The following is a 144,179-nucleotide window of genomic DNA, read 5'->3' as shown; positions in this document are numbered from 1 at the left end:
TACTGGTGTTTTTTTTTAATGGATGGTGTAATATAAAGCCATTCTTCTCTCATCTTTCTTTTAAACTGTCTGCCTCATTCTAGAATATGTTAATATACATTCCTTATTTATTTTATGTCTACTGCTTAGTAAATATTTGATTGTATAAAGCAACCAAGGAGCATTTTAATTAACTAATTAATTAATTTAATTAATTGTAAAAAGTACAAGCAAATACATTCACTCAATTAACATCATGATTATTTTGATGCTCCATCAGTCAGTGGGTCTCTCCAGATCATCTTAATGACTTGCCATAGGAGAACCTGAAGTTGGATCTCTAGAGGGATCACTTCAGCAAAGAAAAAGGATCTGTTCCTTTTCAAAACAGCAAAAAGGAACTTTAAAACATTTTAATGATAAAAAAACGAGTTAGTTGGCCAAGCTTCTTGTGCTGCAGAAAATGTAATGCCATAACTTCTCACATCTCTATTCTAGATGTCACTTCAAGTACAGCCAGCCTTATTTTCTTTGTGAAAATAATAACTAATAACATGTGATCGTGCCAGCGAACCTCTTGTATCACAGTTCAGATGTCCCTTCTGAAGTGCCGCTTAGCAATCAGACAGAGAAAACATATGCTATTCATTTAGCAATTTTGCAAATTTAGAAATACAAATTATATTGTTTTCAAGCCAAATAATGAGCTACCAATTATTCTGCCAAAGAGATTGACTTGCACTTTTTGATAATTTTTCTTCCCATTGGCCATTGTTTTTTTAGTTATTAACAGGGTTACAGTTGGTCTTTCTTGACCAAAGACTTTTTGCCAGAGCTGCTGCTTTAAGCTTTCAAAAAATTTCTTTAAACTGAATACCTTTTGAAATCCCTTTGAAATTAAATCTTACCCCTCTTATAACTAGAACATTTTTCTGCAATTATGTGAACGTCACATTTTGCAACACCAGGGTTTTTTAAAACACAGCTTGTAGCCAAAAGATTTTCCCTATTTCTAACACACAAGTTTAATAAAAGATCCTTCTGAGTCAGTAACCTTTGTAAATGAATTTATGTTGAGGAATATTCTACACAGAATTAAAATGGTAAAGTTCAGCGGTCTTTCTCATGGTACTTCAAAGGGAAAAAAAGTAGATATGAAAATCAAATGAATTGTTTGCCTCAGTTTTTCCCAACTGAATAGAAGGCATGTTCCAATCATAATCAGATAAGAGATGTTGGGGTAGAGATGAGAGGAGAGCTCTTTCTTAATCATCTTTAGCTATGCCTCTCCAGGTTGGAGTTTTTCTACAACCTTATTTTCCCCCTTCCCATCTTCACTTCAGCATATTTTGCTTTCATGAAATGTTATCATGCAAGTTGTTCTTTTCAGATTTTGGCTTAGAATGTCATCCTTTCTGGGTAATAATCATTCTTAACATCCTTATGAAGTAACAAATTATAAATAGCAAAATATGGCACTCACTCCCAGAATACTGTCCTGATACTATCTTCAGATTGCATAAAACCCATGAACTTGTTTCTCCAAACTTGGTCCAGAGATAAACCCTAAGTAAGAAAGGAGAATAGAAAGCTCGCTGTCAGTCACTTGATAGTTATCCAATGGGCTCATCTACATATCTTTCTTACCCTGGAGCTGAGATGGCTCTTACCATTTGTTGAGAATGTATCTTCACAATGAAATTTCATCTCCTTGTCAGCATGCCAAACAGTGGTGGGATTCAATTTTTTTTACCACCGGTTCTGTAGGTGGGGCTTTGTGGTAATGGCAGGGGAAGGATACTGTAAAATCTCCATTCCCTCCCCACTCCAGGGGAAGGATACTGCAAAATCCCCATTACCTCCTAATGAGTTGGGACTCGAGAGGCAGAAAATAGATGGGGGCAGGGCCAATCAGGGGTGGTATTTACCAGTTCTTTGAAATACTCAAAATTTCCACTGCCGGTTCTCCAGAACGGGTCGGAACCTTCTGAATACCACCTGTGGTATTCACTTCTTCATCCCTTTGAAATCTCCCAGCTGCCCATAATTCTACTCAAATAAAAACCCAATAGGAAGAGGTTTTTTTCTGATTGAATAAAAATATGAGAAACCAGGGAGGCTGCAGATCATTATACCGCTTATTGTACAATCCTGTGTGCCATCAAAGGAAGCAAGGGATGGGTAAAAACACCAAAAATCATGAAAATATTTATGCACATAAATATTTTATAACACTTTATAAAAATGTTACATTTTTTTAAAAAAAATAAAGGCATTTTGGAAGCAAATTATTTTTCATAATAATTATAGTGGTGGAAAGAAGCAGAAAATTCTTAAGTAAAGCGCTAGACCAGGGGTGTCAAACCTCTATTTCATTGAGGGCTGCATCGAGGTTAGGTTTACTCTCAGAGTGCTGGGGGTGGGCAGCCGTGGTTGGGTGTAATCATGGTGGGTGTGGCCAGGGTGGTCATGGTGGGTGTTTGACACAGGTTTAAGATATGCTTTTTCTCTTCTCTTCTTTCTTTTCACAGTACTCCCCAGCCTCCAGAAGCACTCTGCCAGCCCAAAAGGGGATGTACAGAGGCCCCTCTGTGACCTATTTTTGGCCTCCCCTGTCTCCAGCAGCACTATGCCCACCAAAAATGGGCTGCACGGAGCCCCTGAGAACACCACCCTCCATGGCCCATTTTTGACCTTGCTGGCCTCCAGAAGCACTCTGCCAACCAAAAATGGGCCACACGGAAGCCCCCATGGGCCAGTCCTTTGATATTTCCAGGCTGGCCCTGTGGGACAGATTTAAGCACCCTTGAGTTTGACACCCCTGCAGGTAGATAAACAGGTAAATTCAGCACCAAGCTAAGCTGTAATGTGATCTGTTTGACTTACAATGTTGTGTGAACCCAGCTCTTGTCATCTGTACAACTTTGAGAATCAGAGAAACACTGTCACGGAGCTTCCAAAAGCCTTGGGTGTAACCTTACATTTGTCATTTATACACCTAGAACAAAATAAAATACATTTATTTGAAAAGGAAGGAAGATCAAAAGACAGAGTGGTATGAATGCACAGAGTGTCTCTCATGCTTTCATAATTAAAGGCATAGTGGGCATTGCTACAATAATATCAATTCATTCAGAGAATATTGCAAAATATTATTTCATATATTTTTTTCTTCTCTCGTTACATTTCTAATTCTTTTTCTTGCTTTTCTTTTTTCAACTTTTACCATTATTCCATATTTTGTTAGTTTTGTAAATTCAATAGTTATATTTAAAAAAGAGAATATTTCAAAATAAAAAGGTTATTTATACAAGTTATATATTGTCAATTAAATCAAGCAAGGGCCTAAATAATAAAAATAGATTTTAGATATGTCTGAATGTACTCAAGTGGCCTCAGATGTTTATGCAAGGAGTAAAAAGCCTCAAAATTAAGGAGGACACTCGGCAGAAGTGAGAACGGGTCAAAGAACCTTTATAGGGAAAAAGTGAGGAAGACTCTCTTATGGCATTGTCCCTGTCTATATTTTATCATTGAATTGTGTAGTTTCACTTACTGTGTAATTATTTTGCTTTGATCAGTTTGTAGAAAATGTCCATAGTACTTCCTGGAATAAGCACACTAGAAACTAAAAAGAAGATGAACATTTATCTGGGAAGGCAGCCTACCAGCTTTTAAAGAGGTTACAATGTCTTGTCATGAGAAATGAATCAGTAAAGTTCAGAAATGAAAAATCTGTGCTCTTAGAGATTGTTCCGCTACAGATCATTTTTGTTTGTTTGCATGTGTGTATATGTGTTTAATTTTATTACAAATTTAAAAACAAAGATAAAAACTAATACAACTAATATAGATCAAGGAAGAAAAAAGAAGAGACAGTTAAAAATAAAGGGAAAATAGAAAAGAAAGAAAAAAGATACAAAAAAGGGTCTTCCAATCATCTGTTCAACAGTTTATAAATGCAATTAAAAATTGACCCCTCTCTCTAAAAGTAAAAAGAAAAAACCAGAAAGTCCAGTTGCCTCCTGAAAAAGCATCTTTGCGACAACTATGACCTGGATGACTGAGAATCTCTACCGACTCTCTCTTTAAAATTACATCCTGACTCTCTCCTTTCTATGATCTGTCCTGTCTAATCATAAAAATCATAAATCATGTTCATTTTTCTGTTTTATGCAAAAAGTCCATAAGGGGTTTGCAGTCAGCAATAAATGTAGATATGGTATTTTCTCCAATCAAACAAGTCTATTTGACAACCTCAGCAAGTGCTATTGTGTTCACCAACCCTTCCTTCATTGTACAGTGGGTATTGCGAAGTCTTGCATGCAAGGCTGTATAATGACATGGTCAGTGGCAGTGGTGGGATTCCGGTTTTTTTTTTACCACCGGTTCTATGGGCGTGGCTTTGTGGGCATAACATGGCTTGGTGGGCATGGCTTGGTTAGTGTGGCAGGAGAAGGATATTGCAAAATCCCCATTCCCTCCTCACCCCACTAATCTGCTTTCCAGCTCCGTTCTCCTGTTCAGGGCAACAAAAGAAGATCAGTTGGAAGGCTGGGAGGCAGAGGGGGCGGGGCCAGCCTATTTTCCAGTTCTCCGAACTACTCAAAATTTCTCTACCAGTTCTCCAGAACCTGTCAGAACTGCCTGAATACCACCTCTGGTCAGTGGCAAAATTGTTTGGGGAAAAAGCTTCTGTTTCATAGAGCTATGCAGTGCTGCAAATAGACTGCGATAGAAAAGCAGACCAAAATAGAGAGGCTATTTTATAAAGTTTATAATATAATTTCGGCCCTTAAAATTGATAGTTCTTTTCTATATTTTAAAAAAAAAATCAGAACAAACATTTGCTAGAACAGACACCTGTCACTGAAAGTGGACAAAGATGGAAATCCTTGATTGCTTAAAACCTACCGTATTTTTTGGAATACACGACGCACCGGAATATAAGACGCACCAAGGTTTTGAAGAGGCAAATAAAAATAAAGTTTTTGCATTCTGCAAACCTCCCAAAATGGCCCATTTTTTGCAAAAATGCATGAATAGCCTTTAGTGGGTTTGCAGGGTGCTCCTGGGGAACTGGGGGGTCAAAAATGAGCAAAAAACTGCCTGTTTTCTTCATAAAAAAGGGCATGGATAGCCTTTAGGAAGCTTATAGAGTGTTTCTGGGGGCTGGGGGGGGGAAATTGAGCAAAACATGGGATGTTTTTTGCTCATTTCTACCCTCTCCAGCCCCAGGAGCTCTCTAAAAGCTTCCTAGAGGCATTGCACAGCCATTTTGGTGAAGGGGGTGGAGTTTTGGGAGGCAAAAAAATGCTGTATTCAGTGTATAAGATGCCCCCAATTTTCAGCCTCTTTTTTGAGGGAAAAAGGTGCATCTTATACTCTGAAAAATACAGTAAATGTTACAAAGATTTTGTTTAAACAAATAAAAACAAGATATTTTTTTACCATTACCACTGGTGCTTTTTCCACTATTATGTATATTTTTTCTGCTACTGGAACAAAGGCAGCTTGTGGATAAGTAGTTCGTTTGCAAATACTTTTGTCTGAGTAATGAATGTATCCCGTTCTGCCATAGAGTGCTTCAATACAAAGTCTTCCAGGCTTCAATACAAAGTTTTCCAGTTTTATGGAATAAAGACAAATGAAAATCCTATCTGGAGACAACCCATCATTTGCCCCCCTTTTACACATGTCATGTTGCTGCCAAAAGATATCCTTGTGTTTGTCACAAGCCACAGCTCTATCTTTCTCTGCTATTAATTTTAATTAATGTTCAAAGTGATCCATTTCTGGGTCAAGCAGACATGCTTCCTTATAAAACTACCACAGATGGAGTCAAATTTTCTTGAGTTAGTAAATACATTAGACAGGGAAGAACATGCAAGACTAATGCAAGGAAGCTGGCCTCTACCCAAAATGTAAAATCGAATGCTAAGAAAATATTCCTAACATTAAGAGCAGCTCAGCAGTGAAATCTACAGAAACAGGGGCTGCCTTTTGATAAATGCATTGAATGGAAGGCTAGAGAGTACTTTGTCAGGAATGGTTAAATTTGGATTCCTGTACTGAGCTGGAGGTTGGACTGATTGATATAGATCAGGAGTGTCAAACTCACTGCCCACAGGCCAGATACGTCACGTGCTGGGCCTGCCCCAATCTGGTTTAACAAAGGGGGGGAATGTCCCAATACATCACATGATGATGCAGTGACACTCATGGTATAGATGGATCCTTAGAGCTCTGTGATTCTATGAAAATGGCTGAAATGGCAAAGCTTGGTTGTAAACAAAATGGTTGACTTTAATAAAAAGATTCTGAAATAATCCTAGCCCAAAAACAGGTTGATTGTAAACTCTCCCACAATAGAATTTACTATCCTTGAATGATCCAATATATATTTCTCACTACAAATAAATAAAATATATGTTTCAGAACCTTTTGTTGCCTCAAGTTAATCATTGTATTTTGCATTATACACAAATATTATTTAAAAAAAATCTGATATGATCAAGCAAGAATTTTTAAAATGTGCTATGTGTAACAAGAAAAGAATATGTTTTATTTTCTCCAAGGCAATAGATGCAAGATTCCTTCCCCCCTGCCCCCACAAGGATATTCTAAGCATTCCCTTTCTTTACTGCTAATAAAGATAAAACAACCATAAAAAATAATTACATCTGCGACAAAGTACAATAAAGGCCAGATCTTCAGCTGCCATAAATCAGCATAAAGCCATTAGCTTTAAGGGAATTATGTTGTTGATTTACATCTGATGAGGATCAGATACTACAGCTTTAAGGACTTATCTGCCTAATCATTAAAGACAGCTAGAAAATTATATTTAGCTGCAACCAGCAAGCTTACCTTGTATCATTGGGCTGTATTTGTAAATTTCCTGAACTCATCCATCATCAAGATTTAATTAACTTCCAATCAAAATTATATAACTTGAACTATGGGTGGCATGCTTCTGATATAGACTGAAAGCTCCTCATCTTATTTTAGTGGGTCGGAAAATGTTTACAGGCACATGCCTGAGGTTAGTAACCATTAATTCACCCAGGGAACTCACTGCCTTGAGAAAAACCAAGAAAGAGTCCTGTTCAAATAAGCCATAACAAATTCAAGGAGGAAAAAATACTCAGAGATACACTACTGCAAAGCTTTGGTTTGTTGTCATAAAAGTATTGTTTTTTTTTTAAATTCATAGTCCATCTTAACTAGATGGCTGATAAAATTGTTAAAAACACTTTAGCTCACTCAGCATTAAAAAAAGAAGATGAAGATGATTGCTCATCATAATTCCTCATAATTCAACACTCTTCCTGTTTCTATTTAACATCTATGTAAGACCGTTGGATGAAGTCATCCAACATTATGATATGAGATACCATCAGTATACTGATGACACTCAGTTTTACATCTCTGCCCAGGATCAACCAAGCTAGATTCACAGCAGCTATTCAAGGAGCAACTAGTAGCCATGACCAGGAGGGCTTTTGCAGAGTTTCATGTAATGAGCCAGTTGTGCCCCTTTCTGGACTAGAAGGTATTAAGCATGGCCACTCATTATTTGGACATCTCTCATTTGGATAATTGTATTGTACTCTATATGGTAGTGCCCTTGAAAAACATCTATAGCTGCAATTGATCTAAAAGGAATGGTGAAAGCAATTAGGATATATATCCAGGTATACTTTTGCTTTGTGAAGTGCATCCTCGGTGAAATTTAAGGTGCTAGTTATCACCAATAAAGCCCCCTCATCACATGGGATGGGACCAGATTATTTCTCCAACTATTACAATTATGTCAGGAGGTTCGTGTTGTAGCTCCTGTTTATTAGAAAATGTATCTTGCAGAATCTAGGAAGTATGTGCTTTCTGTTGCATGGAACTATACCATATTGCACAACATTAGGCTAGCCTCAAGGCATGTTGGCTTTTCAGAGAGCAATTAATACCTCAGAGGCATGGAGGTTGGGAAGATAGTTGAACCCGGGTAAATAGGTTGCTGGTTTCCTCAGTTGCCATGGGATATATTTCCCTATGGTTGTTGATTTCATTTGTTGGTTGTATTGTTTTTAAACTTTGTTAGAGTTGTTAGAGTTGATAACTGACCTACATATGTTTTTGCATTTCTGTTGATGGTTACAGATAAAGGTTTCTCTTTCCCACTTCTCAGTTACCTAGCAAGTATCTCTAGTGTAGATGTAGTGTACATTTGTCAAGAATGAGGTAAAGCTGAATTTAAGAGAGACTGAGAAGTAGCATTGCCAAAAGATTTCCGTGATATATTAGAGTAAAAATGAAATCTGGCATTCAAATCTTTAATGTAAGATTTCCACTTTTTATATATCCTCTAGTCTTCTTTTTATTCAGATTGAAGCATCCAGTGAGGAGTGATATAGCTGATGATGCTCTGTTTTCAAGATTGTTGATTCACTCTAGCCAACATAAATTTTGATAGGGCATGATATAAATTCCTCATGCAAAGCAAATGCCTACCACCAACAATGTGCTTGCTTTCTAGAAAAAGATACAATGGGATTCAATATTCTCTATTTGGGGGATCTGCTACCCTTTCATATCTACAAAGGGAATGCATTCTGTATTATAAAGAGCTTTTAAAAACCATTCTCACATTGTATTTTCCAGAACTGAGTCCCGACACTGAAATATATCTGATGTTGAACTTGGTGTAGAATACATCACCAGTTAAAATGGGCATTGCTATTCAACATGAACAGTCCATTGTTTTAACAAATTTTAGTCTCTGGGAATATTTTGGATGGTTTCAGAATTCATTGGCTTGAAGGAACAATAGAAACACATATCATAAGCTTAATCTTTCATCATTCGGAAAAAGTGTTGGAGTTCCCAAGTTTAAAACTATGGGAAGATTTACATATCTTCCCATATTCTAATATTTTAATGTATTTATGTTTCATATTTTACACTCATGCTTTAATCCAGTTTTTTCATTGTCTCTAAACTTTAGAAATGTTTCCAGGCTAATTCTGTAGCCAGGGTAGCAGTACATAAAGAATTCCATGGCAGTGCATGGATGGAACCCAATTTTCACAAATATAAAAGAAACACACAACAGGAGACTCATTCTTTTGAAATCAGCCATTTCTTCCACATGACTTTGGTAAGAAAAGGGAGCTATAGTCAATAAGTCTTGTTTGTTTGTTTGTTTAAGAAAAATGAAATGGCAATTATGTGCTATGTTGGTTGATCTCCATTTCCTTCTTTTTGTTGCTGGGTTAGTTTCTGAATTGGAGTGGGGGTAATTTTTGGCATGAGTATTATAAGATAATTGACCAACCTCGGAAGCTAAACCTTTGTGTTCTGATGTTCACAGCATAAACAGAAAGCATTCTTCTTGGAACGAATCCTTTGTAAACTTATCTGAATGAACTGTGTTGAGATCTTAAAAGAGGCATAGTCTTCTGATAATCAGCTGCGATAAAGTTCACTTATGCTCAGTGAATTGTTTAGTTTTATTTTTGAACTGTGCCTGAAAAATATAGCCTTATATTCCTTTATACACAAAACCCTCATTTGAGATTCATTAAGAAATCCACAACAACTATAAAATTCAGCCAAAGGCTCAATTCTCCTTATTGGTTTCTATTTGTTCCCACCTGTTATAGTGGAGATACTACTGATTTGCATCTCTTGGGTGAAAAACACAATTGGGACTTTACTTCCTTTGATTTTTTTTTCAGAAAATCCATGAAACTGATGACTGTCATATTCAGACATTCAGTTTCAAGTAGGGGTCCCAAAACTCTTCTGTTCATTGACCCTTTATTGATGTTTCAGATTGTTCATCGACCCCAAACATTTATTATATGAAAACAATATAATAAATATTTAATTAATAGCACTATGGATAATAATAGCAAGAACAACAACAGTAGACTTTGGGGGGGGGGAGATCAGTATTGACTACTGTGGGGATTAATGGTTTAAAGAATGCCCTTCTACTACTTAGTTCTCAGAATTGAATCAATTAGTGATTGATTCAAAAACATCCACTAACTTGCATTTAAAGCTAAACAATACAAGTAGTCCTTGACTTACAACCACAATAGAGCCCAAAATTTCTGTTGCTAAGTGAAAGATTTGTTAAGTGAGTTTGCCCCATTTTATGATTTTCTTGCCACAGTTGTTAAGCAAATCACTATACTTGTTTAATTAGTCAAACTGTTGTTCAGTGAATTGGGCTTCCCTATTGCCTTTGCTTGTCAGGAGGCGATCACATGACATTGGGACATTGCAACCATCATAAATATTAGTCAATTGCCAAGTGTCCAAGTTTTGATCACATGACCACGGGGATGCTACAATGATCATAAGTGTGGAAACTAGTCATAAGTCACTTTTTCAGTGTCATTATAACTTTGAACAGTCATTAAATAAACTGTTGTAAGTTGAGGACTACCTGTAGTGAAATTTACTAGCAACAGAGTTTATACTGAATAATTAGTTGTCTCATGTCAAAATTAAATTGCTACTCTGCTCTATTTCACATCCAAAAGCAATCCAGAATGGGCAGTTGATATTTCTCTACAAATGTGGAATTGTGTCATCAACTATGTTCAAAGGACAGGGTGTTACTTGAAGGACCCAGAAAAAGATATAGAGTATGGCACGCACACATACACACAGCTGTGGCTATGAACACCTTGCTGCTGCTCCTAGCATTTGCCATTTGAAGGGGTCTACTCACGCTCTAGAGTGGTAGAGATAGTTTATTCTTAATGACAATAAGGACGTCGAGGTTTCCACTGATTTTGAAGAGCTCCACATAGGAGATTATTTTTTTAACTGCTCTAATTTCAATCTTACAATCACAGAGGCTGCTGAAGAGAGGTCTCATAAAAATTGGGAGAAGAGATTTTATATCTGCAGTTTAGGAGCTCTCTCATTATATATTGCAATATACTTCTTAAGCAGAGAGGTTCTTTCTGTAACTGCCAGGAACAAGGCTACTGTTGCAATAGCAACAAGTAATTTTCAGAAAGCAATACAGTAAACACTTTTTAGGCTATAAACACCATGCAGACAACTCATTTTAGGCTATATTGTAAAATATATTCGATCATGAGTTTTTCTGCATGTTTAAATTTTGTTTGTTTTATTTATTTTTTGGTGCTGAACAATTAAAATGCTGATTGACTCACAAATTCTCTGGATAGAGATAAGTAAATAAATATACTCACACAAGATGTAACTATATTATGAAGTTTTGTTGCTTTTATAACACACTAGCTGGATACCGGTGCTTCGTGATGAAACTATGTGATCAGGAAATGCAGGAGAAATCCGGTTCACTCTGATTCAATCCATTGGCTCAGTGATTGATGGTGGTTGAAACACATAAGGAAATATTGCTCCCATAGCCTTGAGTATGGAAGCAGTACCATAGGTGGAAGGCATAGATATTTTGATGAGGTACCAACTTCTAGTACTGTAAGGAGCATCAGACTGCTCCTGAGTGAAGGAGTGGAATGTCTGCCAGTTTGAACTGAGGTAACAGAATGTGAGACAACTGGCAGTCAGAATAGAGTTATTTTCATCCGGTTCAATCCATTGGCTCAGTGGGGATCAGTGATTGAAACACATAAGGGAATATCGTTCTGACCACCTTGAGTCCAGAAACAGTTCCATGGTTGGAAGGCATAAACATTTTGGTGAGATACCGACATTTAGTACTGTAAGGAGCCCCAGACCGCTCCTGAGTGAAGGAGTGGAACGTCAGTTTGAAATGCCAGTTTGAACTGAGGTAACAGAATGTGAGGCAATTGGCAGTCGGAACAGAGTTCTTTTCAGGTGGGGAGGGGGAGTAGAACTCCTTAGCATCAGAGCATGTTAATTACTGTATAAGAAATACTAGAAGCACCTAAAAGCCAAGACAAACATACGTGCCAAATTTCAAGTTTGTAGGCTTTACGGTTCTGTATATATACGAGAAGATTAACTGTCATGGCCTTCCCTAAGCAATTCTGAAAATTCTGAAAATGTTAACTTGGAGGTGGAGAGAAAGTTGTCAGATTCGTAATAACGCTATATTTTAGTTTCTGAAAACTGTGAAATATTGTCAACAAAGACAGGGTGATATAAGAATAATAATTTTAAAAAGAACCAGGGCTATGTGTTAGTGGTATCAGAAGAAAAATGGGTATATAGCAGTGGTGAAATTCATTTTTTTTATTACTGGTTCTGTAGTCGTGGCTTGGTGGGCATGACAGGGGAAGGATACTGCAAAAACTCCTTTCCCACACCACTCCTGGGGGAAGAATATTGCAAAATCTCCATTCTCATTCCACTCTGGGGCTAGCCAGAGGTGGTATTTTCCGGTTCTCCAAACTAATCAAAATGTCTGCTACCGTTTTTTCAGAACCTGTCAGAACCTGCTGAATTTTACCCCTGGTACATAGTATACCTTTCAGTAGATAACAAAATATACTACCCCACAAGCATTTAAACTGAGCAATGCATTTCCTTCACTAGTCTTTCCAATGGAGAGAATGTGTTGAAATATCCTGGGAAAGCTTCCTTTCTTGCCTCTCCTGGATATAATCTCTTTCTCTTCACAATCAAACTTTACCATGTAAATTTCTAGGAGCACCCCTAGGTTTCTGGACTAGACCATTTATAACTGCCTAGTTCTTGTTGCTATTGTTGCTCTTATTACAATTATTGTTGGGTATTTATCCATCTTTCTAATGTATAACTCAAACTCATGAACAAGCCTAAGATTCCTGACTCCTATTTTCCCCACAACAACCCTATGCCTGAGTTGGGCTGAGTGAGACTGACTGCCCCGCATGAGGGAAGATTTCTGTAAAAAATAGCATAGATTGATGAACAGTTTGATATTTCTGAAAACATACAACTCCATTCATTTTCAAATGACAAACCAGCTAATAATACTGTTCAATTTCATTGTAAATCCCTAGAAAGCTTCAGCTAGTGGGTCATTTAGAAATTGTAATCAATGTATTGTTGGTGATGGTGGTGAGGGTGGTGATTGCACAGTCAGACAGTTTCTTAGGCTTGATTTGTGCATTTTTATTCACCTAAGGACCTGGGATAGATATTGTTGTTTGATAGTGTTTAGAGCAGTGATTCCCAGCCATTTTTTGGCCATGCACCACCTAAGCATCTTTAAAATCCTGATGCCCCCCTTGTGACATATAATTCTTACTTTACTCAAAAAGTGAACTCTACTCACAGAGGAAGCCTAAAAGGCCATTAACTTGGTTTAAACAAGGATCAAACTGCCCCCATTAAAAATCAAATTGGCCCCACGTTGGGAATCACTGGTTTAGAGGTTTTGTCACAGAATGTAAGCTCTTCCGAGTAAAGCTGCCTTTTGCAGTTGGTGATTTTGTCAATGCCAATGATATTCAAGTGGTGATCCAGATATTTTGGGATTGCACCCAAAGCGCCTATAATTATTGGTATTATCATTATTATCACTATTATTATATTTGAAATCCCAAATCTGCCTTTGTAGATAAAAGTCAGAGTTTTTTTTAAAAAAAACTGTTTTAAACATATTGAATAAAAAACTTCAGAAACTTTAATTTCAACTATGATCTCATAAAAACATTATATGGGTAGGGGAGGAGGTTGCTGTATTTCAACTATAATGACCTGATAGGAATGGAAAATGCCTACAGGTATCTTGCATGTTCTAATTATGCACGATTTTCCTTTTTTGGTAAGTCTTCTACCCCTCTTCTCTTTCCCTGCCTCAATAATGTAGGAAAATCTTTCAGCAATTTGTGAAGCTGCAGCCGTGGCCTGAGCATTCAGTGTTCCTTTGCTGCCACCCAGTGCAAAATGGATGTATGAAAAATCCCCAACAGAGTTACAACACATTTTCATAGTTTTTGATCTTCGTATTAAAATTTCTCATCTGAAAAAGCATTTTTAAAATGAGTTGCCTGCTTTAAAAAAATGCACCTATGTTTCAAAATCATTTATCATTCCTATCTGAATTATCAACAGTTATGAGAGAAAGCAAAAATATTGGCTGTAAAAACTCCAGATTTCTTAACTGTACACAGAAATAAACACAGGGATAACATTTGCATTTGCTGGAAATGGTGGGCAAGTTTCCAAGCAGAGGGCCTCTTGTGATACCAGATGGAGCTGTTACAACTTTTCCTCCATGGATTCTGCCAAAGTAGAGGAAAACTGAAAAAATGGAAGGAAAAGGAAAGAGTGTTACAAGGGAGAGTTCATGTCAGCCACTGCCCACTCCCCACAACATTTGCAAACAAGGAGTAGAAATTGAATACATGTTTGTTTGGAAGACTTCTCTCTTTAAAAAGGAAGGGACAAAAGTTCTACATTACAGACCATAAATGGTCCCATTAAAAAGATCACACATGAATTGTACACTTGCTCACTAAAGCAAGATTGGGCCAATCAATGTCTTTCAGATAATTTGACCCAGCCACCATTGGCATGGCAAAAAATTATGGAAGCATTACCAGTGAGGGCTCCATGGAAAGGAATCTCCCAGTAAGAGGAATGAAAAGTGAACTACCAGTGAAAGTCATGGTGGTGCAGAACATCTCTTTCCACTTTATATTCCAGAGGGAGAAGAAGCTAAGCAGAAAGACATTTGGGAGGTCATAATGGAAGGACAGGCCTGAGGGAGTTGTAGCCTAGGAAAACCTCCATCTGTTAGGGAGACTCATGTAAGAATGTTAGTATTTAGTGCTGGGGAAGGCAAGCACTGACAAACTATAGATACCCTCTAATATTATCTAAAGCTATTGAAAACCTATTTTAAGTTAGTTAAAGGTGAATTTACTTCTAAATGTTAACAAAGAGATTGTGCTATATCTTTTACATTCTAATTAACCACTTCCTTCACAGTTAATAGAAGGAACAACAAAAGAATTTCTCAGCCAGAAAAAGGTTTAGTGGTAGCAGCAAGATAAATAGATCCCTTTAGTGGGTTTCCTAAGTTAATGGGATTTTGCTTTCATTTGGAAAAACAAGAAAAGAAGAAAAGAAAACTACCCGTAAGAGAACTTGTGATTCTTCTGGAGCTGACAAATCTGGATTACAAAAACCCAGACACCTCTTTTATTCATTCATTTCGTTTCATTTTTGAATGACTCTTGATGGTTACACATAGAAAAGAAGAAGACAGTGTACATGAACAGATAATAGCTGACCAGAAGACCAGGTCAACAAATTGTAGAAGCCAAATGGGAATTAACTAATGGGAATTCCAAAATTACCCTGCCGGGGAGAACAACAACATGTCTTAAATATCATTAGAGTGGGAGCTATACAAATGTCTGTGAGTTATCATTCCAGAAGGAAGGTACCACAACAAAGACCGTGCACCTTCTGAGTCATAAAAGATAACATTGTTCAATTGATGGGTCACAATTCCCACTCTGCTTGACCTCATCAGCTGGACAGAAATATTTGGAGATAAGCAGTTTTTCAGGTAGCCAGGCCTGGTTCCATGAAGGGCATTAATGGTACCCAGAAACTGACTGGTAACCAGTGTAACCAATGTAGCTCACAAAGCAATGGGGTCATATGAGTATAATGTGACATACCCATAATTGCATGTACTACCACATTCTGGATCAGATATAGGCTCTGCATGGTGTTTAAAGACAATCCAATGTAGAGTGCATTACCATAATCTACGTGTGAACTAACCAGGACACAAGTGCCAGTCTGAAGGGCCTCCCAGTGCAGGACATGTTGTGGCTGGCATGCTGCTAGCAAAGGTCCTCTTGACTACAGCTGCCACCTGCTCTTTGAGCATGAGCTATGAGTCTAAGCACCAGATGGTACACAAATTTCATACAGAGAAGTGGGTCCCCATTGAGGACTAGCAGTAGAATATCCTCAAAGCTGGGCAGGCCTGAATAAATATAGCCATTGGGTTTTTTCAGGATGGAGCCTGAGTCTCCTCATCCAACCTCCAGATACCAAGCCAGGATTTCAGTAGCTTTGGGCTTGATATGTAGAATTGGGAAACATCAGCATATTGATGGTATGTGACCTCAAAGTGATGGATGAACTTTTACAGACATTAAAGAGGAGAGGAGAGGACACTCCACAAATGAGGGGTTGCAGGCAAAATCTCTTCCCACCTTCCAACACAACTCACCACAAGGAAAAGAAGATATATTATCAAATTGTGGATGAGGACAGACCTATTACACATCGACCTACTTTAACTGCAACAGCCACAGCCCAGGTCCATCAAGGCTTGAAAGTCAGTTTGGTCTAGAGGTTAAGGAACCAGGCTAGAAAGCAGGGGTCTGTGAGTTCTGGTCCTGCCTTAGCCATGAAAGTCAGTTGGACGAGCTAAGCCCAATTACTTTCTCTCAGCCCGACTCACCTCCCAGGATTGTTGTTTTGTGGAAAATAGGAGAAGGAAGGTGTGTTAGATAAGGGTGTTGAATTATTTGTAAAAATAATAAAGGCAGGATGCAAATAAAATAATGAACTTGACCTTAAGAGGATATCCTGAGGATTGGATATTGAGATTACTTTTAAACAATGGGCACATCCTCAGGATACTTCCTTATCTCCCATTGTCTAATCCTGATGTTCAGCCTCCTTCTAGCCTTCTCCCAGTTCCCTCCTACCCATCATCCCCTACCCCAACCAAGGCATCCATTCACTGCACTAACTTACCATGCACATTAGATCACCAAACACACCTCAGTCATGCAATTAAACACACTACAATCACCTCAGACTTTCACAGCAACACTCCAATTAGCTACCAAGCTGCATCTGCCCTTGGACACTTGGCAGTCCATGGGAGAGGGTTCCTATGGCAGATGCAGTGCTGGATGGCAGTGAAGCCCTGAAATAAACTATATTTTTATTTATAATTTATATTTCTAAGACTGATTATTCACCAATAAATTCCAGAGAAGGTGAAAGGTAAATAGTAGGATTCATATGTCTGTGTTTTCAGGATCAACAGCATTAGAGTAGAGCGGGGGATTCTTATGAAGTCAGGGAAGGAGAAATGACTTTATTGGAAGAAATAAAACATGATTTGTGTTCTCAAAACAAAAATAGAGATGAGGCACAGAAATGGCGGTTAGTTGAGCTAGAGCAAGTATGTTCAATCTGTTTTGGACTGAGTCCATATATTGTCTTGGGATTCCATTTCAAAAAAAGAGGAAAAAAGTATAAGAGGGCCAGGAAGCAGCTTAATTTAATTTAGTTTAACTATAAGAAAATTAAATTAAGTTAATTAAATTTAGTTAATATGATTACGTATGAAGTATTTAAGAACTTTCCCCTTCTGTCACATTAAAATTAGAGTTTAGGAAAATGTTTTGGATCGTCTCTGGAGATTTGAACTACAGTCAGGAGGCTCTGAGCCTCGAATCAAGAGTCATGAATAATAGAAACAAAGAGGGACAAGAACATGAGACCAGGAACATATGGAAGAGAGGCAAGGAGCTCTCCACTCTTCAGCATAAGCAAATGAGTGGTCCACATCTGATTCTGGATTCTGTTAACTGCATCAGAATTTTGATGTCTCCATAAAGACAAAAAGAAAAAGGTTACTCACCAAATGAGAGAAAATCCTAAAACAGCTTCCCTTCTTTCCTTCCTCTCTCTCTCCATAAATCTCATGGTACTCCCACTACCAAGTATACAAATGTCTCCCTTAACAATTCCATTTTGGCTCTAACCCCATTGGCACTTGACCAATAGTATTCATCAGTATCCAAATTATTGCCAGAATAAAATATCAGACTGCAACCTAGGTATATTCATTTGGAAAGAGCAAATTAGTTTTACGCTAAGTAAATGTGTGTTCAATTGTATTCTTAACAGTCAACATTAAGTTAGATTGCCATGCCATTTCTTTTTCATAAAATGTTTGACAAATCATACAATTGTTCTAGCTATCTACTTTCCCTACCTTTATTCTCCAATAGTATTAATCACCATTAGATTCACTTGGCTACATAATGCATATACAATTTTTCAAACACTGTGAGAAGAAAAAAAAATCTGTTCTTTCCCAGATAAGCACTACCCTTTATTTGATCTTCTATCTTCCACATTAAATTATCAATTGATTCTTTGGGACTGAGATAGGCACCATACTGATAAATCAAATATGTACGGCTAGTTGTCAGTAGTACATTTATTGTACATCTTGTCTATTTCAATAATGGAGGTTCAGCTATTTATTTGTTTACTAGCTTTATATCTCACCATTGTAGACATGCAAAGCTAAAAGCATATCACAATAATTAAGAATAAAAATAATTAATTGCAAAAATAAAAAACAATACAGTTAAAATGAGAGACAAAACTACAATCAATGACTTTAAAATTCAGTCTAATTGTCAACTGAAAGCTCGCTTTTGCCATTTTACTAAATTCTGGGAATTAAAGGGGAAATGTACCTCTTTCCATGTGCCAGGTAGATAAGCTTCTGGCCCTACGGAGAATTACAGAAAGACCTCTCCTGCTGATCTAACATATGGAGTAGAATCATAGTAGGAGTGGCAATCTCTCAGGGAAGCCATTTGTGATTTTAAAGACCAAGAACATGTTAAATTCTCCCTAACAAGCAATTGGCAGCCACTGAAGTTCTTTCCATTCAGAATTCATAAGATCTCAGTACCTTGTATCACTTAGTAGTGATTATCACAAATAATAGAAAAAATAGAGTGTTGAGAAAAGTAGAACCCTTATGATGTGAAGATATTCCCCATGCTATTTATTGTCCATTAAGTAAGCACTAACGTGGTGGCTCAGTGGCTAAAACAATGAGCTTGTGGATCAGAAAGGTTGGTGGTTCAGCGGTTTGAATCCCTACTTGTCCCAGCTTCTGCCAACCTAGCAGTTTGAAAGCACATAAAAAGTGCAAGTAGAAAAATAAGAACCACCTTTGGTGGGAAGGTAACAGTGTTCCATGCGTCTTCGCCATTTAGTCATGCCAGCCACATGACCACGTCTTCAGATAGCGCTGGCTCTTCGGCTTTAAAATGGAGATGAAATTGGTACAACTAGCACACATGTGCGAAGGGAACCTTCATCTTTTAACCAGTACATCTCAGAAACATCAGTACTTTTCTATTCTGTTTCTTTAAAGACCAATTTTTATCTCATAGAGTGTCACTGTCACAGGGAAAACCACTACCTGCAGAGTTTTGATCTTTATAGGTATACCTCCTGGCATCTGAATATTTTTTCCAAGGCGTTCCAGAATTACTGGTTCCTTTACTGTTGGCAGTTGCTCCTAAAAGGCAGAAGCTACCCATCTCGTCAGTGTCTTCGTTGCCAGTTCTAAGGCTGATGAATGTACATGTTGTCATTGTTTGATCCTCTTTGTATTTAATTGGGGCCCCATTGTTTCACAGAGTAACTTAATTAGTTTTAAAAATTAGGTTTTTTTGCTTTTTAAAGTATTTTTTTCTTGCTGGTTCAGGCAAATAGACAGGAAAAAAATGTTTTAAAAAGTGGGGGGGGGGGGGAAGCTTCCAAAGATTGTGTGGATCAACTGTGAGCCGCGCAATCGCCGGAAGCTTTCCCCCCCACTTTTTAAAGCATTTTTTCCTGCCTATTTGCCTGAACTGGCAGGGGAAAAATGCTTTAAGAAGTGGAAAAAAAGGTTCAACTATGCCATGCGATCGTGGGAACCTTTTTTCTCATTTCTTAAAGCATCTTTTTCCCTGCTGGTTTGGGTGAATAGGCAGGAAGAAAATGCTTTTAAAAATGGGGGGGGGAAGGTTCCCATGATCGCATGGCACAGTTGAACCTTTTGTTCTACTTCTTAAAGCAGTTTTTACTACTGGTTCAGGTGAATAGGTAGTAAAAATTCTTTTAATTTTTTTTTAAAGTTTGCTACGGGTGCCCAGTCACATGTCCCACTCCACCAAGCCATGCCGCCATGCCCAGAGAACTGGTGGCAAAAAAATTTATATTTCACCACTGGTTCAGAGTGATTCCTGAGGTTGAAAATAGACATTCATAGATTTATTGGTCAGGGAAATTGATCAGTTTTGCTCTTTTACTTTAGCTTCACAGACAATTTGTACATGAACTAGTCTCTGTTCTCTATTCTACAGTCAGCCCCTCTTTGCAGTTATAACTGAGATCTTCCTCCTTGTGCCAGACATATTGTCAATTGATTACTCCCTTTGGTGATACACAAATATGTAAAAATAATTTTCATTACAAACATGTAAGGAATGAAGAAATAATTGGATTGGCAGAAATTGATAAATTATTCTCTCGCTTCATTCCAGTTTCCTAGGCCATTCAATCCATCTACATTTTCCCGCTTACTGTTTTCAATTTTGGCATTCCAACCACAGGAGGCATGTTTTGCTTGCATGTTCGGCTGATTTCAGATTGAACCTGACCATAAAATGCATCAACTTCCTTTTCTTCTGCATCCATACATAAGTTTGGATAACATCATACTTAAGGGCTGTTCATGAACTAAATTGGTATTATCCAGGTAATATCTTTGCCATATCTTTTTCAACTATGAAAACAATGCCATTTCTTGTTGTTTGTTCTCTGAATAAGGACAGTATGACTTTCTGACATACAGTAAGTATCCATTTGGCACACCATTTCAATTAAATTCAATGCCTGCATTGCCAATGTGTGATTAATTCATTCTATCCTACACGGTGTTAAACTTACACATGTTCATGCTTCTTACATTCCATGTACTAACTATAATTCTGCTTTTACAGCTTCAGATTTTCTTTTGCTGCATGTCCACATCAGCAATTGGATGCCTGGAAGGCTTTTATCTAGCTGCATCATAAACACCATTAGCACATCAGCTCTTCCTCAGTAGAGGTTTGAGTGGCATCCAACATGAGTCCATCATCTGGCATTAAATCATCTATTTTGTTTATCCATGTGGTTTTCTTGGTAAAACACATAAGTGATTTACCACTGCTTTCTCCCACACAATACAAATTAATGCCTTTGCCATTGTCACTGAAGTAATCCTTTGCCTCTATCATCTCTCATGTAGCTGGTCATCCCAGCTGCCCAGCTAAAGGAAGCAGACACCTACCGATATATTGGGCAACCAGGATAACCTTTTCATCTTGTACATCCACAATGTTCTTCACTCATTCCTCCAAGAACATCCCCTCCAGTGATAAAGCAGGATTCTTCCTTGGGGAGAGAAGAATGAAAAGGAGATAGGAAAAAAAGTCATTTAAAAGATCAGATTTTCCTGCAACTAGTTCTTCCAAAAGTGTGCTGGAGGACATGAGAGATATTTTTCTAGCTTTTCAGAAAAATGTAAAAGCAGGTCTTGTTAAGGGAAAGCAAAATGCCCATAATAAAGGTGTTAAATTAAGCGTGTCGACCTTACACACTTAATTTAGTCTACATTTATCTGATGCTAATGTTTTGGATCTCCTATGATGGTAAAGGAAGGCGTCCTAATAAAATGGATTAAAAATAGATCATGCCTTGTGTATAGACGCATAGAAAAACTGCTCAAACCAGATCCTAAATAGGAACCGAGAATGAGGGAGTTCACTGTGAGACTCAAACAGGCTGGGATGTTAACAGGGCTTGATGAAAATGTCTCTCCATGGAAACACCACATGTTCACTCCTTATTTCTTCCTGAAGGAGGTTTCATCAGCCTTAGGCAGCAAATTAAAAAGGCTGTTTATGTCCTCCCCAACAAGGTTCACCAGCAAGATGTCTGGATTTTTCATATTATAAATAAGACAACTACAGGAATTTGAACAGTGACTAATTCTTCCTCACTAGAGATGAAATGTAAGAGAGGATAACAAAAAAACAGGTATTCAAGGCAGAAGTAGGTTCCTACTGGTTCGGACCAGTTCAGCCGAGTAAGTAGTAACTCATCCTGCTATGCTCCCAAACCGGTTCTCTTGGCGCTGCCATAGGCACCACCATCTTGTTTTTTTGCTTCTGCGCATGTGTAGAGCATTTTTAATACTGCACATGCATATCAAGCACACATGAGCAGCATGATCCTGAGTGAACCAGTAGTAGCAGCAGCCAGAACCCAACACTGATTCAAGGAAATCATCACATGTAAGGAAAAGGTAAGGCCTAAAATAGTTATCCCCAAAGTTTTCCTCTTTCTGGTCTATATTTTTCATTCATCAACCCAACTTTTATGAACAGCATTACATAGGATGGTAGAAGCAGAATTCTCAGCATAATCTAAATTCACATTTTTAGGCCACATTAATAAAGCAGCATGGGATGTGGTGGCTCAGTGGCTAAGACGTTGAGCTTGTTGATCAGAAAGGTTGGCAATTTGGCGATTCGAATCCCTAGTGCCGCGTAACGGAGTGAGCTCCTGTTACTTGTCCCAGCTTCTGCCAACCTAGCGGTTCAGAAGCACATAAAAATGCAAGTAGAAAAATATGAACTTCCTTTGGTGGGAAGGTATCAGCGTTTTGTGTGCCTTCGGCGTTTAGTCATAGCAATAGCAATAGCAGTTAGACTTATATACCGCTTCATAGAGCTTTCAGCCCTCTCTAAGCGGTTTACAGAGTCAGCATATTGCCCCCAACAACAATCCGGGTCCTCATTTTACCCACCTCGGAAGGATGGAAGGCTGAGTCAACCCTGAGCCGGTGAGATTTGAACAGCCGAACTGCTGAACTGCAGTCAGCTGAAGTAGCCTGCAGTGCTGCATTTAACCACTGCGCCATCTCGGTCATGCCAGCCATATGACCATGGAGACATCTTCAGACAGCACTGGCTCTTCAGCTTTCAAACAGAGATGAGCACTATCCCCTAAAGTCGGGAACGACTAGCACATATGTGCAAGGGGAACCTTTACCTTTACCTAATAAAGCAGCAGGGTAGACAGGAGTCAAACAAAAATTATTAGAAAATATTTCTTTTCTGCTATTTCCAATCATACTGTTTCTGGGTTCATGACTTTTCTTTCGACAGTTACAGCCTTATTTCAAAATTCATAACTCGTAATTATAAAAGGAGGACAGGTATTTACATCCCATAATTAAGCCTAAAAAATCGATGTGATTGGAATACATGGCTGCTAATCTAGTCTGTTTTTATTGTTTAAAAGTTCTTGCTGTGAGTCTGGAAAAAACCTGATTCAGATCCATGAGATTTATACTCCATAAATATATCTCATAAATTAATGCATCATTTGAGATTTATAGTTTTATTTATATGTTCAAGCCAAAATGAAAGGAGCTTTTCTAAAATGATGAATTATTCTCTATAAACTGACATCAATATTTTCCTTTCATCACTGATCTATCTATCTTAATGGAAAATATGCTTTTGGGTTGCTCAAATATACAACTATTCTAAGAAAGAGCTATTGCTCTTCCTGTCATACAGATTAGGAATAGAAACTGAGGAAAGGCGAGAGATTATAGCTCTGCGGCCGAGTATTATATACACTTAGCTGTCAAAGATTCCAAGTTGAATCCCAGGTAAGGTTGGAAACATTCATCTGTCAAATAATGTTGGGCAAGGTCAACCATTCATCTGATGTAAGGAGTAAGTTCACACAGGTTAAACTCTCTTCTCTTGATAGTGGTTTGTGAGTAAACCACAGTTTCTGGGACAAAGCCAAAACTATATATTGTATATAGCATTATGGATTTCACTGTGTGAACCTAAGGCTGAACCTGATTCATGAAACCAAGGTTAAAGAAAGTTTGTTGAGTTCCTAGCTGGGGACTCATTTGTACAAACGACATTAAACTTTTTGACTTCTCCTGTGTAATTATCATATGGAAGGAAAATAAAACTTCAAGCTGATGAAAATAATAGCATGGTATATGTTTTCATAGGGAAGAATAATACAAATGTTGTACCCATGTCAGAGAAATTGATCCTTGTGTTTATCTGAAGGTTTATGATCTTGATCTTGTCCTCCATAGTTTTGTCATGTTCCATCACAGGGCTAAGATCACTTTGGGCAGACTGAATGCCTATGCTTATTCTGATCCCATTCAGGTGTGAACTATTCAAATCAGCTTACATTCTCATTATGCAAAATCAGGTTGTGCATCTCCACTACAAATCTCTCTAGGTGGCTGCTAGGAGTCGAAAATGACTTGATGGCACGTAATCAATCCATCAATCTTCAGCTAGAAATTCTGTCTATATGCACAATGTTACGTGCAATTATATTTGATAAATTTGTCTTTTAAAATATTTTTAATGTAAAAACATTCCATGAATACTGTACAGGCAGTTTTAGCTTTTAATGATTTCCAAAATGCAGCTTTTTTAATCAACAGCTAGATATGACCCCTGTTATCAACCAGGACTTGCCATAGTTAGAGGTAATTCCTTTACAATATTCATATGCTATTTGCTCAACTTCAGAATTAGAAACCAGTCATTCTTCATCCTGAGTGCAACTAATAAAAGGCAAATCAAACAAACCTTGCTTCATTTATTATTAACATTCCATGGCAGAAAACATTCATGGATGGAACCTGGATTCTATGAAAATCTCATTTTAATGTTTTAATGACTGCACTATTACAATCAAACGTATGTTCAGAGAAGCAAAAATTAGAAAATTGAATTCAAGAGGGTAGCAGATCTTAAATTTGTCCAGATATAAGAGTAAAGGAAGGCTTAGCTATTACTCAATATCAGTTTAAGGCTATAATATCTAGCTATCTATCTACCTTATTCTTCCATGTCTACTTTCCATTGTGGGACACAAAAACAATAGCATCCACTACAAATACCACCATAATTCCAGGGACTTTGAATTGTAGAATAGTATTATTATGGGGTAGCAAATGCCTTGATCCGTGATAGCAAACCTATGGCATGCGTACCACAGGTGGCATACAAAACCCTCTTTGCAGGCACACGAGCCGTTGCCCCAGCTCAGCTCCATGCCTTCCACTGGCCAGCTGGTTTTCAGGTCTCTGCTATGCATTGGGGGGGGTGCATGCAGGAGACACATGCACATGCGCAGGGAGGCAGGGGGTCAAGCATGCATGTGTGGGGTGCATGCATGGGGGTTGCACGTTCATGCACAGGGGGTGGGGGAACGTGGAGGTCACACAAACATGTACAGGAACAGGGTGCACCGGGGGGCGGGGGTGTTGCACGTTCATTGCATTATGGGTGTGTGCACACATGTGTGCTGTCACACACATGCTTTCAGCACACGACAACAAAAAAGGTAGCCACCATTGGCCTAGATTAATAGATACATTTTCAGTACATGTCTGGATTATATTAATCTTCTTATTATCTTTACTTTTAAGAGAAGAATATTAGGTAAAATGATGGCCATAGCAAAAAAAAAAAAAAAAAGATTTTCTTGATTTATGCCAGATGAATTGAGATTCAACCAAAAAGGCCTCTAATTCACCATGAGGATCATAAATCTCAAATTCCTTGATTCCAAGTGCTTTGGATATTTATGGTTTATTATAAATGAACATATGGTCCATAATAAATATGCAGCCAATCTCTTTTCTTCTTCTGTAGTGATGTTATATGGCAGTGACTGGCAAGAAACCTAAGCAACAATCTTTCTTTCTGTATTTTTTCCACCAAAGGCATTTCCCAACCTCACCAATACAGTGTATTAAAACAGGTGGAAACTCTACAGAATTAAAGAAGTGATTACAGTTGTTATCCAACAATCTAAGTCTGCATAACTACACTTGATGCCAACTGGGTCTTTTTCATTCAGCCCAAACACTCAACACATGGTCACATTCCAAGCAATTGTAATAATGTGGCTGCACATTGCTACTGGGCACATGGATTTGATTATATGAGTCTCATCCCTCTAGTTTAGTTCTCTTCTCAACAGCCGTATCACCAAGTGATCTGTCATCTTCAGAACTGTATTTTGTGGTGACATGAAAGGGATAGCAACTTGCAAAATGAAATAGGAGCATGGCAGATGCACAATTAAGTGGACTTCCAATCCCCAGAGTGGTTGCTTGTGCAATGAACCTTATTTTCAAGATCCAAGCGTAGAGGATATCTGTGACCACAGTTTCCAAAATGAATGCACCATTAGGGATGGTGTGAAATCAACTTTTGAATTAAGAAATGTTGACTTATAACTTAATATGTAAAGAATTGTTTCTCTTTTGTTCAGAGTAAGCGGGTGACAAACTAGCAGAATCAAGTTAGTCATTTTCCAGACTTTTGACTTTTGACAGACAACAAACACAAAATGGTTGCCATCACTTTTCTAGAGAATCCTGTTGATAGATGCAAAGAAAACCATTTATACACAAGAAGGAGGAAATAAGGTTAGAACAAGGATTTACCTTTATCTCATTAACTCTGGATTTTTAAACCTAATTTTTGTCATTCAGTGACAGTAGTCACAAAGCCTTCCAGAATAACTCCAGTGTACAAACCAGGCTGGATTAAGCTGATTGAAACGTGTTAGCCACTGTTTTTTCTAGGCATTCACTCTTAATCATTTCTGTCTCAGGAGGTGGCAGTTCCTAGCTGAACATGAGTAGGTACTTCTTGGATCCTTTTGGAAGTTAGGAATGAAGGCTAGAAACAAAAAGCTTGAGGTCAGATTTAGTAGTTACAATTCAATAGCATGCACAGTAAAAATGAGAAATGTTTAGTCTGTTACACCACGGAATAGAATAGAATAGAATAGAATAGAATAGAATAGTTGGAAGGCACCTTGGATGTCTTCTAGTCCAACCTGCTGTTTAGGCAGGAAACCCTATACTAGATGGAGAGCCTTTTTGGCACACGCATATGCGGGTGATAATCAGTTGGCTGCTGAGCATGTTCATGCTGGAAAATGGAAGACCAACTCTTCCAGTTTCCGGCACACACAAAGACCAGCTGATCATCACGTGTGCATGCATGCCAAAAACCCAGAAGAGGAATGGGTGACACCATGTGTGCCAGGTGGCATGGCTCCGTGTGCCATCACAGCCCTATACCACTTCAGACAAATGGCTATCCAACCTCTTCTTAAAAACTTCCAGGGTTGGAGCATTTACAACTTCTGGAGGCAAGCTGTTCCACTGATTAATTGTTCTAACTGTCAGGAAATTTCTCCTTAGTTCTAGGTTGCTTCCCGCCTTGAAGATAAGAGACATAAAATTAGAACTTCGAAACTGAAGTTGGTGTAGATATTAATAGTATAGCTGGATTGTAGCTATTAACTATATGAAGGGTGGGGAAAGAAAGAGATGGAATGAATGAGAGAGATGACTTGCTTTTAATACTCTGAAGCCATTAAGATTTCTTCTGTAATGGCTTTTTAGCTCTTGTAATCATCATTGTTTATCTAACAGTTGGGTCCTCCAATCATTGCCTGTGAGACCCCTAATTCCTGTAGCAATCAAGGTCATCTACACGCTAGTCTGGGAAGTAAAACAATCAGTACCTCAACTTCCCAAAAGAAAGTAAGGGCAAACCAGAGGTCTCCTTGAGATCCTACACTTTCCTCAAAATGACAAAGCTGCCAGCATAGCTTGGCCTCTTTCATACACACATATAGTAATAGCACTTATACTTATATACCTCTTTACAGTGCTTTACAGTCCTCTCTAAGTGGTTTACAGAGTCAGCCTATTGCCCCCAACAATCTGGGTCCTCATTTTACCGACTTCAGAAGGATGGAAGGCTGAGTCAACTTGAGCCTGATGAGATTTGAATTGCCAAATCGCAGGCAGCAGATGTAGCCTGCAGTACTGCATTCTAACCACTGTGCCACCAAGGCTCATATCAGGGGTGGGTTGTTGCTGGCGTTATTGCCAGTTCGCTTCACTCGCGCTTGCGTGCCACACGTTGCTTGTGCATGTGCAGTTGCATGTAAATTGTTCTGCGTATGCGCAGAACATTATAAAATGACCCCCCAAAAAAACATGCCGGCAATGGCATGGGAGACAGGGGAACTGGTTTGGGGGTGTGGCCAGCCTGCCATCCCTACCAGTTCGGCGACCCAGTCACAATTGCCACTACAGGTTCGCCTGAACTGGTGCAAACCAATAGCAACCCATCTCTGGCTTATACACTGTATTATCATGCACGTACAAAAGGGATAGAGCTTGAATTGCATCAGCATGATTTTGTGTACATAATCTGCCTTCCTTGTCACCCACACATGGATGCTTCTGCATTTCCATAATACTTGCAAAACATTTGCATGGATGCAGTTACTAGAAATCAAACTAACTTCTATTCTGGTTTCTCTTCAGTTCAGAGAAACTTGCCTGAGTTTTTAGAAATAATTATTATGGGGAAAAGTTTGAATAGATTAAAAAGCAAAACGAATGAGGCAATGTCCAGCTCTTAATTTGGTTTCCCCAAACCTTGTCTTCTTGAGATATGTTGTACCGTAATCCCTAAGCAACTAACTATATATAAGCATAGGGCTCATTTTCTGAGAAGGCATTTCCTTTGTGTTTTTTTAAAGCAAGAATTAAGATCTGAGTAAGACTTACAGCGCCTACAATTCAGTTTTCTGATGGGTTTGGGTAAAACATATCCAGCTGGCTGTGAACATACAAAATTCAGGAAAGGAAATCAGTATGATGATCCTGAAATAAGCAGGATGCCACTTATGAAACCAGCGTGTGAAAAACAGATCCTTGTAAACAATTTATCTTTTAAAACTTATTTCCTCAAAAGAGCTGCCTTCTTAAAATTATTATCGGGCCTGATCGTATTTATTCATTTACCATTTTTTAGTTCTTCACACGTGGAGCTCATGATTTAGGGTCCAGTCGCTTCTTAAACAAAACTCTGAGGATTGATTGGGAGTGATTGCCGATTTCTCAGACAACAATCCCAATCTTCCTTGTGATTCTCTTCCACCACACGTCCTGAAATCATACTACAAAGCAAAAAATTGTGACATTACATTCAATCCTTCTTTTTCCTTTTGAGCAAAACACCATCCAAGTCCTATTATGCAACTGTGGGGATTAAGGAAACCAGACAGATGCTCAAAAGCGCATCTGTGTTATTAAGGCCCAGGTATTTGGGGAAAAAGTCATTTTCCTTCCTCAGGGGAAATTCAGAAGACTAGACTTGTCATTCCATATCAACCTTCCTAACCTGGTGCCTTCCAGGTATGCTGGCCTCTAATTGTCATCATCTCCAGCCAGCATGCCTTTGGGAAATGTACTGCATCATACCTGGAAGGCTAAGGAAGGCTGATTTACCTCCCGTCCCTCAGAGTCAAACCAGGACAGTTAAAAATGTAAGAAGAATCACAAAGCCACAACATATTACATTTAATAAACTTGGGCTTTTCCTTGTTCCAATTGTTCTCCTTCCTACTTACCGGCTATTTACTAGCTCTGAATCCTGCCCAGTTCAAGATTAGATCCCATATTGCAGCTTGAACCATTTAGATTCCTAGAATTTCTACCTACATCCCTTTCAGCAAGATTGATGCCCTATCAATAATTCATCATCTTCTTTGTCAAAAGGAAGTGCTATTTCAAATTGCTAATTTTTCTTTAGGAATATACATGCTCCTTCTTAACTTCAGGAACCTGAAAGACAGAGTTGTTATGAGGGGTCATTGGTGCTCTCTGAGCTTGCTTGTTTTCTTGCAGACGTTTCATTACCCAAGCTAGGTAACATCATCGGTGCTAGTAAATTATTAAATATGGAACATATAAAGGAGGTAACAAAAAAACAGTCCTCTGACCCTTAAGAGGAAACACTCTACAAAGTGGATAAAGTGTAGTACTGATTATGCATGAAAAAAGAATGCCACATGAGTTATCTTGGCACACACACGTAGCTGGTAGGAACATGTCCACAGAATGATTTATTGTTGCAAAATCTACCTACCAGCTACCTGAATCAAGCTTGGTAGTTCAAAGTTAAAAACACTTTCCGTTGCTTCCTGTCCAAACATCAATCAGTCTGCTCATTGTATCTAACAATGTTTTTGATTACACACCTCTAACGGTCTGCAGAAAATGCAACACAGTGGCAAACTTTATGATGTTGTATGTGTCCAGATTGTAGTGAATGGCACTAAATCTATACACATGGCATTTTGTATCTACAGAGGGAGGATGTGGTATTGGACACACCTACATACAAAAACACACATGTCATAATCCTTGCCTTAACCTTAACATGTTACATATTATGGCCCAACACTGCAAGCTGTTGTCTACCATCTTTATTTTTCTTTGGGAAAGGCGTAAAAACACATGTGTAAGTGCCAACAAGACATGGAAGATCACAGAGCAGGTATAATTTTGGTTCTCCAACATGATCAAAAATGTCACTTACGCAGAGATGCAGTATTACATTGCACATCACATGCCATCACATGCGCCCCACAACATGAACCATCTTTTTTTTTCATTTCACTGTGCTCTATGTTGGTTTAGAGTTCTCTCTTTTTAAATTCTTTTAAATTACATAGAGCCAGTTTAATGTAGTGGTTTAAAGTATCAAGTTGGAAACCAGAAAAACCCTTTGCCCCAAGCAGATGAGATTCAATTTTTCTAACTAATTTTTTTAAAAAAAATCTCTATGTTTGAATGAAATAAATTAATCCTGATTCAAGAATATTTTTTTAAAAAATCTTTTAAAAACACTTATTATGCTACACCACTGAAAAAGCAGTAGCCTCTTTGCTCACTCATAGAAGGACAAGGTATTACATTAAAATAATGCAGAGAACAGTCACTACATTATCTTAATGCAGTCATAGAGTTTTCGTAATGTTCTGTATTAGCCCAGATTTAAAGTTATCTGCATTCTGTGCTAAAATGAGATTCCTGTATTTTAGTTGTGAAGATAATCTCCTGTTTATTCAGCAGTGGATTTTGAGTTACTTGAATTGATGTTTTGCAAATGAGTTTGGAAGGGGATACGTTATACATTTGGATAGCTAATTAATGTTTATTCAATAGTGTTGGATATAGTTGGCTGGGGAAAAACATGTTACTAAACAAGAAAAAAGCTTAAAAAGAAAAAAAGTATAGGAAAGTACTCAGAGACTAAGAGGTAAAGAAAATTAATACCAGCAGACTGAACTACCATATAAATAAAATAAATGTCCAAATATCTCTCCTGTTGTATTGTTGGTTTTCCCGAAGTTATATTTAAGCTTCTTTCTCGGTCCACTTACTAATATATCTTTGTGTTATTTTTGTCTATTTAAAAAAAGATTTAAAATATTTTATTTAAAGACTAAATATTAAATACACTCCTGATTCCTCAACCCCCTTTTCCCCCTGAAACCATTCTCAATCTGCAAATAGGTTTATGGAGTAAATTTGCAGAAGAACCACAAGATCAATTCCTCTCAATGAACTGGAAAGAGGAAAACTAACATGCCCTGATTTTAAATTAACATCCAAATAGAATCATGCTTACAATTACCTGTGGAAATAGTGTTACAATAAAACTGCAGTGTGACTTTCAAGAGGGCCTGAATTCAATACCCCTTCAATGGCCTCATTTACATTGGAAAAGATATGTCAGTAAAAGGCCAAACTGGACTTTGTTGTTATTAATCTCACAGACCTCTCTGACATTACACTGCAAAACCAGACACACTGTTGTATTATTATTTTAAGATAGTAGGAGTACTGGTGACGCAGTGGTCAGAATGCAGTATTGCAGGCAAACTTTGCTCACAGACTGGAGTTCGATCCTGATGGGCTCAAGGTTAACTTCCATCCATCCAAGGTCACTGAGGACCCAGATTGTTGGGGGCAATATGCTGACTCTGTAAACCCTTTAGAGTGCTGTTAACTATATGAAGCAATATAGAAGCTTAAATGCTATTGCTAGTTCTAGTTTAAATATTGGCTATTCATTTAAACTAGAGGTAAAGGTTCCCCTCGCACGTTGTGCTAGTCGTTCCCGAATCTAGGGGGCAGTGTTCATCTCCGTTTCAAAGCCAATGAGTCTGAAGATGTCTCTGTGGTCATGTGACCGGCATGACTAAACAGCAAAGGCGCACGGAATGCTGTTACCTTCCCAGCAAAGGTGGGTCCCTATTTTCCACTATTTTTACTTGCTTTCGAACTGCTAGGATGGCAGAAGCTGGAACAAGCTCACTTTGTTACACGACACTAGGGATTCAAACTGCCGACCTTTCTGATCAACAAGCTCAGCATTTTAGCCACTAAGCCGCTTCCCTCTTAAACTAGGGAGAGGTTATTATATTGTATTCCAGTGGTGGATTGCGGACAATACGCCCCAGTAAGGGTGTACCGGAGCCTGCCCGGAGCACCAGGTAGCATTCCAGTACGATGCTCTGGGGGGCCCACCCGAGCTCCTTTCCTGTCCTTTGAGCCTTTGGCGCTTCTGCGCATGTGCATGGCACATAGGGTGCCTGTGCGACACTCCGCTGACCAGCTGGAGCACTGTGGAGGCTTGCGGAAGCATCACAGGCAAGTACAAGGCATGTGCGTGCTGCGTGTGTGCGTGCACGCTGCACACATCCATGTGGGTGACACCGGGCACATTCCAACTGGACCGGTTGGAACGGGATCCGAACCCACCACTGTTATACTCCTATATCTCCATTGGAAAAGTTGGAAGTCACTTTTGTTTTATTTTTTTTTTGTGTGTTTTTTGGTCCCTTTTTAATCTGTTCTATTATTCCCCTCTCTGTTTTTCTGTTTATATTAATTGATACTTTAATGCTTATGAAAGATAATAAAGATATTTGTTTTAAAAAGCAACTTATTAAGCTGATTTCTAACAAGCCTCAAATAAAAGATTTTAAGTATCCCAAGATCTTTTATTATTTTAAGCTTCTAGTCCTGATGTTGCACATAATCTTAAAAATATTTAGATCTTTAAAAACTCAGCAGGAATTTCAGTGTTCCTCCTAGTCATTTCCCCAGTCAATTGTAAACATGTACGAGTCTATTTACTATATATGATTGGACTGCTGGCAGTTGTGGTGTCCAGTGTTAATTGTGCTTAGCATAAAGTGTGCATGGCCAGTTTTCCACAGAACACTGAAACAGGGCATCAATAATGGTAAAGGTTCCCCTCGCAGATATGTGCTAGTCGTTCCTGACTCTAGGGGGTGCTGCTCATCTCTGTTTCAAAGCTGAAGAGCCAGCACTGTATGAAGACGCCTCTGTGGTCATGTGGCGGCGTGACTAACCATCGAAGGTGCACAGAATGCTGTTACCTTCCCACCAAAGTTGGTTCCTATTTCTCTATTTGCATTTTTACATGCTTTCAAACTGCTAGGTTGAAGCTGGGACAAGTAACGGGAGCTCACTCCGTTACGTGGTGCTAAGGATTTGAGTTGCCGAACTTCTGACCTTTCTGATCGACAAGTTGAGCATCTTAGCCACTGAGCCCTTTAATAATGGTACTCTTTCCCAAATAAAATACCCCCCTGATAACAAACCTCCATTTTTATGCAGAATAGGAACGGGTAACCTACTGGAAGCCTAACCTGCCCTCGGAGAAGTTCCCTATTTTTTAAAAAGAAATTTAAAGTAAGTCAAATATATGTATTCCATATAATGTTTGCATTTACCTTAGATGGAGAACATTAACAATATTTTTTTCTTAAAATAAATTATCACATCCTGCTATGCAGCACAATATAGTAAATCTCTAGCCCCAAGAACCATTGTATAATCCTTTGTGATGGCCTTCATATCGCCCATGTTTGGAGTCTTATGAATGAAACCTCCATGCTGGGGTCTTATGAGAGGTTGTATGTTGGAAGTGATTAGAGTATTCCGGGGATACTTTAGCAAATACTCTGATATTCAGATGTATTAAGAATTCCTGCATTAAAACTATTCATCAATGTTAATAGAGATAATAAGTAGCAGACATTGTTTATATTGTTTTAATCATGGAGGAAGGGAGGGAGGCTTGACAATTAGCTCCATTTGGAGAGAGGGGTATGATTTAATTGACTTTTAAGTGAACGGGCAGAATCCAGTAACAGTTAACAGCCATCCAATTCATCTAGAACAGCAGGGAAACTGAATGGCTAAAAACCTTCCTCCCATTAGATTATTTGAATGAACTTGATAAATACAGCTGTTTACACATTGCAATGTTCGTTTCTCCTCCAGAACACCCTTCCAACACCTCCTGCCAAGCAAGTGATGTGTTTAAACGCTGACAAGCAGCCTGCATGCACTGATGAATTTTCTCTTAACATACCTCCTTAATTCATCAGATTTATATCTTGACCTTCCTTCAAGCAAGACAGCATACATATCACTCCCTCATCTAATTTTCCACCACCACCACCTTACGAATTAGAGTTGCTCTGGAGTCAGGCAATCTAACAAATGACTGGATGAATGGGTTGACATCATGACGAACTCAAAGGCGCACATTGAGTTCCATGATTGAAGGTGGACTTTTGAGTCTTCTCTGTGCTAACCTAATACTTGAAGAACTACACGGCAGTATGTACACCTTCTTCTCAGATCCAAGATGGAGAAAAATAACTATGTGAAATATTTCTAAAAATGCCCCGAACACAAATATGGGTATCTATGGAGATTCTCTGTCATCCAGGTCCTGGTTTTGTCAGGGTTCCAAGTAACATACACGTAGCATACAAAACTCTGAGGCAGGCAATTTCCTCAAATAATAGGTTTATTGGATATGCCATATTGGCACAGGCTGGTGAAAACTGACTCTGAATATTCCCGTGGTTTTCACCTAATTAAAAGTGAAAGTTTGTCACTTTCACAAAAGCCACATGGTCCAATCAGGATACTGTCCAGTTGCTAGGTGACTCCAGTCCCCTCCTTCCGAACACCTGTAGGAATGTCCTTGGTTCCCACAAGAAAGTATTTTGTTTTAGCTACAACATCCCAACTATCTCTGTTTTCCCTTCCCTATCCATCTTCTATGGTGTGTCAGCACTGAAATGTCAAAATGGCCTCAGTCAGGTGAGCTTCAGGGTTGACAGGTTGTCCCAAAGTTGCTTTTTTCCAAGAGGCATTGAAGACATTTCACTTCTCACCCAAGAAGCTGAAGAAAAAGAGCTGAAGAAGCTTCTTGAATGAGAATCGAAAGGTCTTCAAAGAAAAACCAGAAAGTCCAGTTGCCTCTTGGAAAAAAGCACCTTTGAGACAAATATGGGTAGTTTGGAACATGGCATTTAGTAACATTATCTGCCTGTGAAATAACGAAGATTTTAAATTAAATTAATGCTATTTTACCAGTCATTTTGTGAATAGCCTTTTCTGGATAGCCCTCATTTCTATTGGAAATAAAAATAAAGATTAGATTAAAAAAAAAGTTATAGGAGGAAAAAATAGAAATATCAAAGCCATTTTATTACATATAAAACTTTATTAAAATAATCCTAGTTGATATCAAATAGGGAGATTCTAATGAGATTTTTTCTTTTTGGCTGGAATGGGACTTTTCTTTGCAGTTTTGCTTTGAGTTTTTGGTTCGTACAGCGCATTTCGTAAAAATCTTGATGCCGCGCCTTTATCCAGCCTGGCAGCTTTTTTCTTTTCTTCAATCTCTTTTACTTTGTTCATGTATGTTCTTATTCTCTCCTGAAACACATGAAAAAAGCACATTTCCTATCATACCAAAAAGAGCAGAAATATTTTCAAACTCAAGTCAGCTGGGGAAAAAAAAAGGCCAACAGTGAAGTTATGGAGATGTTCGAGCAGTATTTCAAAATACAGTGGAGGCTTTTGAATGTTGAGCAAGTTTTTTCAGAGATACATACAAAATCCAAGTAAGATGCCCTTTTCCTGGAGGAAGTTGCATGAGGAGGTTTCATTAGTCGCACAAGTGAACAATTCTCTGGATGAGCCCATATCCACAGCAATCTCCTAGCCAGGGGTGTCAAACTAGAGTCATCATGGTGGCATCACGTGACATATCACAACTTTTTTCCCCTTTGCTAAACCGAGCGTGGGCATAGCAATAGCAGTTAGACTTATATACCGCTTCATAGGGCTTTCAGCCCTCTCTAAGCGGTTTACAGAGTCAGCATATTGCCCCCAACAATCCGGGTCCTCATTTTACCCACCTCGGAAGGATGGAAGGCTGAGTCAACCCTGAGCCGGTGAGATTTGAACAGCCGAACTGCAGAACTGCAGTCAGCTGAAGTAGCCTGCAGTGCTGCATTTAACCACTGCGCCACCTCGGCTCACCTCGGCATGGTCAACATGTGACACATCGGGGCCTGCGAGTTTGACAGCCCTGTCCTAGACAGTGCTACTCCCAATATCCCTTCAAACCTTGTTAAAATACTATAATGCAATTTATTTTCCTATTTTTTCACAGGTAAATCTTTCCTTTTTCTAAAGAACGGCAGCATGTCAGATCCCTAAAAGTGATACTGCCATTCAATTGGGAGGAGGGGAGCCTCGGAGTTAAATCATTAGCTACATCTGAAACAACTGAGTTTTACAACTTTACAACTGGTTTCCTGTCACCGGGAGACTGAAGGTCCCAACATCTTTGGAGGGATGTTTATGATAGCCATGTGGGATATATAACTTTGATGTCTAACTAGAGATAGCCATCGGAACATGTGTTTTATTGACTCCCAGGGCAGAAGAGTTAAGGAAGCATCTTCACACTTGTGTATTGGTCAGAATCTGCATTTGGACAAGGGGAGGGGTCATTATCAGCTTAATCCCATTTGCATGGTGTAAAGGTTTTCAGATGCTGCTTTTCTTCTAATGGTTTCCATCCTGCTTGATTAAAGGTTCCTTTTGAAATAATCCATTTCAAGAGTCTTTTACTTTCTCAAGTTAGGAGAGGAGCCATTACATTCTCTCTCTTTCTTTCAGATAACCCAAATCTCAAACATTATTGCTAATATAACAGAAAGGAGGGCCATTTGACTCTTCTTAGGTGTTTCCTTCAATTGAGGTTGGTCAAAATAATCAAAAGGTTTTAAAACTACCAACCGAATCAAATTGCTGTGACCTAAGTAGATATGACAAGTATCAGTTATTCTCAATTCCAAGGTAAAGCTAAAGGTTCCCCTCACACATATGTGCTAGTCGTTCCTCACCCTAGGGGGCAGTGCTCATCTCCGTTTTAAAGCCAAAGAGCCAGCACTGTTTGAAGACATCTCCGTGGTTATATGGCCGGCATGACTAAATGCCAAAGACGCACAGAACGCTGTTACCTTCCCACCAAAGGTGGTTCCTATTTTTGTACTTGCATTTTACATGCTTTCAAACGGCTGGTTTGGCAGAAGCTGGGACAAGTAACAGGAGCTTACTCCGTTATGCGGTATTAGAGATTCGAACCGCCGAACTGCTGACCTTTCTGATCAACAAACTCAGCATCTTAGTCAGTGAGCCACCATATTCTTTTCTCAATTCCAAAGAAGAGATTTAATTTTAATCCTAATTAAGTATAGTTTGTGTAAATGTTTTCATATACTCCATTACACACACATACACACACACACAGTGTGCATGTACCTCTATCTATCTATCTATCTATCTATCTATCTATCTATCTATCTATCTATCTATCTATCTATCTATCCATCCATCCATCCATCCATCCACAAACACACATACACGAGAATGAATTAATGAAAAAATAATTTTTCCTTGGTCCAAATCTATTGTGTAATTATAATTAGCATCTGTATACTGAGAAAGGATATTGTATTGCTAGAATGACATGCAAAAACCCCATGATCAAGCAATTGGAGCAACTGTCCTAAAATAAAAGGTTAAAGTAGGGCTTCCTATTTTAGAAGAAAAGCAAAATAGAGGGTAAAAATTATATCTGGGGTGAATCATTAAAGTAGTTTTTCTTTTCTTAACACCACAAATCAATACTGTTTAATAAATAATGGGAAATTCAGGTTGGATAAAAAGAAGTACTACACATACCCTGTTTCCCTGAAAATAAGACCTCTCTGGATAATAAGCCCAATCGGGCTTTTGAGCCCTCCCCTGAAAATAAGCCCTCCCTGAAAATATTGCAACACAGCAGAAGCCAGGAGGTGACCACACTCGCCGCCTCCTGCACCTCAAAAATAATAAGACCTCCCTGAAAATAAGGCCAAGCACTTATTTCGTGAGTCAAAAGAAAATAAGACCCTGTCTTATTTTCGGGGAAACACGGTAGTACTTTCTTGACATGTAAAATTTGCAAAAGGTGTGGTGAAGATAATACCAACATTTAAAAGGAAAGAGATGAGGAAACAACAGCAAGGTGGATGGGCTCAGTAACAGTGGATATACCACCAGAAGCCTTGAAAGGCCAGGTTGGGGACAGATCATTTTGGAGCATGTCTATCAACATGATTGCTAAGAATGACATTGAAATAATCAGTCAACCAGTTTAACTAATCAATGGCTCCTTGCCACAATAATAACTATGTTTCTTGCTGGATAGCACGAGTAGGAACCTTTAGCATCTGAATAAGCCATCCCAGAATCAGAATATGCCCTTGGTTACCCACCATGGTTCTTATGATATGCTAGAATGGCAGAAATGTTGCTAAGGATCTTATGAGGGAGATAACAGAGGAAGCAGCCATTTAGGTAAGCTGCTGTGTGCCATATGAAGCATGGGGGAGCAGACAAAGACTTAGTAAATCCAAGAGAACTCTGCTTCTTTGGACAATTGACATGTCTTTTGACATGTCTAGACTAAGCAGTCATGTACAAAATAGGAAAACAGCTCTGACCTCCATTTTAGTCTCAGTCAATTTTCCCGTGCTCTCAGCCATCCCTTTTGCCCTCAGCATCTCTGAAAAAGATCGTTTTTGTAACTGGGAAAGAAATGGGAGATTTTTCTTCCACTAGAACATTAGGGCCAACATTTTATTTGATTCATACTGCATGCTTCTACTTTACTTTATCTCAATCATTCTGTCAGGATATAAGAAAGAGTATGATAGGAAATAGAACTGCATCACTAGCTCAACTTTTAAAAAATGAGATTTTTTTGGCTCCTTTTCAGCTAGCGGTGAAAAAATGACCAAGAACGTCCAGTTGTATAATACCTGGTTATTACAAAATGGATATAAAATTAAAAACTGCTTCCTGAATGACCTTGCTTTGCATTCCTTTCCCTTTCAATTCTTTCTTTTATTTCATCCCTTTTTAGATTTAGGGGAGGGATTCCTGAATTATCAGTAACCTAGTTTGGGAGCCATTCCAGCAAAGGAATGTTGTATAAATTATAATTTTAACCCTTTGATCCAAGTCACCACCATTCATTCCCTTAACAAAGGAATTCCCTATTTCTCTAAATATTTTTAAATATTTTAATAGCAATTAAAACCATCTTCTACTTCCCCTTTCCCAATATGTGCGCGCGTGCGCACACACACATGCACACACACACACAATAAATGTAAATTGATGGATTAATTATGGTTTCCTTTTAAGGAAATTTAGAGATTGCTAAATGCAATCACCCAATTGTTGCAACTCTCTCTGGAAAATTAAGTGATTTCCCTTCATTCAATCAAGGCAATTGCTTTATTTTAAATTTGTCTGCTACCAAATCTTAGTACTACTGCCTTTTGTACAAAATGTGCAAATTAATTTTGACAAAATTACTTGTAAGAGTACATTCTTTTAATGTAGCCTTTAATGTTAAAATTACCTAAATAAAGATTTTAAATCTGTCTGAATTCCATTTCACTTGTAATTCTCATGACACGTTAATCAAATAACAGAATAAGGCAGGAATGTTCATCAGTCATTCTGTATCCTGCAACATCAATGCAAAGGTTGTTTATTATATTGCTTTTAGTGTTTATAATGTTTAATTATATTATTACTGCAAAAGTCCTCATTTAGCAACAGCTTTGTTTAGTGGTCATTCACAATTTAGAAGGTGGTTAATGTGCCATTTTACTTAGCAACCACTTCATTTAACAACCACCTTCCTTGTCCCAATTGTAAGTCATTAGGTGAGGAATACCTGTAGCACTTTTAAAGAATAGATTCTGGTTCGGAAGGTAACAGTAAGAAAAGCAATTCACACACTATTCTGGGCATCAAAAGAACACTGATTAAATTGCCTCAAATTAGGAATATACATAGGCACTAGATTTCATTAACGATCTGAGAGGTTGGAAAGCTACACTGCAATGCTTTCCAAGATTATCAGAAGGGAACGCAAGTCTAAGGCTGGTTTCATTCTTCATATTAAGGCATGATTTATTTTAGATTAGGTTGTGTGGATCCAGTCCTTGTATCTTATTCAACGAAGTGTGGTCTAGTACAACCTGCAAACCTAACCAATAAGTTAGTGACGACATTCACACTTAATCCTAAATCACAATTTATTATTATGTGGATAAGCCTCTACAAGCCAGGCAAGATAGTTGGGCCTTGAATTTCTGTATTGTCATTATAACCCCAACTCAGCCACTAAATATGTCACAAAATATTTGGCTTAACTCATAGACTGTTTAACTGAACAAATCAGAGTCTGATTTATAGCATGGTTCTTGGTTCATATATAAATAACAAACCAAGATAAGTCTTCTTTCTTGCTGCAAGGGGGAGTACAAATCAAGGCTTGCACAGACTTGCACACATGGTCCTAAATTATGTCTTGGCATTATGTAGCAACCAAGTCAAAATCCCCTGCCACCGCCACCGCCCCCCCCCCCCCAAAAAAAAAAGAGCTACTAAGAAATGATATGCAAAATGAATTCTCAAGCAACATGAAATAACTATTTCACTGAAATGATACTTTTCTCTCCAGGCAGATGAGAAGCCAGGTCTCGGTATCAGGCTAATAGCAAAACTAAAAAAGAGCACCTGATTGGTCTTTTAGATACACAACATGACATGGACATCAAACTAAGCTTTAAAAGGAAATAACACCCATTTCACACTACATACATTACCAAGCCTGCAAAAAATTAGAGAAGCTGAAGAATAACTGCTTTCCTCTTGAGAAGTTCAAGATAACAGCAAATGTAACAGTAATTGAGCTTTTTGACATTCAGTGTATTTATTGTACTGGATATTTACTAGAATAACATACTTTTCATACCGATGTGACCTGGGAAGGAGTTTAAAAAATTGAGTGGCAATTTAGTCACTCTTGAGCAAAAGCAGTTTTGCTAAAAAAAAAAATAAAAAAAAAAAATAAAAGCAACATACTGCCACTAGCCAATATGTATATACCTACACTTCCCTATGAATTATATTTCACAATTGGTTTTACTTTTTATTTGTAGTTACCCTTTTATTGTATTAACAATGCTGCATATCTGGATAGGTGTAATATATAGAACGTAACAATTCTGGTAGCCAACTGTAGATTTGATCTGTAGTTTTTCTATCTGCCAAGCTAAATCATTTGATCTGTTTCTTCAAGTCAGCAGAATTTGTAAGATATCCAGCCTTATACACTCGGCTCATGCTTCTAAATGGATTATAAGACAAACCTCAGAGATTTATTGTAGGTAGTAAATATGTCACTAATGCAGAATTACTGGACAGAACACATATAACTGGTGCCAAAAAAGCTTTTAGCTTTGTTGCTGAACTGGATTCTTTACTGCTGAGAAAATGAATTAATGGAGGGATTGGAGTAGGGGAGGGGGAATCTTTCCCGTCTTTGCTAGTAAATCAAACACATGATACTTTTAAAGGCAGGCAGGAGTAAGAAAAGGTAGCCTTAGAGATTAACACGAGTCCAAGTATTTATAGGAAAACATACTGTACTGGAAGTTATAAATAATTATTAGACACGTAACATTTTTCCACTCCGCAAGGAATGAGTCGGTTGGCACAAAATTCAAACTATTTTTTTTTAATGAAATCTTATTTGAGAATTGAACTGAGATCAAAACATCTACTTTGAAAATGACAATATCGTTTTGAGTAAAAACTATGCTTTGGTATTATTCCTCAAGGTTTTGCAAGGTAAGCAAATGAGATGAAGAACAGATCTGCTCCAATGGCAGCTTTGCTTCAGGGCTACCATATCTGGTCTGCAAAACTATGGATGACCTGCTAAAGGGCAACAAAGAAGTACTGAAAGCCCTGTTTTGCTGCCATCTAGAGGTCATCAAGATTTTTACAACCCATATATACAGTAGTGGTCCAACTTTTTGCTACAGTAATATTTGCAACAAAGTGATCCTTCAATCAAACAGCAAAAGGTGTGATTCCCCATTTACAGTAGAAGTGAAGAAAGTCATAGTATCATCTCTGTTCTCCACCATGTATATGGAAGGATTACACTAAGTAAGATGCAGATTTGTTGTTCTCCAATGCTGCTCTGTTACCTTCACAGTTTTTACTGTCAAAATACTGACTGGCAGTTAAACCAAACAGACTGTTTACAATAATCACCCTCTTCAGGGGGTCATTAACAATATGAGAGAACTATACTGCAGTGTTTTCTTACACTGACAATTACATGCTTCATGGAAAAAGCAGACTGAAAACTGCATTTGTAATGTGCAATAATCAATATTTAACTCAATTATACTTTGTTTGGAATTCACAAAAATTTCTGCAAACCCTTTTCTCAACGTGAGAATAATTTTGCATGGCAGTGAACATAAGAAACTTACCAATTCCTGTTTGACTGGATGTTCCTTTGGATTTATTCCTTGTGTAGCAAGGTACACTGCAAAGTGAATTTTTTATTATCAGAATTAATTAGAAAGATGTAGCAGTATATTCTTCACTACGTATTTAAAATATAGGAATGGATTATCACTTGCATGACTGGAAAAGTCCTTTGCCAAATCCTTAACAATCAAAATGTAAAATGTTTTAAGACTTGGGAAAAGAATATATTTTGGATTACAAAATTAAATGCAGATGTTAAGTGCAAGGAGCTACACAAGAAATAGTTGCCTTGTTTGTTTATTTATTTATTTGCTAACCTGTCACACAGGTAGCCACACAAAATAGTTTGATATTTATTTAATTGCTAAGATATCACTCAGTTCCAGAGATTCAGGCAGCTGACATTCAAAATAAATAAATAACACAATAGCAATATAACTATATGAAAAGGAGAAACTAAAACTCATAAGAGACTAAAGATCATTAATATTTCAATATGACATTAGACGCAGACTCATCCATTATGTCATTATACATTTCTTAATCTGCATACTCACCCCAAAACATTGAATTCAATGTATAAGCAGAGACCAAATCTACTTTGGCTTGTTCAAGCGGATCTAGCTAAAATGAGAAAGATACAATTATCTTCATAACATTTTATTATGCACAAATCATCAGATTAGATGACAGCCATGATGAAAATCACAGTGAATGCCATTCCTTCCATTACCTGAAGCTAGATGTACAACAGTGCTCTGCAAGGGAAATCAAACATAACATTTTTAATTTAACAGAATAAAGGAGTTGGAAGGGACCTTGGAGGTCTTGTAGTGCAACCCCTGCTCAAACAGGAAACCTTATTATCATTACAGACAAATCATTGTCCAATCCCGTTTTTTAAGAACCTCCAGTGATGGAGCACCCACAACTTCTAGAGGCAAGTTGTTCCAGTGATTAATTGTCATCACAGTCAGGAAGTTTCTCCTTAGTTCTAGGTTGAAAATTTCATTTTGTTTCTGACATAATAATTTCAAATAGTTTAAGAAAATTGGGTATGAACATAATTTAATGTCTAGCAAGGTGGCCAAGTTTTCTCTTTGAGATGCCTATTAAAATATTCTGTGTCTTGTATCCTATATAAACATAGCTATACAAAATTCAAAAAACCCTCCGTATATGAGTAAACTTAAGAAATACCAGTTCTAAAATTAAACAGAAATAAGTTTGGTCGCTAGAGGCCATTTGGACTCCATACAGTAGTTCTGAAAGCATACAATGTGACAAATGTTTATAATATGTGGCTAAGGTAGCCTCTATACTGCAGAACAAGACACTCTTTCACCTAGGCTGAACAAATGAGTTTACAAGTCTTTGAAAAAGATTCAGACAAGGATTCCCTACCTGTAGTTTAGTCTTTTATCCATTATGCTGCCCTTGTTCTCACCTAAAACAGAGTATGTGTTCTTTCTTGAAAAAACAAGAGAATCGTTGTCTGTTTGAGTTGTTTCTCACCTCCAATGCCTTCTAGTTGTGCTGAACATGAACTCACATAGCCCATCAGCCAGCTAAGGAATTATGGGAATAAAGTCAAGAACCTCTGATGGGCACTGGTTGAGGGACCCTGCCCTAGACACCTGCCATTTGTCATTTTTTGCACAATTCATGACTCTCAAATATCATGACCGCACATTAAAAGGCAAAAACAGTTTTGGCTGCCAATGCCAATCTATCATTGTGTTCCTCTAGGACTTCTAAAAACACAGCCTACAAGTTTCAACAGGGAACCTGTCAAAGGGCTGTATTGTAAAGCTGTTGTGCTCATAATTTATTTTTGACTGAAAGGCTGAAGACTTCAGGGGTGAAATTTCCTGATATATGAGCTCTCATTTTGCCCCAAAGAAACTACAAATTGGATGTACACAGGTACTTGTACAAAGAACTCAGGCAGCATCTTGTGCTGTTGCTGCAGGTTAAAAAAAGGGAACAATGGATGCCTTATATATTCCTTTACTTTAAAAAAAAAAACGTTCCCTAATACTGTAGCATAAATCCATCTAAATTAAACATTTTTGGACTTTCCGTACCAGAACTCCCTTCTAGAGACAAAGACAGCATGAAATATACTTTGCTTTTTAGTCACTATGCATAACCCACTCAAGTGTTAAAAAAGCACCGAGCCCTGTCATTTTTATTTATTCTTCTAAATCTATGTAACTTTAACTCTGTAATTGGCATCCAGATATATTGGTCTACAGCTCCAACCCATCCATCAGCATGGATAATGAAAAATTATAAGAATCATAATCATACAAATATTCCTAGGTGCAAAAAGTCAAACTGGGGTGTCTCTCCAGGCAAGTTCATCAAGGGAGCAAGCAAAAATTAAAACAGCAGCAAACTGTTCCTTGCTCTCATCCTCTTCTTACCTTCTGGAGGAGCTCACTTCTGGATATGGACATCATGGTCTTCAACACTGCATCTACTGAGCCAACAGCTGTTTCAAAGGCTACAAGGTAATCATGAATCTCTGTGGGATAGTCTTCTTTGGAAGGATCCATTTTCAAGATGACACTTGCTACATGAAAAAATACCAAGAAATAAATAAGAAAACAAAGACTGTTCACAAATGGTGCCAAACCATACTGAATAGGTCACAAGTGCCTGGATTCACAAATGCTATAGAAACAATGTGGCTTAGCGCAATATAAAACATGAGCTATAACATTCATGAAGTAGCAAAACAGGCTTATATGGTATTAAAGCTACCACTGCCCTTAACTTGTAGGATGTAAATAAAAGATACATAAGAGAAATGTTGGACCCTTCAAAGAAGAGTAGTAGAGGTAGTCCTTGACTTAACAACAGTTCATTTAATGACTGTTCAAAATTACAATGGCACTGAAAAAAAGTTACTTATGGCCCTTTTTCACACTATGACCATTGCAGCATCTCCATGGTTACATGATCAAAATGCACATGCTTGACTCATATTTATGACAGTTGCAGTGTCCTGGGGTCATGTGATCATCTTTTGTGACCTTCTGACAAGCAAGGTCAATGGGGAAGTCAGGGTCACTTAACAACTGTGTTACTAACTTAACAAATACAGTGATTCACTTAACAACTATGGCAAGATAGGTTATAAAAAGCGCCAAAACTCACTTAACAAGTATCTTACTTAGGAACAGACATTTTGGGCTCAACTGTGGTTGTAAGTTGAGGACTACCTACAGTATCAACAACTTCTATAACAAACCTGTTCTATTGCCAGGTTTAAGTGTGATATAGGCAGAGTGATCACGTCTCTTAAATTCAGGAAGTCTGGTAACATTTGAGATTAACATCAAACAGAAGACTCAGTTACATGGCCAAACTTTTCTCAAGGCACAACTGTCTACATAGCAGAACACCTATTCTGGAATAGGAGGTACTTCTTTAATATATAATAGTGCTAATATGTTGCAGAAATAGCAAATACTGAATTACCATCATTGTTTCATAAAAGACAACACTTACATGGAGTGTTGTCCACACAGGCCCATCAAGTTCAAATCCTAATAAAAATATCTTTTTTTAAAATAAAGATTATCTGCATCTTCTCCACAACTGCTCAACAACAGTCATTCACAAAGGTAGCCTTAATGTTCCGTATTCCCACCTTCCATATTCAAAAATGAAGTTTGCCCTGATCAAGAGTTATTTCATACTTTGAGAATCAAAGTGATTTAGCTGGGTTCATAAAACACAGGAAACCAAAACTAAACATTTCATATTAAAGTTCTGTACAATGTATGAACTGTGAATGATAAACCATGTTTCTTGACCTCATGTGACGTGACTTAAAGAGTGATGATGAATAATGTGATGTAAAGAGTTTTGATGGAAGAGGTTGGGACATAACTTCAAAAAAATTTAAAATAAATCATGACTTAAGGCAGTACGTTAATGACTTAAGGCAGTATGAACATGTTGCTGCAGTTATAGAAGAACAATTATTTAATTTTTAAAAGAAAATTGAAATGGAGAAACAATTAGTCTGTCAATTAATCATTTAGAGTAGTTTCACAATATCTTCAAATATAGAAAAATATTTCTAGTTAATTAAAAAGTCAATATATTTATTATATATTATATGAACATGCTCACAAAAATTGCCAAATGCACAACTGATTGTTACACATTATTTATTTACCCAGTGCCAAAATATTTGTTACTCAGCACAATATTTTGCACATATAATGAAACAAATTATATCTCACCAAAGTCTACATGGGGCTGCCCTTGAAGAGTGTTCGAAGACTCCAATTGGTCCAGAAGGCAGCCGCGTGAGCGATTGTGGGTGCACCAAGGTACACCCACGTTACACCTATCCTCCGCGAGCTGCACTGGCTACCTATTAGTCTCAGAATCGGCTTCAAGGTGCTGGTCGCTACCTATAAAGCCCTACATGGCATCGGACCTGGGTACCTGAGAGACCGCCTCCTGCCGATTACCTCTCTCAGACCAATTAGATCGCACAGGTTGGGTCTCCTCTGGATTCCATCTGCCAGCCAATGTCGGCTGGCGACTCCCCGGGGGAGGGCCTTCTCTGTTGCAGCTCCGGCCCTCTGGAACGAGCTCCCTGTTGAGATCCGGACCCTTACTACCTTCCCGGCCTTCCGCAAAGCCACCAAGTCCTGGCTGTTCCAGCAGGCTGGGGGGAGCTGAGAAGCATCTACCTCCACGGAAATTGTGAATGTTGGTTTTGTTTTTAATATGTTGTCTTTGTCTCGTTCCCCCCTTTCCCTTGTCTTTTGTGAGCCGCCCGGAGTCCTCCAGGAGTGGGCGGCATACAAGACAAATAAATAAATAAATAAATAAATAAATAAATAAATAAATAAATAAATAATAAATAAATAAATAAATAAATAAATAAATAAATAAATAAAGTCCATGACGATTTCTCCCTCCCAAAATGGCAATCTCTCAACATCATGAGTCCTTATGGACAGTCAGATTTACTTCCACCTATACAAAAAGTCCTTTCTGCCTAAAGACAGTCATTTCTTCATGAACTTTCTCTGACCATTTGGATTCATTGAATCTTAATTTACTTAATGTGGATTCTATGTTATGGTATAAACTACTTAGCATTATATAATTGAATTGGCCCAGAAGCACTGATAATAAATAAGCAACAAACCATCTGAGAGGCTATTCTACTAAACAAAAACAGTAATTAGAAACCCCAAAAATATTTAGAGGTTTCTAAATAGTCCCAGTCATAAAGTGAAAGACAAACAGAGTCACTAGATAAACAATACCAAATGGAGAAACTAGGCTCAATAAATTATTGTTTGAATCTGATGCTATTTACTAATTGGCAGATTTTGCTAAAATGAGGAAATACAATTTTGTAATCTTTGATTAGAGAAAAGACAATATCTACATTTATTGGTGACTGGAAGCTTCCTGTGGACTTTTTCTGCAAAAGTGAACTTGTGATTCACCGTTTTGGTGATTTGATAGATTACAGAAAGAAGAGAGTCATGATGTAGCTTAGATAAAGAAGAAAATTTATAAAGTACTTATAACTGATGTAAAAAAAAAATAGGAAGCCACTTCTATCTTTCTTTGCTATTTTTCTTCAACTTTTTTTCTTTTCTTGTACTTTTCGCCATTTTGTTTGCGTTTCCGTAAAACTTCCTCACTTTATATTAGTTTGTGTTAGCTTTTACTTTTTGTTTATATTTTTTAAAATAAAAGTTATATACAATTTTATATTCAACCTATACAATTAGATATAACTAAGGGTGCTATGCTTCCAAATCCCAATTGAAAGGGAGCAATGGAGGACGTTTCCCTCTGCTACTTGCAAAAGAGAAACTGTGAAAAACCAATACCCAACCAAAATGGAGGCTGGATTTAGGAAGGCAATTATTTTATACTGCAGCAGGAGGCTTACCATCTAAATACCGGTAGTCATATCTGTGAAACCCTGAAAACAATTGAATGAATGTCAATAAGGCAAAATGCTATTAGTGTGGTTTATATCATAAAAAATAGAAAAATAATACTACTGCTAGTTCATAAAACGTGTTGAATGAACTATGAAAGGAACATGAACTTGTACAACCACCAGAGTTCAAAATCATGAAACTTAATTATACTAGTTAGGATATACATGGAGGCCAAAGAAATATCTTGGTTTTTAAGAGACATAGCAAACATTGAAAACTACATCTTTTTGTTTTCTGAGTTTGCTGATTCCTTAAATATTGGTTTTTAGGAATATAAATAATGCCAACATTTAAAAAGGGGTTTTCCTTGCAAATTGCTATTTAGCAAACATCAACTCCTGAGAGTTACTACATGGAATATATACTTCGTAGACTTTATGGTATTGTTTCAAATATTTAATATATAGGCCAGGTTCATTAAGCCATGATGTTTAACCACTGTATAATAAGTCACAAGTTGGATGTGCATATACCATAAATCTTGGTTTACAAACTACAAAGGTTAGATTGCATAACTAGACTCATGAAACATTCAGAGCCCAATTATAGAGAAACACAACACTGAAATAAGGGAAAGTCAGGCCCTATTAAAACTCTTGAATCATATGAAGCATAAAATGTAAGCATTCAGGAAACTGCCACTTAATCAATAGCTTTAAATGGCAATTGATGGGCTCTGTACAATTATGAAACAGGACAAAAAGTAGAAAAAATGACTTTTCAAGAATCAGTCTATAAATGGATTCTGGCATCTGGTAACTTCCACTTGTTGAAATACACACACAAACACACACACAAACCATTTAACAAACTGGGTTCACATTTTACACTAAATGATGATTTAAGCTAGGACTACCAGATCTGAGCTGAAAAAATCCAGATCACTAGATTAGAGCAAAGTGCTGCAGACAATCTTACAATTTTGTTGCCATTTTGTGGCCATCCAGATTTGTGTACCCCAAATGTGGTAGCCTCAATTAAGCATGGTTTATTGACTGAACCCAAGTGATTAGCCTCCCACATTCTGCCATGCCAAAACCAGGTAAACAACACTATCGTATGTAATGCCATATGAACCTAGCCAGTTTTATTTTGGAAAATGGTAAGTAAAACTGACCCAATTTCTCGACGTTGAATAATACTGACAAACCGCATTCCGCCTTTGGCATCTATTTTCAGTTATACTGTGCAGGATAAAGCATTGAGCCGAGGTGGCGCAGTGGTTAAATGCAGCACTGCAGGCTACTTCAGCTGACTGCAGTTCTGCAGTTTGGCTGTTCCAATCTCACCGGCTCAGGGTTGACTCAGCCTTCCATCCTTCCGAGGTGGGTAAAATGAGGACCCGGATTGTTGTTGGGGGCAATATGCTGACTCTGTAAACCACTTAGAGAGGGCTGAAAGCCCTATGAAGCGGTATATAAGTCTAACTGCTATTGCTATTGCTATCATGTTGGAGATTGGATTTGCTCTAGTGGACCAAAGTGCATCAGTTCCACTGATATAAGATGGGGTGCTTCTATTTTACCCATCAGTCTCTCAAAGAGATGCTGCAACATGGCACTTTATACTGGCATAGTCCAGGTTGTTCTAAGATCCCCCCCCCCTTCAAATCTATAGCAGCATCTTTTCAAAATGATACAGGGGATAAGAAAGGTGGCTAGAAAGTGGTTAAAATCAGGCATCCAGTCGCCTGCCACAGCCAGAGCAGTTAAGTAGAACTTCCAGCTAAAGCACAGCTTTAGCAAGCCAAGATCTTTGTTCAGTCCAGCAAAGGCAGAGATGACAGCACTAATCCTGCAAGGTGTAACTTTTCCCTCAAAGGTCCCAAAGGTGTTTTTTTTTTTTTCCAAAGGCAACTGGACTTTGTTTTTCCTCGAAGACCTTTTGCTTCTCATCCAAGAAGCTTCTTCAGTTCTGGCTGTCAGAACTCATTCAAGGAGCTTCTTCAGTTCTGGCTTCTTGGATGAAAAGCAAAACGTCTTCAAGGAAAAATCAAGGAAGTCCAGTTGCCTTTTGAAACGAGCACCTTTGGGACCTGGATGATTGAGAAGCTCCATAGACATTCTCTCTCCAAGGCCTGCTCGGCTGGCTCGTCCTTTGCGCAGCTGGAAAAGGATGCCCGGCCACGGCTGCTCCCAACCTTCAGGGCCGCGCACCCCGTTTTGACGACAAGATCAACGTGGCCAAAGGAACCACCCACGGCAAGCGCCGTCTGCCCTCCACCTACCCAGCCTCCTGCAACGCTTCCGTGCGAAAAGAAGGGCGCAACCTACCCCGCACCGGCCTCGCCTCCCCTTGCCGCCCACGTGACGGAGGCGAATGCGAAAGACGAGACGTAATTAGGCGGAGCTAGAGTATTTGTTCCGGACCGGCTAGTCCCCGCAATAGTAATGGAAGATTCTCCCCAACATAGAAAGGGGGTCCAATCCGATCCCTTTCGTCCCCAGCCGCGATCCAAAGAATGGGATCAAGTTGCCTTAGTCATGCGGCGTGGCCCTCCGGGTTTGGCGCCGTGAGGAAGAAGCCTGGCAAGGAAATAGCCGGTCGGCTTGCTTTGAATGGTGATTATTTAGAGCCAAGCACGGGAAGGTGATTCTGTTTCCTGCTGTGATCCTATGTGGAAGGCATTTCGGCAGGCGACGCATTGTCAGCGGAGGAAAAGGAACAAAAAAGGTCGACGGAGTTATATCAGTACTGTTGCTATTAAAAGAGTTTTCTCGGCTTCACGCCCGCTCGCCCTATAAATGGAAGGCCAAGCCTTCGGAAGAGGTCGGTGGTGGGGCGGAAGAGGCTACAATGCTCCTGATTTATTGGGGCTTATGGGGTGTTTTCCCCACGGATTAAAGTTTTTCCCCAAGTGTCCTGGTCTATTTCAAGGATTGTTCAGTCGTGTGAAAACGTGTGCAATTACATAATTCAATCTTAGCTTATTTCTCAGCAGCTAGTGGCACTTGGATATTACTTTAACTCCAAACCCTAGTATTGTGGTTAGTTGTGGCTGGAGAACCACCCAGGACTCTTGGGGGTGCAGACCAGAATGGGAAATTGAAAAAACCTCATGGAAGAAGGTAGTGCTTCCATGTGCCTAGAAAACTGCATTTCAGTGTCCCATTACCCATAATCCCATTGGTAGGGTTACCGATAATGGGTTTATTAGTAATCATTAGTTGCCAATGCCAATTTTAGAATAGAATTGAGTTGGAAGGGACCTTGGAGGAAACCCTGCACCACTATAGACAAATGGTTATCCAACATCTTCTTTAAAACTTCCATTGTTGGAGCATTCAGAACTTCTGGAGGCAAGTTGTTTCACGGATTAATTGTTATGTCAGGAATTTTCTCCTTAGATCTAAGTTACCTCTCTCCTTGATTAGTTTCTATCCATTGCTTCCTGTCTTGCCCTCAGGTGCTTTGGAGAATAGCTTGACTCCCTCTTCTTTGTGGCAACCCCTGAGATATTGGAACACTGCTATCATGTCTCCCCTAGTCCTTCCTTTCATTAAACTAGACATACCCAGTTTCTGCAACCGTTCCTCATATGTTTTAGTCTCCATTCTCCCAATCATCTTCATTGCTCTTCTCTGCACTCTTTCTGGAGTCTCAACATCTTTTTTACATAGTGGCGACCAAAACTGGATGCAGTATTCAGTTATGCATTCAGTTAACAACTACATTCGTGGTAAATTTTTGTTCTACCACAAATGTAGTTGTTAACTTGCTTCAGACAAGAGAGACAGAAGTGTGAGAGGTAAAATGTTTCAGAGAAGGAAACCCCACTCCATATAGTCAGTTTTGTCCTGGGAAGATCTAAAACGGGTCAAGTGACCCATTAAACATACCTAGCCCACCAACAAAAAGAACTGGAGAAATTGAGCAGTTGACAAACAACCCTTTCAGCACTAGATGTTGAACTTAAGCAGCTCACAGACATGTCTATGGAGATTCTCAGTCATCCAGGTCATAGTTGTCACAAAAGTGCTTTTTCAAGAGGCAACTGGACTTTCTGGTTTTTCTTTGAAAATGTTTCGCTTCTCATCCAAGAAGGTTCTTCAGAGCTGAAGAAGCTTTTTGGATGAGAAGTGAAACGTCTTCAAAGAAACAACCAGAAAGTCCAGTTGCCTCTTGAAAAAGTATCTTTGGGAAAGTAGAGGACATGCTTCTCAAACCTTGATTGGCTACAATGAGCCAGTAATACCTGGCCAGCAGAGTGGATGGTAGCAATGTCATTAAGCCTTATCAATACTTTCCTGGTGTTAGAGCTCATGGCATACTTCACACTTTGAGAAAATAGATTGGGAGTTCATGTTTTCAAAATTATGGCTTAAAATGACTGCAGTTAGAAGCATTAAGATGAGGATTTGATTACATTAATGGCTGAGAGTTAAGGTATTGTAGGAACAGGGCTGATGTGTCACCCAACTTCTATAATCCTCAGCTTGTTTTGCTATCTGACAATCTGATTTAGACTGGATTGTTAGATTGTTCTGTAGCTTCTTCGCTTTGAGCTTTATGTAAATTGTGTCGTGATTTATGACTTACCACTTTCTGTTACCACTTGGCATTATGATTTTTTCATTAAATCAAGAGCAAAACAACCCATGGCCTATCCAGCTTTATATCTCCATGCTGGAACATTTTAGCGATGCTATAGAGATTCTGTCCTTGGATTGAGCAGAATGTACATTAACCCATCCCTAAGACTGAGTGGCTTTGGATTTTAGACTTCCCTTGGTTCCAGGAATTTTTCATCTCCTGGAAGTATTTTCACTACTCCAAATTATCAGTGAGGTTTCACCAACCTACTTGGGCAATTAGGTAAGCTTCTTTCACTTATCACTGTTTGTGGAATAGATAATGGCCATGATCAGGAAAGCCTTTGTGCAGCTTTACTTTGTGTGCCAATTTCACCCTTTCCTGGGGGGGACAGGCTATGCTAGATGGAGTACTGCAGTGGCATTCTACGTTAATCTTTCCTTGAAGAGCATATGGAACAGAAGTTGGTACAAAATATAGCCGTGTGAGCAGTGATGGGCACTTCTCAATGTCCACAAGTTATATTTCTGTTTTCGGGAGCTGCATTGCTTGCCATATGCTGTGGCATAGAGCCAAGTTACCTGGGAAATTGATTCTGCCTGATCATGGCTACCTGTCCTCCAAGTAACTTGGCAGGAGAGGGGTGTTATGAATCCCATCATTTTTTAAGAGTGCCACCTGCAGGATTCAGGGAGACAGCTTTTTCTGTTGCAATGTGTGGTGGAACAACACTTGAGACCAGGTTGGCCCCAAATCTTTTGCTCTTCTGCAAGGCCCTGATAACATCAGGGAAATCCGTGCAGGAAGCCAATTCTCTTTAAATTAATCCTAGAAAAAATGTAAATCATATTTCAACTACAAGAAAGGAAAGTAGGATCTCTTCACTTCTAGCTCTGTATGCTTGAGTTCTTTCTCACAAAGCCTTTCCCAGAATAAAGACATATTTCATGGAATATACAAGACAAAGTGTGATATCAACCAATCTACAAAATGACAAACTACATGTGTCTGGGCTATCACAGTTGATCGGAAGTAATAGTTGAAGCTGAGTAAACAGCAAATTGAGAAGGGTTAAAAAAAGATAACTGCAAGTGAACTTTCATAGATCTAAATATGAAAAGAACAGTGTGCCATACCTTTCAATCATATTTTGTACATATGTAGGCATATAACAGTAGGCCATATATAACTCATGAAGAAACCTGCGTGCATGACCTTGCATTAATACCCATGAGCCATATAATTGTATTTCTCTCTGCTTTAATTGTATTAGGAAGATATCCTATCTCCCAAAGTTCTCTTTTTACAGAACTTTAAATGTAGAAATAAGACAAATGGATAAACATTATTTAGTGTTGGGGTTTTTTTAAGTTTATACTTAATTATTAAAGCATTTCTTTGTTTGAAAAATAGCTGACAGAAAGGAGATTCATGCTGAGATAAAGCTAGTTCGTACATATTAAAAAAAAGTATCTTGAACATCAGATAGATTAAATGGCAGAATTTAATCTAGCACCTACATCTTTTTTGGGGAGTGAAAAACAAGTTTGGTAAATAAACATTTAAAAAGAAAATACTAAGTGATAAATTTGAAACAAATTAGAAAAGTGTATACAATTAAATTCAATGTTAACTGATTTCTTACAGTGCAAGATTGATTTATTGTGTCACACATTCATTTTTTGTCATTAAATCAATTTTAGGCAGAATATCAAAGAATATTAGCTTTCTTTCCCAGAAAGTGTTTTTGACTCATTTTATTTGAAACATTTCTATATTGCTGCCCATTATTATTATTTTTAAACAGTGAAGGATTCCTAATCTGGATCCTGACACTGGCCATCCTATTCCCTATTTGAAGATTAAGATTCAAAAATACACATTTCAGGAGTCCTGGCACCCCTCCTCTACACCATCTTCTATTATCCCTCCTGTTAGTATTTCAGAATACATCTGCCATAGATCAGTGAGGTGGAAGGGGCCAATTGGTGCAGGAAATCAAATTGAAGTGTCCAAAAAGAGAGAAAAAATGTAGTAAGAGACCTCATTTCCCTGAATGTTTGCTGTTCTTTTTTTAAAAAAAAATCTAATACTCATTTGGAATCTTCCTTTGTTACTGTTTCTTACAGCTTGCCCTATCCTTAAGCCCTTGAGTCCATAGAAATAGTCTTAATCAAGTAGAAGTGCAGCTACATAAACACCAGCTTTTCTAACCTTTCACTCAGTAGCAGCAATTTGCCGAGATAATATTTTTCCTCATGTATATTACAGAATGGTAGCTATCCATGATCCCAATTGCTGTTTATTTGAATCTTCTAGTTTTCCCACCACTGGTCACTTGTTTTTCAACCCAACCTTCCTATGCCTCACTAGCTCAACCTCTTTAATTGAAGTCTACTTGGTTGCATCTGCAGTAGCATTTCTTATACTTGTTCCTTTACATACAGATGTAGGTTTTAGGGTGTTAATTTCTGACTTTACTGTAGTCTGGTCAATAAATTGTGAACAAAAGGGACCCAGGAGAGATTTATCAGCATCTTGTGACAATACTGTAAATTTTGACTCTCAGGGAAGTGGGCAAGAGTTTGACCTTTACTAATTTACATTCCAGGAAACATATTGGGGGAAAATGTTAACCATCCATTGAAATATATTTCAATTTTATACAACTTTTTTTTTAAATCACTGCATTTGATTCCTAACTTGGATTAGCAAAAGAAATCATCCTGATTCTAGAGACTTTGGGAGAGCTCATGAATCTCATGAATGCCTGCTGCTATTCAAGGATAAATAGCTACATAGTCTAGACATATGAACTGAAAGGAAAAGAATTTGTAATAATTTCTGTTAGATTGCCAATAAGTAAAAACCATTGTGATGAATGTACATCAGAACATTCTTGATCCCATTTTTCCACTTTTGACTTTCTATCTGATAATACAAGAAATACTGGAGAGGAAGAACATTGCCATAAAACTTTTAGTTAAATTAACTGCAGTTAAGCTTTGTTCATTTACTGAAAAATATCAGTTTTTTGTACTGAAGAGCTAGCAAAAGTTGAGATTTTTCATATTCTCATTTTCATATTCACCCCTTCCAGAAACTGACTTCTAAATTCGTTTAAAATGTGGATTTTGTACCGAAGCAGACAAATAAAATCCTTTTGTACAAGAGGGAACTGTTATTTATTGCAGAACCCATTATAAATGAGGCTGTATTCAATCTAATGAATCAGGCAGCACAATAAATTATTTAATAAATTATTGTTGCTGTTGTTGGATTTAAAAGACGCTCTGAATCATAAACTAACCAAACTATTTGCTAGTACATTAGATTAAAAAGTGATTGGTGTTTAGTGTTACTAAATTCATGTAAGGTTTATCCATGATTAATATAATCATAGCTCAATTAACCCAGTTAATTATATTTCACATAATGTGCTGACCATTTATTTATGGGGGCTGTGATTTGTGGTTCATACAACCACAAAACCATAATACAAGCCACTTTGATAACAATTTCTTAATAAACCCTTGGAAATCCTATAGGTAGTTTCTCTGACATACTTGTTTCAATGCTTGTCACACAAACCGTTTTATCTTGCTTGATTTTTCTGTAATATGCCCAATTTCCCACTAGAGGACAGGGTGACTATACTCTTGGCTGTTTCACACAATCTAAAATCATTGTACTTAAATAATCCAAAAAATACATTTTTTATTTGACCCTATTAACAATTATATAAACATATCAGATAAATTACATCTATATATTTAAATGACATAAATCTGATTACCATCTATAACTCAATCGCACATTTTAAGGACATTTGTTTTTAAAGGCACAATATTTACTGATCTGAACACATATGTTAATGTTTAAACAGGTAGTCAATAACAAAAGAACAAATCTAATCTATTAAAACAGCTGTTCAAATTTTAGTCAGTGTAATCCAAAACACAGGGTATTAGTACTTACGAATTCAAAATAATTAAAACAATTCATTTAAAGAAAGTTGATTACATTGCAATAATTCTACTATAAGTGTAAGGTAGCTTGGATTTAAAAGCATCTATAACAGTGAATAGGACTTAATATGTTAAACTACAAGTGCATTTTCTAGAAATGTAAAATCCACAGTTGATGAAAACTTTTTCACATCTTGTGTCTTCTCAATAAAGTTCCGAGTTTGTTCAAGGACACAATTGGAAGTTTTTTACTGTTAGAAATCCTGTCAAATTTTGTTCAATTTTGTGACTATGAGTACTCTCACAGTCTGGTCAAATGAGCTACAGACACACAGACCACGTTTGTCAGGACTCCAGTCAAGACTCGAAATTGGCTGGGTTGATAATGTCACATTCTGTAAAAGGCTAACTGAACCCGCTACTCCCATTTCTGTTCCTTCTGAATCCTTCTTAGAGCGCTGTGCAGGGTACTCACTAAAGTAGGGAAAATGAAATGGTTAAAACCACTTTATGAATATGTACAATGCAAATTGTTTTATTCTAACTTCCTACATTTTCTCCCAGAGCCTCATGATGGCTTCCAAGTGCCATTGCATTTTATCTTCTGAATAACTTTCTGACCATGTGTTAGATCAAAAGAAAGAGGTATGCTCAAAGGAAAGGCCTGGAGTAGATCTTTCAAATGGTAACTTGCATCTCACTAATGTCTGCCTGTTTTTTCTTGTTTTGATTTTTTTTAGAGGTGGGGGAGGGATTGGCACCATATATTTATTTTTATTCTCTGATGAGTTTATATAATTTTAATCAATATTTTGATTTGTAACTTGTTGCTATTAGAAACACTTCAGTCAAACTGATTTTTTTGTCTTTTAATTACTTAATTGCATACTTCTATGATTTTTTTTTTCTATTGTAAGTCTGTAAATATATAGTACCGGGTTTCCCCGAAGATACGACCTGTCCTGAAACTAAGGCCTTGCCACATTTTTTGTGTGGACAAAAATATAAGCCCCCCCCTGAAAATAAGCCCCCTGGACAACCCCCCCCCCCCTCCAGCCAGGTAGAGCACCACTCACCGGCCTAGCGGTATCCCGAAGACACCAAGCCATGGGAGCCGGGGGGGGGGGGGAAGGCACTTACATTGCTTGGCGCCTTAGGGATACCCCCTAGGTCATTGAATGGCACTCTACCCGGCTGGAGATGGGGTTTGCCAGGCGGCTGCTCGTGAGCGTGGTCACCTCATGGCTGCTTCACCCCTGAGGCTGTGCCCGGCTCTTCAGGAGCCCGATCGCAAGGGAGCAGCCGCCTGGCAACCCCAAAACAATAAGCCCTCCCCAGATAATAAGGCCCAAGCCATATTTTGTGGGCCAAAAGAAAATAAAACCGTGTCTTATTTTTGGGAAAACATGGTACTTGCAATGTAATGTTATATGCCTGTACTTCAGCAAGGGGTACATTTGCATCACTCAAAAACGTAACTTTGATGGAAAGTAAAATACTTACTATTTCCAGAGATGAAGGTTTCCAGCTCCTCCACTTGTCACAAAGATATCTCTGTTCTGTGGTAAGTGCCGAACTTGCCACAAAGTGGACTTGTGAGCCTGAGAACAAAATTATGTAATAAAATGAGAGAGAAAATAAAGAGATTTCTTTAGTAATTTTCTATAACAGACTGAAATCAAGACTCAAGAAAATCAGTAAAGTGAATGATTAGAAATACCTAAAAGTTTGTGTTTGTGCCCCAGATTTAATGCGCTATAAAGAATGAGCACACATTTATCTAATCACTAAGAAGTATGAGTCCTTGAGTTTAGAAGTTGTTGTAATTCTGGCAGTTACATGCCGGTACCTAATTCTGTAAAATGAGAGAGATTTTCCCTTATGTTTTCTTCTTGTCACAGAGAAGATGGAAGTTGGGGGAGTTTCATTTCATGCTTGGTGAAGGAGACAGACTTTATGCTTCTTAAGTTCTTTGATACAAAAAGGAGTGAAAAAGTTATGGAGATTCAGCCAGAGAATGCAAAGAAGGGTGTGATTGCTTGTCTGGGCAAGCTGCGAAGAAAATGGAAGCATCAAAAGTCTCTCTTCCAATGCACAAAGCCCATGGTGAGTAAGAAAACATTTTTCTCTCTACAGTTCTTCCAGAAATACAAGACAACTCAGGATTTGTCACAACCACAATTAATTGCTTAATAGAGTTACCTAGCTCAATATGTAAATGCATATTTGACTCTTCTAGGTTGCTCATTCAGTTGTAGCACTCCTTCTGGGAGATATTCATCTTGTTCAATGTACATTTTCCATAGAGAAGGCTAGATACAAATACAAACATATTCTCCTTTTTCTGGATTAGATGTGCATCTTGAGATAAAGTGTTCTCCATATCTCAAAGGCTTCTAACCTTATTAGCTAAAAGAATAATATTTCAATTCATTCTCAATTTAAATTTGTATGAGACAAATATTTCAGGGATTAGGGCATGAGTGCTTTTGAACAACCTCCTCTACCTCCATCCCCTCCTTCAATGGCATGTGGCAAGAAAACACCTCCCGCTATAAATTAGCAACCTCTTTTTAAACAAAATAATTTACCTTCTCCGAAACAGAAGCAAAACCTTTAGTTGGATGCTGAGTTCTCATATCAAAAACATGAAATTTTCCTTCAAGCGATGTAGCCACCAATTTGTTCATATTTATATCTTTCCTGTCAAATTCAACACTACAGACCTAGAAATTTAAAGCAAGCAACCAATAAATTACAACTGAATAACACATCATTAATGTACTATATGTATATGAGTTCATTACATGAACTGTAATGCAGTTTATTTAGAAGCACATTCTATCAAGGGTGCATAATCTAGACCAGGGGTGTCAAACTTGATTTCATTGAGGGCCACAACAGGGTTGTGTTTGACCTTGAAGGGCTGAAGTGGGCATGGTCATTGTAAGTGTGGTCACTGTGAGTGTGGTTGGGGTGAGTGTGGCCATGGCATTTGACATAGGCCCAAGATGTATTTTGCCCCCTTTGCATTCAAAACAGCTATTCCAGACAAAGGGAGATTTACTTTCTGGCACAAATAGTCTCAATTCCATAATGTAGAGATTAAAGACATGTAGAGTCCCCAGCAGCTATAGGGCTTGACTCTTTTGTACAGGAGCAGATCTGAATATGTGCACAATATTGTCAGAACAGAGATGTTCAAAAGCCTAATGTGAGTTAAGACAACCTAAACAACATCCAGGATATTATATTTATATTTACTGGGTTGAATGATAAATTAACATTTAGAACCTTAAATACTTTTAAACAAAACAATTCATTTCTCTTTAATTCATCCATATCTCCTTTTTTGTCTTCTTCGTGTATTAATCCATCTGCCTTATTTATGGCATTTCTCCATCCCCAAATAACAAAATTGTACACTCTTTGTTATTGCTTGGGCAATATCAACTCATTTCCTGTTGAATCTGTCCTTTGAAATATTAACTAATTCTATGTAGAATACTTTAGATGACCCTCCCATTTTTCATTGAAAACATTAAAATTTTATTCCAGATATCCATTGTAAAGAGGAACACTGTACAACACAACAAAATCATCACAATATATTGCTAAATGTCTAGAAAGATTCAGAAAATATGCATGTGTGGAAACATTTCCAGTTTCATTTGGATTACAACTGGATACACAATTAAATCTCACTGACTTCATTGAGTTTTATGCATACCTGACAAAAGCTGCTTTCTATCTGCCAGATTTGCACACTAGTCATAATATGATTTGATTTTGACTTTGTGTGTTCTGTAAATTCAGCCCTTTGTGCTTTACACAGTAAATCACAATCTAGAAATAACCACTGGACATTTTCACATGACATACTGTATTAAAAAAATCTTATAGCTTGTGCTTACTACCATATCCTACATCCAATCATGTTCTGCATTTTAAATTTTTAGGCTCACTATACTGTTTACAAACCATTATGGGGGAGATAATACAATCCAGTTGTAAGTCAAAACCAAGCAAATTACATTATAGCCACAGATAAGTCAGCAAAGTCTTTGGATTAGGCCTGTTCCATATTTTTAAACTGGATGAAACCAGGAATCATGTGTAAAATAGCCAACAGGAAGGAAGATAGAGTGCATGGGGTGGAGAAAAAAACATAAATCACATCCCAGTCAGACTGCTGGAGGAGGCAGTGGGAGCCAAAAACACCCCCTCCCCACAGCCTGTTTTTGGCTGCCAGACTGATGTAGGAGGCTGTGAAGGCCAAAAACGGCCTGCATTCACCCCCTGTGGCCCATTTTGGCCAGCAGAAGCACTGCGGGCTGGTCCTTTCTTATTTTCAGGCTGGCCCCATGGGCCACATTTAAGCACCCATGGAGTGGATCCGGGCCAGGGGCCTTGAGTTTGACACTCCTGATTTAGACAGAGAATAGCTAGTTCTCTAGTTCTCTACTTAGCCCTAATGGAATCAAGAATTATATAATTTCAAAACATTTTACACTTCAATAATATTTCTTAATTTGTCATTTAATAGTATCACTGAAACTACAATTTATTTTGATTTTCATGCTTATTTTAAAGAATATTTGGTCTGGCATAATGTTCCATTACAGATTGACCATACTGCTAGTCTAATAGTCAGGTAAAATAAACTGATTAATTAACAAACAAAAACTCTAAAATGTTACCCATCCCCACAGAACTACAAAGATTTGTGAAGAAAAAAAAAGTCTAACCCCATTCTTAATGTTGGTCTCCCATCGTAATGTCATGTTCCTAAGGTCAAACAACTTGATGTCCCCGTTGTCATAACCAGCACATACAACCCGTTCTTCTTGATTATATGCATTGCCTAATTAAAATACAATGACAGTATTCAGATAAAGAATCAACAATAAAATAACCAAACATTAGTCTAACAATCCTGTATTTGTACACCAATTTTAAGGAAATACATTTTTAGTAAAAGTTTTGCAATGAAATAGACAAATCATAGCATTAAAGCAAAAGAAGTAGCAATCACAGTATTTATATGTTATTTTAAACAATATATTAATGCACATATTTTCTCTGTGAATAATAGGATTTGGAGTATTTAAACTGGTTGTTTGATTCAAATGGTCTGTTTGATATTGGAAAGGATTAAAGGTAATAGGTTGATGCCTGATTTCTAGAGAAATAATTTTATGGGCTAAATTTCAAACAAAATTTTCAACTTTCCCTAATAATTTGTATCTGCTTTCTGTGTCAGAGCATCTGAAAAAAGGAATATTGTGATATTCAGTAATACTCTGGATTATTTGAAAATTATTCTGAAGAAATGCTTTGGACCATGCACAGAGTTTATTGTTTCAATTGAGCACAAATTCTGCATACAAATGTATGCATCTCAACACTGCTCAACAGTGTTCTCAAGTTTTGAAGCCTGAAAAAACGCCTGTTTTAATGAATATCAGAGAAATATTACATTTGTGTAAGAACCTAAAGACTTTTTTAAAAATTTTTTAAAAAGGGCAAACAGCCATTCAGAGAACAAAGTAATGAGAAGCAAGATAAATTCCATGATCAATTTCTATATGGCATGAATGGATTAGAAACTCAGACCTACCAAATGCAACTGTCCAGCAATCTCTTGTACTCTCTCCTTGTGCTGGTTCCATATTGGCAACTGGAAAATCTTTTTGTCTTGGGTCCCAAACTTTCACTGTCCCTGCAACCATCAAATGAATTTGTATTTATTCTTCTACACCACACTTTCAGCTTACTTTTGAGAAAACATTATGCATATACCTGCAGAGTTATCTGTCTGTGTGTAAAAAAGTCTGGGTTTAATTTAGCCCCTGGTGACTTCACAAATAAATCCATGTAGTATTCTTGGTAACAGTATAAAAACAGATTACCATTTTGCTTTCCACAACTTCTACTGTACGCCTCTTCATTTCCAAAAATTATCAATGACTGACACTATTACTAATAAAAGATAACATTTCAGTCGGTCTGGTTATTATGTACATTATAACATTATATAAGCATGATCATATCTATCCCCAATGTCTTTCTGATGAGCCACGTTTCTATAATTTCTTCTGACTGAAGAGAGGTCAGAGGTCCTCTCTTCTTCCTGCAGAGGTTTATGCCACCATGGAAACCAGAGCATGATCTGACTATCACAAAGAACTAATGCAATGTTCTGACTTCTGATTACATTTTAGCTGCTTAAAGACATAAATCAGATCTAATGTTAGGCTGCCTACATGAATTGGGCCTATGTTCCCCTAGAACAAGTTCATAGTTATCCTAGTGGCCCTGAACCCCATCTTCCCTCCCCAGGAAGTGTAAGTTGGTGCCCAAAAGTAAAATCTTTTACCTGGGGATCATATAGGAAATTGAACTCTAAGTAAATATCTCCCTGTCTTTCCTTGTCATAACCTTATTTGGGGATATTTTCAGCTTCACAGGCTAATCTATAGCTCTCATATTTTCCAGAGTTTCCCCATTCAAGGATTAAACAGATCTGAATGTTTCTATTCCCAAAGTCAACCAAATACTACCAGTTTAAATATACTTTATAAATCAGTCTTAGATTTTCGTAACTGTCTTATTTTGTGTTTCTCTCTTTTTCATTTCATACATGTAGCTATCAGTTTGTTCCAGCTCTCTAATGACTTATGTGAAAATCCTGTTCGATGGAGACTCAAAATAGAACATACAGCATATGTAGATCTTATTGCAGAATCTTGTAACCATATCATATGGCAACTGAGGACTCTCACATGGAAAAAGGCTGGCCTATAATACCATTACCAATTTTATGCGAGTGAAAAATGTCTATGGAATGTCAGGCATAAACTGCAATGATCAGCAAATTTAATCTGCTTAGTTGGAGTTGTAACATTGTTCTCTTTCAATCCTTCGGAATCCGCTGTATTAAAAATAAATGTGTAGCTTGTTATCATTGATATTCCAAAAATATTTGCTTGTTTAAAAAATGTGGTAATAGTGATAAATCAATTTCACAGGAAAAAAACTTTATAAGGTAAGGTCATACTTTTAAAATTCTCTAAATACAAGTATTCCTTGATTTACAACCATTTGTTTAACTGAAGTTACAACAGTGATGAAAAACTAACTTATGACCAGTCCTCAAACTTATGACTACTGCAATGTTCCCCCAGTTCCTTGATCAAAATTTGGGTGCTTAGCAACTGGCATATATTTACAACAGTGGCAGGATCCTTGGGTCATACGATCATCAATTATAACTTTCTTAGGTGCTTCCAACAAGCAAAGTCAATGAGGGAAGCTGGATTCATTTAACAATTGTCTCAGTCATTTAATGACCCAGCTCATTTAACAACCACATTGCTTAGCAATGGAAGTTCTGCTCTCAATTGTGATCAATAAAATATTACCTATAGATCTAATCAGTTTTTGCCAATCTAATGGCCTCCAAACAAGCAGCACTACCTTTCCTAAGAATCCCAGCTAACTTGGCTGTGGCTGGGAATAGTGGAAAATTAGTCCATCATATTTGAAGGTTGCAGAGTTTGAGAAAGCTGACCAAATTAACTTGCTTGCTCTAATGTTTGGATGCAATCCAGATCTATTATGTCATAGTCTCAATGAAGTGTGAACTGTTCAGAAAAACTTGTCTTCTCTTTAAACTATATGCAACCAAATTTATTCATTAGCTGACATATGAAAACATGTATTAATACCTTACAGGAAGCATGAACATTGAATTTCAGTGATCTTCTGCTTATAACAATACCTACAGTGATTTATTTCAAAGCTGTGTATCGTTTTACAAAGCCTGAGATGTAGCCACACAGTAGCTTTTTACAAAATATGAAAAAAATAAACTAAGGTTCAAAAACTTCTTCAAAAGAGCATGCAGAATTCTGAATAAGGATTGTTGCTTTTGCCTCCCACCAGAGAGAGTAATTGCTACCCCATCTAGAGGGGGGCGGGGAATCTACAGCAAATATATTTGCTGAAGCTGCAGGCATACAACTAGACAGGCCAGGAACAAAATATTACCTTCTGCCATTTAGGGAAATTGCCAGGAAGATGATGATCAACATATGGACACAGATTCTCATTCTTCCATCTTCTTTTTACATGTTCTCTCCCATCCATATTTATTTGTTAGGTTTATATTTCATCTTTTCTCCAAGAACTCAAAATTGTTTGTCTCTCTTTTTATAACTTTGTATCAATCTTGTTCTCCCTCTACTGAGATGGTTGGTCTCCTTCTAGCAGCTCTGAAGCTATTATATAGGAAAAGCTAAGACCATACCATTGTTCTTGAAGTCAAAATCAACCCATCCACCAATCCCAGGCCAGCGAATAGCTGGGAGCAGACTTCATGCCAAATGAGCCAGAACAATGGCCTACTCCACAAGGCATGGATAGTTAATATAATATCCTATGCGCCTGGTGTTTTTAACTGTTCAACTTTTCAAGGGGAGAGTATAAGAGGTAAAGGGATATTTTTTTATCTCATGCTGTTTTTTTAACAATGAGATGCCTCTTAAAAAAATTTTTTTTCACTTTCTCACCATCAATATCTATACATGGAATTTGTTTTTAAGATAACATGTACTGTACAGAATTCACTGCCCATTTAAGAAGTGATTATTATATATAACTCATGAAACATTAGATATCATAGAAGTATTAGTCCTACCAATAAGCTGCCACACAATTATTTCTATCCCTAAAATACCTCATTTGCACAAGTAGTATATGTAGTCCATTTTATGAACTCAGAAATAGGCATTCAAAAGGAATGCTTAAAATATTCAGTGATTTTAATTCTTAGAAAACTGTTTACTGAAAAGTTGCTTTAGCTTGTTCTTTTTGCATGAGGCTTCATCTCTCTGTTTAAGAAAAATAGGTATTAAGGTATAAGAAATCCTAAGATACTTATAAATCTATTTCAGAATTAAGATTTTCTATTATGTTCACAAGGATTGCTCACTGAAGATTATATTGTTTATATTGTTCAGCCAAGGAACTGTATCATTTCCAGGAGAAATCATAATATTTGGTATTGAATGCAAACCAAATGTATTACTCATTGAAACTGCCTGTTTATAGCATGTGAATCCAGATTTTCAGATTTGATAGTCTGATGGGGAAAAAACCATAAGGAACTCATCACTATGTATTTTCCATTCAATTTAAAGTTAAGATGATCTTAAAATTTAAAATCAAAGTTAATTTATAACATTGCAGTTTTTACAGATTTAAAATGTATATTCTATTCTAATCTACTTCCCTTGTTCTCGCCTTTGATGGCATTGCAAGGGAACTAACTTACCATCACGACTTCCTGTCACAATTTCTGGGGCTCCTTCACCAATTCCCAGGCCACCAACTCCATCAATGCTATTTATGATTTCTTTATGCCCCTTCACAGAATATACTGGTGCTTCTGGAGCTTCCAAATTCCTAAACAACAGAAATGGAATTGTTACTTTGTGTTTGTTCATAAACATCTCCTTCATCTAGAGTTCATCTCTTGACAACTACATGGATACCACATTTTTCTTGATGGCAATATGGAAGGTGTTTGTCATTCTCATCTTTTCGAAAGTTTTACAATTCCCTAATTTGACCTATTTCCCATGACACTTCCTGGTAATCCATAAAATCTGCTTAATATCCAACACAAGATCAGGATCATGTATTTATATTTCTCAGTAAATCTACTTAGAAATGTAACATTCAATATACTTAGTATATTACTTAGCTGTGCATTAGAAAATAATTCTGGAGAAATGTTTCTGTCTTCCTGAGGTCACAGTACCTCTCTATTATTCATTAAAATAGTCGGGGGGGGGGGTCAGAATTTTACATAAGATTGGAGAAAAGATGCAGCTCCTTTAAGGAACCAATTTATTAAGGTAAATATCATTCTTGAAGTAACCACCTTTTTAAGAATCATATAGAAATTTTCAAAAAGACGACTGCTTTTACTGAGTAGTAGAGAAACATGTTTGCAAAAGATTCAAAGTGCTTCTGAACTATTTTTAATGTGTAAATCTAAAAACTAGGCTCATCTATTTATACATGGCACACCAGTCATCAAATTGTTACTTAGTGCCATTTATAAATTTTCTGATGAAAGAACCAATGGCAAGATAGTAACAGTTGCAGAATACAGCATACTCATTTGTCTTTACTATATAGAATACTGAATCTTCTTCAAAGTAAAAGTTTTATTGTTGTCTAAAAACCTAACACTTCTAAATTATGCATATATATAAGACAGTGAACAATACTGATTTTACAATGACTTTAAGTTACCCAATAAAAGATAAGGCCATATCTTTAAAATTTGCAAAAAGAACATTTCTTACCATATATTTAAATTTCCACCAAAATCTCCAGTAGCTAAGTATCTTTGTTGCAAAGAAGCAGCCCCAAAGGTTGCACATTTAATAGGTCGTGATTTTTCAATCTGGAAGTAGGGAAATGTTTACACTGAATTATTATTATTTTCAATTTATGTCTTATTCTACCTGTTAGATAATATTAGAGTCAAACATTGTCTAAACACATTTTTTTAGTTCCATTAGGGTTCAAATGAATGAACACGTTTGACTTTAATAATTAGCTTTTGGGATACAAAAATTGCAATTCTATACACACTTTTTGGGGAAGAATTCTAAATAAGTCAAAGCATCTTATCATTGCAAAGGCATAAAGACTGCCTCTCCCATGCACTTTCTCCTTTATTTTCTCCAATTTATTCTGAATCTATTTACAAATTATTAGCCTCATACTTTCTAAATGCATAATCTAAATAGACATGAAACAGAAAAAATAGAAGCTGCCATCAAAGTTTCCATAGTTGAAAAAATAAACAGGATACATTTCAAATTTAATTTTTTGAGAAACAAGAGTATACTGCTTGCTTTTACAGATTACTACTAAACCTCTTTAATTTGTAAAAAAAAAAAGTGTAAATCACACCTTTTAGTGTGAAGTCATTTCTTAATTGCAATTCATATCTCAAGCTTCTAAATATAGGTAAGTCTTCAACTTACAACCATTCATTTAGTGACCGTTCAAAGTTATACCACTGACAAAAGTGACTTCCGATGAGTTTTCACACTTGACTGTTGCAGCATCCCTATGATCATGTGATCAAAATGTGGATACTTGGCATGTACTTATAATGGATTGCGATGTACCAGGGTCATGTAATCATATTTTGCAACTTTGACAAACTCAACGGGAAAGCCAGATTCATTTAACAACCATGTTACTAACTTAACAACTGCAATGGTTCACTTAACAACTGGGGCAAGAAAGGTTGTAAAATGGAGCAAATCTCACTTAACTGTTTTGCTTAGCAATGGAAATTTTATGCTTATGCTTGTAAGTCGAGAACTACCTTACAAATCACACAGGTGTTTAACAGGACTAATATCTATAAATTTATACACAGAAAGATACCATTAAATTCTGAATGATCAACATTCAAGTTTTCCAGATCCATAAAATCCAATTTCTTTACAGAAAATCAAGTTAAGATGCAATTCTTTCCTATAACTTTTGAGACAAGATGAACTGCTTCTGTAAAAACATGCAATTATATTCTCCGTTGCTTGTCTTCACAATTCCACTTTATATGGGCAACTTCATCTATTTATTTTTCCCCAACCTTACATTTATTATGTTTTTGTAGATGATTGGTTGGTTTTTTTTAAGTCCACAAAAAATATAGATCCCTGTCCCACATTTCCTATAAGATATATACTAACATACTGTGCTTTTCCACATACTTTTCTTCACAGCCAGTATATTTTGCATGCACTTCAGTTGCAAACAAAACTTTGCATTAAAATACTAATATAATTGATTTAACCCATCCAGCTAGTTTAGGGAAAGGATGTAGCTCTTCTAGAGAACACTTCATTTCAAAGTAGATATAACCCATTTCAACTCTGCCAATAATTCATAAATGCCATTCATGCTGATCCATTCATATTAAAACAAAGTCTCTTATAAATATGCTTGTTTTTGGAAAGTAATACTACAACTAAAACCTAATTTCATTTTCCCTGAAGTAGCAAAAAGTGATGTGTTTCCCTGTGAGGATTTAATTATTGTATTTTGTAGTCTACAAAGTTAATCTGTACTATAGAAAAGGATTTTATTTGTCCTTAAAGCTTTTTAAGACCAATAGGTAGTGTATCTCTTGCACTGCTATGGCTACAGTAATTAACTGCACTGTGTTTAGTAGAGTGTTATGTATACAAGAACAGTTAATGCCTATTTCCATGGTGAGCACTGGTGGCATTCTTTATTACTCATTTCTTAACACATACTGCTTTGCCAAATACTGGGTGTCATAGCTAAAAGATACTAATGTCAATACAGATAGTCTTTGTGGCCACAATTGACCCCAAAATTTATGTTGCTAAGTAAGACAGTTGTTAAATGAGTTTTGCTGCATTTTACCATCTTTCCTGCCACAATTGTTAAGTGAATCTGTTTTTCAATCTGCTGTTGTTAAATTAGTAACATGGTTGTTAAATGAATCTGAATTCCCCTTGAATTTGTCAGAAGGTCGCAAAAGGGGATCACATGACATGAAATCACATGCAACTGTCATAACTATGAACCGGTTGCAAAGCATACAAATTTTGATCACATGGCCATGGGGATGCTACAATGGTCATAAGTATGAAAAATGGTCATAAGTCAATGCCATTGTAACTTTGAAGTCACTAAATGAATGCATTTAGGTCGAGAACTACCTATATATATTTCTTCACTATTTATTCTAAGGGGCAGTTGTATGTATTCTATTAATTGGAATTGAGCCTTCCAGTATTAAAAGGTTAATACTGAAATGATCAATAATCTTTAAGCCATTTTCCTATTCCTCCTTGTGCATGCATTTGCATCATGCTTCTGACTCTGTACAAATGCTACATTGCAATTAAATGCCAGGGGACGGAAACTCCAGGCATCCTACTTTTAAGAAAATGAATGTGGGTGTCCCCAACATAGGGCAATCTTTACTAAGTATATGAAGAGTGATAGAGGCCAATTCCTGATGTTAATTCTTGATAAACGTATATAATTCACACAAGATCTCAATCCTGAAATACCTCATTTGGTAAATGGTAAAACCTCATTAAAGCACACATACAGAAAAATAGGCAGACACATTTAGATATCATTCCAAAAACAATAAAAAAGGAAAAAGGAGCAGAATGCATTCCCTCCAGTAACCTACATCTAGATACGCAGAGATTAACACTAAGCAAACAATAAAGCAAAAAAACTTATAATCAAGGAACTACCAAAGAGAAAAACCACATCCCACCAACTCTAATAGGGCATGTTATTGTACATGAAGAGGGAGCAAACCCCACACTCACTAGCACTGATGATGTTACCTAGTTGGGTAATGAAACACCTGCGTGCAAACAATCAAGCCCAGAGAGCACAAGGACTTGGTAGTTCAACCCTGAGCTACACATATTCTCTCTTCTATTGGAATTAATATATCAACCCTCGATCTCAGCCGGAAAAAAACAAAACTAAGGGAATCCACGGTTGAGCTTCTACTTAAGCCCAGGAAAGCATTCTGAGGCCCGGGCAAGGAAGCAAAATTAACACCGTGGTTGGCAAGTATACGCTGCTGGGAGTGAGGCTGGTATTCATGGGCTTCTTGCTGCTCCTGCGGGAGAACCGGGGCTGCAGCCCGGTGCTTTGTTCCCTTCCTTACTTCACGGAGGAGGACGAGGCGGCCGCCTTGCAGCTCGTAGAGCTGAATGACGCCGGTGCCGCGCGGGAAATTGCCCAAGCAAAGGAGGCGAGCGCTGCAGGGCACCCATTTGCAATCGAATACAGTGTAATTCAAGCTGTGTTGTGTATGCGCGATGATCTGCGGCTTCTCCAGCAAGCCTCCTGCCGACATGACGGCAAGAACCGCCCCTGACGCCCAACGGCATCCGACGGTGCCGGAATCTTCGCCACCCGCCCCCCTCCCCGCTTCAGCGCATGCGTAAGCGACGGAAGGTCACCACATCCGGGGTACTAGATCATAGAGCAGAGGTCTCAAACTTGGCATCTTTAAGACTTGTGGACTTCAACTCCCAGAATTCTCCAGCCAGCATAGCTGTCCATAAGTCTTAAAGCTGCCAAGTTTGAAGACCTCTGTCATAGAGATTCCGAGGGTTGCGACCCGTGCTCCTTTTTTGCGCAGCACCACTTTTCCACCTGAAACTCCCAGGCAAGGGAGCGAGGGGAGCAAGATTAGGCCGCCTGTTTCTCTCCAGTATAGGGCGGAACAGGGACGGGGAAAGTCAACCATAGAGTGAGATCTGGAGGAAAAGGAAGGCTTCTATAGCGGCCGTCTTGCGTGGCCCGAGACGCAGCCCCGCCTCTTCCTGTCGATATCGTGCTAGATAGATCCGGCGAAGCATGGAGATGGAAAGCTCTGGTGAAGAGCGGCTGCCGACGGAGATGGAAACGCACAGTCCCCAAGAAGGCTTCACGACGGTCCTCAAGCGGAAGAGGCGCCGAGAGTCCCAGATGGACACGAACGAAAGCCCGGTGCCTCGGAAGCGGCCGGATTTCCCCCCTCTTAGCGGGGAAACCCTCGCCGTAAGTAATCCCTTCTTAATGCCTAGGAGCAGGTTACGTTTTCCCCTCCCGTTTCTCGATGGAAAGGCATTGCGTTTTGAAATATGAATGGCAAGCATTTACAAATGGTTAAGCTGCGGGCGTTTCAATGCCACATTCCAGTTGAACGTGGCTTACTCCGTTTTTAAGCGCATGTTTAACCTTCAGCTTGATTTATTATAATTACATTGTGGGTGGGTAAGGTGGGTGGGTAAGAATGTAGGCACCCCCCCCCCCATCTTCCCATTCCTCCCTTTGGTGTTCATTCGGAGAGAAAAGCTATTTTGGTGGAAATCCAAATTAGATTTCAGGCAAGGATTTAGTACTGAGATAAGTCTTAGTCGCCCTTGTCAATGTCCTGTGGCAGAGCCAGGATGGTGGTGGTGCATCCCATCCTTGTGCACCTGTAGAGTTCTCCCTTCCTTGGAGGGAAGTGGATGGGATGGAGGTTCAGATGGCCATTCATGTTCTAGGCACCTTATGGCTTAGGTACAGCAATGCACTCTACAATTGGCTGCCCTTTGAAAACCTCTTGGAAGCTTTCAACTGGTCCAAAATGCAGTGGCACAAATAGTGATGGGCCTGCCTTAGTATGCCCAGGTAACACCTCTGCTTTGTGAGTTGCACTGGTGGCCAGTATGCTTCCTGGTGCAAGATAAACTGCTGGTTGTTGCTTGCAATGCCCTGTGATTGGAAGCAAAGGATTTTATCCTTTTACGTTACTTTAGTGTCTCTTAACAAATTTCTATTTGATCCTTAGTGTACTGTTATAGGGTGACTGAGTTCATCATACATAGCGTATATAGAAATCAGGTTTTTTTATTAGATCTGTATAAGATAGACTAAGAGACTAATAATAGCATAAACATACAGCTAATAATAGCATAAACATACAGCTCTCTAATTTTGAATACGGTAGAACTTTAAAGGCAAGAATCTCTGATATACCTAATATTAGAAAAAAAACTATTTACATTGCTTATATTTTCTTTAGCTTATTCTATGTAAACTGTGATAAATAAAATGAATACATTGAATAATTTTATTTGCTTAACATTTTATTTTGTGATGGTTACTATATTTTCTAGTGTGGAAAAGGTGAATTGAGAAAAATTCCTGTACCAGCAAATAGATATACTCCTTTGAAAGAGAACTGGATGAAAATTTTCACACCAATTGTAGAACATTTGCAGCTTCAGATTAGATTTAATTTAAAAACAAGGAATGTAGAGATAAAGGTAAATAATAAGTCTAGTATTTCTGAAAATTTACTATCTTGTATTTGTGTCTGCTGTTGGGGAAAAATCACTTCTAAATTTCTTTTTAGCATTAGAAATATTTTGTTAAAACAAATTATCACCTTAATGCAGTAAGTCTTAATAAGCATCATTATTTTGGTCAATAAAAATTCCAAATAATCCAATGCTACATTATGTGAGAAGGCATTACAATGAAATAAATAATCCTCAAATATACAGTAGATAACACAAATGTGCATTGTTTAAATAGGAGCCTATAACTTTCTGCAGATCTTTCACAAAGAGAACTTTTTATCTGGTTGGCACCCAGAACATGTTTCAGATTTGATAGTAGCAAATTATATTGCAATTATACTTGGATGTTACTGGCATGGATAAACAAAAATTTCCCACTTCTGCTTTTGTCCTTGGTAAATGTGGAAGAATAGATCAATATTTTGATTCGCGACTTCACTAGTTATTTTGGCCCAGTGATACTTGACATCTGTATTTGAATCTGTAAAGAATGCTTTAATAATTAGTTTCTTTCATTAATCTCAGAAAATGGACATCTTGCTAGTTTGTTAAAATAGCATTTTAGTTCTATTAGAGTTGTAAAAGTCAGTTCTAAATGGTTGGAAATTAATGTATCAATTCATTTTAGGCAACCACAATATAGAATATGTTTATAATAATTCTTCCCATACAGATTTGGAGAGTTTTTTAAATTCATTAGTGTCAATATAGTCTTATATAGTAGAAACAATAGAATATTGTGTCAATAGCTTATAAATTGATATTTAGATTTGAATTAAATATTAGGAGTTGATTGTGGTGCTTCATGTAATATTTTATGAATCTCCCCAAAGATCACTTCCTAAATTTTAAGATTTATTTTATTTTCTAGACTTGTAAAGAAACAAAAGACATAGGTGCTTTGACAAAAGCAGCTGATTTTGTAAAAGCTTTTATACTAGGATTTCAAGTTGAGGTAAGTTCTCGTCTACCATAGTTCATTGTATGAATATTGAATGAATGAATATTGCTGATACTTGAAATGAAAAGATCTAAGAAGTGTCTTCATGGAGGGGGGAGGGAGAATTTTGTTCTTTCTGGATAATTAGCTGAGGGGTTCAATATTTTGTGATCCCAATTGCTAAATCTGTACAGAAAATGTTTACATTTATTTGTAATGTGTTTTTTGTTTTTTATCCTTTTATACATTACCTAGGTGATAGCAGCAATTATATAAATTAGCTTACTAAATAAATGTCTCTAGTTGAGGTTTCATATGCAATAAAGATGAAGTGTCTTTATTAAATAAATAAATAAATAAATTGGGAAACCGTCTGGAAGGTATTTTGAGATGGTAAAACCCATGGGATAAGAACATTTTAATTGGCAGGTAATTTCCTGCCAATTGATTACTTGCAGGATAGTATGTAGTAGTGGTAGTATGTAGTGGCAGGTATTCGTTGAAATATTTATATAAGTGTACATATAAGGGAACTTAGTATTATTGTCCATTATTTCAGATTTCTAACCTATTTTATTTTGGTAATGCAAAGCTAGAGAAATCCATATGCTGACTTACTAGTGACTGTTTTTGATCCTGTATTTTTAAAAATCATAGTTATTTAAAAAACATTGTTTGCTATGTTTTCTCTTTCAGGATGCACTTGCATTAATCAGATTAGATGAGCTTTTTCTAGAATCATTTGAAGTAACAGATGGTAAGTATGAAAATCAATATATCAAAAGATCAGAACAATAATGGGTATTAGAGGATGTGAGATGCATATAGAACTGTTGTTGTTCATTGATAGGAATACATCTGAAATAACCTGAAAATAATTTTGAAACAGGTATTCACATTGTTTGGTCTGAAATATCATTTCACACTGATTAATTTTTAGTTGAACAATTTTTCAGTTAAAACTGCCAGCCAGCCTTCATTTGTAACTTTCCTTGTGGATTTCAAGATATATTGAAATTTTAAAGGATCACCTATTGTGTATTGTAACTGTTAGGCCTGCTGCTGAGTTATCATAAGAATCTTTAATACAGATTGAACAGCAACAAAACCGTTATTGGAAGTATATCATTGTTACTAAAATAATGATTTGTGATTGAGTTATGGAATTTATTCTAGTTTCAGCAGTCTCAAAAACATGTTATTTCTCTATATGTGTACATATATATTTCTAAATGTTATTTATTAGCAGACTATCTAATCAACAAAGATTTGGATTTCATTTCTGTGGGTTGCCTTGTTTCATTAGTGTACTTGAGACAAGTGTTGAGAAAATGGTAGAATCCTGTCCATTAAAATATGGAGGGAATAAGTGGTAGAACTTTGTGAATCTTTTTGAAATATATATTTAAAAAAAATAACTGGATCTCATTTATTCTTAACTGAACAGTACTCAGATTTAGCAATCACATTAGATTCCAACAAATGGCCCAGGGAAAAGGCAAATAATTAAAACAACATTTTCTCTTTAGTCAAACCTTTAAAAGGAGATCATCTTTCAAGAGCAATAGGAAGAATTGCTGGAAAAGGAGGAAAAACCAAATTTACTATTGAAAATGTAACAAGGACACGAATAGTTCTTGCAGATTCGTAAGTTTTATACAGTTCCCAATTTTTTAAATTTTGAATCTTGGCTAATAAACTTCCAGGTTTTAGTGTAATAGCCCTGTGTTTTTTTAAGCAATTGCAGAGCCTATAATTTTGCCATGCTTATTATACATGCTGTATATATTAAAACTGAATCTTCAATTTATTGGATCCTACTGATAAATTCCCAGGAATAAGACACTACCAAGATGATCTTTTAAATACTGCCTTGAAAACACAAAACATTTATATTTCATGTTTCTAAACTATCTCCCTAAGGACTTTACAGTGTATCTTCTGGCTGTAGTTTATATACAAATTGATATGCTTGCATGCATCACTTGTGGCAGATGAATCCTCTAGATATGCTGCAGTTATTACTCATATAATGATAATGCCTGGATTTGATTGGCTCAGAGATTCCAAAAATATTCAAGCTTTCAAGATTTGTAGCCATCATCAGCCAACATACTACAAAAAAACATGTAGCAATAGAAAAGGTTTAGGAGCATTGTTTCAAATTGTTTAATATCACAATCAGGTTTGTATGTGGGTGTCTCAGTGTTTATAGCAGCTGTATCTATGATGAAACATCACAGGGCAATAGATTTTGAGTCAAAGTACCTCAAATTAGCTAATTTACAGAATATATCCAAAATCCAGAGCCATAACTCCCATGGAATTGAAATTTGGCAAATTTTATAAAACATGAGATAAAAATAATCATAAGCCATTCTGTTAATACAAAATGTCATAAAATATTTTCTGTGAGCAACTTCTGATGTTTACTATGATACACAGTTCAAAATGAGTTACTTTCAAGCCAGATATATCTCTAAATATCTCTCTGAATTTTCAGAACTTTTTAAGTACATTAAAAGTTCTGCCATTATTGAAGATATTAAGGAAAATGGCAAGGATCTTAGAAATGATCCAAAGGGTAATGAGTTGTCTAACTACATTTAAAAGTAGAATGGTAATTGTATTATAATGCAATAAGAGAAGCAAATATTGAAGAGCTAATGAGCCTCCAGATATTCAGTGTGTTCCAGCAGAGGTTCAGGAAAGTGGATGTGAAATGAAATAAATGGCGATGGCATCATGTGATGAACATTTTGAAAGGCAAAGTAGATCCAATTTTTGACACTTGTCCTTATGAAAGTAAATTTAGCTTGGAGCTGCTTTTGTATAAACATAAATAAAAGTGCTATATAAGATTGTATAGTGAATAAAAATTCTTTCAGAGGTTCGGTATCTTAAACATGTGTGAAGAGATTTTTTAATTTTAATTACAGGAAAGTTCACATTTTAGGATCTTTCCAGAACATTAAAATGGCACGGACAGCCATTTGCAATCTCATTCTAGGTAAAACTTGTATTCCTTTTGTTAACATTATATTTTGAATATGCCAGTTAATGAGCAAAGATTTGCAAGTAGCAAGTGCTTTTGGTTAGAGAAATGTAACTTGACATTTCTATGAGGGAAAGGGATAATATAAAGGACTATAAACTGATCAATGGATCAGGAGCCGTAAGTACATAACTACTAACTGTTTCTCTATACAACTCAGTTTTTAAGAGTAGGTAATCAAACACAGAAAAACTGGGATGGCACAAAATTGCTTCATTCCATATGTCACACTGGAAGGCATTTTTGGAGCAAGAAATGAAGTAATTTTTTTTCATATCATCAAACTAATGGCTCATCAGTGGCCTTCATTGTTACCCTTGTTCTGCATCTGACATCTAAATTCTAACCTAAATACATAGAATTTTATATTTAATGTAAACTACTATGTTTTCATTTAGGGGTATTCTAGTTAGAAAAAGGCCTAAGCTGTACCAACTTATATGTGTGGTGTGTGTGTGTGTGCGCACACACACACACACACATATATATGCATGCATACATACATACACATACACACATACATACGTTTTTACAATGCCCATCTCACTCAGAAGAATGTATGACACAGCAGCCTTATAAGAGTTTGCAAACTAAAATTCTATTTTTAAATCAAGTTTATTAATAGTTTTTATTATACTAATTAAAACTGTAGATCTTTTGCTGTATTTTAAAAAGCATATTGTATCATCTATAAATCAGTTGTATTAATGTACTTTTTTCTTCTACAGGAAGTCCTCCATCTAAAGTTTATGGCAATATTAGAGCAGTAGCAAGCAGAACAGCAGAAAGATTTTAAGACCATGGTTTTTGAAGTCACACACTTCTACACAAGATACTGGAAAACACTTGAAGGAAGCAATATCAAAATACTGATTACAAGAAAGTGTGCTTTTCTTTAAAACCCAAAACAAACACATTGTGTTTCAGAAGCTCTGCTAAGCCATTTGAAGTGGATGGCATTTCAGCCACACCAAAATTTGGAATATTTTGTTTGTCCAGAGTTTGGGCTGAAACAAAATTCAGAAGGATTTTAAGGGTAAATTGGGCAAGGCCGATATGCCGGGCCTTTCCCCCCTCTTGGCTTGTGGCAGGCTACCTATCTATTTTCCCAAAGTCTCCCTTGCCCTACTTCCCGCTAGCTACTGCCACATCTTTAGCTTCCAGTGGAAATACCCACTTCAGCAGCTCATTCCTGATATTTGCACTTTGTTTCCTGTTGCCACTAATATTCCTGGGTTTTCCACTCTCTCCCATGCCCCAAAACACTCCTTTCTGAATTAATTCATGCCTAGGCCACTCAAAAGTAGCAGTTCCATGCATGGAATATTTTTCACATCCCTAGTAAACTGGTAGCAATTTTCAGTTCCAACATGGCTGGTATATAATAGAACTGCCACAGCAATGTTCTCAAGCAAGTATCTATTATCAAGTGTTCTAAATGAAGTTATGTCCAATAAAAACTGGTACTTGAATTTCCTTCTAACATGATTGTCAGTTTTTGAATTGAATGGATACAGGTTTAACCGAATGCAGCAGCTATGAATAGTATGCTGCGAGTCACTATTGTACTCAGAAATTCTCAACTCTTTTAAAATACTAAGGTATGAAGAGATTGCCGGGGAAGGGGCTAGTCTAAAAAAACAGAATGGGGCTGCTCGTAGTTGGAAGGCAAATATATTTATGGTTAAAAGACTACTAAACTAAATGTTTTTCCCTTATCAAAGAACTTTTCAGTAGAAGAGGGGAAAAAGCTGTTACAATGTTGATAACCTCCTCCTTGGAAGAAGAGAGAAATAAGTTTTTTTTTTCCAATATTGTGACATTACAGAGGGAGATATGCAGATCCTAGAGTTGCTTTTGCATTAGGACCACCTGCCTTTAAATGTATGGCACACGTTAGCCAGGGACCATTGAGGTGGCTGCCTGTCTCTGAAAGGAATTTTTTTTGGAGTGGTGTTACCTTTACCCACAGGACACCTGAATGCTGGTAGACAATCGGGGGAGGCTCCTTGTCCCTACGTGATTTATTCGCTTAAGGGGAATCGAGCCACTGGCCTCAGCAGTGCACAGGCCCAGCATCTTATGTGAGCCATGGCGGCCCCAATCTGCCTTTATAATTCTACAGCATAGACAGAATGCAAACTAGACTTGAGAGGGCACCAAAGAAATCTCAAACAAAAATGGAGGGGAGTGGACTTACACCTTCAAATTAATCTTGACTCCTGACCTGAAGAGTCTGCTGTTTTGTTGGCAGACATTTTGGGAAGTAGCTCGACTCTTCTGGAAGAGTTGTGAGAATGGAATTGACCAAGAGTTACTTACCTGCCTTTCTATCTAAAGCAGGACTAGAACTCAGTCTCTGCCTAATGTCTTTAACCACTACACCAAACTGGCTCTCAGGACCTGAATATCTATCCATTATTTTTTTTAAAAAAATACAAGCCTTGCAGGACCTCTGCTTCACGTTAATGTGTAATTTTTAGTAATTTGGCATCAAAGCATTTCTAGATCTCAACCCATTTTGTATTATTTCATGGCCCAAATATGTAGACAATTTACAGCTTTTTTTTGCTGCAAGATTCTGCAAAAAGCTAACAAAAAATGTCCTACCCCATGAATACAGATGCTAATAAGGGCTTGCTTATAACAAACTAAAGATCCTTTCATAGCAACATTTATAATTTTAGTACCACAAACCAGTCCTTAAACTACTGTGTAAATTCAAGACTGTTGAGTATCTGACTTACATATTGTATGTATGGTGTCAGTTCTTAGTTACAGCCCCTCAAGTTTTGTAATAGCTTCAGAAATAGTACAGGAAAAAACCCAATTTTCAGATTCAAGGGGATTCTTAAATTGTACACGAGGCTCTTTCGATCTAAGATATTGTTTTTATAAAGTATAAGATTCTGTGTTGAAATAGGCATGGACAAGTACATGTATTCAATCCTGAATTCATTATTCCCTGATGTTTACAGCAGATATCTTTCAGATGGAACTTTCCCTTATATGTGCAATGAGTCAAGATTGCAAAATTAGAAAAAATGCTATGCTTAAAATAAAATTGGTGTTACTATGGAACTAAGAATAAAACTGACCAAATAAAGTTCTCTCATAAGCCAAAAACTTCCATAAAATTACAGCTTAATGTGTCTTGATCTTATTGTTCTATTCACTAATACAGGATAGTTAACATGTCTACAAAAGAAAAAATAATTTGGGAACTGGTTATCACTATAAACGCTGAATCAGGTGTTACTTGACTTTAAATGAACTGTCACTGAGAAAAATGGGCAAATATTGTTACAGGTATTTAATTATACACAAAAGCATCGAATTTTAGTACAATCAGATCTGAAATTCAGAATATTCTTTTTTTTTTCAACTGAAGCTTTAACACCATGCAGTAAAGTTCAAATAGTTTATTTTTATTCATACATTATGAAGGTTCCTATACTTCCAACAATGTATGGTATAGCATGCAGAGGAAAAATCTAAACATTCAACATAACCCTTTTTTTTTTTTTGCACACAACCTAAAAAAGCTCATTCCCCCAGTACGAAAGTAACATTAGCACTATTTTCTATTATGCCAGGAAGGATATGCACAAGCACTTAAGAAATAGAAAGCAATTGCTAAAATATTTGTAACAAATATTTATGTACAAAAAAATTCACAAAAGACTAGTTCCCCCTGAAGCAGAGCACATGGCAGTTGACAATGGAACAAATACAACCACTGGTTGGGATTATAATCCACATACTGATCCAGAGGAAGAAAGATACATGTAGTGGAGATTTTCTGTTTTAACATTTACCAAAAGTTTGGCAACATCTTTTTTAAATTATGCAAATCATGTAAACAAGAGGAACATTTCAAATCGATCTACATGCAAAACTTCATGTCATGCAAGGACACCAAGCACCTGGATTTCTCTCTCACAGACAGAGCCCATGATGTGCAGCACTCAATTGAAGGAACAGCTATGGCTGGCTGGGAGGCAATTGATTTAAGTTTGAACAACCTGCCTTTCCACTGCGAATTATAAAACATTCCAAATAGAAAAATTGCTAGAAGAAAGGGCGTACTATCCTAAAAATCTAACAATTTTCTTCTATCCAATAGTACCATTGCAGAAAAAGAATTATATATTGTATAACATGCCTTGCTACTTTTATATCACACATATAAAGTTACTGTCAATTACAAGTCATGATAAAAACAAATTTAGAAAAAAATTCTCCAACTGAAGATCAGGACGTTAAAAAAAAGAATGTGAACCTTACCTCTTCCATATAGCAGAGGTTAATGTTTCTCGTGTAATAAACCTATATACACATATATAAAATATTACCAGGTTTTATGCAACTTAAATTAGTATATTAAATGCTTTAGAGAAATTATATAGTTGGAAGATATTTTAATGGCATGAGAGGTTTAGTAATCTCATTGCAGAAGGTATCCTAGGGAATGATCCTAAACTCTTTTGTATCAAGATTAGTACTGAAAAACAAGTGTTTACAACTGTTTTATCTAAATGGAAAGAGCCAATGTTTACTAGGTTTATTTTATGCAACTGTGTTAAATGAAAAAAAAAAATGAAATGACCATAAGCATTTTTTGCACATACAATCTAGTTCTTGGCAATTAAATTTTTATAACATGCACTGCTATTTTAATACCCATAAATAGTATGTGTACGTACATATACATGCACATACTATTAAATAGTGTACATATATACACAAACTAATCTACATTCCTGTCATACAAAAATGTAATTAAGATAAATTAACAGGAAATGATGCTATTTCAGCCAGTCAATATATAAACATCTGAAACAGTCACAGGAAAAAGTTGACCTAACATCCATTAAAACATTATATTCTTCTAAAGTATATCTGCCTGCATGTGTGTATCTGTGTGACATAAAAGTAAAGTTGTATATCTTATGTGTTGTACTATATAATAATCTGCTTGGCACTTTTGTACTCTAGTTTTATGCCTAAATCAAGTATATTAAATTAAAGCTTGCCTAACTACTAAATAGAAAGCACAACATATATATATATCTATATATAAATACACACACACATATATATAGATAGATATTTTCTTGTTATAAAAGTTGAGAAAAATAAATTAAAAAGCCAACCCCCTTCCCTTTCTCCACCACACTGATATGCTCTTTCCATTTTGCTGTCCTTCAGACTTTTAAAGTGCTACACTTGCGTTATTGAGAGAATGAAAGTTCAACAACACTTAGTTGGCTTCATGAGGCTCATGTTGGAAAATGTGGTTTCACAGAGAAAAATACTTCCATTTAAATACACAGAGAGCATTGCTGGACGTCTTGAGCAGATCTTCAGAGATGGAGAAGAAAGCAAAAGTGTTGGGTAGTATCATAAAGAGTCACACATCTACCACCATCTTTTTGTGAATATCTAGGCCTCCTACAACCTGAAATATTGATAACAAAATACTGTAAGAATTAAAAAGACATGAAACAATAGGATCAGAATAATCAGATTTAAAATATTAATAAATGATGAGTAGTATGTTAATTAATACATTAGATAAAATTGATGTAATTGGCCTAGAATCCAATTATATAACAGGGAGAAAGGAACCATAGTTCTGGGTTTCTTTCAATTCTTCCTAGCCAACCTGATTATTTTGAATTGGGGGGTGGGTAGGTATTGAAAAAAATGTATTAGAATACTTATACACATGATTGTTATGAAGCACACACCTTGTGGATGACACATGTAAGTCAGAGGTGGGTTGCAAATCCTAGCACTACCAGTTTGCTCGTGCTCGCGTGCACATGTGATGCTTCTGTGCATGCTCAGAAGCATCTGTGTGGGTGGGCAGAACCTCCAGCCACCGCCACTACCGGTTCGCCCAACCCGAAGCAACCCACCTCTGATGTAAGTAAACTGCCAAATAAAGGGGAAATAGCAGAAACTGAATAAACTATTGGATATCTGAAAGTACTAACTGCAATGATAGGGGGGAAATATACTTACAGCACAGAACTCTTCAAAGGATATTCTTCCATCACCATCTTTATCTGCATTTATTATGGTTTTGTCTACAATTTGCTGCAACTGGGTATCTTTGAGATTGTTCCCAACCATCATTTTCAAAACCTGGAAAAGCTCCCCATTGGAAATATAACCATCTTTATCCATGTCATAGATGCGAAAGGCAACTACCAAGGGGGAAAAAATACAGTTCTGATAAGACTTTCTGAGAGACTGGGAAAGCTGAGATGAGGCTTTTGAATGTTTATTTTAACAGAAACAATTCAATGCAGCTACTAAGAGAACTTGGAAAAAGTTTTCAGAGATTTTGCCCTAGTGAATCAGTATAACTCAGGCTTTGACATTCTTAATTTTTTTTAAAAATTCCATATTTATCATAGCATGAAAGAAACTTTTTGCTCTCTTGATCCTATTAGCTATCTGTGACACCTCCTTGTCTAGCCTGTTTTCTCATTTGTTCATACTCAACTCTTCATCCATTCTGATCTGCAATAGAATTATTGGCTCAAAGTTGATTCAGCCTTCCATCCTTCAGAAGTGGGTAAAATGAGGACCCAAATTGTTGGGGGCAATATGCTGACTCTGTTAACCACTGTAAAGCACTGTAAAGCACTGTAAAGTGGTATTACCAAGTGCTATTGCTATTGCCACTGTGATAGATAGAACAATATGCGCAGATTGAATGCCATGTGTGGTCATGCAGCATGATTCAGGAGCTCTTCAAAAGATATTTGAGGAGGGTATGGGGTCTGGTGGGGTGGGAATCAAGCTTAAGGTCTGTGGGGACCCAACAGAGGAGGAAAAGGCCTGTGAGGATCTAGGGGTGGAAATGCCTGCAGGGACCTGGTAGGGAAACGAAAGGCCTGCTGGGATCTGGTGGGGGGAAAGGCCTGTGGGGACCTGGTGGGGGAATGAAAGGCATGTGGGGACTAGGGTGGGGGACATAGCAGGGAGGCCTGTAGTAAAGATGAACAGCCACAGGGGTGCTGCAGTGGCCATAACTTCGGGACTGGGTTGTAAATAGCTTTTGAGGAGTTGGCTGTGTTATTGAACACCTGTTAAACACCAATTGTAAGTCAAGGACTTTCTGCTTTTTTCTAATGGTCCCATCTGCTCTAAAGCAGTGGTCCTCAACCTTTGCGACTTGATGGCCAGATTCCGGGGGGGGGGGGGGGAACAAGCCACACACCGGCCCACCACTTGCCTGAATCAAGCTGCATGTATGTGAGTGGCCTAATTCCCAGATGGCTACAGCTCAGTAGTGGGCTGCGGTCTGTGGGTTACGAACCCCTGCTCTAAGGAACAGCTTAATGAATTCTTAGCAGCTTAAATATTTTTAGGTATTTGTTATCTTAGTGGTCAAAGTCAGCAAGTGAGACCACTAACTAACTAATAAGACTGTTTAATCACTTTGTGTGTTCCAAAACTCTGAGGTATGATTTTGATTTTATCACAGCAGAGGATGTTTTGACATTTCAACCAGAATAACAGTTGCAAGGGACCTTGGAGATCTAGTCCAACCCCCTGCACAAGTAGGAGACCCTATACCATTCTGGCCTATCCAATCTCTTCTTAAAAATCTCCAGTGATGGAGTACCGCAAATTTCTGGAGACAACCTGTTCCACTAGTTATTTGTTCTCCCTGTCAAGAAATTTATCCTTAGTTCTAGGTTACTAAAAATAAGTCAGTAATGGTAATCTCATTTATCTTCTAAGGACTTGTATTGAAAAGTCTAATATCACTATACAAATAACCAATAGTTACTTTATTTTATATTTTATTTTATATAAATCCCTACTTCCATGGGATTTATAAAAACTATGATGTAATTTGCACAATTTATATAAACTATGATGTAATTTGCACAATCAAAAACATACTTTGTATATCTTATCAAATTCTCATTGCTAAAACTCAGCAAGATAAATACATCTATGGAACTGTATAATTTCTTCCTATATGTTATTGCTAAGGAAGAGTTAAAAACAATTTTATGCACTATTTCTTAGCAAATATCTCACTGTTCAAAGTATCAAAAGGAAAAAGAGGGATGGAAAAGTACTAGCATAGCTATTTTTATGTAAAAACTGTTTACTTCCCCTTAGAAATATGAAAAACATGTTGATGAATCTTTCAATTGTTATCTAGTTCAAGGTATATTAAAATTTACAATGGCTTATAAAGTAAGATTAAGTGAGGGAAGAACAGAAAAAACAACTTTCTAATAAAGCATAGTAGCTTGTAGTTAACAAAATATAATATACTTACACCTCAACTTCTGCTCCTTGTCACCTTTGACACTGAACTGGGAGACTCCTTCTATAAATTCTATAGAATACAGGTATACAGAGAATTTAGAAAATATTTTATACTTCCCAAACCTTGGAAAATATCCTCAAATTTTCTTCCATAGCAATCTTAAAAGCAACAAGTTTTATTTATTGTTTTTATGAACCTGAGTTAGGTATTATATACTAGCATTTTCATATTTGACAAGATCTTGTGACTCTCAGAAGACACATGAAAATGCAGCTTTTAAAGATAATCATTGACTTACAACCATTCTTTCAGCAACTGTTTGAAATTATGATGGTGGTGGACCAAGGGACTTATTACCCATGTGCAAAGTTACAATCATTACTGCAGCTCCAATTGTTACCATGTGGTAAAAATCCAGATCCTTGGCAGCCCAACTCCACTTACAACCATAGGTATGCTGTAGCTCCCTCCACCTACCTATCTCATTGTTCACTTGTCCCAGAAGGCAAACAAGGCTGCTGTGGCCTGGAAAGATTCACTGCCCACCTGGACTATCAGTTCAAGCAAAGCCTTCCTTGGTCTGGGCAGTTCTGTTTGTGCTGGCAGACTGGAAGGGGATGAGGCTTTCCAGGACTAGGCAGCTTTGCTTGGGTTGATGGCTGGGTGAGCAGCTGAGGCTTTCATGGGCAGCTCTGGTCAATTGACACATTACAGCACTCCACCCAACTCGCTTGCTACCTCCCCCACCAGAGGCACCCAGTATTTACATGGGATTTCATCCGCTTAACAACTGCAAAATCACAGTGGCCACAACCAGATGTAGCAGGATTGCAGGCATATGTCTTGCTAAATGACTACTTCGCTCAGTAAGCAAGACTCTGGTTCCAACTGCAGTTATAAGTTGAGGATTACCTATGTTTAAAAGTGTCATGCAGCTGGATGTAGGTGTAATTATTGTTAGTGGTCTTATTTCTCCCTTTAAGCGTTAAGGGGTCTTAGAACAACACAGGTCTCCAAAATTCAAGAGTCAACAGAGTCTGTGTATTGTCAGCAATGGTTGAAAGGGAATGATTAGAAAAATATAATTTACCTTGCATTTTAAGCACATCAAAATCCAACTATTGGCTATCATCTACATTTTAAAGACAAGTATCTACAGCCAAGCCAAATCAGCTACGGGACACAAAATAACGGTTTAATTTCTGACAGAAAAAAATCTTTGCATTAGGACCCGAAAATGTCATTCTGAAAAACCACTATAATTAGGCAGAAAGATGAAAATATGAAATGGAAGGTTGGGACGCTTCATGATCTGTATTAAAGAACTGCAGTCTGCTCAAAAATTATGTCCGTTGATCAGACTATAGGTACTCCTTTTTTAAGCAACTGCTTTGCTTTCACTGTTATGACAGTCATGAAAAAGTAACTTTATGACCAACCCTCACATTAATGACCAACGCAGGGTTGTAAAGCAAAAAAAAGCTGAAGAAAGATCATAAGCACAGTTGCGAGTTTCTCTTAGCAACTCCTTTGTTTAGTGAACCTGTTACCAGTCCCAGTTGTGGTCTCTAAATGAGGACTACTTGTAGTAACAAGTTTGATGCTGCAAGGTCCAATGATTAATCGTAGAAGATAGTGAAAACTCTTAGCAGTTCAATCTCAAGGATTTTGAGACAGAGACAGGGAGATTCCTGATCTGGGCAATCTTGATATGTGGCTAGCTTGTTTGGAAAGTACATTTCAGAAAATGTCTTCCCAAATTATCTAAAATGAAACTCTAAGCATAAAGGAAGACTGAAATTAGACTGAATGATCTGTATCAATAAAAGCAATAACAATGCAGCAGAGATGGAAAAGATTGGCATGCCTTAGGAATTGTAATTGCTGTAAATATTATTGGGAAGGCTACAAGGCCTAAATCCTTATTCGTTTTGGCTGGACCAAAACTGAGTGGGGAAGTATTTTTCAGTCTAATGAAAGTTGACACCATTTATGCCCCAATTTCTCCAGTGCCAATAGTGTGATTGAAATTTTGGGATTTTTTTTACTGAAACAGAAAGTTCCACCATGCTCAAGAAATTATGAGTGTGTTCCCATGCAACTTGAAGAATATGAGTTTTGGAAAAAGTGAAAGGAGTAATGGAATCTGCCATTCTAAAATATTGCCTCCAAAGAGGGGTCTAGCAAATGGGACAAATCATTGTGATGAGCTGGTTAAGAGTTCAACAACATCTGAAAAAATTTACTTCTTCTTTATTCCTCTTTTACTGCTTTGGTTGTTGAAGGGGATACAAAGTTCTGGCTCTTGCTCTTCTGTTGGTCTCAACTATTGTTAACTATTAACTATTGTAGTAGTATATCTTCTTGTCTCTTCATTTTCCTGTGTTCTTTGACCTTCTCCTCTTTTTGTACATGCTTTGTATGTTATGGAATCCCATGACAAAAATATACGGCATCTTTACTTCAGGAGCTCAGGATGACATACATAGCATTTCATCCAATTTTTCCCATCAATACCATGAGGCACATTGGGTTGAATACAGATAATCCTCAACCTACAATCGTAATTGGCATCAGAACATCCATCATTAAGTGATAGTTATTAAATGAGTGATGCCCTGTGAGGATTCTTGATGTTCCAAAGACTAGGTACTCCACAGTATAGCAATTGGCATGTTCATTACATGGTTTTAAACAAATCTGGCTTCCCCCATTGACTTTACTAGTCAGAAGTCTCCTGGAAAATTGCAAATGGCTAACACATAACCCCCCAGCTGAATCTGTTGTAAATAAATGCTGACTGTCAAGTGCCTGAATTTTGATCAAATGACTGCAGGATACAAGGATGGTTGTAAGTCACTTTCTTTGGTGCCATCGTAGCTGAACTATTGTTAAATGAATAGTCATTGAGAACTATCTGTATAACTGTCTGAAGTGATACAAGGAACTTCCATAGTACGGATGGAATACAATTTGTGTCCCTCTAACTGAACTACAATATTTTTACTGTCACATCACATTGGGGTTATATGGAGATGCACTTAGCACCAAGCAGTCCATTTGCAATCTCTGGACTGCAAATAAATTCCGTATAAGTACATAATTATATATTGGAATCATAGAGACCTAATAAAAAATACTGAATGTGGAGGCTTAAAATCCTGTTTCTTTAGGATGACAGATTATTTAAATTATTTAAATATACTCCTAAACTATTATTTAAAAAAATACAGCTCAGGGACTTTTGTTTATTTTACTCTTCAATACGTTTTAACTTTTCAAATTCTGAAGTATCATGACTATCTTCAAGATCATTTCTTTTTACACTAACCCAATTAAGTATTAAGACTTTTTCATGGCTTTTTTGCAATCTCTGTGCCATTTGAAATGCTATCAGGGATAGATATTAGGGTTTTCACTGTAGCACAACTGTCCAAGAAACTAATTTCCAGTTGGGTTAACTCATGGTGATTAGCACTTTTAAAAACTGAATCAAGTGAGGTGTTTCCACTGAGGGAATTGCACCCATGAGTAAGACAAAACCGTTTTTTCTTTCCCCAAACAGATATACAATTACCAAACTGTTAAATGCTTTCCAACATTTCAGAGAAATTATTTATTAAGCATATGAATCCTTCCTAGCTAATAATACAAAACATTTCTCAACTGGAAAGCTATATTATCACGTAGAACATGAATAACTGAAGCTTATAAGTAATTCTAAAAAACTAAAAAAAATCTACATCTTATCACATTAGGTGAAAGCTGACATTGAATGTGTGTATAGCAAATTAATTTTTTCTTACCTTTGAAGTCTACTTCTCCATTTCCATCAGTATCAAATATATCTATTACTCGTTGTACCAAGGGATTCTGTTGTAACTCAGGCAAAGACATAAATTCTTCCACACTTAAAGAACCAGAGTTATCTAAGTCAAGCTTCTTAAATCTCTTCCCCAATCGTTTAATCTCATCTGCATCAACTGGCAAAGGGGGAGGGGGAAAAGACAGAGAAATATGAAAACCCAAAATGAATATATAATAGTTCTTTCTTGTAATACAATTTCTTGTTCAGATTCAAAAACAACTGTTTAAGAATGTAGATATCCCCCTGCTCTTATACACCAACAGGTTTAAATATAATAAATTAAAATGGATTACCTTTTACAGGACCGGCCATTGCAAATTTTACTTTACAGCTCTGTATAACCTAATATACGCTGACTCAAGTGTTCAAAGGACTAACAGTGCTTAGTTAACTTCAGCCTTATGTTTACAAGCATCTGTCAAGTACAAATCTCCTTCTAATTATCTAACCAGTCAATTATCTTTTAAATAGGAGGGAATGAGAGGGAGGTCAGTGCAATGCATACAAAAATGAGTTTATTTAAATCTTTAGTTTTAACTCCTTATGAAACTGAACTGGTGTTGGTCAATATTAAATTTATAACTCTATAAAGAAATTATCAAACAAAAGATCAGATGCCATTCTCCTTAACCATCTATTAAATATCAAATATTCTTTATTTTAAAAAATATAATCTTACCAAATTTTGTCTCTTTTGACTGAAATGTGTATTATTTCATTCTATAATATTATAGAATATAAGCCTGGATACTTTTCTTTGAGGAAAAATCAACATTAGGATGAAATGGAATGTTGCATCATTTTCTTTATAAACAACAACAAAAAGATAGCCACACTATATGTCATTTTACAAGTAACAGAATAAGCTGAATAAGCATCAGAAGTATATGATGTTATGTAGTTCTACATATTCTTTGAATATATTTGAAACTGACCTGTTAATGTTAAGGAATTTTCCTATAGACTGAAGGGATTATACCTAATTGTATCCACCTGTTAGTAGGCGAATATCAGCTAGTGATTGGACACCAGTCATTTAATTGATTGCTTCTACATCAGATCACACCATCCCAACATTACAGGAAAAAGAAAAAGAAGTCCATAGTAAACACGGACTTCAAAAACCACTGCAAATACTACAAAGTTTTATATAGCAGTTACAAACATGTGTGTCTGTGTGCAAGTACCATATATACTTTCTATCTAATATAGATTACTGAAATAATTAAATACACTTTTTAGTCAATTATTGATGTAATGGAGCAATTGCATGCATGTGTTATAAAGTATAGTCAGTCTTCAATTTACAACCACAACTGGGACTGGAATTTTAGTTGTTAAGCAAAATGGTTGTGAGACAGCATGATGCTTCACTTAACAACTAGAATCCATTCCCAGTTGCAACTGTTAAATAATCTCTCAGATCATTAAATAGACTGAGTCCCAGGTGCCTTCGAGGGAAGGAAGGCCCAGGGGACTCCACTTCTCTGCCACCTATACAGCTACCTATACAGCAAATTGGAGAACAATTCATAGTAAAAAAAATTCTATGCCACTAGCAAGCTTGATCAAAACTTTGTTTTGTATTAAGTAGCCATTGGATTATGAACACAAGATACAAATTCATATTTTCTATTCAAAACTGAATTTAGGTATCAGTGTAGTGGTGCTCTGTATTTATATAATATCATTTTAAGTATATATTAGCATCTTACAACATGTATTTGTTTTCTCCAAAAGATGGTATAATATAGTAAAACCCTATGTGAAGTTGACAATATAGAACTCTGAAAAATAAGAGTTCTAATTTAATTCTTCTGGAAAAAGCTGTGTTATGTGTTATTCCAATTTGGGAGCAAAAAGAACCAGAACCATACTGTGACTATTAGCGTTTGTGCAAAACAAATTTGAATTCATACTAAAAGTAGTACTTTCAATTTTCAAATATCATGCACTGAGATTCAATCTATTTAATCATATTATTGTAAGATGTAAGTCAGTGGAACTTCCAATAACTGTTGAATATATACTTACCAATCCTGAAAGCATGATATTCTTCCAGTATGATTTCAGGAACAGCGTATATATAACAAAATCTTAATTCTAGAGTACAATTACAATTGAGAATACCACAAAAGTCTTTAGAAATTTTTTTGAGTGCAATATTGTAAATGTAATGTTTAGCAAGCTGAAAACAAAATCAAAAGACTTAGAAGTTGTGGGTTCTCTTAATGATAAAATAAAAGTTTCCAATGCATCTGGTTCATCCTGGGAAGAATATGACTGGATCAAATTGTTCCTGCAAGGCCTCTTTTTCAGTTATCAATCCCTAACAGTTTTGAGGAGTATTAGGAGATAAAGCAAGTGAAAAGTCAGTTTGACTAAGCAAACTCATCTTCAGACACCTCGCTGACAGCTGAGTAAGCAGGAGGGGAGGCTCCGGTGGATTGAGTGTGAGCTCCTATGGTCTGCACCCTAGCTTTGGCCTTGTTCTGGAGGGGCAAGGTGAGACCCAGCTGTTGGGTGCCATCTACAGTCTCCTGTGATATCGCCCGTGCAACCACCTCCTGCATCACTTGGGATAACCCAGGAGTGATCCCAGAAATAGGGCCAGAAGGGGGAGACTCCTCCCCCGTTAGAAAGCAGGCCTCCTCCATGTCCACCTCTTCCAGGGAGGAATCGGGAGACCTGGGGAATGCCCTGGAAGGGTTGGGAGAAAAACCAAAGTCCCCTTCGTCCACCAGAGATGGAGAGCCCTCGCGTGGAATATCCACTATGGGGATGTCCGCAGGAACCTGAGGCAAAGGAGTTCAGTCTGTAATTTCGAATGAATGGAGACAGCAAGGACCAAGTAGCTGCCCGACAGATCTCCTCAATAGGTGCTTGAGTAGCCCAGGCAGCCATCGTCACGGCGCTCCTCATGGAGTGTGCTGTTATATGAGGAGGAACAGGCCTGGCTTGTTGTTCGTAGGCCAACTTGAAGCATGCGCGCAGCCAACAACCTATGGTGGAAGATGACACTTTCCTGCCCTTTGAGGAGGGCTGGAATGAAATGAAGAATGATTCCAACTTGCAAAAGGAGGCCGTTGTCTTTTTGTACACCCGCACATCACAGCGCACATCTAGTTTGTGCCAGACACGCTCCCTGGGATGGCTAGGGTGCGGGCAAAAGTCGGGTAGGATCTCCTCCTGCGTCCTGTGGAATAAGCTGTTAATTTTTGGTAAAAAGGCTGGATCCAATCTCAGAATGACCCTGTCCGAATGTATAATACAAAGGTCCACCGGAATGAAGAGCGCAACCAGCTCCGAGATTCTGCGCGCCGAGGTAATGGCTACGAGGAAGGCAGTTTTGAGCGACAAATGCCGTAGACTAATAGGTTCGAATAGGTTCGAATGGCGGTGACATTAGGGTCTGCAAGCCAATTGACAAGTCCCAAGTTGAGTAACGGAAGGCGTAAGTTGGTAGCACCCTTCAGGAAGCTGTGAACCCTTGGGTGTCTGCTGAGCGGTTGAGAATCATCTCTGGACAAGGTGGTGGCCAGGGCTGCTGTCTGCCTCCGAAGTGTGTTGGGGGCAAGGCCCTTGTCCAAGCCGTCCTGGAGAAAATCCAGGATTTGCGGAATTGTCGCAGCTGTGGTGATGATTTGAAGGGAGTGACACCAGGAGGAAAAACTGGTCCATGTCGCATCATAGATCTGCACAGTAGAAGGTCTCTTGGACGCCTGAATGGTGCGGATGACCTTGTCAGAGAAATTATCCTGCCTCAGGAGCTCCCCCTCAAGTGCCACACGGCCAATTGAAGCCATTGAGGATCCAGGTGAGGAATGGCCCCCTGGCAGAGGGAGATCTGCTCTTGAGGAATGAGCCAATGCTTGGTCACCGACAGACTGACAAGGTCGGTGAACCAGGACCTCCTTGGCCAGTGCGAAGCAACGAGCAGTACCTCGGCCCCCTCCAGCAGGATCTTCCTGATCACCTGGGGTATCAGTGAGAAGGGCAGGAACGCATGTAACAGTCCCAGAGGCCAGCAGCATCGAAGAGCATCTGTCCCTTCCGCGTCGGGGCATTGGAACCTTGAAATGAACCGGGAGATCTGAGCGTTCTCGGGGCTGGCAAACAGATCTAGAACCTGGAGACCAAATCATTGTGTCAGCTGGTGGAGCAGAGATGGATGTAGCTGCCACTCCGAATTGCTGATGGTCGTTCTGCTCAGCCAGTCCGCTGTCACGTTGTCTTCCCCAGAGATGTGGTCTGCCCTCAAGGACTCAGTGACGTTTCGCCCATCACCCCAACGCCTCTGCCTCCGACATCAGGGCAGTCGATTGAGTGCTGCCCTGATGATTGACATAAGCCTTGGTGGTGATGTTGTCCATCAGAATGAGGACATGACGGCCCTCAATGAATCGACGGAAGTGGCACAGGGCAAATCTGGTGGCTCTGAGCTCCAGGCGAGCTCCGCCTGCGACCACCTGCCCTGCATCACATGAGTCTGTAGATGGGTGCCCCAGCCATATAAGCTGGCGTCTGTTGTTATGACCAGGTGCTCTGGTTCCTTGAAGAGGGACCCTTTCGCTAGTGCTGAGGATTGCCACCACCCGAGCGACCGAACCACTCTTGGGGGAATGGTAACCACCCTCTTGGAGTTGCTGGCTTTGCGTCACTGTATGAGGAGAAGGAAGCACTGAAGTTCTCGTGCATGCAGCTGTGCCCACAGGACTACAGCGATGCACAAGATCAGCTTCCCCAGCAGCTGAGATAGAGTCAGTTTCTTGAGGTCCAGTATGGCTCTCACCTCTCCCGAGGCTTTGGGAACCAGAAAGAGGATCGAGTAGCATCCCCTGCCTTCTTGACCCCGGGGCACTTGCTCTATGGCCGCTATGTCCAGTAGATGCTGGATCTCCGCCTGCATCATTTGTCGCTTGTGAGTTGATTTTGGGATGGGGCAATGAATGAAGGACCGAGGGGGGAGGGAAAGGAAGTCTAAGGTGAGGCCGTGATGGATCATGTTCAGTACCCAAGCGCCCGTCGTTGTCTCCTCCCACTGGTCGGAGTAACGCTGTAGCCGACGGTCACTTGGGTCTGCAAGGAACGGTTGGAAAACCCCCCTCGAAAGGACCTGCGGTTCCCTTGCTGTCTGGATTTGTCCCTGAAGGACACCCTATCCTGGGTATGGTCCTGTGATTGGGAATAGGACCTGGTAAAACTCCCCGAAGTGGAAAGGGAGTCATTGTTCCGAAAAGGCTGCTTATGAAAATAGGAGTGGCCTTTGCGGTCCGGTTTCTTGGTGACCGCCGGTAAGATCTTTCGTTTGTCCTTGGACTCAATCAAGACAGAGTCCATAACCTCCCCAAATAGCTTGCCACCCTTGAAGGGAGCCAACTTCCACTGAAGGAGGCATGGCTACACAATTTTTGAACTCAGTCTTTGGGCAGCAAGCTGAAGTTAACTCATGCTTGGACACTCCAAGCAGCGCCTAGGAGAAAGACAGGATTACAATGAAATATGTACATCTCTTGGTTAAAGAAGTTCAAAGGGACTGAGAATACATTTTCATGGTTTGTTGAAACTAATTTAAATCTTTCACCTTGTGCATACCTTTTGGGAAGAAAGACTAAATGACAATGTTTATGTATAACAAATCCTTCCAGCCTTTCTTTTCCAACTCACAGACTATTTCAATAGATCCATTCATCATTTAGGAGTAGCTTTACAAGGTACTGATACAAGAATAATACAGCAGAATACCATATAGATTTTATATATACAAATTCATTTAGCAAAATTTCATATACTACACTGTTATATTAGATTATAATTGAAGCTGAATTACTTCCAAGAATTATAATTGGCCTTCCTCCTTTAAAGCAGGTAATAAGAGACACTTTGGTCTATTGGTTTAGGCACCAGGCTAGAAGCCAGGAGATTGAATTCTAGTCCTGCTTAAGATATGAAACCTGGCTGGACAGCTTTGGGTCAGTCACTCTCTCCCAGACCAACTCACATCACTGGTTTGTTGTTGTAGGGAAACTAGGAGGAGGAGGAAGGAATATTATGTTGAGTTATTTATAAAAATAATTAAGATGGGATACCAATAAATAAATAAATAAAAATTTAAGTTGAAAAATGCAAGTTTTAAAAAATACATTATTTGCATGCCCAACAAAAATGTAGGGCATAAAGAACCTCTAATCCACTGATTTTTATCCTTTGAAGGTACAAATCAAATACTACTAATATATTGACCAGTTATCCTTAAAACAGATACTATTCAATGGTAGCTCATTCTCAATTAGCAGAAGCAATTTACCCCTGCCCTATGGTGAGAAAAAAATAGCCTATTTTTGCCTTTTTATTATAAACTTGAACTATCTATTCTCTTCCATACTGAGAAGATATTCTCAGAACAGCAGCTGCATTTTTGTTACAATCAATCTAGGTAAAGTTGAACTTACAGTGTGAACACATTTCCAGTGGGTAGCTTGCTTCGTTTCCCTGAAATGAGAGAAAAAAAGTGTTGTTTAAAAAGGCATTTTGATATAAAGGAGCCAATGGAATACACCAAATATTTTCCTGAAATTATGTTGTTCTATTTTTAAATATTGTTACAATTATCACTAAATTAAGTAGTACTAATTAGTGGAATATTGATTATATTTCCAGTATCAGTGATGAAAATTTGCAATTTATTAAGATCAATTATAGACAACATGGATCAAAATGACACCTTTAATACATACAAAATTCTATATGGATTATTGAACAAAATATATACATACTAAATATATTCTGCTCCAATTTATTTCAGCATGTAATGCCTGCTGGCAACAAAATTAAAAATAGTACATAGGGTTCTTAAATATTGGGAGGTAGTGGAAACTATTAACAATAAAATGTAATTGAATCCTGGAAAAAAATAAGATTGACAAAAGGATTTTTTTTTACACAATGTATAATTAATCCTTGAAATTCACTACAAGTTGTGCAAGCTACATCTTGTCTGATTCAAAAAAGGATTGAACCAATTCCCGGGGGTCATGGAAATCAATGGTTAGCAGCCTTGACAGCAGTGGGACTGCCTCTGAAGGTCTCTGGTTGGAAACCAGTGAGCCTCCTTATGCAAATAGTTGGCTGCTGTGAGAAATACTACTGGATTACATGGACAAAGGTCCAATCCAGTAGTGCAGCACTTCTTAAGAATGAATAGACAAACCTGCATAGTATGGTAAAATAATTTTTAGAAACATTTAAGTCAACTACTTGACACATTTGAGCAAGCACTTCTTTCCAAAAACCAACCATGCTTCTTGAGTGTCAACTCAAGAACTTAAAGAAGAGATGTTAGCATTAATGGGGCTAAACTGACAAGTTACTTTGATCCTTCTTTAGAAATAAGACAATCAACTACAATTCTTATCTTTTGGAAATAGGATCTGTCTTTTTCCAATCACTATAAATATTAATTCAAACCTTTTTTGAACTCTGGAGCCATTTAATTCTTCCAGTTTTTATCTATTAAGTCCGTGTTACCTCCTTTTCTCCACCCACCTTTATACTGGCTCATGCTCTTTCTTTCTAAACAAAGTAAACCATTAATTGTAGCTTATCTTTACCACAATACACCTCTGTTTCCTTGCAATTATATTTAAATTTTCTTTTTCTAATTCCAAACCAAAGATAGTATTTGCAATACAAGAAAGGCTTCATACCTGTCTTGATATAAACTAAGAAATACATCTGTATCTTATTTACTCTCTAGTACATATTATCTCATGGACATCAACTGCAATTTTAAGAGAGTTCATCTATAGGTAATCCTTGAGGTATGACCACAATTGAGATTGGTATTTCTCTTGCAAGCCACTGCAGTTGTAAGTTGAATTTGTCTGGTTTTTACAACAATTTTTCCAGAGCTCGTTAAGCAAAGGCCAATTTTCCCAGTGAGAATTTTTTGGCAGAAATTGGCAAAAAAGATCACAAAGTGTGATCAATTCAGTGCAGGATGCTGCAAACAGTCTTAAATGTGAGCTGGTTGCCAAGTACCAAAATTGTAATGGTGTGATTATGGGGATGATGCAACAGTTTTAAGTGCAAGTACAGGTCAGGTTATTTTTCCCAACTTTGAAATGTCATTAAACAAAGTTATAAGAAAGTATTACCTCCGCTCATTTGGTAAACTACAAAGTATATTCTTGAATCTATGCTAAAATAAACGTATCTATGCTAAAAAAAAAAAAACCACATCATACTAGCATCTAGATTATTTGCACACTGTATATTAGCCTACCTGAATAATAATAGTTTTTTACCTTTTTTTTCTTGTCACACAGTATAGGTCAGTGATGGCCAACCTTTTCGTCACCTATTATGCAATGCACATGTGCCCTCCCATCCCTCGCGCGTGCAACCCCCCCTGCATGTGAAAAAGAGTCATAAGTCACTTTTTTCAGTGACACTGTAACTTTGAACGGTCACTAAGTGAACTATTGTAAGTCGAGGATTACCTGTACAATTGTTTACCGTTTCAGTTGTAAAAAGGGCTTACACCACAAACAGGAGTGATATTCACACTCTTTTCATTTCTTCCTTTTTACTGTGGTAAGCCACCTAAAGTAGCCCCAGAAAGACAGGAGACGAATAAATTTAACCAACAAACAAATATTCTTGTAACTATGTAAATCAAAAGTACGTCTTCCTGGAATCAGGCAGTAATTGCAATGGGCAAAGCACAATCCTAGGAAAAATCATGGTTGCTTTAAAGAGATGGAAACCAGTGTAATAGTTTCACATTTATAGAAACCAGAGCTCAATAACCCACATTATGGAGCTCTTCTGTTATGATTGCCTCTAATTTGATGACTTTCATCCAATAGATACCATATTTTTCGGAGTATAAGACGCACCAAGTTTTGAACAGGCAAATAAAAGTTTTTCCACTCTGCAAACCTCCCCAAAACAGCCCATTTTTTGTGAAAATTGGCCTTTTTTTCCCCAAAAAAGAGGCAAGAATAGCCTTTAGGGGACTTGCAGAGTGCTCCTGGGGGGTGCCCCCCCCAAAATAAGCAAAAAACGAGCCTGTTTGTGTCAAAAGAATTGCATACATAGCCCTTAGGAGGCTTATAGACTGCTCCTGGAGGCTGGAGGGGGGGGGCAAAATTGAGCAAATAATAGCCCGTTTTTCACTCATTTCTGCCCTCCCCAGCCCCCAGCTCTCTGAAAGCCCTCTACAGGCTCTGCACAGCCATTTTGGTGAAGGGGACGGTGTTTCAGGAGGCAAAAAATGCTGTATTCAGTGTATAAGACGCACCCAGATTTTCAGCCTCTTTTTTGAGGGAAAAAGGTGTTTCTTATACTCTGAAAAATACGGTACCTAAGATTCATTTTCTTTCACTAAATTTCTATAACCAGATCTTTAATTCTCATTTTTTTTCTTTCCAGTTAAATGGTACTGATGTAATGCTATGATCTTATCCTAACTTGCAATGAACTGAATTTATCCTAAATCAACAGAAGGCACATCAGGAAACACAAATTTTTAATAGAGCCATTGCTGATTGTAGTTCCCTAACATTTTATCATTTTCTTCTTTTATATTTGTCATGGGGCAGTTTAATTCAGCATACATCTGTGAATGTTTTCCCTTTTTCTGTTCATCCTGTGGATATGGAGTATTACTTTTTTTAAGCTGATTTTTTTCTATAAAGACCATATGTCTAAAAGAAATAATTTTAATTTCCAAATTCTTATGATTTGGTTCTAAAACAACTGCACAGAAATTAATATATCCATATACATGCTGCATGTACACTTACATTGATTTTCTTTTCAGCAAATGTACACCTCAATATGTAGATATTTTTCTGACTACCATTGTTTTTACTTGAAGATTATGAAGTCACAGCTGAAAGGCTAAGAGTCTTTCAGTTGCTGTATATGTATTTTTAAATACTAAATCAATGCAGCTGAGCTATTATCTCAAGCAGGAATGATGCAAAAAATTAAAAATTTCAGGAAGATTGTTTATTCTTCTTTCATTTCTATACATATTTCAAATTTTAAGCAAGCTCTCAAACTGTCAAGCAAGGAGAAATCAGCCTCTTATAAAATTCAAAACTATTTAAATAATAGTTTAAAATAAAGACAGAAAGACAAAGAATGAAAAGAGGAATGTATATGTATGTGTTTTTGCTACATCTTTTTATTTGTTGGCTCTGTCAACATTGCAGAGAACACTAATAATATTAACTATGACTAATCTGAACACACAAATCGTACTTCTGAATTATTTTTAAAAAACCTAGAAGCTGTCAATTCTTTTACTATAGTCAATCAACCAGGTCATTAAAGTAATTTCAGATTCACTCTCAAGCTTTCCTCATATTCTTCAACTCCTCCCTCTTTATTTTTCTTGCCATCCTTTAATTAATCGTTTGAACTGTTGACATAGGATTATCCATAGTACTGTATTCTAAAACATGGCCATCTCTCAATTCTTAAACTTAAAACACTATTTTTTACACTTAAAATATAAAGGAAGGCTTAAACCAATCTTCAGACATCTGGCGTAGAATGTCAATGGAGATTCACAATCATCCAGGTCGTGATTGTCCCAAAGGTGCTGTTCAAAGCACAATTGGACTTTCTTGATTTTTTCCTTGAAACATTTCACTTCTCATCCAAGAAGCTTCTTCAGTGTGGTGTAGGATAGTTAGACAATCTATAATATATACCCACTATTTTTAAAACCAAACTTTTCCCACCCAACTCCCATTATTTTGAAAAGCAGCAACAAGAGGGGGGTGGGGGGGTTCTTTAAACATTTAAGAATTTTCAGCCTCAATTCTTAAAAGAAGCAAGTAATTGTATAATTTGGGGTTAAAAATTTTAATTACCGTTACATCTTCTATCAAATATATATCTTTCCAGATTAATCTGTGGACAAAACATTAACAAGAAAATGTTCTTCTGTAGTGAAATTTTCCCTAATCTAATATTGAAAGTATTAAGGTAAACTGAAAGCAGATGACAGAAAGAAGGTCTTCAGCTGACAGTCACTTAACCTGTGAAGCAGCTGTCTATGACTCATTAACTATTTATAGTCACATACAGGAATCAACTTAAGTCTTGGCTATAATGTACAGATCTAACTTAGAAGCAGACTGAAGAAACTGAATTTAAACTGCTTTTAAAGACAAATGTCACAATCAACAGTTTAATGCATTACTTCCACCCCAAAATAAACAATTACTTCCTTCATTTAAGAATTGAGAAGGAAAATTCTTAAATAATGTATCCTAAGAACTACTTCACAAGTATGAGATCAAACAAATGGGTAAACATCTTAACAGTTTGAAAATAATGAAAAGTCCATTGTCTATTGTGAAAAAGAGAAATTAAGGCCAGGTGACACATTCCATGAAAAAAAAATCATTTTGTCCAACAAAGTGCTGCCTGAAACAGGTGAACAAACAAAGTTAAATTATAATACTATTTACTAATACATAGGTATGTGGTTAGAAGGATTTCTAGCTCTATCCAAGCATATTGCAGAGTTGAAAAATATTGCTAAACCAGAATGGAGCACTGTTGCAGAGTGTGGCAGTGTTCTTTATGGAGCAGCATCCTTCCAGCTTTAAATAAAAGTATGTATTTGGGGTTCCTCAGATAAACCCAATCTCAACATGATCAAGGGCTTTAAAGGTGACAACCAGTATTTTCAATTGCACTCAGAAGCACACTGGCAGCTAATGCAGCTCAGAGTGTTACATGTGTGGATTAACTGCACCATTTATTACTCATGCAGGTGCTCTGTACCAGTTAAAGCTTCAAAATGCTCTTTAAGGGCAGCCCCATATAGAACTCATTTAGTAGTCACAAGGGCATGAGTGACAGCAAGCAGAAACTCCCTATCCAGAAAAGAGCACAATTGGCACACAACCCAAAGATTTCCAATGTCCAAAGCAAAAGCAAAGTTAACAGGCTGAAGGGAACAGTAACTTAAATATATAAAAAACATGCTTTGAGGAAGCCAATAAATAATTAGTTAAACTACAGCTGTGTGAAGTATGCATGAATTCAACTTGTTGTGGGGCAATTAGGATGTGATAGATATGTTCACTGCCTTATTTGTAAAAGTAATAAAGTTGGGATACAAATAGATAAATAAAAATTTTAAAATAAAAAAATTGAAACTTTTCTCAAAGACTGACAGTTGGTCTTACCTGAACTGTTATTTTAAGAGGTGTTTGCAGGATGGGCCAGTGATGGTATTGTCACAGTCAATTGGCCTTGAGACTGGGTTGAATCTGAAGCCACACCTCTGGGCTCCTCTCCCCTGACTCCAGTTTCAATGCAGTATGCGCTCCCGAGATCCTGAAAATAAGTCACAAAGGAGACACCTCCACCCCTAATACTGTCTATCTAACCTAGGGTGGGAACTGGCCCATCCTGCAAACACCTCTTAAAGTAACAGTTCAGGTAAGACCAGCTGTCATTTTACAGAGTGGGTTTGCAGGATGGTCCAGTGATGGGACATACCCAAGTTCCGTCCCATAGGGTGGGCCCTCACTGATCCGACAGGACCTGATAAAGGACCCTGTGGACGAACACCACGTCGTAAGATGCGAAAGCATTTAGCCTGTAGTGCCGGATGAAGGGCGACGGGGAGGCCCACGTTACTGCCCTGCAGATGTCTTCTATAGGGGCCTGAGAGGCCCAGGCCGCCAAGGTAACCGCACTCCTAGTGGAATGGGCCATGATACCAGCCGGAAGCGGCAAGTTTTGCGCCTCGTAGGCGAGGGCAATGGCTAGTCGGATCCACTGGCTAATGGTGGACGGGAAAACCCTCTTTCCTAGCGACAACGGTTGGAACAATACAATCAGGCCTTCGGGATTCCGCCATCCGCCTCAAGTAGATCCATAAGGCCCTTCTTACATCTAGGCGGTGCCACCTGTGCTCACGCTCCCTGGCCGGGTCTGGGCAGAAGTCCGGGAGAACCACTTTCTGGGCCCGGTGGAATACCGTCTTTACCTTGGGCAGGAATGCCAGGTCCAGGCATAGCACTACCCTGTTGTTGTGAAACATGCATAGATCCTCCCTGAAGGAGACAGCCTCCAGCTCCGATACTTGCCTAGCCGAGGTGATTGCCACCAGGAACAAAACGTTACAAGTGAGTAGCTTCCGGCTGGCCATCTGGAGTGGTTCAAAAGGCTCGGCCATAAGGGCCCGTAGCACCATGGGAAGGTGCCACGTAGGAAACCTGTGGACTGGCAGTGGACGAAGGTGGGCTGCCTCCTTGGGGAACCTCTTAAGTAAGTGCAAACGAGGTAGCAGAGTGGGCCCCTCCCCAGGTAGCCGCCAACTGTCTCCTAACTGTGCCTACGGACAGGCCCTTGTCCAGACCCTCCTGGAGGAATTCCAATACATGAGGGACCATGGCCCTGGAATGGGTCACGTGGGCGGCCTGGCACCAGGAAACAAACGTCACCCAGGTGGAATCGTAAATCCTGTTGGTTGACTGTCTGTGGGAGGCCTCGATGATTCTGATCACTTTCTGGGACAGGAGGGCGCCTCTCAGGCGCTCCCATTCAATCTCCACACGGCCAGTTGGAGCCACTGTGAATCTGGATGGACCAACTTCCCCTGTAGCACTCTCACCTCCCCCTGGGGAATCCTCCACGGTCTCTCTGCCGACAGACTCAGCAGGTCCACGAACCAGGCCCTCCTGGGCCAGTAGGGGGCCAGTAGGATTACTTCCGCCTGCTCTCCTCTGACTACCTTCTGGATGACCCCGGGAAGGAGAGGTGGGGGGGAAAGCATACAGCAGCCACCTGGAGCGAAGGGTGTTGACCCCCTCCATTTTCCAAGCTGGGAACCGCAGCAGCTGAGTGTTAGATGGAGTGGCAAACAGGTCCACCACCAATCTCCCGAACCTCTGGCAGATCCTTTGGAAGAGCTCCTTGGACAGACTCCACTATCCGTTGTCTACCGTCTCCTGATGGTTGTCGACACCAGTGAGGTGTTCCGCTCGGATGGAGCGCAAATGTTTTTCCGCCGAGTATCCCAGCGACATCGCCTCGGTGTGCAACACTGAATCGTGTGCCGTCAATTGATGTGTGCCTTGGCTGCAACGTTGTCTGTTAAGGCGAGGATGTGGCATCTTCTACTGAGGTTTGGAACCGCCGTAAGGCGAGGTGGACTGCCTGGAACTCCAGCCAATTTATGTTGTGTTGAAGGTCATTCTTTGACCACCATCCCTGTGCCAGCTGGGAGTCTAGGGTTGCCCCCCAACCGAACAGGCTGGCGTCTGTTGTCAATATGAGGCACTTCTGCTCCCTGAATTTGCAGTCCTTGAGCAATGTCAGGGACATTCACCACTTGAGAGACCTCAGCACCTACAGCGTCGCTGGTACCTTGATCATCAAATTGCTGGAATCGGCCCTCTGATATGGCAGCAATCTCCACTGGAGCGTCCTGGCGTGCAGCCGCGCCCACGGAACCACCTTGATGCATGAGATGAACTTCCCCAGCAAGCTGGAAAGAAGGGCTACGGGATCCTTCCGGATGGCCTATCTGCCCTGCCCACTGAGTACCTGCTCTGGTGGGTTTCCTGTTCCTATGGTCGCTGTGCTGACCTGCGATAATAGGGTGTGGTTCTCTGCTCTGCCTTCTTGGTCGATGTCAGAAGCGCCTTCTTCTTGTTCTTATCCTCCACCAGGATGGGATCAAGGGAAGTCCCAAAAAGGGAAACACCACCACCCTTCGCCCATGTAGGCCGCTGTGGCTAGTTGCTACTTCACCTTGTTGTCCACCTGCCAGCCCCGAAGCCACAGGAGGCGACGCGATGGATGATGCCCTAGCCCTAGAAGCAAACTTCATGGCGTTTAAGGTTGCGTCAGCCGACAACTGAGCGACCACCACTAACTTGTTGATATCCTGCTGTAGGCGGACGTCCTCCAGTGGAATGCATGCCTGAATCTGCTCCATCCAAAGGATGGCCGTACGGTTGAAAAACGAGGCAGAGGCTGCCGCTTTAATTGCCCAAGCTGATGACTGGAAGGTCTTCCTGAGGATCATCTCCGCCTTCCTGTCCTCTGCCTTCAGGTTATCTGCCACATCCTTGGGTACCAGAGAGGCTGGGGCAGCCAAGGCCACCACCAGTGGATCCACAGAGGGCATCTGCAATGCTTGGGAAAAATCTGGTTCGATGTTATAGAACCGTCTGTCATTGCTGCCTGGGGTAGGGAAAGCCCCAGGTGTCTCCCACTGCCTCTTAACTACTTCCAGGAATAGGTCAGGGGCAGGGATCTCCTCCTTATGGGAATGAGCAGCCCCTCCTCTGCACTCCCTCAAGGAATCTGGGGGGAGAATCCTGCCTAGAAGGGCCCCCCAGGGGTGACCTGGACGGACTGATCCTACCCTGCAAGGCCTGCAACCTCTCTGCCCAGGAAACGGTCCTTAATAAAGCCCTGTGCCTCCTATCATCATCCTTCTGGCAGGCACGGGATGCGCCAGAGTCGGCTGAGGCCTTAAGCCTCATGGAGGAGGCAGTGGGCCGCTGCCTGTAAGAGGTACCCTTCTCTGGGGACATAGGGGGTGAAGGGGCCCTGTTCGCCATCGCACTTCTACTTACAGCCACTCCTCGCGCTTCCGCCCGATCCGTCCCTCACCTCCTTTTCAGTTGCAGCAGCCGGTCTCTCTCCCCTCGCAGTTCTCCCTTTTGAATTTGCCGTATTTATGTTCTCCGAGACTGCCGTGGCTTCCAGTGGAGTTGTGCTACCGCTGCATGCCTTCCCAGCCGCTTCCGCGACTTTCCCTGGCGCTGAGGGCTTTGCGCTCTTCTCCACGCTCCCTCTGTTCGTTGGCACTTCGATCAGGCTTTAGGGGCTGGAAACCAGAGCCCATTAGCCCTTCCGGTGCCGATCACGAGGCCTCCAGGCTCCATGTGGTCGCCAGCTAAAATGGCCACCGGAGCAGCGACCCAGCCACTGGGGCCTCCCAAATTCGAAAAAATTCAAGCCCCAGGCAGCTGGAAAACCGCAGCCACCAATGGGAAACTTACGAAAAGGAGGAGGTAGGGTCTCTGGAAGGCAGGAAGCCACGCTAGTTTGAGGAGGGTCCAGTAATGGATTTTTCTTTCAGGAGTCAAAGCTTTCTTAGTCTCTATGCTGGCCAGACTGGATTGAAACTGGAGTCAGAGGAGAGGAGCCCAGAGCCATGGCTTCAGATTCAACCCAGTCTCGAGGCCAATTGGCTGTGACAATACCATCACTGGACCATCCTGCAAACCCACTCTGGAAAATTGGAACCATTACTTGGAATGAGAAAATGAAGGGATAAAAGTTACCTAAAAGGTAATAACGAAAAGATGCTAGACATAAGTTTGTAAATAATCTTGTAATATCAAGTATAATCCAAATTAATTTTCTTTTTTAATACTGGGTATTTTTCATGTTGTCTATCAAAGTACAGTAAGACCTCCATTAAAATACAGAAAATAAATCTGTGGCAACTACAAATTCCTTCGCTACTTATAGTAAATTCTGCTTATTGATTATGATTAGAAAATTAGTGGAACAAACAGTATGGAAGACATTATAGCTACCATTGGTCATAATTCCTCATTCCTCAAATAAATGGATTATCTGTTCTCAAGGCAGGTCTGATTAAATTTGAATTGGTTTAAATCCCTCCAAAGAGAGATTGAGGATTAATGGATTCAGAAATCATCAGGAAGATGCTACCGAAAAAAGCTTTTTAACTGAAAGATACATTTTTGTTGTTTAATAAGCAAGTATTTTTCTTGATGTTTTTCAGATTAATTTTCATTTGAAAATAGGATGGTTTTGTAATTTTATTTAATATCAAAACATGTAATGTGAAATCATCAGGATCAAAACATTTCCAGTTTATGGAATTGGTCATGTCTTAACCATGGATGTTTGGAAAATATTTTCCTCATTAGAGAACCAGCACAATCACTAAGCTTTTATACTACCATCAAAAACAGATGCATTTCTTAGCTTTTAAACATAAAAGCAACTTCTTCAAAGCTTTTCCACCCTTACCCACTTTTTAACCTTTTGTTCAATGAAAAATTAAGAAACTTCCATTTTTTTCCAATTTTCTTGTCCTGGTAAACCAACTTCAAATTTTGAATTTTAAAACTTGTGTTGTTGGTAAACTTATTACAGCCTTTCTTTGTTTTTGTCCTACAGTATAGCACTTTGAAAAAATACTAGTGGCCTATTATTGGATAAAAAATATTTTTCAGTTTACAATCAATTAAGTCTGGATCAATCAATTGATTGATACTTCTGTTAGAATCCAACATATACTTCGGAGTTCTCTAAAGTCAAGTGATTGGACCTCCACACAAAGAATACCCCTTTATTGAAGCTCCTTTTATAATCCCATGCCATGAGAATATAGAATGAATAAAGTAAATGAAAGGCATGACTGCTTTAGTACTAGATGTTATGTTTATTTCTGTTTCCGTTTCTATTCCTCATCTCTATTCCATAAATACAAATTTCTATATAAGAAATATCCAATGCCTTCTTTCCTCTTTACAGTTCAATAGAGGCTAATGGTCGACTGATTACATTCAAAATATAGTCATCACAATAAAAGCTCTCCCCATACACTTTACAGTATATGGTGTTTATCAGCATATGAGAAGAGCTGTAGGAATGCCTTTAAACTATACTTTAATCTCATTCAGTAGTCAAAACAAACTTCTGAAATCAAAGCCATCAATTATTAACACTTTGAATGGAATAGCAAATGTGGAATGTTTATGGGAACAAGATTATCCTAGCTGGCAGGGTACTAATTTCCCTATTCTCAAAAACACCCCATCCTACAAATGTGCAAGGTTCTAGCATGTTAAAGCCAGGTACATTAGATGCATACCGTGTTTCCCTGAAAATACAACAAGTCTTATATTTTTTTGACCCACGAAATATGGCCTTGGGTTTATTAGAGGGGGAGGGCTTATTGTTTTGGGGAAGACTTTGTCCAGCAGCCTGCCCATAACCATAGAAAACACTCCTAGAGCGGCCGCTGCTGGAAGAATCGGAAGCAGAGTTCCGAAGTTTGAAAGCCGGAGAAAAAGTTTTGCTCGGAGCTGGCTACAAGGATAGCTGGCCCAGGGCATGGTGAGGCTGGGAGGCATGCAAGCTGGGGGTGGAGCAGGCGCTTGCGCAACCCCCCTCTCCAGCCTGGCAGAGCTCCATGCACTGACCTAGGGGTATACCAAATGTGCCAAGCTGCGGGAGCTGAGGAGCGGGCAAAGGGCCACATGGCTTGACAACTTAGGGATATCCCCTAGGTCAGTGAATGGCACTCTGCTCAGCTGGAGAGGGGGTTTGCTGGGTGGCTGCTCTTGAGCATGGTCACCTCATGGCTGATTTGCCCCTGAGGTTGTGCCCAGCTCATCGGGAGCCCGCTCGCAAGGGAGCAGCCGCCGGCAACTCCCCCCTCTAGCCAGGCAGAACGCCACTCCCCAACCTAGCAGTATCCCGAAGGTGCCAAGCAATGTGCCTTTCTCCCCCCCCCCCCCAGCTCCCACAGCTTGGTGCCTTTGGGGATATCGCTAGGTTGGTGAGCGGTGCTCTGCCTGGCCGGAGAGGGAGGTTGTCCAGGGGGCTTATTTTTGGGGGGGTCTTATATTTTTGCGCACCCGAAAAATGTGGCAAGGCTTTAGTTTCAGGACATGTTCTGTTTTTGGGGAAACGGTATTATAATCACCATTCATAAATGCTCTTCTGCAAAGATCTTATTCATTTTCATGGAAAAGAAAGTGAGGTTATCGATACAAGAGGCCACTGCTACATTCTAATAAATGTTTGCCCTTCAATAATAACTTATTATTTCCATCAATATAGTCTAATAAGTGATATTCAATATAAGAAATTAAATGAAGATTAATACTTCTTGGACGGCGTGTTTATAAAAGTGTACATCAGAGATAATGAATCAAGGCAAAGGAGATTTCAAGATTTAGGATTACAGACTAAATCAGGTCAATTTACAGCTATTAACAATATTTAAGCACTGCTGCATTGCAAAGTTATAATAAAACATACTATATTTCAGAAAAGACATACTACATATAGATTACATATATGGGGTGGGGGGGAGGTAAGGGAGAAAAGAGAGGAGGAGGATATGACATCGCCTTCAGCAATTTCCCTAGTTCTACAATGCTAAGAATCAACTTTCCTACTGTCTCCTGAATATCCAGAATAGATGTTCAGGAGTTTAAAAGGCATATTCTGCCAAGGGAGAATGGAATTGGCTACAATCCCCACTTTCATCCACCTAGTTAAACATTTCTGATAGATTCAAAACTTCCCAATATTAAAAGGTGTTATGGAGACTAACACTTGATTCCAATCTACTATAAAGGCAACTCAAATTTATCAAATGATGGTTATATTCTGCTTGGTTTGACCAATATGAAATTATATACAGCTGAATATTTACATAAAATAATTTTATTGGAAAGTGTTCTTCCCAAATAATAAGCTTCAAACACTCAAATTGGGCAACTTTTACATTAACCCAAGTGATTAATCACATTCATACACCCAGGTGGCAAAGGATAGAGGCAGTTCTCACTTAACACCCATTCATACAGTAACGAACGTTATGATGGTGCTGAACAAGGGGTACTTATAGGTTCCTCTACTTGCAGTCATTGCAGCATCCTCATTTTCACATGATCATAATTTGGGTGCTCCGTTTGCAATTATGTCTCAGCATGCTACAGTCATATAATCACCATTTCAAACCTTCACTTCAGGCTTTTAACAAGCAAGCCAGTGACAAAGCAAATGATCATGTGGGAGACTAGTTGAACCGGATTTGCTTAACAATGGCAACTGGGTCTGCCATTGTAAGACAGTATGTATACATGATGTCATGCCTTACAACTATGTTGCTTAATGAAGGAGTTCCTAGTACTTTCAAATATCAACTTTTTAATTTATTTCATGCTATTTCTGCCAAGACAGTTGCTCTAATAATTGATTAGATTATCTATGCTTCTAAAAATCAATATGCATGCTATGATTAGCAAAAATGAACAATTACTGATTGATGAATGGATGCTAGAGGGATTCAATATATTTGCATCTGTGTTATTCAATTAAATATTTTACCTATTTGAATAACAGAAGTGGAAGGGACGTTGGAGATCTTCTAGCCCAACCAATCCCTTGCTCAAGCAGGAGACCCTATACATTTCAGAAAAATGGCTGTCCAGTCACTTCTTAAAAATCTCCCCACAACTTCTGAAGAAAAGCCGTTCCTCTGGTTGTTCTCACTGTTAGGAATTTTCTCCTTAATTGTAGGTTGCTTCTCTCCTTGATTAGTTTCAATCCACTATATCTTGGCATGTCTTCTGGTACTTTGGAAAATAGGTTTGACCCCCTCTTCTTTGTGGCAGCCCTTCAAATACTGGAAGACTGCTATCATGTTGCCCCTAGTCCTTCTTTTCACTAGATTAGACATATCCAATCTCTGAAACCATTCTTCATGTATTTTAGCCTCCAGCCCCTAATCATCTTTGTTGCTCTCCTCTGAACTTCTTCCAAAGTCTCAACATCTTTTTTATGTGGTGACCAAAACTGGATACAGTGTTCCAAGTGTGGTCTTACTAAGGCTTTATACAGCTGTACTAATGCTGCATGTAATCTTGATTATTCTGTTAATGCAGTCTAGGATTGCATTGATTTTTTTTGGCTACTGCCACACAGTTTGCTCATATTTAAGTGATTGTCCACTAGGACTCCAAGATTCATCTCATAGTTACTATTGAGCCAGGTTTCTCCTAATCTATACCTGTACATTTGTTTTTCTTTCTTAAGAGTAGAACCTTACATTTCTCTCCATTGAATTTCAGTTTGTTAGATAGGGCCCACTATTCGCTTCTGTGGAGATCCATCTGGATTTTAAGCCTAGGGTGTTGGCTATTCCTGCCAGCTTAGTTATCATCTGCAGATTTGATGAGTTCTCCTTCTATTCCCTCATCTATATCATTTATGAAGATATTGAAGAGTAGTGTGCCTAAAATGGAACCTTAGGGTAACCCACTATTTATTTCTCTCCATGTAGATGTAGTTTCATCAAGGACTACACATTGAGTGCAGATTATCAGACAGTTACAAGTCCATCAATTGATGGTGCTGTCTATCCCACATTTTTCTAGTTAACTAAGAAAGTGGTTATGGTTTACTTTGTAAAAATGCCTTACAGAAATCCAAGTACAGTATGTCCACGGCATTTTGTTCAGCATGATCTGTTTTAGACAAACCAATGTTGACTTCTGGTTATACCTTTGCTTGTTTTTAGATATTCTCAGATCTGTGCTTATCTTTTCCGGGATCTTGCCAGGTATTAATATCAGGTTAATTGATTTGTAGTTTCCTGGGTCTGTTTTTTTCCCCCTCCTTTTTTGAAGATGAGAACCACATCAAATTTTTTCCAGTACACTGATAGTTCCCCAATCCTCAAGGATCTTTGAAAGATATGGCTCAATAGTTCCCAGATCACGTCTGCCAGCTCCTTCAGAACTCTGCGATGTAATCTGTCAGGTCCTGGAAATTTAAACTGGTCTAGAGGGGACAGGTGTTCTCTTATCATTTTCTTGCTTATTTTAATTTATATTCCTAGCTTGTCCTTTACGGTTCTGTTTTTGGTAGGTTGGGCTATATTTTCTTTCTCCATGAGCAAATATGTGTTTTTTTTTAAAAATGATGAAAACATTACGAAACTCTCTTGATACTTAGCATAAGGTAAGTGCTTGCTTATAACTATCAGTTCATTTCTATACGCATCTGATTTCATATGAGAAATAGTAATATTTTAATAATATTGTTATTCATTTGTTCTAAATACCTAAAATGTTGTCCTAATATTCTAATGAAGTATTCTGGAATTTGGGACATCTAGTCTGAAGTCCCAATGCTATAACAACTTACTATGGAAGATCTTATTAGCTTCAGTTATTCATTTTTAAAATACAAATAATAGTCCTCTTCATAAAGCATATGAGAGGATAAATGCAATAGACTATGTAATTAGAATAAGAGGAATAAACTACTTCTGATTTCATTTAACTCACTGAAGAATGTTGCGGCTGCTTGCTGGTGCTGGACCTGCCTGGTACTGGTGTTGGACCTGCCTGGCGTTGCTGCTGCAGATGTAATAAAGATGTTATACTTTTTTCCTCCTTATAAAATATGTTATATGTTCATATAGTAATTTATATGATTTGTGCTATCTAATAATTTATTGTGGCATGAGCTTTCTTAAGTATTACTTCATCAGAGTGTCCAGTGCCATTTAAATTATGAGATCATGCAAGTTAAATATTTCATAATTTCCAGAGCTTTAGAAATGACCTTTTAAAGTAAACACACTTATAATGGAAATAGCCATATCTGGCTTGCCCACATTATTTTGAAATAATTATTTTTCAGTTATTCACACAAGGAATGGAGGGGCTTAACTAACTGAAGTCAAAACCTCCAATCCTAAATTTATAGTTAGAGGCAAAGCTCCATAATGAATTTTGAAAAAAAGTAAGCTTTGTTGTGAACTAAGTATGGAGTTTTAATTATGTTACAATGGTAGCAAAAATGAAGGGAACATTTATCACATTTATCATGATAAATTAGATTCATGTCATGATGAGAGAAACCTATTTCTATAATTTATTACAATGCTCTCTCTGTGGGGTGATTTCTACAGAAAATCTAGAAATACATATATAGTTTCTGGCTACTTCCTTTGTATATATCAAAACATCAAAAATTGTAGACTTTTGAAAGCCGGCTGAAGAAATACAATGGGAAAAGAAATCTACACCTGGTTTGCAGCAAAAGATTGTTTATATGCACTTGTCAAAATTATAATACATAATATGTATGTATGAAGCTGAAGACTTTTTGAATAGAAAATTCCTTTTTGAAATTATTCTATTTCAAGCATTTTCCAAAGCTTTTAACATTTTTAAAATATTACCAAGATTATGTTGTAAATATATTTGTATACTTTTTTCTATTATTTGATATATCAACATTTAATATTAAATTATATTAATTTATTTGAACTATTTATATAGTTACCCATCCCATGAGTCTAATAGTAAGGATAAACTTGCTCACCTTTTTTTTTTTTTTTGCATAATCCAGATCTGGTTTTCATTTTGAAGATAGTTGCTTTCATTCACCAAAATCAGGGGGGAGGATGGGGAACAAACAAGTTGTTCTTGCCTTAAAAATCCGTGTTTTTTGTGACTCTCTCTCTCAATACAGCTGCACTCAGATAATAACCATAATCCTCACACCACCTCCTCTTTCTTCCTCCTTAAATATCTTCTATAGAGTGAATTTTTCATTAAAAAAACTTGACCCCTCAAGACATAATTATTCATTCTTTGAAAGGCAAATACATTGTATAAAAAATTCCTAGGATGGTTGTGGGGGGGGGGTGTTAATAGTCTGGTATCATTCAGGACTGTGATACTGTTTTATATTCAGCATTCTGTATTTTGCATCAATCTGATAAGGCTGCTTGTAAGGAACTTGCAAGGAAGATTGTCTTGAAACCCCTTAAGTATCACAATCCACACTTTGAAAAACAAAATGTTGCTTAAACCCATTTCTCAGAATTTTCCAGTGTTATTGGATCAACGACTTGTAATGAGGACATGAGGATATTTACATTTTTTACATTCCACACATTAAAACAAAAAGGTCCTCCTGCAGGAGCATACACTCACTACAACCTGTAAATAATTGCTACTATTTTTGAAATATCTGCATTTGCACGTGAGTGTAAAGAACAGTAGTGTATAACATAGGTCTGCAAAAAAAAAAAATTTCGAGAGCTGTTTTGGTTATTCCACGTAATCTTTATGTTTTTTGGTGCGCTGAATCCGAAAATGACCTCCATTTTGTCATAGGACATCACGTTTCCTGACAATTTAGGTAACTATGTTAAATAAGGCAATACCTCAAAATAAATGGAAATAGACTTATAAAATTAAAGTTTTATTACAATATTTTCATGAAAATCCTTTTTTGAACTGAAATGAGCTCACCTACACACACTAAACTCTATTCTTTTTCCTTGTGAGGCTCCTCTTGGTGCATTTACGCTTGTGAGTAGCATCTGGAATGTCTCTCTGAAGCATCCAACAGTAGTCTGCCATCATTGCAATGCTCCATTTTTCCTGGTATCTCCTTTCCATCTCTTTAATATCCTGGTGGAATCGTTCACTTTGTTCCTCACTCACAGCTCCCAAATTTTCAGGAAAGTAGTCAAGGTGGGACTGGAGGAAAGCACTTTCAAACTCATCAGGCAACCTAAAGCTTAAAATGCTTTCAGCATTCTTCCGACGATCTTTTTGTAGTGAGGATCTTTGTTATTGCCTAAAATTTCTGTACGACTTCTTTAAATGCAATCCACCCTTCTTTTTGAGGCTCCGTCATGGCATTGACAAACTCTTGATCAACTATAAGCATTCTAATGTCTGATCAGACGAACACACCTTCCTTCAATTTTGCCTCCGACAGGCATGGAAACTTGGTGACCAAGTATTTGAAGCATTCTCCATCTCTTGGAAGTGATTTTACGAATTGCTTCATCAATCCCAATTTTATGTGGAGAGATGGTAGAAGAAGTTTATGGGAAGGTACCAACGTTTCTCGGAGAACATTTTTTTCACCGACTGTTAGCACCCTCGGCTGCCAACTCTTCTTGGTCCAGTGATTTTGTCGGTCTCGACTGTCCCATAGACACAGCCTGAGCAGCATGCACAAGACCTTCAAGTCCCCACACACTTTCCAACCATAGTCTTCATATTTAAGTTTACAAAGAACCAATTCCAAGTTCTTGTAGGTTTCCTTCAAGTATACGGAATGACCTACAGGTATGGAAGCGTAAAAACCGTTGTGGAGTAAAACTGCTTTGAGACTTCTTTTTGAAGAATCTATAAAAAGATGCCATTGCTCTGAATCATATTGGATTTTAAATTGACCCATCAGACCTTCGACATTGATGCAATAAACCAACTTGTCTTCCTGAGCGAAGTAAGGAAGAAACTCCTTTTCAAAATGTCTGAACCATGAAGATGACACTCCTGGCAACAATAAATTCCTGCTTTTCAGCCTTGATCCGATTAACTCAGCGGCATCTTTGGGAAGATTCAAGTCTCTTACCAAATCATTCATCTCCTCCTGAGAAAACAATTTTGGTCTTGTATCATATTCAAAGTCAGAACCTGATTCGTCATCTGGTTCAGGTATGACTTCACCTTCATCGGAGCTAGGTATCTCTTCCAAGGTAGCAGGGGGCTTAGGTACTGGTATATCTGTGCCATGGGGGATGGGACGAATTGCTCAGTGAAGATTGGGGTATGAAATGGAATGCTTCCATTTGGAATTAAACCCTTTCACATCGCATGAGCAAAAATAACAGTCATCACTATGGTTCTTTTGCTCTCGCCATACCATAGGAATCCCATAACGGAAATATTTTTTCTTACCCTTGCACCAGTTTCGGAGGTCCTCAACACCCCATTTGCACACTTTATGAGGCGCCCAAACTTTATCTTGATCTCCAATTTTTAGTCCAAAGTATGCAAAGTATACTTTTTTCACAGATCTGTAATATTCTGCTGTTGCTTCAACACTGTATATTCACCACAGATGAAACAGAAACTGTCTGGCGAATTAAAACACTTTCACGGAGCCATAACATAATGGTTGAAGAATGACGAGCTAACATGAATTGCGATGAAAAAGTGTGAACAGCCTAGAACCAAGAACCTAATGATGATTCGTACACAAGTGTGCCATGCAGGAGAGAGCAGCTATGTGTTTGTACACGAGACGTCACAGTGCTGGCCACGCCCCCTGCACTGACCGGAGATGCTGCTATCTGCCCTGTGTCTCCCTCCCACTGGATTCTTCAGGAAAGATTAACCCCTTCTACCATTAGAAGCACACTTAAAACTTGCTTAGCTTATGTATATATTGTTGACCATCAGATTTACAGTGCTATATTTTTTTTTACATAACTCGGACAAACCCTTTAAGGTATTTTTGGCATTTTATATCTTAAATGCACTTATGTCAATTAATTAATAGTAATTTGGTTAAAACCCATAATATAAACAAATACCAAAAATTAAAAAAAATGATAAATTTGAAGACAATTTTGCATGTTGTGGCAAATCATGACATCTAGGAGTTTTTTCAATATTTTATTTGTTTTCAGCATACCAAAATACATGGAAATTAGATGAAAATAATCAAACAGCTTTTTAGTGGCAGACCTGTGAATTATTCTCAAACTGGATTTCCCATCTAAGTATCAGATTTCTCTTCTGAGAATTATTTTAGCACTACATACTGTTTCAGGAAAAAAAATCTAGTTATTTTTATTGTTCCTCACTCAGTTCCTTCCTTGCCCAGTTAGCTTTACTTAACAAAAAAAATTAACCTGTTACAATGCTTATCTATGGATAATTTCAAATTAACTTTAAGTGATTCGGTGACATAAAATCTATAATCAACGTAGAAACCCTAATGTCATTCCATAAAATCCATAGAGTTAAGATTCATATTAAAACCAAATTATAATTACTTAAAAAGCAACACCTGTTGTAATTTAAATTCCACTTCCCTCCATGAATCACAATTCTTAATGGACTACTTGAAGCTAGTGGGCTTCCTTCCATCCTTTGTTTTTAAAATAATCCAGTTCACTATCATAATGTAAAACAAATTCTTATCTGTTACTCCAATACAATAAAACTCTGTGAAAGCTTACTAAAGTGGTGGTGATCTGGACCTGTGGGGAGAGGACAAGGAGACCATCAAGATCTCCTTCTGGGTTTCTACCTCATATGCTTCCCAGGTAGGAAATAGCCCTCCATCTAAACACACAGAACAGGCATTCGGATCAAAGCAAGCAGTCTTTAAAATAGCAGTCTAAGTCTTTAAGATAGAGATAATCCATACAGAGTATTATAAATTAAAATTATCATTTTGAATTGTACACAGAAAACTCCTGGAAGTCAGTGCACAGTCTGTAGAACCGATGCCACATGGTTGAATTGGCTCTTATTTGTCAACCAACAAACCATCACAATCTCTAAAATATTTTTATGCTCCTTGGGCAGGGGGGTGCAATCTGTTTTGAGTTAATGAAGAAGCATACTTGGTGCCATTTGGTCTCTGAAAGAATAGTATTTTCATTATGCATAGGATTCAATTTGCTTGAGGACTTTTAGCAATCTCTAACTTGGCCCAAGGTAAATATAATTTAGTATAATCCTCACAATAATATCTTATACTAAATTGATGGAGATCCTCTCCCAATACTTTCATTCATATATATATATATATATATATATAAAACCATGATAGAAACCAGCCCTAAGGCTACTTACTCAAAACTCAGGAAAAAACAGAGCCATTATAAAATAGTTCCGCCTATCTACCACCATTGCATGGAGTTTAGGATACAATGGTCAATGACACCGAATATCATACTGTTTCTTTCCCTCCACATCTTGACAAAGAACTGTCCTAGTCCTCTCAATTGAATCTGCCCTCGCAGATTCCAATCATAAGAGAAGATGAGCAATTTTATCAATGAAATGTCTATCACAGTGACCTATAATATTATTGTCAACAAGAAGCAAGCCACTTTAAACAACGCTACCAGATGACATATGGTTATTGTGGCCTTAATGGCATAGATATATTGGTAATTTACTAGTCTTATCATTACAGTACACTGAAGAGCCCACTGAAACTGAAAAGTCATTGGTGAGCAATTCTACCCAAGGATTCTTGTATTCCTGAATTCCATAGATTAATGAGGTAGGGAGAAGAATTGCATACCAGATTATTGGAAAAATCTTCAAATATCATTTGAAATGAATTATATCCATAAAGAATATGTAATAACTCCCCATCTTGAGATCACAGAGCCTAGGTGGCGCAGTGGTTAGGGTGCAGTACTGCAGGCCACTTCAGCTGACTGTTATCTGCAGTTCAGCAGTTCTAATCTCACCGGCTCAAGGTTGACTCAGCCTTCCATCCTTCCGAGGTGGGTGAAATGAGGACCCAGACTGTGGGGGCGATATGCTGACTCTGTAAACCGCTTAGAGAGGGCTGAAAGCCCTATGAAGCGATATATAAGTCTAACTGCTATTGTTGAGTTACTTATTACCCAGGTGATGATATAACCATGATATAGGATCAATCATAGTAACATCCACTTTCAGCTCATAACCCAACTGCTCAAATTGAATACCAGAATGGCCTTTTATTTTCTGGGAAACCCCATGATTGGTATGAAAGGCGTAAATTTCTTTCACAGTTTTCATCCAAAGACATGGAGATCAAAGTCCTCCTGTATCAAATGTTAGGAATAATTTCTACACCAGTCCTGCAGAGTCCAGTGACTGAGGAAAGGACTGTGCTGGGCAGCACACCTACAGAATCCCTAACTCTTTCTACAGCTCAGAGGCAATCATACCCAACTGTCCAAATCAAAGGTCCCTAAATTACTATCAATTTCTTACAGAATCATTAGTCACAAATATTTTCAGGAGTTGCAACTGAAGTATCCAAACCCTGGAGCATAAATATCAGCCTATCAAGATCCCATAGCAAGATACAATTAAGGAAGCAAAAAATTATACAAACCATAGTAGAGACTTCAATGCAGTGTTAGAATGCAAGGGTTAAGGATAAAGTACAGAAACGTTCTTCCAGCTCTCATTTATTACATTACATTTACTATATTAAGATAGTTTCCTTCAACATTTTGATTTTCCCCCAGGCTTGTTTCAGCGAGGGTTAAGATACCATTAAATCAGCTAACTTCTTTCTTATTTTGATTACTTATATTTAGCATTCCATCCAGTAGTTTCCTAGCATCCCCATAATCTCTCAACAGAGCAACTTTGCTGCCTTGTCCTACCATGTTTCAGTAATGCATGCCAAGTCCATTTTCTCACTGAAAAATAAGGTAATGGGTGAGACTGCTACCCCACAACAGTAACCTGCGACCAAGGCACCTAGGAATCCAACCTCCCATGCCCAAGATACACATATTCAGGCTGAAACTGCCAACCCAATTAATCTTATCATATCTTTCCCTGTCCATCAATGTACCTTCATGGTCTCCTAGAGGAAACTTTAGAGACCCCAACTATGTTTCCCCTTGTTATTTAAACCACAAGTGACTATTACTCCAAGCCAGTTATCTTTCTGTCCTAATTTTCCCTATCTTCAGCCTCTGATTTCCAACTTTTCATCACTATCAAGGTCACCCCACATGGAAAAAAAAACATCCTATATTTTAGGCCTCTGGTTTCTCTAAACTCCCAACACCAAAATATCCACAAAATGCAACCATCAGCAGTGATAATTTATGCCCTCCACTTCCATTTCATAAACAGGTTCCTTCTCTCCCCCAAACACTAACTGGAACTGCAAACTCAGTAATACTTACCAAGTTTTGGTACAGTGTGCTGCCAAGGGACCATATTCTAAAACAAAAACATAGGAGGGCTATCATAAGCCCCCATTCTCTTAAGTGCTTCTTTGATGGAAGGGATAATGCCACCACCTTGAACAACTATACTTTTTCTTGAAGACGCCTTCTCTCAATCCAGCTATATTAGACAATTTGCATCCAGACTCCAACATTTTTCCCCTTGGGATAATATTGGAATGTCAGCTGCGGAAAGTCCTAGATGAATCTCACAGTTGCTCCTATGTAGGGTTCCATAGGATACAATTTGCTCCCCATGTTATTTAGTTTTTATGTAAAAGTGCTGGGAATGTAAAAGTAAATTAAACTTTTATTTCACCACATATCACCAATATGTTTTATCAAAACAAAAATATGTCAAATTAGGATATTAGGAAGATTATATATAATAGGTGAATATAAATACATTTATATAAAGCATTTTGATATAAAAGGTAAATGTGGAAATCGAAAAGAAATTAGGTGAAAAGTAAAACATGTGGATGTGTGGGCATTCAGACCCATACACAGAGATAGATGGATGGATGGATGGATGGATGGATAGGGATATATACATATACATATATGTGTGTGTGTGTGTGTGTGTGTGTGTAGTATTTGTGCTGATAAATAAATCAGCACAAATACTACACAAATGTAACAAAGGCAACAGTAAAATATTGGGCTTTCTGTCTGGATGGTCTCTTGTGAGGAGCCGATGGACAGAGAATGGAAGCAGTTAGCTTCCTCCCATAATTGGGGCATACCAGGGGTTGTGACTATATATGGATGTAACACAATCTTAAAAATGAATGGAAATATTAGAAGGGTATAGGAGATTATGTATATAAAATGTGAGTGTATATCTATAACTAATACGGCAATCTGTACACGGAGTCTAATTTATAGTGCTGGATCAAATTCTGAGTGATGTTTCACAGAATCTAGCAATGCAGTATGCTGTGTCAGGGTTAACACTTGAAAACAAGAGAGAGGGCAAAATTGTTCCATTTACCCTTAATATGTAGTAATGCTGGAATGAGGTCAATGCAAATGTCTCTATAATCAGAGCACTGGAGAGGCACATGTTCCATTTTTTTCTATATGTTTAAAGTCATAAGAATATTGCCCTATTGGACAAAGTACACAGTCTTCCTGTCATTATTCTGAAGAATGGCTGAAGGGAAGAAATGTGCCAGAGTGAAGCCCTTCAGTGTGTAGGGACTTCTAGCTACGGAAGTGTAGGGACTTCCAGCTAGGGAAGTATGGGATGAAATATGCTCAATACCCAATGCACTGGCAAAAAAAGATTGGGGTTAGGCTAAGTCAGTCTGACGTTCTACATCTGTCACATGCTGTTTGATAAGCACTTTGTCCCCATCATAACCTTTAAAAAGAAAAGTATGAGATTTTAGTTGCCATTGCCTGTTTCCATATACAATGGTAGTCATCAGTCAGTTAGTGGAGCAATACCAAAGAGAAAGAAAATACTATAATGTGTGCCTATAATTAAACATGGCCTAGGCTCCACTTCCACAAAGGTTATCTTCTGTTGCTAGTTGGCATTAGAGGCATGAAGAGACTTTGAGAGCTGCTGTTAGAAATTTGGCTAGAAGAAAAGTCTACTGATACAACGTCTGAGAAATTGTACTAATCATTTGGTTTGAATACAGGTAGTCCTCAACATACAACTACAATTGAGCCCAAAATTTCTATTGCTAATTGAGGCATTTGTTAAGTGAATTTTGCCCAATTTTACGACCTTTTTTGCCATAGTTGTTAAGTGAATCACTGCAGTTATTAAGTTAGTAATATGATTGTTAAGTGAATCTGGCTTCACCATTGACTTTGTTTGTCAAAGGGTCACAAAAGGTAATCACAAGAATCTAGGACAATGCAACCATCATAAATATGAGTCAGTTGGCAAGCATCTGAATTTTGATCACATGATCATGGGGATGCTGCAAGCGTGAATGGTCATAAGTCACTTTTTTCAGTGCAGTTGTAACTTTGAACAGTCACTAAAAGAAGTGTTATAAGTCAAGGACTACCAGTAATTTGAGAGACAGGTGTATAATGACTACCATTCAGAATGAAGAACCATCATTAAGTCTTGAAATAGGAAACCAGCTTAATCTATGCCCCTTGAGACTTTTGTCAAAAAAAATTACTTTGGTTTTCTGATAACTGGCTTCCAGCTGATCTTGTTTGTAATAATGTTCTTGAGTCCTCAATTCTCTTTTAAGACCAATAAGCATTCTTGAATGTATTATTGCCTCATTTGAATAGAATCCAAATGTGTCTTCCGGTACATTTGGCAGAGTGAAAGTCTGTATTATGGAGATGAATACAGAAGTTAAGCAGGAGTGGGCCAATATAATTGAAATCTTAAATAAATGTTTTCTTATTATGGGTAATCCTTGACTTACGACTGGTCACTTAGTGGACATTTCAAGTTAAAATGGACTGTGTCCCCCACCCACCCTACATTCATATAACTGCTTGGCAACTCTTTGAACCACAATTACAGCCATTTGCAGCATCCAGCAGTCACATAGTCATGATTTATGACATTTCCACTGGAAATCAGTATTTACTTCCAGTTTCTGGCAAAAAGTGCCCTAAAGCAAAAAATGAGTTTGCTTAATAGCTGCATATTTTGCTTTAAAAAAAGGCTGTAAAATTGGATGTGTTCACATGACCTGCTTTATGACCATTGTGACTTAAAACCAAAATTGTGAGTTCATTTACATTTTTAAATCAAGGAATACCTGTATTAACATTCTTTACACATTAAAGTAACAGAATACCTTTTTTTCCTTTCTGATATAATCTATCTGTATTATATACAAAGATGGCATAGCTTCCCATTATAGGGACAAAGAGACCCTTAGATTCACAAAAAAAATAATTTTCAGTACAGAAAATGCTCAGTTGGCTTAGCTGTGGGTTCTGTATAAAGACTGTCTACAATTCAATAAAACATTTTTTATTGATATTTAAATGTGGAACAACTTGTTCCCACAAGAATCATTGCCTTCCTACCCAGAAAAGGTGAAAACCTACCTCTGGAAAAGAGCATTCGGGGAATACTAGGTTTTTGTTTATCATCTACTTTTGATGGCTGTTGCTATTGTTAATTGGTACTTTTGTAAATTGTAATTGGTAAAAGTTACTGCTTTGAGTTGATGTGTTTAATGTTTATTAATGCTTTAATGTTGTAATGCTTCCTGAAGACATTTTCTAGCAAAACAAATTAATATTTATGTTTCAAAGCAGAGTTTAGAATTTATAAAGCAGCAGCAGCAAAAAATGCTATAGGGAATTCAGAGCCATGATTCTTCATAACCTACAAATAACTTATATATCAGAAAATATAATGCTGATTTGGACAAGTGAAATAAAGTAAAACCATTCTCTTTCTAATTACTTATATGGAGAAGTGAGAAGCATTGTTTTATAATTCTGCACTAACAACCTCATGTATATTTTAATCCATTTAACTACATAAAGGGATTGTTCTTTTTAAAGTTAGCCTAGCTGTCTCCAGTACTAAAAGAATCCATACTTCAATGAAATGGTATCTAGTTTCAACATTTAAAATAATTATTTCAATAATGACAATTTTCACCCACAAAACTATTTGCTAGATCCCTTTTCAGTTTCACCTGTGTACTGACATGCTTATTTTATCTATGACAAGAATGCAACGAATCCTTAGATCTTTTGCTCAATATTGTGAAAAAAGAAAAACTGATATGTTATAACCCCCTCCCAAATTCTGACATGAACAAAAGATCTAAAACTCATAGTTGATTATTATATGGGATACTAGTGGAGCCTTACAGTAATCTAACTGCAAGTGGGGGTATAGTTCAAGTCCTTTTAAGATTGATTGTGCAAGTCTCTAGATAGGTATCTAACACAGCTTTAAGACTAGAACTAGGAATTACAAGGATAGAAGTCAGGATTTGGATCATTATTTTTAATTACCGCCTAAACTTTTCTTTAACCCAACTGGGCTGACATCCCTCTTTAACAAAGGTAATTTCAAACCTAGAAGATACCCATTAAAGAAAAACTGGCAACCTATGGCTTCTCTAGTGAGGCAATTCAAAGGATGTGATAAGACCAAATGGAAAATTACTGTATTTATGTATTAAACAAATTTATATGACCCCCAACTCACACATGGCGACTCCAGGCATCTCATAATATTAAAATATCACAGTGTAAAAACCCCTTAATCTCCATATCTGCCCCAGCGATGGTGACCATACACACACCCCAGCCATTTGATCAGCTTTGAATCAACTAGGGCCATAATGATGAACCTATGGCATGTGTGCCCGAAGTGACACATAGAACCATCTCTCTGGGCATGTGAGCCGTCACTCGTTACTCTTCTGAGTTCCAGCGCACCGGCCAGCTGATCTTCACATGTGTGGGAGCACCGGAAACTGGAAGAGCAGCTGCCCGCTGTGCATGCGCTCGCAGGGAAGATGATCTTCCAGTTTCCAGCATGCACATGCACACTGACCAGCTGGTCTTCACGTGTGCATGCTTACCAGAAACTGGAAGACGAGGTGGACGGTGTGAATGTGCGTGCCAGAACTGGAAGAGCACCCGCCCGGTGCACATGCACGCTCCCATTTCGGCACTCAGTGCTGAAAAGGTTCACCAAGACTGAACTAGGGGTTTCCAGGTCTTCTGACAAAACCACATCTTCTAGGCCAGGGATGGTGAACCTTTTTCGCCTCAGATGCCAAAAGCACATGCATGCGCTCTATCACGCATACTCACGTGTCCACCCCCATAATTTAATCCCCCCCACGCTGTGGCCCTGCTCATGTGTGTGTGAGACACGTCCCCCCGCTGCCCCGTCCACGGCTTTTTTTCCAGGGAAGCCTCTAGAGCATGAAAAATGGCTGAAAATCAAGGCAGAAAATCAGCGGGCACGGGCTGGAGCCTACAGGACAATGCCTCGTGTTCCCTCAGAAATGGCTCCGCGTGCCACCTGTGGCACACATTGCCATAGGTTCGCTATCATGGTTCTAGGCCTTCTGGAAAAGTAACAAGGTGATAGCTAATCCCAGGGAAATGATATTTCAAAGTGAAAGAATCACTACAGAGTAGGCCCTCTTCCTTGGTCCTAATAGATGACACCCAAAACATTACCTTGGTCCTAATAGATGAGACCCTTGCCTACCTGCTCTGTTTGATTGGGTAGACATAACTGGGGAGAGGCAGTTCTTCAAATAACCTGGCCCAAAGCCATTTAGGGATTTAAAGATGATAACTACCACCTTGACTTGAATCCAGAAGCAGATCAGTAACCAAAGCCCCTCCCGCAAGACATAACAAATCAATAAATCTCAACTTGCTCAGAACTATTCTGGCTACTACATTTTAAGCCAAATGGAGCTTCCGGATACTTTTCAAGGGAAGCTCCATGTAGAGTACATGGTAGTACTCCAAATTGTTGGTGACTCAGGTATGGCGACTATGAAGAGGGCACATTGGTCCAGAAATGTATGTAATAGGCATACACCTCGCAGTTGTGCAAAGGTCATCATGATTATATTGAGGAGTCACAAGTCCAGACAATTCTCCATATTACACATCAGTTCTGTCTAGTGGTAATTACAACCACCAGCTATGCTAATTCTCCAAGAACCTCTGAACCCAACACCATCTTGTCAAGGTTCAGTTTTAGCCTGTTGATCCCCATCTAAGCCTCAACACTCTCCAGGCACCATAAAAATGCAGTCATGGCATGGCTCAACTCACCACAAGAAGAGATGTAAAACTATCATCAGCCTACTGATGTCTTACCCATGGTGATGGGTGATCTTACTCATGTAGAAATTAAGCAGAAGCAGAGAAAGCACTGACATCTGCAGAACCCCATATAGCAGGAGCCAAGGGTCCAGCCTCTCACTGCCAATTAACATAGACTGAAAATGGTTTCAGACGAAGGAAGAAAACCAGGACAACAAAATGCGCCCCACTCCCAACTCCCTGAGTCATTCTAGAAGGATACCATGATTTATGGTATTAAAAGCTGTTGAGGGATCAAATAGAACAGGGACACTAACCCATCCTGCTCCCACCAAAGATCACCAAAAAGCACAACCAATACTATTTTTTTCCGTGAGCCGACAAATGCGCGCATGACAAAAGTGCGCCGACGAAACCGTGGTGCAAAAACCACGACGTCATCAACGCGCCCACAACAGCGCGCTGACAGAAGCGCGATTTAAGTTAAGGTAAGGGTTAGGTTCAGGGTTAGATTTAGAGCGTGCTTCTGTCGGCGTGCTGTTGTCGGCACGCTTCTGCGCTCATTTGTCGGCGCGGTTTAGAACTCACAGTTTTCTCACCGCGCTTTTGTCAGTGAACCTTTTTTTCCACATACCCAGGCCTAAATCCCAACTGAAAAGGGTGCAAATAATCAGTTTTCTCCAGAATCATCTGGGGCTGCAGCATGATCACTTTCTCAATAACTCTTTCTCTATATATAAATAACATTATTACATTTGTTCAGAAAAGGGGAATGTTAGAACATGAAAAAGTGCTTTGAAATATAAAATACTAATAGTGGTTAAACCTAAAAAGCAGTGAATTCCAGCTTTTATATAGTATATATACTTTTATATAGTATATACCGTATTTATCGGCGTATAACACGCAGTTTTAAAACTAAAATTGCAAGCTTAAACCCTGCCTGCGTGTTATACGCCGATACTGCGTGTTATACGCCGATAAATACGGGTCCAACGCCGGGTCCACTGTTCCCTCTAAGGTGGCAAGAAACCCCCGCGCAGAGGTTTCTTTCAAAGCAAACGTGGGGAAGTCCTTTGCAGGCAGCTAGAACTGGCTGCCTGCAAAGGACCTTCCCAAACTTGTTTCAGCGGCAGCTCTCAGCCTGGCGGCAGCGTCACACAGACTGTGGAAGGAGGGGGAGGAGGAGGGAACCAAAGAGAGCTTTTACCGAGTCTGCGCCCCACAGCCAGGACCGTCCTGGCGCCTCCAGCCGCGTTTCTTCCTGCAAAGCCCTTCGGGCAACCCGAGAGTTCCGCTTGACGCCAGAAGGGCTTTGCAGAAAGAAACGCGGCGTTTCTTCCTGCAAAGCCCTTCTGGCGCCAAAAGGAACTCTCGGGTTGCCCGAAGGGCTTTGCAGGAAGAAACGCGGTTTGAGGCGCCAGGACGGTCCTGGCTGTGGGGCGCAGACCCGGTAAAAGCCTCTCTTTGGTTCCCTTCTCCTCCTCCTCCTCCTCCTCCTCCTCCTCCTCCTCCTTCTTTCTGGACCCCCTTCCTCAAAGATTTGGTACCAAAGCAATGGCGGTGAGGAAGTTGTGTCTTTTGGATTTTGCACTGTTGTCTTTTCAATGGTTCTCAGACTGGTTGAACCTTTAGCAGCTGGGGTGATATTCTTTACTGTTAAGGTTACAATTGGATGTGTTGGACGAATCTTAAAAGATGAAACTTTTATTAAAACGTTTGACTTAACTAAAAACGTCTTCCTTTTTCTTCTTCTTCTTAAATATGATTTATTTATTTATTTTTACTTCAGAAGTTTGATGACCGTTGTACAAACTAATCCAACCTAAATGTAGAGGAGGAGAAGAAGGGGGGGGGATTTAAAAAGAGCAGAGGAAAAAGAAAAGAAAGCATGAAGAAAACATAAAGAAAGGGATGGGAGGGAGGGAAGGAAGGAAGGCACTTTATGTTGAAACAGAAAATATTATATAAGGAAGAAAATGGAAATAACTTTTTGCTCAAAGAGGTGTTTTTTCATTTCATATTTGCCTTTTAAGAGGAGTTAATGTTATAATTCATGTTCTAATGTTATAAATTTTAATCCAACATTAAGTTCCGAGCTTCCAAGTCATTTATTTTTAATGAAAAAAATTTTTACTCAAATTTTTGTGTTAAAATGGGGGATGCGTGTTATACGCCGGTGCGTGTTATACGCCGATAAATACGGTATCATATGCCATGGTAAGAGAATCAATTTTTTCTAATTGTTATTTTTGCCAGAAAACAGAAGTAAATGTCAGAAACTGGCAAAAAATGTTGCAAATTGCAGCCATGTGACAGCAGGATGCTGCTAATGGCCATAAAAGTGAGCTAGTTGCCAAAGGCCCAAAATGTAATCACATGACCATGGGGGGGGTGTCTGTTATAACCCAAAAACAGATCATAAATAGTTCTGAGGCGGTCTGTTACAACTTTGAATAATTGTTAAGTCACAAGAAATAAGACATAGCAGCAGACAAAAGTCAAGGATTAGCTATGCAATTCTATATATAAATAATATTCTCTATTAATAAAGTCAAACATTATGTAACAGATTAGTTTTTAGGGAACTACAAATAGCAATACTTTTACTGCGTATCACTCACTACTTCTGGTGGAAAGCTCCAACAGAAATACACAAATAATTCCTTATTCCACTATACATACAATATGAAATCACAGCTGCCAGTTAGCTTCATTCACAGAAAGTTCTTCCCAAGAATCTAGGATGTTGTAATGTATTGACAGATCATATGTGTGGATCCAAATTTGTGGTCTTTTGTGATTGACAGATGGAAACTTTGGTCAATATCCAGATTTTTAAGTGTCATCTAAGACTTTCTGGTATGGCACCTAGTGTGCCAATAACCACTTAGAGTGGCCAGTTTATGCCACAATTTTTTAACTTAAATTTTCAGATCTTGATATTTTGTGATCTTCTCCAGTTATTATTCTTCCATTATTATATTAAAATATTTTAATAAAGTTAAGGTAATTTTATAAAATCATCACTTGTAACGGAATGAATTTTCAAAACCTTTCTACAGAATCAGCCAAACTGTTAGAGTTGACCCAATTCCTTTTAAATAACAGTTGCAGAATTGCTATGCACAGGAAAAAAAGGAAAGAGTAATAGAATTTCCAATAAATGTTTGCACATTTTAAATTATAAATGAATGTATTTCCTTACTGTGAAGGGCATAGCATCTTAAATATTTTAAGTACAGATTTTCTAAACTAGAAAGCAAGGGCAACCGAGAATGAAGTCAGTTTCTTACTATTAGTTACATCAGGGAAAGTATCTAGAAAGCAACATTCTTTACATACAAAGTAATTTTAATATTTATGTGTGTTTTCCATGAGAAGAATATCTGGATACATACAAAATATTGTAGCCTGTGTGATAGGAACACGTTGTCCTGGCTAGAGAAAACAACTTTGAAAAATCAAAATTGTGCAGCTAATGAACATATTCTCTTAAAACACACACACACACACAAGATTTTAAGATTGCTAGAAAGTCACTAACCATGCAACTATAAAACACCCACACACATAAAATAGAGAAAAATACAATTTGATATTTTTGCAATCACTGAAGCAACTCATAGTACTGGGCCAAAGTCATAAATCCTTATGTTGTTTTAACCATTTAGTACTGTCCAGCTGTTAGCTACTTTATAGGCAAGTGCCTTGCTACTCTGTCAAGCATAGCTTCTTTCAATTGTTAATGTTCAACTTTGTATCAGATTTGATGTTATCAAATCAGCATGTTCTTTCTTGCCCCTTCTTCTTGTTCCAATAACCATTTCTAGCATCATTTTCTTCTCCAATGAATTTTCATGCATGACATGGCCAAAGTAAATCAGACGTTGTCTTATGATTTTAGTTTCTAGTGATGTGTCAAGTTTTATATGACTTAATACCTCTCTGTTAATTACTCTGGCTGACTATGGTATATGGATAAATCCATATGGAACTTATCTTTTAGTTCTATTTCAGGCCTCCATTCACTAATGAATACTGAAAAAGGGTATATACTACCAAATACCTAACACTTTTAAGTTCTAAATAGTAGCAATCATCACTTTCTATAACATAGCAAATGGCTTTAGGAGCCTATTGAAACAAAGTATCTTTCTGTAAAATACATACAATACCTGGATGTGCTTATGCCTCTGAAGAGCTTAATAAATATATAAAGAAGTTAAACTTATTTCCAAATTTGCTAGAAAAATTCATGGCAATCAAAAATCTCATCCCTGGGTTCTTAACTCTTATGTAGACTAACACTGTCCTAATAAAATCAAAGCAACTGAAATTCCACTGCATGTAGAATAAATCTTAGGATTCAGGTACTTTTCAATAAAGAGCTTTCTCAAGAGACATTTATAGACAAATATATCTAAAATGACATACTTTGATTTTACTTGAACATTAAATATATCAACCATTTACCATAGCCCAAAGACCTGCAAGCTTTCTTTTTACTTTGCCTACTCTAACATATATTTCTAATATACAAGAAACCCATCTACCACTGCAACCTTTATTTTCATTATTATTCCTCAAAATGTTGGTTTATAAATGAAATTCCCCTATTTTAAGAAAGCAAAAAAAAAAAAAAAAGATTTGGGAATCTTTTTAGAAGATAATACGTGAAACAGCTAGGATACAATAAGAAATGTCATATATACAGTATATAAACAAAAATGGGAACTGATTCTTGGTAATAGCAGCAAACAGGAAATATCCCAAGTGTTAAGAAAAATACTACATGAACAGAATCAATCTATGCATTTATAGCAGCAAGCAGTACAATTTAATTGGCATGACTTACAGCTAAGATAATCTACTTTATTATTTTTATCTACTATATTATAATCAAACTTAGTTGTTTCAAATTTTTTATTTCAGGTTTAACATAATCCAAGTCAATTCATAGAATGCTATCTAGTATGTTTTCCACAACACTTTCTGTTTACTGCTGCATTCAAACTTGAATAATAAGTTTGAAGATTGAACTACAACAAAGACATATTTAGCACTGAAAAATAATCAGTTGTAGAAATTATACTATAAATATAATTGAAAATCTATTTCCTCTAGAGGAATATAAGTTTTAAGAAGGATTAGGGTGACTTGATTGCTGGTATCCTGAGAAAGTAAAATAAAACAAATGAAGAAACAAACATACTAAAGAGAGATACCACAAGAAATCTGGACACATTGAGAATGGGAGGGAGGGAGGGGGAGAGAGAGAGAGAGAGAGAGAGAGAGAAAGACAGAAAGACATTCCAGGACAATTATTACTATAAGATCAATCAGATATAATAGCAAAACAGCATAAACTATGTGGAAGTTCAGACATAAGTCACTTGGTATAACTGTACAATAATATCTATAATGGATATAAAATAGCTATTGAACAAGATGCTATATATGCACACATATCTGAGTCTATTTAACACTTGATTTACTTTGAAAAATATTATCTATACCAATATCTATAATTACCAACCCCCCCCCATTTTATGTGTATACATTCATTCATACACACACACATGTAGAGATGTGAATGATATATATACAAAAATGGTGTAACTATGTTCAGTATGGCTCACTGCACACAAAGATGCGCCTAGGCTGCAGTTTCTATCTCTCTTATCTGATGAAGTAGACATTGGTCTATCTTAAGAAGAAAGCTGATGCCATAATAAATATAAAACCTTATAAGGTGGGTTTTAGAAGGCTCCTTTTTGATACCATAAATCATCCCTCTTGAATAAGTTATTAGACATCCTTTTTACTACAGTCAAGGTAATTAAAAAAGCACTCCCCTAAGAAATGTCCCTTCCTCGCTATTCAAAAGTAGTTTTGTAGATTAAATGCAGCCAACAATTCTTAGCATGCATCCATGAGAGAAGTTTCTCTACAGAGGCTGTTAAGAGGCATACAGAATTGAGTAACACTGAATAAGAAATAAGTCATGGGGAAGTAGAAGAAAGAGTTCTTAGTAGGTAGCAGGAGTACAAAGTAGGAAAAAAATTACAGGAGGGTGCAGTAGGAAGCAACGTGAATGCGCAAGAGAAGCTGCGTGGGACGAAGCGAATTCGCAGGATTTTTTTTTCCTACGGAGATGAGGAGGAGGAGGAAGAGTTCAGAATAGAAAGAAGTGTGCTTTCAGGAATGCAGGTGGGAATAGCAGACATTTTAGAGGCGAAAAAGGAGCATTAAGTCTATTTGCTTGGCTGGGGTGGGGCACTGCAGGGAAGAGGTCACCAATGGGTGAAAGGAACTGCCGGAAAAGCGGGGGAAGCCTCAGTTGAGGAGAGAAAAATGCATGCGGTCCGGGGGGGGGAGAGACAGGGAGGGAGGGGGTGCTGCGGGGAAAGGGCGATCGGATCGCCTCCGAAGGGAGTGGGGACCATGTGAAAAGGACGTCATTACCGCCGATGGAGAACTATGGGAAAGGGGGGCTGCTAGGCCGGGGAGAGGAGGAGGAGGAAGAGAAAAAGCGAGGAAACCCCTGACGCAGAGGGTCTTGGCGCTCTGTGAAGGCCTGGCGCGAAAGGAGGAGGAGGAGAGCAGCGCCTGCCGTTTCCGCAGGCGGAAAAGACGAGGCGGGGGGAGGACCTCCCTTTTCTTTTAATAAAAGAGAAACCCGCCTTCGCCCTCATCCCTTTAAACTGCCCTCGAATATTCGGCCGCGGAAGATGGACGCGGAGAGACCCGGCGGCCCCTTACCATGGTGGCGGGAGGGTGTTGAGGGCTCGCCCGCAGCTAAATCCACAGCCGAGTGCCAAGCCGCGTCGTCGTCGTCGTCGTCTTCTCTCGCTGCTGCTGCTGCCACCGCAGCGCACGACTGTTTCCTTCCTCGCTTGCCTCACTCTCTTTTCCTTCCTGCCTGCCTCCCCTCGCGCCTCTACCTCGCGCTCGGCTGCTATTTGGTGCAAGGCCGGAGCGGCTCGTGGCGGTTCCCGACGGTTTTAACTGCTGCAGTGGCTCGCGCTGACCCGCAACCTGGAGAAGGGGGAGGGGGAAAGGGGAGGGGGGAGAAAAAGAGAAGGAGGCGGAGACGAGACGAAGGAGCGAAGACGCGAACGAGCAAGCAACAACAAAGGGGAGGTGCTTCCCAACATCCGGGCAACTCCCCCCCCCCCACACTTTCTTCCAAGCAAGGGACTACATTTACATACGCCGAAGGGCCGAAAGGGAACGTGCGTGTGATGTCACACGGGCGAGAAGAAGACTGAGGAAAGGAAGGAAGGCGCGCGGGGGTGGGGTGGGGAAGGGTTGGTTAGACAGCGCAGAAAATGGAAGCAGTGGTGCAGGCGAGGCCGGCGTCAGTTAGTCTGCCTGGGAGGAAGCCCATATGGAGAAATACTGCTTTCGCTGAGGCCCATTTCTGAAGCAACACAAAATATTAGGAGATAAAAGGAGGCTGTGGCTCCTCAATTGACGGGAAGAGAGAAAGGAGAGGGGAGGGGGCTGAGGTATCTGCCGCCGTACTACGTAATAACAGGCACTTCAACCGACTTCGCCCTTCTCTTAAATCCTGACTCCTGCATGTAGGCGCACTCTGGGTGATGCGAGAATAAACTATCCCTTCTCTCCATTTTAGTACCATAAAACATACTTGAAGAACAAGTATCCTTTAGGAGCCTGGGGAAAAGAAACTGCACGGAAAGCAAAGCGTTGCAGTGGCAGTTCGACCACTTTATTTGAGGATGATACTTGCCCTTGGGTAATCTCCAGGGTCTCCATTCTACGAAGCAATTATTTTACTTATTTAGATGTCAGCCAATTAAATTGATGTCTATTTCTGTCCAACTTGTAAAAGGTGACTGGATTGGCTAGCGAGTTTTTTTTTTTTAAAAAAAAAACAGCAAAATAAACCACAAAAAGCCAATATATGGTGCAAGCTAAGGCAAAAAAAAACACCCCAATATATTTGAATCCTAAAACATTTACCGTAATGGTTGTCCCAAAGTCACTTTTTCAAGAGGGAACTGGACTTTATTTTTTCTTTGGAGAAGCAAAACATCTTCAAAGAAAAAAAACAGTCCAGTTGCCTCTTGAAAAAAGCACATTTGGGACAACCATGGCCTGGATGACAGAGAATCTCCATAGATATTTAATGGATGAGCTCATCCAACATCTTATTCCGATGCTCGGAGGGAACATCCACATTTTAAAAGCCTCGTGGAAGGCTTCCAAGGGTATGCTCTGTTCCAAAGGGCACGAACAGAGATAGAGAAGGCACTGTCTGGCTCGATTAGATGGTATTGATTCATGGAAAGGGCCTGAAGTGTGCCCACTCTCAGATGTCATGGGATGGATACAGTTGGGAGGTTGGAGTCTTGCAAATAACCCAGCAGTGCTCCTTAAAGGACTTTGTGGGTGGCAAACAGCATCTTGAATTGCACCAAAGGCTAATAGGAGAGCTTGCAAAGTAGGCATGTTAAATAGCTGTATTGTGATATGCCTATAACTAGCTATACTAGTGCTTTCTGGATCAACTGAAGCTTCCAGATGGTCTTTAAAAGTAGCCCCATGTTAAGCATGTTATAGCACTTAAAAATTGTGTATGCTTGAAGGTTTCTGCCTATCTTACTAGATCTCGCAGGGTGGGCATCCTCTGATTCCTATCAGTGAAGCAGTGTTGTCTAGTGGGGCCTTTGAAGCATGCCTTTTCTGTTATGGCATCCGCCTTGGGTAGCAGCTTCCCATCAGAGATTTCGATGGTCGTGACCTTGGCCTTCAGGAAAGTAATAAAGACTCGGCTTTTCCCTCAGGCATAGAGACCTAGATTTTCTTAGAATTATAAGGGAGTGAGTATTAAAATGGTGCAGGTCATTCAACATGAACAAATGTACATTGATGCACATTGGTGCCAGAAATCCTCACTATAAACTAATAAGATCAGAGCAGTGATTGCTGAGGAAAGAGATTTTTGGTATATCTGTAACAGTGAACAGTTCAATGAAAGTGTTGTGCAGTGTGCATTCACTGTGCGGGGAAAAGGCCATAATGTGAGAGACAATAAAAATGATAATTGAAAATAAAGATACCACAACCATAATATCCTTGTATAAATCAAATGTGCAATTTCATTCTGGATTGTTGTATGCAGTTCTGGTCGCTGCACCTCAAAAAGAAATAATGGAACTAAACAAGGTTCAGAAGAGGGCAGTTAAGATGATCAAGTTGCTGGAGCGCTTCCAAAGGAAACATTGCAACATTTGGAGATTTTTAATGTAGAAAGAAGGTAAATGAGAGGCAGCAATATTGAAGTAAACAAAATTATTAATGAAATATATAAAATGGGCAAGGAAAAGCTATTTTTCCTTGCCAAATTACTAGAACCAGTGATCAGCCAATTAAATTAAATCTTGGAAGCATTAGGACAGAAAAAAAGAAAATAGTATTTTATACAATGTCTAATGTAGTATTCACTACCGCATTTTCCCAAAATTACGTCATGTCCTGATAAGACCATGCCATATTTTTCCTGTGGGCAAAAATATATGCCCTCCCCCAATAATAAGCCCGCTGGACAACCCCCCCCCCCCTCCAGCCAGGCAGAGCGCCACTCACCAACCTAGCGATATCCCGAAGGTGCAAAGCTGCAGGAGCCGGGGGAGGGGGGCAAAGGCGCTCACATTGCTTGACACCTATGGGATACCATTAGGTTGGTGGGTGGCGCTGTGCCCAGCTGGAGGGGGGTTGCTGAGCAGCTGCTCTCATGAGCAGCCACCCGGCAACGCCCCTTTCCAGCTGGGCAGAACGCCACTCATCAACCCAGTAATATCCCAAAGGCACTAAGCTGTGTGGCGCTCTGCCTGGCTGGAAAGGGGCATTGCCAGGCGGCTGCTCATGAGCATGGTCACCTCATGGTGGCTTTGTTGCGCTGCTGCGACAGTGCAACACAGCTGTTTGCCCCTGAGGCTGTGCCCGGCTCTTCGGGCGCCCACTCGCAAGAGAGCAGCCACCCAGCAACCCCAAACCAATACCCCCCCCAATAATAAGGCCCAAGCAAAAATTGGGGGGGGGCAAAAGAAAATAAGACCCTGTCTTATTTTCAGGGAAACACGGTAGTAGGTTTAGGTTAGGTTAGGTTTATTGGTTTTGTATGCCGCCCACTCCCGAAGGACTCCGGGCAGCTTACAATAAACAATAGTACAGTATCTTTTTGCATTGTCTCTGCTTCTGTTGATCTTAATAATTTGGTTTTTTTTTTGATAGCATTCCTTGCAATAGTTTGTTTATAGTCTGTATGCACATTATATATCTTACATATGATAAATGTTCTCATTTTCATTTTTGGAGCAATCATTCTCTTTTCTACAGTTTGCTCATTCAAGCTTCTTCCAACCAGCTTCAGCTATACCAAGAGTTCTCACAAGTAGCAATCCTTTTTATCATTAACAGAATAACAGAGTTGGAAGAGATCTTGTAGGTCTTCTGGTCAGACCCCTTGTTCAAGCAGGAAACCCTATAACATTTCAGACAAATGGTTGCCAATTTCTTATTAAAATCGCCAGTGCTGGAGAACCACAGCTTCTGGAAGTAACTTCATGTATCAATAAGGTTTTTTCATAAATACCTAAATACAGAACTTATTAGTTGGAATATTTTTGGCAAATCCAGCAAAATCCATTTCATACTAAACATGCTCAAACTATTCTGTGCAAGATAGGATTTCCAAACTATAGATCACCTTGGGAGACATACAATGAATATATATTTTTATAGAAATAGACTTTACTGTGACTTTACTAGATCTATATATCATTTCTGTACATTGTTTTATATAGATTTTTAGTTTCTTTCCCTTTACAATGCCCCTCTTTGGAGTTGGCTGTCACTTGCTGCCTTTGCAATGCATTAATCATTTTTATGAATTAATGGTTCAGGACCCCACCTAAATAAACTGATTTTCTCCTTTGAATATCAAAAAGCTATAAACTCCTTTTTAACACAAAGCATGTGACTACTTGAATCCTTGTAAATTCCATTTCAAAATATCTCCTTTTTAAAACTAAGTTACACAGGCAATATAATTCTTTGTTGCTATTATACAGGCTCATATTTATTTTTAGTAAAGGTTACTGTTTCTTTTAAATGTTTTGATAAAATGTCATGTTACTATACTACCTACTTCTCAAAAGTCACGTCAGCACTTTCCAAATGCAAAGGAAGAGAAGCATTTAATAAAACAAAAGGGATACCATCCCATATTAAAATGTTCCAGATATATGGGGTTTTTTAATTGTCTGAAGCTGAGAGTAATTAAAAGATACTATGAACTCAGGAAACTAATACTTTATTTTTTGAATACTACCTTGGAAAATGTATCTGTGTATATAAATTTGCCAATATATACCACTGTCTTCCATCAAAAATAAGGATAAATTATATTCCAATAGCACTTACTTATTATTTATTTATGAAATCATTTGCTTGGTTATTATAGAGGGCATAGTTCTTATGTCTAAATTTTAAGACCTCATATGAAGTATGTCTCATATGCAAAAGTTCCACCACATTTCTTAAGATCTCTTTTTCAGTCCCCTAGCTGGGTTCCTCATGCCTTACTAAGACTAAGGGCCAGGCTGCCAAAGGTTCCAACTAGTTATGCTGACAACTTCACTAAGGCATATCCTGGCCTCAGTTGGGTCGCTGCCACTAATACCATCTGACAATTTTAGACCTACATGATGGGAAAGCATTTCAAGCTAATTACATTCATATGGCCTTTTACTTATGTATCAAATATCAAGAACTAGGTAAGGCTAAGACGATAGTTAAACAGAGGAACTAGGACACAGCATTACAGAATGACTGAGTTGAATCTGTATTATGTATTAACGCCTACAGATTTCCAAAGATTTATCCTGGTGGTTCTTTGGTATTCATTCATCCATCGTAAATATTGATGGGCATCTCCCAACCCAATTTAATGCTGTACCATAAACTTATTTTTTTTTAGAAGACAGGCATTGTAAAATTGCAATGTCCTCAAGATTCTGTCCGTGTGACTCAGGTGAGACTGAATCAAGTGAACGTATTCTACTCTACTCTCTGTCAATTTTACTCTGATTCCTACATTAGGTTAATTCAGTCTTTTTTTTTTTTAATGTACATTTAGAGAAATTTTTGTGTTCAGTTCTTTTTACCTGACCGGGATGCGAAAGTCATATTTTAATTGTTAACATTTTGTTTGATAGCAGCAAGGAATTATCATACGACTGTGATTCCATAGCACGGGTTCTATAAAGTTATTGTGAGAGTTGAAATATTTTAATTTGTTTTATTATATTGTTATTATTATATAGTAACTTTTAATTTTAATAACTAGGTTTTGACTGTGTTCCATTTTAAAGCCATAACATTTGATTTGATTTGAGCTGAGCTGAACCTGTTGAATGGGAAATAAAGCAAAATACTTACTAAAAGCTAAATTGAAAATACCTGTTCTTTCAGGATTAGAAAATAAAGCATAAATGAAAAAGAGAGGAGACGTGATACACATAGCAGACATTTTTTTTACTATAATAATAATAAGGAAATGTTAATGGATACTTTTGGTGATTATTAAGTAGAAATGTCAACATTTCTTAGAGTGTCTTAGATTTTAAATGTTTATTTCGTTAACATGTAATTAATCACAATAATAATAATGAAATGATAACCTTAATTAGCAAAATAAACTGGATATAAATTGTAATCTGGGATTTAGGGAAAAGACCTATAAATTTTATTAATAAATTTCTGTTGAGAGCTGGTTATAAAGGTATAATCTCTTTTGGGCCTGAGCAGAGGAGAGGTGAGATAAATAGTAAATAATTTTTAGTTAACTATAATAATAATAAGGAAATGTTGATGAATAATATTTAATGATATATATAGGAGTGTTGTACTAGTAAAAGTAAATTGGACAGAAGCGTTAATTTGTGAGTTGGTGGGGGGAAAGGGGAGGGAATGTTAGATATCCTACCAATTGACTCTCTTTTAGAATATGTTATAAAGATGTAAAGTTATGACAGACTCATTGAGATTGTGGAAGTATGCCAGTAGATGATTGTGTCTTCAAATATAAATGATTTTAGATAAAAACACATTTAAGTAACTGTAATCAAATGAAAATTGTGGTACAGTGATAGTAAAATACATAAATTTTAAAATGTACAACTTAATTTGAATGAAGTATATGCAGTGATTGTGGAAGAAACGCACGAAATGTATTTATAACCAATGGACACACTTTCTACAAGATGTAACGAAAGATGATTCTTTGTGTGTGTGTGTGTGTGTGTGTGTGTGTGTGTGTGTGTGTGTTTTAATAAAAACAATAAAAATTTTAAAAAATAAAATAAAGCATAAATCTGATATGTGTATGATTTCTATAAAACCTGTTAGTATTATTTTGAATAAATTCAAATAAGATATTTCTACATAATGAAGGAATGATGTTGGGAAGCACCCAGCATAGCAGGAAGAGGGTGGGAGAAATGAAGCATTAAGTTAGCCTGTAGTCACTGCACAACCCCAAAAGGGCTAGGACCAACCCCCCTCCCCCAAAATTTCCTTGGAGCCTTCTCTAATTGTTCCTAAGAGTAGGTTGCCAGATTAGGAGTTCCTGTATTATAGGCAGAACGTAATAAAATAGTTAGCTCAAACTCTGCATGTATGAGTTTTGTTAGCACCTGACAGATATATAGAGCACAAATCAAGTAAAATATGGTCTATTTGAAAATTACTATTCTGTGAGAATAATGGCCACACCTAAATGGCCATAGTCCATGGCTGATCTCTAAAATTAAGTAGAGCTGAGCATGGTTGACACTTGGGTGGAAATCAACAGAAAATACCAATGCTGTAAGCTGTTTTAGAAATTTGAAAAACAGGTTTCTTTTTTTCATATGATTGGGGAAAAAAATCAAGGACATGCTCATGAAATCCCCAGGATCTGACTTTGACTCATAGGAGCCTATCATCCAAAAGTAGTAATCTCAAGAGCAGCTGGCCAGCCTTTTCTTACCATAAATAGAGTAGGGCCTGATTAATATTGGATGGGAAACCAAGAATTCCTGAAGGTAATCCTAGCTCTGGGAACGGGGAAGAGATGAATAAACTATAGTATTAAGAGGGGTGGTTCAGAAAATATTAGTTTTAAGAAAAGAAAAAAAAAGAAATTTAAAAGAAGTGCTTCGCTTTTGTTTTGTGTAAGATATTGAAAAACTCTGATAGGTCTTCAGCATTCTTTTATTATACTCAAAAAAATAAAGAATATTCCTGAACCCTCTGATGCTCATGTTTCCTGATGTTGCCTACCTCAGATGGCTGATAATTGCAGAGCTGTAGACAAGATTGGGAAGTAAAACATGTTTTAACTAAGGAAGTTAATTTAATACTGTTGTAAGAAAATCTTATGAATATGTCCATACAGATATGCTATATAGTGTATAGAGTTGATATATGTATAGATCTACTTTGAATTGTCAGTGAAGAATGCAATGGGAGAAGACACTTCATATGCTTCTGAGGAATTATGGTACAAAACAATACAATTTTTCAATTTGAACTACAGCTCAACAATTCTGAGTACTACTGTGACACACATTTCCCAACCTCATACTCCAAAGAACAGTTGGTTGTATGCAAGTGTCCAAGGGACAAATGATAGAGGTTGAATGAGGGAAATAAAGAATTGCCAGGCTCTTTGTTAAGAGACTGGCAATTCAGGGTATAATTTTAAATAACTGATATCAAAACTCTTGGAATTACCTTATTCCTAAATTATTTTTGCTATTCAATTCTGTCTTCCCTCACCCACAATATTACCCACAATAATGTGTTTAACATGAGTGATAACGTGGAATTTGCATTTCAGGATTTTATAGTGTATTTTAGGAACATTGGGGACCAAGACTGCATGTAACAATGTAATGAGACAAGAAATATTAAACATATTCATACCTACTTTTTCAGTAACATAAAATAGTTTAGAAAATTTACACATTTCACACTAGATAATTCCAAAGCAGACTTTTAGGTAAACTATGTCACCTCCAGTCCAGTGGCTTTCAGTAGAATTTTGCTTACATATTCAACTGCAAATTAAAACAAACAGTTTTCAACATGATTGCTGTTAAATCAAACAACTAGTTAGTCTTGTTTTAGCATGTGCAGAACAGCCTTTGGAATTTTCTGTACATTTTATTCTTCAGGTTTTAAATTTTAAGTTATTTAATGGGGGACGTGTGCATATAAAAGTATTGTTGTGAAAAACAGTAAACTAAATAAAAATAACAGTAAAATCCCGGTTTAATTGTTTTTCTGAATTTTAAAAGAATATTCAGTGACAATTAGAGATATGTATCATAACATTTTACCCCTAATAATAAAAGCTTAACTGTATCTAACTTAATTCTTTTCTATTAACCTTTGTATATAATCCAAAAGGATTTTTAATCCTCCTTTCATGAGTACCATTCAATATTCATAACCAATTATTACTTATCATAAAACTACACATTGTATACATTATTATCATCATCTATTATTTGTTTAATTATATCTATTAGTACTAAATTTCACTAAGTTTAACTAGTTTTAAGTTATATTCTTCCATCTATCAACCTGTATCTTTCCAATAACAAAACAACCTTATATCTTCTGCCATAGTATTTTAACTCAGATATTTATACATGTTGCCCTTATACCTCCAATTTTTATTTGACTATAATTGTTTGAACGTCCTTCATCATAAAATATACCCAGATTTAATACATATCCACATACTGGCATTTCATTTAATATTTCTAAAATCCTCCAATAGCACTGAATCCTTATGTCCTATTCTAGCTAAACATCCATAATATTTAGTAACAAACTTTTCTAATCCTCCTTCCGAGATCACTGTTTGCAATTTTCATCCAGTTTCCTTATATTGTACACATATATACATACATACATACATACATACATACATACATACATACATATATAGATTGTCATCATTATCCCTCCTTTATTTGACTATATCTTGTATCATAACATTTTCCCCCTAATAATCAAAACTTAACTATTCTAATTTAGTTCTTTTTTTATTAACCTTTTATATAATCCAAAAGGATTTTTAATCCTCCTTTCATGAGTACCATTCAATATTCATATCCAATTATTACTTATCATAACACAACACATTGTATACTTTATTATCATTATCAATTATTTATTTAATTATATCTATTATTACTAAGTTTCACTAAGTTTAACTAGTTTTAAGTTATATTCTACCATCTATCAACCCGTATCTTTCCAATAACAAAACAATCTCATATCTTCTGCCATTTGTGGTATCAATCTTCTAGTCATCTTCTTGATCAGCTTTGTATGGACTTCCCTTAGCAACTCCTTGCTTATAAGATCTCTCATATAATCTTTCTGTTTTCTTATTCAGTTTGTCTTTGATTGTCAGCAGTGTTATCAAAACTTTTGTTAGTGGAATTTCTTTAAGTCCATAGGTTCTTTAATTTTATCTTCTTCTATATCTTGGCCCTTGAAGTAGATTTCCTCTCCATTTAATTCCTCTCTGTATTCCATTCTTTCCATTTTCAGGAACAAACCAATTACCATAGATATCAGCAAATTTGGTCTCTTTATATTCATTTTCCACTTCGGTGTTTTGGGTTTCAATCACCCCGTTTTGCATTTGATGAACATTTTCAATTTTTTGATCATATTTTATTGTTATGTGCTCTAAGTATTCCAATTATTTCTCTTCTTTATTTAATAATTTCTGTAATACTGAAAGTATATCTTGCAAAGTCAAGATTCTATTTTGGGGGGTATTCTGTCATTGTGACAAACACAGCAACCTTAGCTTAAAAGATTTCTCCTCTCTGGTCAAATTTCAAAGGGACATCTGTGCGTTCTTATCAGTGTGTAGCCAAAACAAAGCCTTGGGGTGCCAAGTCAGCAATCCGTGAAAGAAAAGAAAAGAAGAAATGTTCCATTTTGAATATTCAAATAGTATTCTACTACACTCTTAAAGCGTTTCTTTTTGTAAATAGCCACAAGAATAAAGAGGAAAACTTTAACCTGTAAATTACAGAGAATCACAAAGAAGAAGAAGAAAACTTAGTCCATCTGTTTCAAAAGGCTTGCATAGATTCGATCCATGTAAATAACATTTAAAAAGTAAGATAACCACTGTCCAGAACCATTCCAAATTCAATTCCGCTGCTTGGTTCTTCTATTCTGTAATTTAAATTGGTTTTTGAGTTTTTATAGGTGACTATTTTTTAAAACAATAAAAATTCCTCACCAGCTGAAAACACTTTCTCTTTCCATATCCTTCCATTTTGGGCCGCCCCGACTTTGTCAGACTTGTGGCTGGAATTTTTTTCACCAGGTTGAAGATCTTGCTTCTTTCGAGGATTTTGCGATATCCCCGAGATCAGCAAGACGTATTCTTCCTGTTCACTGTCTCTTCAGGATGTTTAAGGTTCGTTGGGACCACCCAGTGGCAAAAGTATTGGCTGTGGTCTCAGAGCATTGAGACCACACAACCATCTTGCGACATTGGCTCCTCCCCCATGGATTGGTTCTTCTTGTGGTTCATAGTACTTGAAATAAATCTCATCCAAACCATATTTTTTGTCTTTCTTTCTTAATATCCATCTTACATAACCATATATATAATAGAGCTGAATTCCAAAGAGAGCAGTATTCTTTGTTAATGTTTTCAGGAAGCTTTTTATCATGCAGTTATCCCCATCCTTTTTAGAAACTTATGAGGGATGAAGATAAACGTCACCTTCCATTGTAAGTTACTTAAGTTTTCCACTGTTTAGCTGATCCCCAAGGGAAGCATAAATGATCCCCAAGGGAAGAATAAATGTAATTTTCTTTAAGCAGCAATACAAGGAACCATTGATCCAGACACTTTGTGGATCATTGGAGAAAGAAAAATTCATGTTTCTCATCTTATGCACTGTTTACACAAGCAGCTTGGGTTGTGCACGTAACATTACTACTTGATACCTGGCCTATGTTTCATGATTCAACAGAATCCATTTTATGTCATTTAAACTCCCAATATTAATTATTACATGTATTAATTCTGTTATTAAACATCCACATTTTAAATTCCGCTTCAATCAACATTTCCTTTACTCATCCTTTCTCCTGAGCAGAAATGTTAGAATTTTAAAACATAATAGAAATTTAATAAGTTGAATTCATATAATAGATATTTTATACTTTAGACCAGAACTGACTAGCAATGCCAATGGATCAAAGATGGAAGTTTAAATATTCTTTTGCTATCTTCACTGAGTATCTTGAGTAAACTTGTGCTGGATTTATATAACTACCTCAAGATTTAAAAGGCCTGAAAAGCTCATAACCTGAGCCATATTTAAAGTTCTATTAATACTGTTTATCATAAATCCATGCTTAGGGTACACATCTCTTGCCAAATAGTGAGAGATGTTAGCATTCTTATGAGCTGGCAAAACAAGATTTAAACATTGATCAAAAGCTTTTGTTTTACATCTTATCCTTCGGTACACAATATGCACACACATATTTTCAGGCTTCACAATTAAAACAATCAGACATTATTATAAGTAGCATAGATAAATGCAAAGGTTGTTCACCTAATGTTGAAAAGACCAGGCAGTAAGTAAACTTTTTGGAGAGAGCGGCACCACCAATAAAACTGCTATAAAGCATATACTGAGGTAACCATCATACTATTCCTTTTTAAGGTAAGTAACAGTATTCAAAGTAAGAAAATGGAGTAAGAAAGTGTAAGCAAAAAGATATTAGAACAGAACAGAAGGGATCTTGGAGGTCTTCTAGTCCAACCCCTGCCTAGGCAGGAAACCCTACATCACTTCATACAAATGGTTATCCAATATCTTCTTTAAAACTTTCAGTATTAAGGCATGAAGTAAAGAGAAAAGGAAACAACAGGTAAATCTAGTTTATATCAATATTACCCACTATATCTCTCCAAACTTTCCCATTATTGCAAACCACTGTTGCTTCTACCACATGTACTGACCACTTTTTACATTGCCTTTTGTTCTTAACATTTGTCGCCTCCTTCTTTTTCAGGATTTCATCAACTCCATCCAACATGATGATCAGTCTTGACCCATCCATTCTTTATATATTCTTCATTCTGTTTCATCCAAGCCATCCTCTCTTTGAAAATTAATTAATTGTTGGACACTGTCCCAGTAATCTGATCTTATAAATTGAAACAATCATGCTTTATTTATTCTGTTTATAGAGCCACCTATCTCACATAAGCAACTCATGACAGTTGAAAATAACAAGGAGAATAAACAAAAACAAGATATTACTAAAAGTCAATATTAAAAATCATTTAAAAAAAACACAAACATGTTCAGTGACAGAGCATAATCTCAGGGATATGCAGGCAGGGGAGGCAGGGGACGCAGGGCCTCACCAGTGTCATGAGGAAAAGAAAAGAAATTTTAAAATAATTAAAAAGGCTAAGGTAGTTGCTGCCAGACTGCAGAATCATAGTGACTCTGAGTCTGCTTAGTGCTAACTGTAGGGGGAGGCGAGAGAACTATGGGCCTCCTTTGCATAAGGAATTTTTCGCCTTTTAATCCATGCTCAGAGTTAAGCAAGCACTTAGG

The 144,179-nt window shown here is 38.0% G+C and overlaps 4 protein-coding genes across 5 annotated transcripts; 1 reads left to right on the top strand and 3 right to left on the bottom strand.

Moving 5' to 3' along the window:
- Positions 1-35,263: 35,263 nt before the first annotated feature.
- C1D (C1D nuclear receptor corepressor) lies at positions 35,264-50,883 on the bottom strand. Of its 2 annotated transcripts, none has more exons than XM_032213005.1 (5): positions 50,784-50,883; positions 44,938-45,086; positions 43,066-43,132; positions 42,508-42,563; positions 35,264-35,515 (listed from the first exon to the last, which is right to left on the bottom strand). In XM_032213005.1, the coding sequence occupies exons 2-5, from the start codon at positions 45,067-45,069 to the stop codon at positions 35,339-35,341; spliced, it is 432 nt and encodes a 143-aa protein (XP_032068896.1). In that variant the 5' UTR covers positions 45,070-45,086; positions 50,784-50,883; the 3' UTR covers positions 35,264-35,338. The 2 variants fall into 2 exon arrangements, with proteins under 2 accessions (XP_032068896.1, XP_032068895.1); XM_032213004.1 differs by having other exon boundaries at positions 50,738-50,840.
- Positions 50,884-56,740: 5,857 nt separating this feature from the next.
- On the bottom strand, positions 56,741-71,056 carry WDR92 (WD repeat domain 92). The gene is made up of 8 exons (XM_032213000.1): positions 70,780-71,056; positions 67,391-67,491; positions 66,349-66,479; positions 62,632-62,733; positions 61,760-61,875; positions 59,603-59,737; positions 58,515-58,612; positions 56,741-57,485 (listed from the first exon to the last, which is right to left on the bottom strand). Exons 1-8 carry the CDS (start codon positions 70,969-70,971, stop codon positions 57,278-57,280), a joined length of 1,083 nt encoding a protein of 360 aa, XP_032068891.1. The 5' UTR covers positions 70,972-71,056; the 3' UTR covers positions 56,741-57,277.
- An 88-nt stretch (positions 71,057-71,144) lies between these two features.
- PNO1 (partner of NOB1 homolog) lies at positions 71,145-81,126 on the top strand. Its single transcript, XM_032213001.1, has 7 exons — positions 71,145-71,660; positions 72,767-72,916; positions 73,824-73,907; positions 74,589-74,649; positions 75,422-75,539; positions 76,832-76,902; positions 77,676-81,126. Exons 1-7 carry the CDS (start codon positions 71,478-71,480, stop codon positions 77,741-77,743), a joined length of 735 nt encoding a protein of 244 aa, XP_032068892.1. The 5' UTR covers positions 71,145-71,477; the 3' UTR covers positions 77,744-81,126.
- PPP3R1 (protein phosphatase 3 regulatory subunit B, alpha) lies at positions 80,355-131,661 on the bottom strand. The gene is made up of 6 exons (XM_032213003.1): positions 131,236-131,661; positions 95,576-95,615; positions 89,062-89,238; positions 85,265-85,324; positions 82,978-83,162; positions 80,355-82,408 (listed from the first exon to the last, which is right to left on the bottom strand). The coding sequence occupies exons 1-6, from the start codon at positions 131,236-131,238 to the stop codon at positions 82,361-82,363; spliced, it is 513 nt and encodes a 170-aa protein (XP_032068894.1). The 5' UTR covers positions 131,239-131,661; the 3' UTR covers positions 80,355-82,360.
- Positions 131,662-144,179: the final 12,518 nt, after the last annotated feature.

Source organism: Thamnophis elegans, chromosome 3 (assembly GCF_009769535.1).
Source record: "Thamnophis elegans isolate rThaEle1 chromosome 3, rThaEle1.pri, whole genome shotgun sequence".
NCBI lineage: Eukaryota > Metazoa > Chordata > Lepidosauria > Squamata > Colubridae > Thamnophis > Thamnophis elegans.
The sequence above is the reverse complement of the archived record's forward strand: the minus strand, read 5'-3'. Positions and strand labels throughout refer to the sequence as shown.

What these genes read in the sequence shown, in the direction of transcription:
- C1D (XM_032213005.1), bottom strand. Translation starts at nt 45,069, where the DNA reads ATGGATCCTTCCAAAGAAGACTATCCCACAGAGATTCATGATTACCTT. An exon ending in GAAGTGAGCTCCTCCAGAAG is followed by an intron (nt 43,133 to 44,937) that starts GTAAGAAGAGGA and finishes TTCTCATTTTAG; the next exon opens with CTAGATCCGCTTGAACAAGC. An exon ending in ATTGAATTCAATGTTTTGGG is followed by an intron (nt 42,564 to 43,065) that starts GTGAGTATGCAG and finishes TTCACTTTGCAG; the next exon opens with TGTACCTTGCTACACAAGGA.
- WDR92 (XM_032213000.1), bottom strand. Translation starts at nt 70,971, where the DNA reads ATGTCGGCAGGAGGCTTGCTGGAGAAGCCGCAGATCATCGCGCATACA. An exon ending in GCCTCGTCCTCCTCCGTGAA is followed by an intron (nt 67,492 to 70,779) that starts GTAAGGAAGGGA and finishes CCCTACTTCCAG; the next exon opens with ATTGAAAAATCACGACCTAT. An exon ending in AACCTTCATCTCTGGAAATA is followed by an intron (nt 57,486 to 58,514) that starts GTAAGTATTTTA and finishes TCCCTACTTTAG; the next exon opens with TGAGTACCCTGCACAGCGCT.
- PNO1 (XM_032213001.1), top strand. Translation starts at nt 71,478, where the DNA reads ATGGAGATGGAAAGCTCTGGTGAAGAGCGGCTGCCGACGGAGATGGAA. An exon ending in CAAGGAATGTAGAGATAAAG is followed by an intron (nt 72,917 to 73,823) that starts GTAAATAATAAG and finishes TTTATTTTCTAG; the next exon opens with ACTTGTAAAGAAACAAAAGA. An exon ending in ATCATTTGAAGTAACAGATG is followed by an intron (nt 74,650 to 75,421) that starts GTAAGTATGAAA and finishes TTTTCTCTTTAG; the next exon opens with TCAAACCTTTAAAAGGAGAT.
- PPP3R1 (XM_032213003.1), bottom strand. An exon ending in TGGAGAAGTAGACTTCAAAG is followed by an intron (nt 85,325 to 89,061) that starts GTAAGAAAAAAT and finishes TGTATTCTATAG; the next exon opens with AATTTATAGAAGGAGTCTCC. An exon ending in CAAGGAGCAGAAGTTGAGGT is followed by an intron (nt 83,163 to 85,264) that starts GTAAGTATATTA and finishes CCCCCTTGGTAG; the next exon opens with TTGCCTTTCGCATCTATGAC.